The sequence below is a fragment of the Ostrea edulis genome, chromosome 8 (genome assembly GCF_947568905.1).
Source record: "Ostrea edulis chromosome 8, xbOstEdul1.1, whole genome shotgun sequence".
Taxonomy (NCBI): Eukaryota; Metazoa; Mollusca; class Bivalvia; order Ostreida; family Ostreidae; genus Ostrea; species Ostrea edulis.
Window position 1 is genome coordinate 63,110,188 of NC_079171.1, and position 144,179 is coordinate 63,254,366.

Here is a 144,179-nt window from a genome sequence, read left to right on the forward strand (position 1 = left end):
GATAGCTTTGTTTTGGTACCAAGACTTTTGAGCTATATACCTTTACTGTGGATTTTCATCTATTTCTCAAAAACTCTAAGATAGATTGTATGTTTTGTACAAAGGGGGATAGGGTTCTGATATTTAACATATAGATGTCTCATTGGGACAACATTGTATCCTGTGACCTTGGACATTGACCTACTTTTCAAAAACTTTGACCTGGGCTGTATCTTTTGAAGTAAGGGATAGGGTTTTGAAACGTCACATACAAATGCATTATGGAAATGTATATGTTTTGGTCCAGGATTTGACCTAATGACCTTGGCCTTGACGTTTGACCAACTTTTCGAAAGCTTTTACATATTTTGAACCGAAATGAATGGGGTTTGGTGTTACAAATATAGATGCGTAATTAAAATACATTTCTTTTGTTACCGGAACCATTGACCTTTGACTTCGACTTTCTTTTCAAAAACATTAACAATGTCTACATCATTTGAACAAAGGAGGTAGGAATTTCATATTTCATATTCAGCATGATCTGACCTGTGATACAGTATCAAACTGTTTGACAATGTAATCTTGGACTTTGACCTATTTTTTCAAACAGTTTAACTTTTGAACTAAAGGGGTAGGCTAAGAAGAGGCATGCTTCCCGGCTAGGTATTTTGTTGTCTGACAGCTCTTGTTCATATATCCATGTTACGCACCGTTAAAACATATCTCTATAAGTAATGACAGGGGAAGAAAACGAACAGTGATCATTAAGATGAAAAGGTTAAGATAACGATCAATGATTAATCACATAATGATAATCTGAAGTAAAATTCAGCAAAATAAAGAAGTGAATTTGCTTAAGAGCATACGTACAATGAACTCTCGTATAAACCTCCACACCTTAAAGGACACATCTCGTGTTTTCAAAGTATACAGAATTATATGCATCTTGTCTTCCTTATGCGTATAGAAATTAATTGTAATAGTTCGTTCGCTGAAGTATTGCGATAATTAGCCATAATACGGACTAAGCCCTGATTTTAAAAAGCCTAGTTAATTAGATAGGTAGTCACGTGGTACAGTGACGTCATATGCGATCTTCGTCGATCAACTTGTTGTAAAAGTAGTGTTAGATATGTTTAAAAACTCGGGTTTTGGGGGCCTTATTTATTTACCATGGATTACATTTATTTCGATGTTGACAAATTCCCCGAGTCTTATATCTTTTAGCCACCAGTGCACACAAATAGCGACCCAAATGTAGCGAGGAAAGCGAGTATGAAATCTGCATAAATTTGCGAGTATATGATGTTTACATGGGATCACTGTCTAAACATTATTTGGTAATGCAATTTCTGTAAACAACTGCAAATACCGTTGTTGCTTTTCTAAAATAAACAGTGCAATTATTATTAAATTTATTTTTGGAGAGGTTAGATAGGCCTAAATTATGATACGATGAGGTGTCATTGACAACTAGACTTACTGTCACGGGTACATTTCGAAAAATAATAATAAAAATGACCAAACTTATTTTGAAAATCACAATACCTTTAAATTATTTTATTCAAGCAATGTTATTAATCATTATTATTTTTAATCTACACGTTGTTACTTAGGAAGTAGGAGCGTGGCGTGCTGTTGTTGTAAACACGTACGCGTTCCTTAAAAAAATGAAAGCTTTATAATTCAATTCAAATTTGGGAAATATCATTTTTTATTATTTATAATTGAACGTTCAATTATCTTTTATCTTTAACTGTCTTTTTTTTAAACTACCAGTTGGTAGACACTGCTAGCAAAATTCTGCCTGTATGTGTTACAAGGTGAAGGTCAGTTAGTGCTAGTGTGTATTCAATTTGAGAGCAGAACGGAAAGCATATGCCGTAGGCCTATATGTAATAGTGTGTAGCTTCGATAAAACCATTTTTCTCGCAGTTTATCTACGTCTTTGTCCAAGTGCTTGTTTGGAAATCTACAGGGACAAATTCTGCTGGTTTTTTATGGCAAAGTTATTGTGCCGACAAAAAATATTCACGTCTTGTCCCTCATACTTTCCTTCGAAAATTGAAAAAAAAAACAGAGTCCAAATCCTCTCTGCTGACAGCAAGTACACCCTTAAACGGCACAAAACACCCTAATGCAGTGTTATTTACAAGCCGTTAATGTGATAATTGTTTGTTTATCAATTAAATCTAATATGTTTATAAAATGTCTAACAACTGTTTTCAAATATTCTCGCTCGAGGTCGCATATGACGTCACAGATAATGGCGCGTAAAAAATCGAAGAAAATATGCATATCGCAAGATTTTAATTTCATCGCTTTCAAACTCGAAAACTACGCAAACTGTGTCATTTAAAACACATGTAAAGTAGTTTTAGGCATAAAATGAATTAATTTTGCTGAACAAATTAAAAAGTTTAAAAATATGCGATTTGTCCTTTCAAATAAAATCGTCTTATACCCAGACAAGGGGATGATGACAGCCAGGATGCTGAGATCGTGATCATACCAAGATGGAAATCAAAATGTGCAACCACACATTTAAGTTGCTTTCAATTTTTTTTTTTTTTAGTTTCTTGAATTATACACTAGGATCGATTTTGTTTACTATATACTAGGATTGATTTGATTATTATCCCTAGGAGTAAATATATTTATGATAACCTATAACTTATTTTGATTACGATCCTTCATGACATACACTACACTTGATGAGTGATTATTTGTGTTACACTTATTATGGTATTCAGTAAATTCCTATGCGATTGATCAGTGTTCGTTATCTCCTCCTTTCATTTAAAAGACAACTTTGCACAAGTGGAAGATTTTCTGCTGATGTTTGTGACTTGAATACATTTGTAGTCGAAGATAGTATTTTAAATAGGTCACACAGTGTTCAGACAGGTGATCAAGGTTTCTGAAGAGAAAATGTCATCTAACGCAGACTGGAGGCGTTGAACGCATTCTTTTAAGAACTTGACTCAGTAAAACTATCTCTGTTAATGTATGTACATAGACGGCCCCCTCCTGCTCTTGCTTCACATCACAACCATACTACATCAGAGTCACGCATCACAACACAACCATGCTATATCAGAGTCAAGCATCACAACGCAATCACCCTACACCAGAGTCACGCATCACAACGCAATCATACTACATCAGAGTCACGCATCACAACACAATCATCCTACATCAGAGTCACGCATTACATTAGCTGTGGATTCCTACTGTAAGCAATATTTAAACGATGTGTTAGGAGTCTTTTGTAAATAGTTCATACACAGTTTAGATTCCCAAACATACATTTATGTATAAAAATATTTCTTAGAATAAATCAGAAACTTCCCGAGAACGCAGGTCAACCCGGATCTCACACGAAGAGCATCACTGTTTGTGTCAATTGGATTTTGGTATTGGCCCTGAGATTTTAGATTTATTTGAACTTACTTGAATGAAAGGTGAAGATGACGCACAGTGATCAATCTCATAAGTCCTCTAAGCAATACTTTTTTACTGAAGGGGACATTGTACACCATTTGGTTGCAACTGAATTTCTGAATATATCATTTTACTCCATTGATGACGCATAAAGACGATACGCATATTTGAAAAAGAAAGAAGGGACACTAACCATTCAAATAGGTAATGTAAGACAGGAACTTATATATCCGGAATGTGACTCATAACTTTAATAATGCAATGTCTGAACGAACCATACCTTTAGTTTGTAATGGCATGTTCAACCAAGGTACACGTTTGTCTACTTTTAAGTCGTATGCGCATTGTGTCATTAAAACTGAATCTAGTAGATCGTGGTTGTAACTTAATTCAGTGCCTATATGTTGAAAATATACACTTGTGCATTTCATATGAATCCACTGCACTGGTTTATGCAAGTCAGTTATGAATCCACTGCACTGGTTTATGCAAGTCAGTCATGAACCATTAACTAAGTTTTTAACCCACACGTACTCTTTGAAAGTATCTGATCCTTCCACTGGCGTATCAAGGGGTCTAGGTTTAAGCTGCTCTTACTTTTGTATTATTTATATGAAGAAATTCAATGGTCAGTGTTTGGCATGACAAGGTGGTTTCATTTGTGTGGGCTGTAGCTTAATCTCCGCCAGTATCTTTGATTCTGTTTTAAAACCACATGAAGTAGTGATGACTGATATATAATCCATTACTTAAATGCTGTTCATTATCTATATGAAATAAAGGTAAGATTCTGGTACTTACAGCTTTGTTGTATTCTCCGGAATGTCCGTCGGGATTTCTGTTAATGACCGGCCAGTACAATTCACCACTGTACCGCTACAGTTACAAACATCACACGCTCTGTCGGACGTTACAGAGATCACAGTGCCATAAAACACTAATAGCTGTATCAGTAACATAGTGCTCAATGGCTGGACGATGGCAAAGCTAATCCTCAGAAGAAGAAAAAAAACATACTTTGAATGGCAAATTCAGCAGATATTGTGAACAAAGCGAAACTTGTTGCTATTCTCCTTCCGTCTTCTTTTCTTGTCGTGTAGAATGTAACGTGGCATAACACATTGAGAAACAAGATAGCAAGGATTCATTTAGATGCGTTTTAACACTGTTTGTATTAGTATTTGTATTCTAATTTTAATATTGGGAAATTGATTATAGATGATTGAGTTGTAGAACGATAGCGAGGTGACCTTTTCAAACAAATGCGATATTCTAATTAAGTGTGAAAGTAACACATGTATCAATTAAGACAGTTTATGTGATGTTCATTACTATACCGTGGGTATCCTCATGCACACTCTATTGTTGATGATATAATTGCGATTTTATTTTCTTCCATTTTAATCACCAGCACCGTGTTGAATTAATGAACTATTAGAATTGAAGGATTTGTTGAACACCTTCAAAGTAGTCCGGGATACACCCACACATGATCTGTGAAAGTGCCAAGTACAGTTGACTGTGGATAAAACGAAAAGTACACCACCAAAGAAGTAAATCACTAACCTGAAATCTGATACAAATGGAATTTAAAAAAAAAACAACAATACTTATTCTTTAGATAATAATTATATTAAATATCAGACCAGTCCAAAGGTCACTATCCAGAGAGAGAGAGAGATAGAGATAGAGAGAGAGAGAGAGAGAGAGAGAGAGAGAGCGAGAGAGAGAGAGAGAGAGAGAGAGGGGGGGGGGGAGGGGGAGGAGGGGGAGAGAAAGGGAGAGAGAGAGAGATAGGAGAGAAAAAGAGAGAACACGTTGATATTAGAAATATTGTTCGAATTCGAAAGTCCATAATCACATACGACTCATATTAATGCACGCGATACATCAAAGCTTGATTATGCGAAATATCCTGTTTGGAATCCATAAGATCACCTTGAACCGCTTACAAAAGGTACAGTACACCACACCCGGGTTTTAGGTGAGGACAAAGACGAGGAATCATGTACACTGTGTTCCCGAATATCTACAAGAACGCATTGACATATATGTATTCCCTATCCCGACCACTGCGATATGAGATATCAATAAGACTAACCGTGCCAAGAATTCGTACAAAGTATTTTGGAAACACACGTTTAGTTGAGCTACAGCCAGTTTGTGAAAGGGCCTCACGAAACATGTTAAAGCTGTTAAAAACTTACTTTCCCTGGGCCAAAAATGAATTTCCATATGCCACAAAAATCGTATAAAATTTTTCACACAGTACTATTTTTTCTCAATGGCCGTTTTAATGACAATTTCTAAATCTACTTAACATTTTAATTCGTTGAATTATAATAGTCTGCGTAGAGCTCTGCGTGTTTGCCCAGCTCTGTTTTATATTGCCCGTGGGAGTTTTGAGATAATTCACTGTTCGTTATCTTCACCTTTCATAAAATAAAACCTTAGAATAGGCCTACCTTTTGCAGCCCTTCACTGGGATGATGACATCTCCAGATGAAAGAAAGATACTCAAAACTTGCATTATACAATCAACCAAGAAGGGTACAGAAGATACTGCTTATTCTAGTACGTGTGTTAATTAATCGACTTGGTCCAAATTCTTCTTGTACACATTTCCAGGATAGATGTCACATTTCATGGATCAATATCAGATTCACATGTATATGTGATTCCTTGGTCAACAAAGCACGAGGCACAATTTTTCTCCCTCGCTAGGTCTTCCAGCAAGTGTGACGGCACATGTGATGGGTGGTATGCAGAACAAATAAGATAGTTTTATATTCTTAAATTGATTTCTAACAGTATTGTTTCAATGTTGCTATTTCAAAATCCTTTCTACTCTTATATAATATATCATTTGAAATTTAAACCATTGATCCATCACCTGTCTTTTTTGCCTATCTTTTTTTTATATATATAGTCATGTATCTGCAAATCAGAAAAAAAATGATTTAATCATCTAAAAATGACTCATGCAGTCCCAAACAACCCATGAATCCTTCACGTTACAGAATTAATTTCAATTCATCTCATTTTGAAAGAAGTTGACATACTTTAAGCTTTCTCAAACACAAGCGTTGTTGACAAGACTAAACCCATGGTTAGCTGGAAACATTTACTTGTTGTACCAGTGCTTTGTGATCTATTTCTAAACTGAATAGTTCATATATGTGACTGATACTCATCACCGTTGTCAGAATTTTAACAGTTTAAAAACAACATTTAAAAACACATCTTTTTAGACTTGCATATCATTAGTATTATAGGTGGTCAAATCTTTATCATCATGTTTCAACATGACTTTTTCAAATGTATATTTGTATATTTATTTCAACTATTGTATTTTATATCTTTTGATTGTACGGTATGGAACTTTCTTAATGCACAGCATGTTTTAAGTTTTGGTAATTTTACTTCACATTATTGATGTTTTTCAAGCATTGTTTTGATAATTTCTCTCTTAATGCAATTGTCCCGTTGGGATCCGGGTTAGAATAGGTCCTCAGTACCCCCTTGCTTGTCGTAAGAGGCGACTAAAGGGGCGGTCCTTCGGATGAGACCGCAAAAACCGAGGTCCCACGTCCCAGCAGGTGTGGCACGATAAAGATCCCTCCCTGCTCAATGGCCATAAGCGCCGAGCATAGGCCTAAATTTTGCAGGCCTTCACCGGCAGTGGTGACGTCTCCATATGAGTGAAATATTCTCGAAAGGGACGTAAAACTATATCCAATCAATCAATCAATCTTAATACAATTGTAAGTTCCCTTTACTACCTTTATAACAATATTTATCATTTCTATTCTGTGAAAGGTGAAGATAACGAACAGTGATCAATCTCATAACTCCTAGAAGCACTACAAAATAGATAGTTGGGCAAACACGGACCCCTGGACACACCAGTGGTGGGATCAGGAGCCTAGGAGGAGTAAGCATCCCCTGTCGACCGGTCACACCCGCCGTGAGCCCTATTGTTATTGAAAATTGAAAGAGAAATAATTGATTATACATGTGATTGACACTCAATCATTTCATATGTCTTATTCTTAAAAACAAATTAGAAAGGTATCATGCTATTTTGAAATCCTTTTTTGTTAAAAATTTCGAGGAAACAACACTTCCATCTTTTGTAAATTCAGCAGATTGTAAAGTGTTTCCCGTGGTATATTTGTTAGTTTAATAGAATTTAGGCTCCTGAAAGATAAAGAAACATATGTACCGTCTATGCTATATCTGAATTAATGTGTTTAATGCATGTTAAATGTTTTCGACAACGAATCATAGCTACTATATCTTCATGACCTGTGAAGATAACGAAATGTGATCAATCTCCTCTAAGCAATACAAAATATAGACGGTGGGTGTGACCGGTTGACAGAGGATGCTTACTCTTCTTAGCCAGCCAACCCCACCTCCGGTATCCCCTGTCCCATGTGCAGTGCTTTAGAGTGGTTATCTATAGTCATATAAGGCCCTGTATAGATAGATATTATTATTATTATATAGGACGTTTATACATATAATACTTTTACAACGAGGTGTTTGTGTAGCTTTGAGATAATATCCATTATTAGTAGATGAATCTTCTATCGGACATTTAGCGATACATATACATGTATTCATATTGCAGTCTGTACATATATATTGGAGATAAACAGTGTTTGTTTAAGACAACTTTATGCATGTTTGGCATACTGTTCATTGCCTAGATTCTAGTATGAGCAAAACTTGTTTTCATGATCAGTTCCCAACATTGCCAACAGTCTACTTTGCTACTATGTCTACAAATCAGAGAAGAATGGTTCTGTTCTCCACAAAAGTCACGGTGCGTATACGTCACGGACCCAGAAGCATCTTGCACATGGCATTGTTTGAGAATTTTAATCTCCTTACAGTAAAGTTTCAAAAGGAAGGTCATCCCTAGGTCAGAAAAATATACGCTATCCTTCCAGTATAGAGAATGCAAGGAATTTAAAATGTTCAAATAATTTTCTTCTGTTAATGGGCATAACAACCATTGTGAGGTAATTAGGAAAAAAATCTACCGTCAAGATATTGTGTCGATGCTTTATGTTAGGCAGTTGTGATACAGGTCAGAATGACCCTGAGTTTTACAGAAATCAATCACAACGTGAATTCAGAGATTTCAAACAATTTATTTATAGTTATTCAAAGAAAATGTATAAACATAAAAATATCTAACTTAGAATATGTATATCAAACCAGTCTCCATTGCTGGTTTAAAACCGAGGTGAATTCTTATATAAAAATTTAATTTGTCACAAATCAGCTGTTCATTCCTAATGCAGTTCAAAATCCCCATATTTATTAAAATACTTAAAGAATAGAAATTAATGTTTTATGGAGTGTCTTTTATCACAACAGAATGGCAGTGCATGTATACAAAATTATGTTTTTCGACTTCTCGTTTCTACGATTCAAATAAGAAAAGGTTATGGCAAAGCAAGTGTTTTGTGATATTCATATTGAACTGACAAATATCGTTCTAAGAGGCTAACATTTAGACAAGTATCCACGTAACAGTACTCAACCAGGTATCAACATACTACAACATACTTCTAATATTGACATAGGCAAGCTACTGACAAACAAGTTGATGGTACAGGGGTTTCAATTGATTGATGTCAGCATTTTGCAAATTTTATGGTCGTTATAACGATCTAGTTCGTTAATACAATCTATCATTGGGTTAAATGCTGTCTGACGTGTTTTATACCGATTGTTAGACCGTTCTTGGCATGCTGATTTTGATTACGGATAACTCCCTTTACCTGATCAGGATACGCAATAAGAGCTTATTCTACGCATGATCAGTTTTGAAATCGAGGCAGGCTACTGTCAAACAAGTTGATGTTACAGGGGTTTCAACAGTCTCGTTAAAAAATCAGCGTTTCGCAATTCTATTGTTGTTTTAGTGATCTAGTTCGCCAATTCAACATATATTTAGGTAAAATGCTGTCTGACATGTTTCATAGTGATTGTTATGTCGTTCTTGGCGCACTGATTTTGACTACGGATTACTCCGTTTATCTGATCAAGACAAAGGGCTCACGGCGGGTGTAACCGGTCGGTAGGGGATGCTTACTCCTCCTAGGCACCTGATCCCACCTCTGGTATATCATTATTTTACCGAATAAGATGATAACATGTCAAACATATTTGCAATGTCGAAAACAGAATATAGATGCAATAAAAATTAGATGCACGGTGAGCCATTCTACAACCAATGTCATAAAGTGAATTAAAGCATCCCTCGTTTGCAGATCCATTTCCCACAACCGATGATCAAAAGATGCGTATTTCCAATTGTTACAACAAAAATTTGTAATTGCTGTGTATTAAAAAAATTGTGTATATTCTTTTTAAATAGAAGTTTACAGTGTAGGTGAAATGACGAGATACGGATGACTCTGTTTAGTGTTTACCTTATATATGGCTCACGGTGTGTGTGAATGGTTGACAGGGAATGCTTACTCCTCATAGGTATCTGATCCCACCTCCAGCATCTCCAGGAGTCTGTGTTTGTCCAACTCTATTTTGTATTGCTTATATGATTTATGAAATTGATCACTGTTCGTTATCTTCACCTTTCATCAATGAAAAGTTACCACGAAAAAAGAAAACATAACAGTTAGACAACATATTGGGATCTGTGTTTTTAATGTTATATATTTTCTGTGATTATCATAATAAGTATGTCTGGATGGTCATTAACAGAACAATTAACACAGTGTATAGGTATACACGCTATTTGGTCATTTTACTTTTCTTCTTTGCCTGATTTTTAGTATTCAATGTATATAACAATCAATGGTATTGATTTTTTTATGTAATTTCGATAGCTCTTTTTCCATAGCAAGATAGTAAAGGATGTACCTAAAATTTCATGAATTTTGAACTATCATGAAGGGCAACCACTTCCTGTATAAGTCTTAAGCTTGAAACCACGACCTCCTGGTCATGAAACCAACGCTCTTACCACTGCCCACTGCCTATGGGGAACTTGTAATGGTGTGCGTTACTATAGTTTTTCACTATGGACCACGTTTTAGCTGGAGTACTCAGCTGTTGTATGTGGAAGGGTGCATTATGTAAGTGAGTGATGAAATTCAAGTATCATTCAGATGTTCTTCATTCGAATATCCAGCCACTGAACGATGATGCAATGACGTAGTAGTGGTCACAATGAGAGAATAGGGGAACATATGCAAGATATTAACAAAAACGATAGTGGTGCAACACTTATTTTCACCTTTTCATTTAAACGTTGAATTGTTCTTGAAATAAAATAAAATGAATGAACAGGAAGTACATTGGATTATTTCAATATAAGTTACAATGGATTGATTGTAAATAGCAGAGCTAGAAACGAAGTGATTGATGAATGAATATTTAGTGTTAAACTGTACGTTTACTTAATTCAATTATTTATTATGTCACATCAATGCTTAACTTACATAATTATAAATACATATCATGAAAAAGTCAGCGAAGAAACAATAGATGGTGATCAGCCGTTGGAACATAAATTGAGCAGCCCTTGACTGACAATGATAACGTCTCCATGGAAGATGAAGATAACGAACAGTGATCAATCTCATAACGCCTATAAGCAATACAAAATAGATAGTTTGGCAAATACAGACCTCTGGACATACCAGAGGTGGAGTCAGGTGCCTAGAAGGAGTAATCATCCCCTGTCGACCGGTCACATCCGCCGTGAGCTCTATGAGTGAAATATTCTCGAGAGGGACGTTAAACAATTTACAATCAATAAATCTAACATAGTTATTGTCCAGTGAACACGTTTATACCTTACAAGCTGTTAAATGACAGAACAAAATACCTTGAAAAAGGATCATATAATGTTGAGTCAGTTGTTATTCCAATAATTTTGTCAACAGTTTCTATGGCAACGTAAACTATACAAAAATATGAACTATTATGTTGAATGTTTGTTTTAGATGTAAGACTTATACGGTACCAATTTTGATGCACCAGATGCGCATTTCGACAAATAATGTCTCTTCAGTGATGTGACATTTGATTGTCTGTATCATTTACCTATCTACTGCAATGGACAGAAACGTGTTCGTCAACACTATTCAATTTTCCTCTGTGAGAGACACTGACTGGATTAGTTATTATTATCTATGTAATTATCTATTTAATTTATTTGTCTGCTGCAATGGAAAGAAATTTGATTGGCTACATTTGTCCTTTGTCCGATAGATCTGACGTAGAATATGTCTACTGGATATGAAATGTCATCCATACAGGTGATGGGCTCACTTATTTACAACGGACATTGGACAATCATGTAAAAGTACAAGAAGAGGCGACACGTGATTTTTTCTTCTTAAAAATTCTGCCCCCGTGCGCCAAGTACTGTCACAAAGAAACTCTGTATTTTATCCCATGTTTGTTTACATTATAGGAAGTGTGTATAAAGCTGTGAAAATGAGATAACTGATACAGAACCGGGATACACTGGGTATGTTGTTTCGCTAGTCACGTCAGAATGGCTAAAACAAAATGTCTTTGTCAAGCTGTCAGAAAATCAAGTTTCAGATTTTAAAATGGCGGGTCTAATCACGTAGCATCAATCACAATAATAAAATATTAACCCACCAATGTTTTACTTGATATTTTAATGCATATGTATGTTTCTCTTTCCCTTCCATTTCTCTTGCTTCATTTACATTTAAGGATTATCATCAATATTATTGTAAACTACCTAGGTCCATGCAGTAAATGGACCATAGTTTGTGTCCACAAGCGGTAAATTTATATGCGTTTGATATTAATATGGTAATTAGATCGGTCACAATCGCCGTGACCCTTACATTATGTGCCTCACACCAAGCCGTGCCAATGGATGATATATTTTGCTGAGCCAACGCTTAGAGTAAAACACGACACTAATTTCATTGAAAGTTTTAAGCTGCACGCGGCTGACAGGAAGTAATGTATAATCCATCGGATTATGTCTGCTATCATGGGAAATAATATAGATATCTGAAGAAATATACGCCCCAATGTTCAAATGTTAATGATGCCATCGATTTCAAAATGGGAAGTGTTTGTTGCATCGCGTGATCATGAAAAGTATTGGTGCACTGAGGAAAATAAAACAATAAACAGTTATTTCATGGTATAATGTAGTAATCACTATTACAAAAAATCCTGACACAGCCATTGATTTGCTTCCTGTAGATTAAAGGATATCGACATCAATTTAGCAAGTACTAATCTTACATTGTTACATAAGGGGGTATGAAATGTTTCCAGAATTAAAATTAACACCTGATAATCAAAGAAAATTTGTAAATTAATCGATACAGCATGCTTCTATTGTACGCGATTTTCTTATGTCTGTAATTTTCATATTTCATGTTTCATATTTCTCAGAAATAAATGAATGTGATTTATTAGAAGGATTTAGAAAACGTGCCATTAGGAGAACAATACACGAGATTGTGACGTCGGCAATATTCCTCTGAACCAACTTTCGCTAAAGTGTGTGCTTTTCTTCTGTGCATGTTTTATCTGAATCTTTAAAGCAAAAACTTATTACCAAATAAAACTGTACTCATCAGACGGTAACAAAAACAAGGATCTAAAACATTGACTTTTTAAAAACCTCACTCTAACTACCTAGAAAACAAACTTTTAGAAAAGCTCAAACGGTGAAAGGCTTTACTATTATGTAACTCCTATATTGATTGTATGTGGTATTGTTTTATTTTCTATTGTATTCTGTTTTTAAATGTGTATTCATAGACATCCAACCTTCGCAATTATAAAGTGCAATAAAAAACAAACAAACAAGTAGACCTAGATAATTAAACCTTAAATCTACTAAATGAGTAAACAATTACAGTTAAGTACAATGGTATGTGCATGACAACCACCCGGTTTTTATTGAAGTATATCTTTTATCTAATTTGAAGCTCGTATAAAAAAAATAAAGTGGCCAGACAAAAACGTATCACTATTACATAATTGAGCCAGGCCGTCAGAAACGCAGTACTCCTAAAATACAACACAGGACACTGAAGATGGCTATATAAACGTACTGCTCTAGAATACGGCCTATCTCGATCCATTCACTCTAATAAGAAAGAACATCCGGGATCAGACGTAGAAATCTGAAGAGTATATACTCACTCATTGATAAATACGCGTGTAGTGTGATGACTTCCATGTGGAGTGATTTTGAGAGTCTATGTCATTGTGAATTTTTCAGTACTGCTTCTGAATACATGGTTCATTGAATGGAAATAAAATCTAGTTATTCGATGCCTTTAAGTTTATATTAGGGTCCGTGTCTGTCGAAATCTCAAATTATATTACTTTGAATTAAAATTTACGATGGTATCTAAGAACTGGGTTGAAACTGTTATAGTTATTCTGATGTACACATGTGGGTTTTTTTTTATATATTCTGAACGCCTCCCTAAGAATTCCATTATCATTTATTAGTGTTTTCAATGGATTTTTATAAATGTTTAACGCCTCTCTAAGGAGGGAGGGATTAAATTCTCACACACTCTATTATCATTTATGAGTGGTTTGAATTTTGCTGTTATTATAGTACTTGAAGTAACTGATTGGTAAAGGAAAATTGACGACGTGTAAATTATTCTCACCGGAAAGAATGGGTGAAGTAAAGCAATGGTAATATGATATCGCTTTTAGGCTTTGCTATTCTACTAAAATATGTATCCAATAATATAGTTGATAGTGTACCCTTCAAACGAAGAATAAACATTTAATTCGAGTTAAATCAATGGACACATGTATAATCTGTGTAAATCCAAGAACAATAACTCTTCAAGTTTTCCTGGAACTGTAGCTAAAACTGTAGATTTACAACTGAAAATGCATAAATATGCATAAAACTTCACACGTTTATTTGGAGGGGAGTGTTAACTTCAATCATATTTTTGCAAATATTCTCAAAGCAGTGTAAACAAAACCGTTAACATATTTTTCTTTTACTTTTGGCCTTAAGAACCTTCAACCTGGTAAATTAGTAAATACCTACAGATAAATACAATAATATTCATGTGACAGCTACTGGGTTCCCATTGAAGTATATATATATATACTTTTTTTTATTTTGATCAGAAATAAAAGACATGCAGCGCTATGAAGCCCGTACAAATTAAAGTGATCACCCAAAATCGTATCACTTACTTAAGAGAGCTAGACCGCTTCAAAGACAGTACTCCTAAAAATACAACAGAGAACACTAAAAATCACTGTATAAACATGCCGCTCCAAAATGCAATATATCGATACCCATTCATTCTAATAAGAAAGAACGACCGGAACTAGGCATACCGTAAACATCTGAGGATTATTTTCTCACTCAATCGTGAAGAGTGAGTACTTCTATATAAAGTGTTATTTGTGTGTCTACTTCATTGTGAATTGTTTAGTACTTATTCTAAAGGAAACACAATTACGTTATTCGATGGATCTGGTCGTCTTCCCAACTTTGTTTCATTTTACTTTGAATTGACTGATACCATCTATAATATCTAAGAAGTTATTCCGATGTCTAGATGTGGTTTTATGTGATATGCAGGACTTTTTATATGAACTAAGGTGCCTTGGTGTGCGCAAACGCCTGCATGACAAAAAATATACCACGACAACATAACAGGGCACAACTACCATCTCGTATACTAAGGCAATGGTCAAGTATCTGAAAAGCACAAAAAATCAGACAGTATCCAAACCTTAATATATGTACATCAAATATATGGGATGGGTGGGTGGGATTTAGGACAGAATGCATAATACAAATGCTATCACAAAAACATGCTCATCAAATTAGTTCTTCGACTGCTCAGATTGAAGGCAGCACCAGAAAGAATGCCGATTCCGATGTGATGACCATTTATATTTATTTATTAGGGCATCAATATTCCGCACCCCAATTTAATGCAAGTATTCCTTGTAAAAAATAAAAGCATCTATTTGTATGAAAAATGGACGTTAATATTTTTGTTGGGCACCATTCTGCACTTCTCTTTGTAATTTCATGATTTACTGGTGTTAAATCAATACAATAAGAAAGAAAACATCTTTCCAGCGATTCCCATCAACTCCACGTAAGAATTGTTTTAAAAATCAAAGACCTGGAGTACCCCTCGTGTTGAAGTTTAAATTCAAATCCCCAAAGATATCTCAAGATATTATTAATTTGAACGTCAGATACAATTTTCCATAGGACATAGCATAACACTATTGAAGTATCAAGTCCAAACAGTGCTTACTATAAAAAGGGTATTTTCTATAGAAATGGTGTTTACTAGAGATCAAAAAACTAAAAGTGTTAGATTTTTCTTTTCTTTTGTAAAAACAAGTAAGTTGATGCTTTGGTTAACCATGATAACACCTGATTTACCATACATCAAATTTAATATATTGTTTACGCGAGTAAATAATAACGGTACACTCCATATCCACATTGACACAATCCAAATTTGTTCGAATTTTTCTGACACTTGTTTTTCAAAACGTAAAAAAATCATGTAACTACTTAGAAAACAAACGTTTAGAAACGCTCAAACGGTGAAAGGCTTTACTGTTATGCAATTCCTATATCAATTGTATGTGGTATTGTTTTCTTTTCTATTGTATTCTTTTTTTTTAAATGTGTATTCATAGACATCCACCCTTCGCAATTATAAAATGAAATAAAATCCAACAAACAAGTAGACATAGTTATTCCTCCATCGTTAAACACTCGGAATTTTCAATATCATATTAAAACAAATGACGTTAATTGTTATAACTTAAACCGCTTTATATCGGTATGTATTTGCCATACTGCAGTTACCGAAACTTCAGTATGCATGAGGAATTCTCAAAGCGACATGAACAAATGGTAAAATCTTCTTTTTTATATGACCTTAGGACATTTAACCTCCTTTATTGAATACATGGCTACAGGTAACAGCAATTATACTTTTTGCAATAAGAATGAAAAATCTTAAAGCGATATCAAAAAACCGTTAACATTTTATTTTTACTTTTGTCCTTAGAAACCTTAAACTTACTAAATAAGTAAACAACTACAATTAAGTACAATGGTATGTGTATGACAACCACCCGGTTTCTAGTGAAGTATATCTTTTTTTTTTTTAAATCTGAAGCTCGTACAAAATAAAGTAGTCAGCCAAAATATTATCAATTACATAATTGAACTAGACCATTAGCAACAGGGTACTCCTAAAATACATCACATAACACTTAAAATGGCTGTATGAACCATATACTGCTCTAGAAGCAGTATATCTCGATCCATTCACCCTAATAAAAAAGAACATCCGGAATCAGACGTAGAAATGTGAAGAGTATATACTCACTCATTGATAAACACACGTGTAGTGTGATGACTTCCGTATGAAGTGCTTTTGAGTAGCTACGTCATTGTGAATTTTTCAGTAATGCTTCTGAATACATGGTTCATTGAAGGGAAATAGAATCTAGTTACACGATGCCTTTAAGTTTATATCAGGGGTCCTTGTTTGTCGAAATCTCAATTTATATTACTTTCAATTGATGTGACGTAAAATTTACGATAATATCTAAGAAGTGGGTTGAAAGTGTTGTATTTATTTTGATGTACACATGTGGATTTTTATATATGCTGAACGCCTCCCTAAAGAGGGGGTTAAATTCTGAAACACTTTATTATTATTTATTAGTGTATTGAATTTTGTTGTTACTATAGTACTTGAAGTAATTGATAGGTAAAGGAAAATGACCGATGTGTAAATTATTCTCACCGGAAATAAGGGGTGACGTAAAGAAATGATAATATGGTATCGCTTTTAGGCTTTGCTATTCTACTAAAATATGTATCCAATAATATAGTTGATAGTGTACCCTTTAAGCGAAGCATAACATTTAATTCGAGTTAAATTAATGTACACATGTATAATCTGTGTAAATTCAAGAACAATAACTCCTCACGTTTTCCTGGAACTGTAGCTAAAACTGTAGATTTACAACTGAAAATGCGTAAATATGCTTAAAACGTCACACGTTTATTTGGAGGGGAGTGTTAACTGTAATCATACTTATGCAAATATTCTCAAAGCAGTGTAAACAAAACCGTTAACATATTTTTCTTTTACTTTTGGCCTTAAGAACTTTCGACTTGCTAAATGAGCAAATAACTACAAATAAGTACAACAACATTCAGTGACAGCTACTGGGTTTCCATTGAAGTATATATATTCTTAATTTTGATCAAAAATAAGAGACATGCAGCGCTATGAAACTCGTACAAACTAAAGTGATCACCCGAAATCGTATCACTTACTTAAGGGAGCTAGACCACTAGAAAGGCAGTACTCCTAAAAATGCAACAGAGAACACTAAAAATCACTGTATAAACATGTCGATCTAAATGCAACCAATCGATGTCCATTCATTTTAATAAGAAAGAACAACCGGAACTAGGTATACTGTAAACATCCGAGGATTATTTTCTCACTCAATCGTGGAGAGTGAGTACTTCCATATGAAGTGTTTTTGTGTGTCTACGTCATTGCGAATTGTGAAGTACGTCATCTGAAGACATGTCTAATTGAAGGAAAGCACAATTACGTTATTCGATGGATCAGTGTTACTCTAGTCGTCTTTCAAATTTTTTTTAATTTTACTTTCAATTGATTGATAAAATCTGTGATATCTAAGAACTGAATTTAAAATATTTGTTGTTCCGATGATTACATTTGGTTCTATGTGATATGCAGGACCTTTCATATGAACTTAGTTCATTTGGTTTGCGCAACCACCTGTATAACAAAAGATATACCATGACAACATAACAGGAAACAGCTACCATCTTGCATGCAAAAATAAGGAAATAGTATCTGAAAAGCGCAAAAAAAAAAAAAAAAAAACAGCAGCCAGTATCAAAACCTTAATATTTGTACCTGTAGCATATGGCATGGGTGAGTGGGATTTTGAACAGATTGAATAATACAATAGCTATCAAAAAGACTGCTCAGGTTCAAGGCAGCATTGATCACTTTTCGTTATCTTCTCCTTCCATCAGAAAGGATGCCGATCCTGATGTTATGACCATTTATACTTATTTATTGGGGCACCAATAGTCCGCTCCCGAATGCAGTACAAGTATTTCTCGTAAAATTAAAGGCATCTATCGTATATGAAAAAAAAAGATACTCCTATTTTTGTTGGGCAGCATTCTGCACTTCTCTCTGCAAATAAATACAATAGGAAAAGAAACGTCTTCCCAGCGTTTCCCATCAACTCAACGTAAGAATTGTTTTAAAAATCAAAGACCATTCCCTTAGAGTGTTCCTCGTGTTGAAGTTTAAATTCAAGTCCCCAAAGATATCTCAGGATATTATTGATTTAAACTTCAGATATCCCTTTTCATAGGACACACTAAGTGTCCAGTTTAAACAGTGTTTACTATAGAACACGTATTTCCCATACAAATGCTATTTACTATTGGTGACGATAGATCATCAAACTAAGTGTTGTATTTTTCTTTTCTTTTGTAAAACCATGTAAGTTGATAATTTGGTTAAACATGCCAGACCCTGATTTACCATAAAACAAATTTAATATATTGGTTACGTGAGTAAACATAACGGCACATCCCATATCCGCATCGACCCAATCCAAATTTGCTTGAATTTTTCTAACATTTTTTCAAAGTATGAAAGGTAAAACAGATCACGTTGTCGTTTTACACAATGATGATCTTCAACTGTGCGAAATGCATTCTAAATTTCTAGAACACTAAAAGAATCTGATTATTTTTAGACTACTCTGAAATTCAAATTAAAAACATGCTAGTTCGTCAATACAACCTCGCATTGGGTCAAATGCTGTCTGACGTGTTTCATACCGATTGTTAAGCTGTTCTTGGCACACTGATTTTGACTGAGGATAACTCCGTTTACCTGATCAGGATATGGGGCTCACGGCGGGTGTGACCGGTCAACAGGGGATGCTTACTCCTCCTAGGCACCTGATCCCACCTCTGGTGTGTCCGGGGGTCCGTGTTTGCTCAACTTTCTATTTTGTATTGCTTGTAGGAGTTATGAGATTGATCACTGTTCGTTATCTTCACCTTGCATGCTACAGTTCCTCGATTACATTATGTTCGTAGTCTTCAATAATTGTTGGGATTTGCATGGGCACGAATGCTGCTCCTTTATTAATTGGTCTGCTTTTTATATTCGTATGAGATAAACTTTATATAAAAGCCTTTACATAGAAAGAAAAAAATCCTTGAACTCGAATATTAGCTATATCGATAGTTTTCTTGATTAACATTATAAGTTCCATTCATATGTGGATTCGATATATTTCAATGAACTTGAACTATTAAAAAAAACACATCTGTTTCGTAGTTAGATAGTATACTGAACATATATGATTACAGCAAAATTAAAACTCAGCTTGATTGCAAATAAAATGACTTGAGTTTATCTAACATCAATATTCCATAATCTGACAGCATCAACTGCACATCATGTTTATGTCGCTCCACTTAAGAGTCTTAGTTTTATGTGGAGACAGGCTACTGACAAACAAATTGATGTTACAAGGGTTTTAACAGTCTCGTTTAAAGCCAGTATTTTGCAAATCATATGGTCGTTATAACGATCCAGATTCCTAATACAAACTGTCATTTAGGTCAATTGCTGTGTGACGTGGTTCATACAAATTGCTGTGTGACGTGGTTCATACAAATTGCTGTGTGACGTGGTTCATACAAATTGCTGTGTGACGTGGTTCATACAAATTGCTGTGTGACGTGGTTCATACAAATTGCTGTGTGACGTGGTTCATACAAATCGTTGTGTGACGTGGTTCATACAAATTGCTGTGTGATGTGGTTCATACAAATTGCTGTGTGACGTGGTTCATACAAATTGCTGTGTGACGTGGTTCATACAAATTGCTGTGTGACGTGGTTCATACAAATTGCTGTGTGACGTGGTTCATACAAATTGCTGTGTGACGTGGTTCATACAAATTGCTGTGTGACGTGGTTCATACAAATTGCTGTGTGACGTGGTTCATACAAATTGCTGTGTGACGTGGTTCATACAAATTGCTGTGTGACGTGGTTCATATAAATTGTTAAATTGTTCTTTTCACATTGATGCTGATTTCCAATTACTCCGTTTGCCTGATTAAAATATAGGGCGCAATGCGGCTGTGACTGGTTAGGAGGGGATGCTTACTCCCCTGGGGCACATGCTCCCACCTTTGATATATCAAGGTATCTGTATTGTTATTTCTTAAATCTGTATACCTTTCCTATTTTTGCAATTTATTATTTATTTTCATGTTGATATATAAGTTATCATCTATGTTCATGATGAGGCAGAAAAAATTGTTTTTATGTTTTTGATAAAGTAAAATGCAGTATGTATGTTCGTGATAAGATAAAAGAAATTGCCATTATGTTCTTTCATAAAGTAAAAGTCATTGTTTATGTTTATGAAAAGGTAGAAGTTATTTTTATATCCAAGATCAGGTAGAAGTTACTTTTTTATATTCATGATGAGGTAGAGGAAGTTATTATCAATGTTCTTCGTGAGTAACAAGTCAGATAGGCAGGTTATTATTCATGTTCATGATGAAAAGATAAAAATAAAGAACAGTAATTAATCTCACAATCTCCATAAATAACATAAAATCATAATGGGGCAAACACGGTCCCCTGGACACATCATAGAGTAGATCAGGTATCCAGAAAGAGTAAGCATCCTCCGATGACCAGTAACATACGTCCTGAGATTCACATCATTTTAGGTAAACGGAGTAACCTGTAGTTAGAGCTGATATGAAAAGAACGACCCATCAATTGTCATGAAACATATAAAATAGCACTGGACATAACGACAGGTTGTATTTGTAAATCAGATTGCTATAACGACTTGCGCAGAATGTTTCCATATAGAAACAATTACTTCGCCCATGTGTACTCATCACCCCATCCCGTGTTTGTTTACATTATAGGAAGTGTGTATAAAGCTGTGAAAAAGAGATAGCTGATACATAATTGGGACACACAGAGGGCTTTATGTTGCTAGTCACGTCAGACTGGTGAGAACACAATGTCTTTGTCAAACTGTCAGAAAATCACGTCCCCAGATTTAAACAGTGGGTCGAATCACGTAACATTGACCACAACTTACTATAAACCTATGCATCTATTGCATGTTTAATGTGACTGAAAGGAATGAGCATATCGTCACTTCTCTTTTATCCATTTAGTTCCATCTACTCTAATGAGTACATACACCGAAGCTTATTTTCACAGCTAAAGTCATGATATAACAAATGGTACGTTTTTATACGTCTGATATCAATATGGTAATTAGACAGGTCACATCCACCATGACCACTACATTCTGTGTCTCACTTAAAGACATGGCAATAGATGATATATCTTACCGATCTTACGCTTAGAGTAGCACACGACCCCAATTTTATCAAAAGTTTTAAGTTGCACGCGGCTGACAGGAATTATTAAATGATCCACTACATTTTGTCCGCGATCGTAGGGAATAATACAAACATCTGAAGAAATATAGATCCTATTGCTTAAATATAAGTGATGTGAACGATTTCAAAATAGGAAGTGTCAATCGCATCTGGTGATCTTGAAAAATGTTGGCGTACTGAGGAAAATAAAGTGATGCCTATATGTTACTTGACATAAGCATGCCATTTTCAAGTAATAATCCTACATAATTACATAAGGGGTAACGAAATATTTCCGGAATTGACATTAGCACATGAACATTAGATAAAACTTTGTAAGTTAATGAAGATAGTATACCTCTTCTGTATGTGACATTTGTGCAGATTTGTCACTTCCTTGATGTTTCATATTTCCCAGATTTGAATGAATGAATGGTGAAGATAATGAACAGTGATGAATTTCATTACTCTTATATAGGACATAAAATAGAGAGTGGAGACATAAAAACTCCTGGGTATACCAGAGGTGTGGCCAGGTGCCTACCATTCCGCTATCGTGTGAAATAATGCAAACTATTTGAAGAAATACACTTGTCATTGTTTAAATATTAGCGCTGTCTTCCATTTTAAAATAGGAAGTGTCAATTACATCGTGTGTTCGAAAAAATATATTGACGCACTGAGGAAAACAAAACAAATATAGTACATTGCAGTAATAACTATAACATGATTGTTTTTATACAAACACAACCCTTGATTTAGACATCACGTTCTCAATTATTAATCCTACATGATTATATAAAGGGGTACGAAATATTTCCAGAATTGAAATTAGCAAATGAAAATTAACAAAAACATATATGAAAAAGTTAATGAAGACACCATATTTCCTCTGTATGTTCTTTGTACATTTTCGTCCCTTCCTAAATGTTTCATATTTCTCAGGAATGAATGAATATGATCTATTAAAATATTGCGGATTCAAAATAAGTACTGAAACGACGTGAGGAACGATAGAAAATGTCACAAAGACTGGAGCCAAATTAAACGAGGTGAGGAACATAGAAAATGTCACAAAGACTGGAGCCAAATTTGTCTAAGGATCAGAACTATGCATGAGGGAAATAATCCTTAATTTTGAATTATATATTAATTCTAATTCTATATTTTATCACCGCAATTGAATATGCATCCGTATATATTCACATCTTTATAAGCAATGCAGAAATGTGAATTTGCTACAAACTGTCTTCATATCATTCCTTCAGAAGAAAAAATCAAATCCTGTTTTAATGTTAGTAGTTATTAGCTACTAGTACACACTCTTTAAAAGAAATCTAATTTTGTTGTATATTTGTTGTCCTTTGGTAATATCATATTTTACAAAATCAGGTTTTCTCTCCACATCATTCATTTTTTTTTTCGCTCTAAGAACACTGTTGTAAAACATAAATACCACATCAACAGGATCGAGATATCGTGATATCGGTACCGGTGTTCCAATATAAATCCTGGAGACAAATTGAATTTCAGTTCGTGGATTTTTTTTGCAACATTTCCGGTGATCTGTTTCTATGTATGATCATATTAAAAAATATAGTCACCTTAGTAGTATAAATGTACATAGAAGTACCACTAGCCTAAAGAGCTACGGAATATATAATTTCTCTGTTCTGGATTTTGGGCTAAATTATCATGTTCAGCAGCAGTATAAAACAAGATTTGCTCTTTATAAAACACACAAAACCCACGCACATGTTCAAAGGACTTTACACGATATGATTTTCTTCCATGAACACCATATGATTATTTTGGATCCTTCCTATAGTACAAAACCCTTGGGTTGCGAAATGCATAGTTTTAGCAAAATACAAGAAGTCCTTTAAATGATCAGAAAATAATCACTATGACCATTCTAGTCCCATACTGATACATAAGCCCCTGTTGTACCTCGTGACTGAAAGAATTTACAATTTTGATAAATGACTACATGCTGCTTCAAAATATTTATTTAGTTTTAATTTATTGTATTAGGGGATGCTTACTCCTCCTAGACACCTGATCTCACCTCTGGTGTGTCCAGGGGTCCGTGTTTGCCCAACTACCTATTTTGAATTGCTTGTAGGAGTTATGACATTGATCACTGTTCCTTATCTTCACCTTGCATTAAAGAAAATATCAATGGATGTGTTACATATAAACACTATAGACAACGGTGGGACTCACCCTTGAGTTAGAACACTGGTGGTCATGTTTACAATCTTGAAATAGGCCGCTAAAACTATGGAATATTTAAGGTAAAAGTGTAAAAGTAATACTCACAGATGTGCGGTTATAGAGAAAATATGTTCTTGAAAACTGATCAATGTTACCTTAAGGCCTCATGGGGCAGGAGTTCTGAAAATTCTAATTTATATCCTCCTTGATTCAAAGATGCTTCATGCCAGATTTTATAAGAATTACATTGGTAGTTATCACAGAATAAGTTCAACTGTTAACGCATGATGACAAACACTGACTTATAGCAACCAGGATAGCTGAGTTTGCTCAGGTGACCTGAAAACCAACTATACGTTGTTTAAAAAATATACTGCTCAGAGTTCTGCTCAAAGTATATACATCATATCTTTGAAATCTTCAATAAAAAATGAAGATAACGAACAGTGATCGATCTCATAACTCATATAAACAATACTAATTATCATGCAAATCACCATCTCTCTTCCAGATTAAAGATTGTATCAACTTTTACATTTGTTCATCTCCGACAAATCATTATCATTAATAGCTGTTCTACCCTGACAAATCATATTTTGTATGATCAGTTTTTAAATCGAGACAGGCTACTGACACACATCTTGATTGATAGTGCCTGGGTTTCAACAGTCTCGTATACAGACATCCTTTCACATTTGGTTGAAAGCTGTTTGACTTGCTTCATACCAATTGTGAGACTTTTTTGCACACTTATTTTGACTACGGATAATTCTGTTTACCTTTCAAAAGTTTTTTTTTTTATTTTTTATCCTCTTTTCTTTCCGTAGAGCTACAAATACACTTAACAGGGCAAAGCTCCTGTCTGAACCCAGCCTATCATGAATAAAACCTTAAATGAAAACGATCTTAGATATAAGGCTAACGGCGGGTGTGACCGGTCGACAGGGGATGCTTACTCCTCCTGGGCACCTGATCCCACATCTGCTGTGTCGAAGGGTCCGTGTTTGTCAAACTATCTATTTTGTATTGCTTTTTAGAGTTATGAGATTGATCACCTTTCGTTATCTTCACCTTACATTAGGGACTAGGCAACATAAATAAAAGAAAAGAGGTTTTGAAATTCTCACATCAAAAAATTATAATCATCTACCTTTTACAAGACACACACTTTTCTACTGAAAAAGAAAATATGACCAAAACACAATGGGGATACAACGTTTTCTTTCGCTCTTACAAATCAAATGCAAGGGGGTAGCGAAACTTGTAAATACCAGCTTTCATTTTGAAATTAATGAACTTAAAGTAATTATTTTATGTTTCATGTTACTATCGAGGATATATCACTTTTGTTGATAAATATATATGAGCCGTCCCATGCAAAAAGGGCCCTTATGTATATTGACGTCATAATGAGAAAAACGCTGGTAAAGATAACGTCATTATTTGCAAGTTGCGTCTGTTACTTATGTTTGCAATGCTGTCAATATAACGTGATTGTGTTTATATAAATCACCTGGAACGATGCCGACATGTACCTGGAATTAACAAGAGGAAAACATGGACTTTTTAGAGGTGAGTTTTATATAAACAGACATAACCAATATTGTCTTGGTGACAATTAGGCCTATAAAATATTTCGATGCAGAAGATTTGGGATCCGCGCATATGTTGACGGGTACTGCAGGTGCACTTCAATCTAAGGTCATATGTATCCACATATATATACATGCAATTTTACGCATTAAGCAGATTAAACAAATCAAATGATACAATTTAGAGATTTGTCATTTAAGTGAAAAATACTTATTTTACCGATATTCATTAAAACATAAATCAATGACGTACGTTTGTTTACATTCGCGATTGTTGAGCTCCGTGCATGTACATGTGTTTATATATGTCCCGCTTGTGATATCCTAGTTATTTTTCATAAAGTTTTTAAAAAGACAAATAACTAATTGTTCTTATATCATAATGGGGTTATCATCTGGCTTTCTAAACTTTATTTAGTGCCTAAAATGACTTGTTTTCATCGCGGCTATTTATAGGTAAATGGATAAAATTTAGAGTTACGTCCCGCTGTTTTCGTATCTCATAGGCGGATTCACCGGTGGCTACTCAAAAATTAAATAAACAATGATCATATTAAATTCAAAAAAATAATAAAGAATTAATCTTTTCAAATTCATCAACAATTTTTAAAGTAAAGTTTTGTTTCAACAAATAAATATATAAATATTTGAATACATAAATCCAGTTTAATAAGAATGACCATAGTGGATGACCCCTTATTACTCTTACTGAGAGAGAGAGAGAGAGAGAGAGAGAGAGAGAGAGAGAGAGAGAGAGAGAGAGAGAGAGAGAGAGATCTGGGACTTCAAATTAGAAAGACTGAATACAATTTTTTCTATCAAATGCGGTTATTATTAATCGAAATATGCAGAGTGCAGAGCAGTTTTCTGCATGTAGACACGTTTATTCAAATAAAATATTTCTGTAGTTAGGTGCTTATTTCAGTCTTACATTTAATTGATCAACATGCTAATGATAAATAAAAATACTATTTACTGGATTTCTATTTAATGAATAGCTCATAAACAATCTAATACTTATAATAATAAAAAAGATATTACCATTTTGTGCTGAGATCAACAACTTGTCAAAACTTAAATTCAGTACTACTGTAAAATCTCTGTTTGTAATATGAATGTATTTGATATTTTATTTTAAACAAATACATGAAGGTTTAAATATTTGCATGGTATGTGAACATGTAGAATTTCACAGGGATATTTTGTTACAGATTATTGACGAGTGGCATAGGGAATATTTTCCTCCTTCACAAAGTGTTGAATCATCTGATGAAAATACAGACGATAGTGATATTTCAACTGCATCAGAAAATGAATCCAACGAAAATATTTTAGAACAAAGAATTCAACTTGTGCATCCTGATAATGATCAGAATAAAAACCTAAATTCAGAGGAGGAGGACTGGGAGAATAACAATCTTGACTTAACAATTCGTGAAAAGATAATCAAAGGCTGCTCCTGCAGAATGGATTGCATATCAAATATTAGTTTTGAAGAAATCAGTCACCATATTTATTCCATGAGAGAACTTTCCAAGGAAGAGAAGGATATGTACATTATGGGAAAGCTAAAAAGTAAAAGTTATGGTGGCGGATCTTCAAGACGCGATGCCAAACGACAGAGATACGAATACAATTTTGATGACCGGGAAGTATGTACAGAAGTGTTTTTATTTTTACATGACATTGGTGAAAAACATTTTAAAAATCTTGTGAAGCATATGAAGACCCATGGAATAAAACCACGGACACATGGAAACATCGGGAAAAAACCACACAATGCCCTGTCCTTTGAAGAAATTAAATTTGTCGTGCAGTTTATCAATCGATATTCTGAAGATAATGGACTTCCTATGCCAGCTGCTCCAAGAGGTCGCGACTCCGAACCACCCATTTTTCTACCTTGTTCAACACCAAAGAACGAAATTCATCAGTTATATGTTGAAGCTTGTCATGAGGTCCAAATTCGTGCTGTTAAATTGTCCTCATTCTATTCCATCTGGTCTGCCTGCCTTCCTAACATTCAGATTGCCAACCCCAGATCTGATGTATGCAATACCTGTGAGCGCCACAGAGAGCACATTTTGAATGCAAGATCTGAAAATGAAAAGCTTACAGCAGCAAGAAATTTTACAGATCACATTGAAAAAGCAGAGAGGGAGCATCACCTCTACATTCAGTGCATTAAAGAAGCCAGGGAAGAACATCAGTCTATTCAGCTTCCTGAGCCACCTGTTAGACCCTGTTCCACAGATTTCCTCAAAACTCACTACACTTTTGACTTCGCGCAATGTGTGTCTGTACCTCATCATTTCAGACAAGTAGGACCATTATTCTTTGAGACACCACGGAAAATTCAGATCTTTGGAATTTGTATGGAGGGAGCAGGATCTCAGCGAAATTATTTGATTGATGAAGACCAGACCATTGGAAGAGATGGAAAGAATGCCCATGGGCTAAATACAGTCATCAGCATACTTCATCACCATTTTCAAAATTATAGCATGGGAGAGAAATGTGCTGTTCTTCACTGTGATAACTGTCCAGGTATGTATATTTCATCTTCATTTTTTCATATACACCTAGTTCTATTCATTTTGTTCACATGTATATGCTGCTTCTAATATTCTAATGCTCACTTCATCTTTAGGTCAAAACAAAAACCGGTATGTGATTGGATATTTGCTATGGCGGGTCATGATTGGGCTATATCGAGCAATTGAACTTCACATGCAGATACCAGGGCATACAAAATGTCAAGTGGATGCAGGCTTTGCTCAGATCAAAAAGAAGTACAGGAGGTGATATTGTGTTAATATCAATTAATATTCCAAAAATAAAATTGTAACTAGCATAATCGAGAATTTCTATAATAGTATATATTTGTTCAAAACCTTTACGCGGCGATGCATTTTGTTTTTAGATCAGATTGTGACACTCTACAGCATGTTGCTGACGTAGTCTCCAAGTCCTCCAAAAGTAACGAGGCTGTGATAATAGAGGATGGAAATGTGAAATACTATGAATGGAAAGAGTATATAAAAACAACTTTTCAGCCTTTGAAAGGGATACGCAAGTTTCATTACTTCACTTTTTCAGCACTGCTGCCTGGAGTTGTATTATGCAGCGTTGATGTAGATGGCGACAAGGTCCCAGTAATCCTCAGTAATCACGACCAAATCAGTGTAAATCTACCACCAGAGATAATGCCGGGCGGACTCAGTAGAGAACGACAGGAATATTTATACAAACATATCATACCTCATGTCCGGGAATGTTTCAGGGACACAACATGTCCAGAATTTCATGAAGAATAAGTGAAAGTTTCAATTGTTTCCGACAATGATTAACGTCATTTCAACGTCATTTTTTGTAACGTCATTGAAATATTATCTTAACCTTTGACAGCCTATATCTCAGTAAATATGCTGAATATTTGACCCAAACTTCACGTGTCTTTTTAATGTTGTTTTCTATCATATTCCATTAAAAAGTTAATTTTGATAATTTTTACCATAAGGGCCCTTTTTGCATGGGACGGCTCATATTGTTTTTCACCACTCTAGATGGAACTTAACCTGGAACAATACGAAGTTGTATATGATAGAAATTGAATTTTCTGTAAACCTCTGGAAAATAAGTTACATCAATTACATTCCAGAGCTTTCAAACATTGGAAAATTAATATATCAGTGGAAAAGAAGGAAACTAACACCATTTGGCTTTTGTGGTGTTGATATCTAATCATTAGAACATCTATTTGTGGATTGTATACAAATAAAGGAACTATGGTGTGATGTTGAACAATGGTGTTTGGAAGAGTTTCATATCGCTGTAAATATTGTCAAGCTCACTGCATTATTTGGGAAATACTGGAAATACTCTCTCTCTCTCTCTCTCTCTCTCTCTCTCTCTCTCTCTCTCTCTCTCTCTCTCTCTCTCTCTCTCTCTCTCTCTCTCTCTCTCTCTCATGAAAATCTCTCTCTCATGAATATCTGTACATAAAAGAATAAGATACATATGGAATGCAGACAGTATACCTGATGCTATTGAGTTCGTAATTTGTAGTTCAAAATAAAGACGTTGTATGAAAACACCAATGTAACCCATTTCTCATATGTATGCAACAGTGATATATGTGTGAAGTGAAAATTTCATAAATAAAACAAGTGTATAAAAAATCGTTTACTTAATCAGGATATAGGGATTGCATCGGTTGTGACCGGTTGACAGGGGATGCTTATTCCTCCTAGGCACCCACCCCTGGTATATCAAGTGGTTCGTGTTTGCCCGACTCTATATGTATCGCTTATAGGAGTTATGGGATTGATCACTCTGCAGTTCATTCATTTGTTCATGATGCAGTAAAGCAATTTTATTTGATATAAAACAAAATTAAGACCTCTGGTAACGGCAGGTGTTGTGGAAAAAGTTTTAAATGTACTTTTGTAGCGTTAAAATCCCATGCGCAGTTTTAAACAAATATCGTCAATGCGAAAACGCACGTTACCTGATAAAAAAAAAACTAGACAGTGAAAGTTATATGACGGGTCAAAACTAATCCATAACAATGGTGAGTAAGTATGATGTAGTTTTACAGGTATTGTTTGGTAAATAATTTTTAAAAATTCTTGAAAATAGAAAATCCCAAATAGGGAATCACATGATACAAAATTCAAATTAATTTGTCTCTCCCTTAAAAAAGTATTTAAAATATTTTAACCGACACAAGCTACTTAAGTTTGATAGTTTATGTTCATTCGCTAATGAATTAATACAGTTAAAATTATTACAGTCTGTTTTTCTTATTGATAAATATCATTTGTGTGTGATCACAGTTGATTACTCCACGAAAAGACAAGAAATTAACAAAAGAGAGATAACTCTGAAGCAGTAACTATCTCCATCACCTCTCCTATAAGCATTGTGGAACACTTCATGAAGGCAGCTCTTGTTTCTGCAGCAACATTTTTGAACTGGTAAAATATTGGTACGTTTGTGCTTTTGAGGAGAAATCCAATTGTGAACATTGTGTAAATGCCGTTTGACATTGCCCGGGACTTTGTAGCTTTCGTTCCATTCAAATATATACAGGTCGTCTGCAGCTTTGTAGCAGACTTGAATTGGTGCATTTTGGTTTTCCATGTCCTTCGTGTTGGGTGTATCTGTTTTTCAGCGATTTTTTGCATGTGAGAAGCAGTACATGATGTTTGACGGATGATTATAGCCTATAAATGAACTTTATTTCCAGTTCACCATGACGATGCGAGAAGTAAGACCTTGATAGAGTTGCTTCTAAACGGTAGGGCTTTAACTAGCATATTATATCGAACTTTTGTCCAACATTTTAAAGCGATGCAGCTGGTAAAAAAAAACTAAGATGGCGGCGTGATATACCTTGTGAATGAAAGGTGAAGATAACGAACATTGATCAATCTCATAACTCCTACAAGCAATACAAAATAGATAATTGGGCAAACACGGATCCCTGGACACACCAGAGGTGGGATCAGGTGCTTAGGAGGAGTAAGCATCCCCTGTCGACCCTATATATTATCATGTTTACAGGAAGACTTTTTTATCATAGATATTTAAAACATCATGTGCCTGTGGTGATAGGCAACATCCGTAATCTTAAGAGGCATCCCCTATTTTGATGTTGAAATATCCAAGTATGGGTGAATTTTGAATTCTCATAAGTGGATCTACCCCCAAAAGAATGAACAGTGGTACTACTCTATGAAGTATAATCCTCAAGTAATCAGTCACACTTGCAACTGGGCATAATATACCCCAACCCCTATCTATGTCCAGAGAAACACCCCTCCCAAGTTAGTCAGCTTTAGATTCCCTAGTGTGCACAAACACCATGGAATAATTAGTTTCGAAAGTGACATCTGTCACTTGTAAGATGGACTAAATATTATTACCAGCCGACAATGACAGTTCGCCAACACTAAGAAAACTAAAAAGACTAGGGAATATGCATCTCGAAACAACTTCGTTTTGTAACTGTTGAAAAAAATGGATGGCGATTCTTAAACAATTCCCTTAAAAAGCTGTAATGTTATGGGCAATGGAACATCAGTTGACCTGTTCATCCTTAACTTCCAGCAGTTTACCCACAATGGAATTCTATAATACATCTGCCAAAGTTTGAATTTTGCATTGAAAACTAATGGTTGAAAGGTAGGTCCTAGCAGTGGCATATGAACAAGTTTTACAAGACAAATAAGCAATGAACTGTACAATACCGTAGAGTGAAGGTGGCCACAATTGACAATTGACCATAACCAAATTCCTTACGAAAACTACAGAATTATTTTAACCCCATTTCATCTGATGCCTTGGTATTCTTACAAAATTGCAACTTTTTCACCTGAATCTGTAAATCATGTTGACTAACTCTACAGGGATAGGCTCTGGCATACTGCGTGCTTCTGATGCCAGCTTTTTGAAACGGTACCACTGTTTACAAGATTTAGAATCTGTAAGTTTATCATTCACACTAGATATGTGCATAGCCTTAAATATAACAGCAAACAACATGAGTCTAAACACAAAATATCTTTTTGCTCTACATAAAACTGAACCCTCTTGTGTCGCAACTGATTTCTACATAACTATCTTGCTAACACTAAAGGTGTCTCATATGTTGTGGCCATTGTAAAAAAAACCACCCCCACCCCCAGAATAGCCCCCACACCCTACCTGGCATGATCCTATTAGCAGAAACATGAATTAAAAAAATGTTGAGCATCCCAAAGTATTGTACCCACTATTTATCCGACAGGTGATTGAAAGAAGGCAAACCCTAAAGTTCCAAGTTTTGTAGTGCTGTACCCGTAGGCCGAATCCGATCAAAATTAGAGAACGTTTTCTAATACAACAAAGTCATCTTTATATGTATAAAATAGATTATCTTATTACATCATTTCATTGGGGAAGTCTTAACGTAATATGGAAATCGGATTAAAGAAGACAGTTAGTTCGCTTTCACTAAGGTAAAAACATAACGTCGCGGGAAATCATGGAGCAGCGAATAGCCTTTACAATTTGCGTCACATTCCGGAAATCTCCAATAGAAACTGTTAAAATGCTGGAAGCAGACAATATGTGAAAAGTGAATCGGGCTTTAGTGTATAAATGGCATAGACGATTTTCATCTGGTAGAAACGGTATATTGGATGACAAGCGTCTAGGTAGGAAACGAATCATTTGTGAAGAACGTTTCAAAAAATAAGCAACGCTATGGAAAATGACCACTGTCTCGGAAATATAAGATATCTTTGATGTTAGATACAGCACCGTCTTCAGTATTCTTACTGAACATTTGGAAATGAGAAGAGGTACCACCCGCTAGCTGTCTACACGATAAAGCTATAAAGAATGTGTGTGAAATGTAGAGGGCAATATTTTGAGAAACTGTGAAACGCGACTTTGTGTTTTGCAGATAATGATACTCCGTGGCGAAAGAATATACTGTTTTTAAAAGCATCTATGATAGATACTATATGATCAAATAGAAATAAACGTCCCATGTAGATAAAAAAAAAATGATTTCAAATGCGCATCTGGTGCATCAAAATTGGTACCGTATAAGTTTTACATCCAATAATGTGTTGAATTTCAATTTTCAAAAAATGATATATACGAAAAAGACAGTGTCTGGATATTTTTTTTAATGATCCTCGTATCTGAATATATTTATATTAAACGAATTATCTTTCTTTGAACATTGTCCATTTTTAAAGTATGAACCTATTTACATTCAGTGCTGATATCATATTTTGCATGAAGAAAATCGAATTACTTGTTACATTTACTTCAAGGTCCTTATACATTTTTAATATGAAAAGTGTCCTTTTTATGAAAAATAATCAACAGTCAATCAATAAGTTATACGAGTTGCAGTATGTTTGAAGTAAATCTAGTCATTAGAAGATCCTATAATAATGTAACAGAGACTACGTTGACTCTGTTGAGGATCGAAACCGATAGCTTTGGCAGTGCTCTATCGAGCTAAAAAGACAGAGCTGGTAGGGACTCTATGAATTCAATGCTATCATAATAACTTAGGTGTAATATGGTATAAAACGATTAACATTTAGTCCCCCAACAATATGCAATGTTAAACTGGAACAGAGAATATGCCTTTATTACATGAAGTGAAAATAATATAGTTTTTTCTGAATCATGACAAGAACACTGATTCTTATAACGTTTATACATGGAAGAATTTACCTGAAAATGTGTGAACATTTAGTATTTTAACCAATAATTCATACATTTGATCTATAACATCCACTTCTTTATTTCCACATAATTTTTTGAGGGAAAACTTCATAATTCATATGCATTATATTATTTGAAAAGTAATTATACTATAACTTTGAAAATTCTTTTTATCTATTTTAGGTCAGTATATATCAACCTGATGTATTGAATGATTTGTGTATGTTGTATTGACAACAAGAGACAAAACTAGTTTATGCGAATAAATCGTAAGGAACTTTTAAGGTTTAACAACTGTAGCTCAATAACAAACACAACAATTATTCAAACCTCCGGTGTTTTGTTGTTTTAAAAATTCACAATGTTAAAGCAAAACATTTTTTTTATTTGATTTTCATTGTTTTTACAAGTCTTATCAATTGTTATTAGGATAATCTTAAGACATTGAAATTAGCTTATAAGATGGCAATACAGATTTATCTTATAACTAATAATGGTATAATTTATATATTCCAGTCTAATCCTAATGTGTTTGAATCTGCAGAATCAAAGATAACAAATATTTCCATTTCATGTAATAACACATTTAAAATCAATACAGCAGAAACCATTGTAAACAAATTGACAGTTTTATAAAGCAATAAATCTCCAGTCAGCCATGTTTTGTTGTCGTCTTTCACAAGGGAGCTGATAATACCTAAATGATCAGGGGAAAAACTAAGTAACATCATATAATGGTAGAATCGCTGTGCTGCTTTTTGAAAATTTTGATAATTACTCAACATTTCGCCTTCTCTCAACCACAGTGGACCAACCACTTTCTTGTTTCTGTGAATGGTGACAAACCCGATGCAGTTAGACTAGCAAATAAATATGGCTTCCGTGTTTTATATGGGGTAAGAATGTTGAAAATATACATTTCTCATTGGAATTAATTTACTTACTTTAGAATTAAATGTCATATGTCATCAAATTTGAAATATGTTAGACGAAAAGAGATGAGCATTTTCAAACATTCCTTTATAATAATAACATGTTTTCAATCTTTGTGATTTTTATTTTTATTTGTTTGATAATTTTTCATACAATTACATATGGTATATATGTGTGTGCGTTCGTGCGCATGTATATATGTATGTACGGTAGGTGGAGATAACGAACAGTGATAAATCAACAACCGTTACAGATCCTACCGAAAAGTTACATCTTTACAAGAAAAAACGAAACCGTTGGAAGCCATAGCCGTGATTGGAGGAGATCTATTTCTCTTATCGCAAGAGAACACAGGGTAAACTACAAACCTCTTGGCTATGTTCAGAAAATTTTATCACCCCTTTTTCAACGCACAGTTGAAATATTTTAATTATGTTCACAGTGTTATGTAGTGGATATACAGTTATAACAAGTAATGAAACAGCTATTATAAAACAACAGTTTCAATCATTTATTAATTGTACACTTTATAATGATGTTCAATGTTTGGAATGATCGTCCTATTTGTATTTTTTATGGAAGGTCATACACTTTGAACAACAACGATACAACATCAGAGTATTAAGGAATACATCTCCCACGTTTAATGATCCTAAATGGGGAGACATGTGGTATTTCGTAAGTAAATCAGCAGAAGAATTTACACACGTTAGTTCTATTTTGCTTAAAATAGCTCACAACATTGTTCAAGATCTTTACCGTCTACTTTTACATAGAATATGAACACAACTGAGGTAATTCCCGATCAAGGTGTATTATCGTCATGGTCTCAAAATTATACAGGAACAGGGATCGTGATTGGGATTGTGGACAATGGTGTAGAAATAAATCACCCAGACTTGTTGATAAATCAGGTTAGGAACATTTATCATATAGTAAACCAATTGATAGTGTTTTATCCCGCGTTTTAATCATCGCATGCTTTTGCTTTCTGTATTTGCAAATTACATGTTGATGAAAACAAGACCCTTTGTCTAAATAAATTTCAGATATCAGCCTATGGTTTCAATTTCGTAGATGGTTCTTCAAATCCGTCTCCAGATGCCGGTGCTAGGTATTCATATGACACTCATTATGCTGATTAAACTGACAGGACTGCCGAGTGCACGAAGTTACGTTCATATTTTAATTTACAGGAAATTTGTGCTTGCATTTTCGATTTTCAGATATGACATTCCCGTGATATATTGTATGTGGAAAAAATATATGAGTAGCTACGTACTTCGTTACTAGCTTGAAATTACGGATGTATAGTTAATTGCTGTTATAAAATTTAGAAATTCATTTCAAAATTCAGGAGTATCTCCCTCACGCATAGCTCTTATCCTTAGACGAATTTGACTCCCCTTTTTGGCACACTGTTTTCCCTATAATAGCTTTAAAACTTCATTGTTAATTCGGATTTCAAACATTTCGGTTGAGCATCACTGAAGACATATTATTTGTCGAAATGCGCATCTGGTGCATCAACATTTGTCCCGTATAAGTTTTACATAATGACCCCTAGGTCGAGGCCTCTGCTGGTGGAATGTTAGTACCCGGGGGTCTCTACAGCCCAGTAGCTAAGTACTTCGTTACTAGCTTGAAAATACGGATGCATCTTTAATTGTTGTTATAAAATTGAGAAATTCATTTAAAAATTAAGGATTATCTCCCTTACGCATAGCTGTTATCCTTAGACAAATTTGACTCCACTTTTTTTGCCAAACTGTTTTTGCCTATAATAGCTCTAAAAATTCATTGTTATTTCGGATTTCAAATACTTCGGTTCAGCATCATTGAAGAGACATTATTTGTCGAAATGCGCACGTGGTGCATCAAAATTGGTACCGCATAAGTTTACATGAAAAACATGAACAATCTATCGAATAGGTTTATTTACCAAACCAAAACCTCATTATATTTATGTCGTTCATAGACGTGCTGGCTATTGTCTTTTTTTGCTTTTGTTTCGCAGATTGTATCCCAGTAAAGATTTCCATAACCTGCCTTAACGTACCCGCGTTATTTATCATTATAATATCCCTTCTTTCCTGTAATAATGTGATATATATATATATATATATATATATATATATATATATATATATATATATCCAAATTGTGTTTTTAAAAAAAATCACAGTGTCCGGTATAAAATATTAAAAGAAAGAGAATAAACAGTACACAAAGTTAAAAATTTAACGCAAGCGCTTTCATTTTATACGCCTGAGGATTATAAAATGAAAGTGCTTGCGTTAAATTTTATATATATATATATATATATATATATATATATATATATATATATATAATGATGTATCATTAGATCAATTGCTGTCTGATGTGTTTCATACCAACTGTTAGACTGTTGTTGGCCCACTGATGTTTCCTACAGATAACTCCGTTTTCCTGATCAAGACATAGGGCTCATGGCGGCTTTGACCGGTCAACAGGGGATGCTTACTCTTTCTAGACACCTGATCCCACCTCTGGTGTGTCCAGGGGTCCGTGTTTACCCAATTCTCTATTTTATATTGTTCATAGGAGTTATGAGATTGATCAACATTCGTTATCTTCACCTTTCATTTACATTGTATCGAACTTGCACTTTGTACATATTTTGCAGGGTTTCATGATGAAAGGTGTCCTAAACTGAAAAAATGTTGGTCAACTCCACTTTATGACAAACTGGATGATTACATCCTTTCCATCGTCAACTTCCCATATCTATGTAGCAATATCCCGTTATGACTTGCACCTGGTGTTTATATCTCTCAACTGATTTGATACACAAGATATTCTTCTGCTTATGATCAGTATTTAAATCGAAACAAGCAACTGTCAAACAAGTTGATGGTATAGAGGTTCCAACAGTCTCGTTTAAAGTCAGCATTTCGCAAATTCTTTGTTCGAAATAACGATCTAGTTTGTCAATACAACCTATCATTGGGTATATGCTGTCTGGCATGTTTCATACCGATTATCATACCGTTCTTGGCACACTAATGTTGATTACGGATAACTCCGCTTGCCTTCTCATTATATAGGGCTCACGGGGGTATGTGACCGGTCAACAGGGGATGCTTACTCCTCCTAGGCACCTGATCCCACTTCTTGTATATCCAGAGATCCGTGTTTGCCCAACTCTCTATTATGTATTGTTTATATGAGTTATGAAATTGATCATTGTTTGTTATCTTCACCTTTCATGTCTTGTCAATGCACAGGGTATATTATACAAAATCTTATAGCCCATTTCTTTTTAAATTTATGGATGTGACTTGCTATTGTCAAGCAGCTTGTTATCTGCCTTTCATGAATTTATCAATATAAAAAAAATCCGTTTCTCTTCTGAAGTCACGGAACTAAATGTGCTGGCATTGTAGCAGCTGTGAGTAACAATGATGAATGTATTCTTGGAACAGCGTACGATGCAAAATTTGTCGGTAAGTTGAATCTGTAACCGTGTTTTAATAGATTAATTGCTGTCATCTGTTATATTTATGTTGTCATTCATTATATACATTTATTGATATCTTTCGTTTTAAGCTTTAAGGATGATGGATAATATAGGATCAACATCTGCTTGGGAAGCTGCAGCCCTGACGCACAGAACAAATCAGATTGACATATATTCTAACAGCTGGGGTGTTATTGATAGGCAGGGTTTTCATGGTCCTGACCCAAGTGTCCAAACAGCAATAGAGAATGGAATTAGACAGGTGCTTCTTGAAAGATGTTTTTGATATTGTCAATTCAAATCATTCAGGCAAAGAAACCTTTTTCATTAGTTCTTTAAGTAGGGTGAAGATAATGAACAGTGATCAAACTTTTCTACGAAATAAAAAATCAATAATTTAAAAATTATTATTGCATGTGCCCAATTCCCTATTTTGTACTTAGAGGAGTTATGAAATTGATCACTGTTCGTTATTTTCACCTTTATAAATTGATTCTTATTAATGAAAGGCGAAGATAAAGAACATCACCAATAAATACATTGATAGATTGATTTGATGCAAGGTGAAGATAACGAACAGTGATCAATCTCATAACTCCTATAAGCAATACTAAATAGATAGTTGGGCAAGCACGGACCCATGGCCACACCAGAGGTGGGATCAGGTGCCTAGGAAGAGTAAGCATCCCCTGTTGACCGGTCACACCCGCCGTGAGCCCTATATCCTGATCATGTAAACGGAGTTTAAGAACACACTCAATAATTTTTCACTGAAGATGACACAATTTCCGGTGAACGACTGCAAAATGTAGGACAATACTTGGTGGTTATATCCTATGAGTAGGGGATCTTTATCGTGCCGTAACTACTGTGGCACAGGTCCTCGGTTTTTGCTATTTCATCTTAGATAAATAAATTCAAATTTACTTTCGCACAGGTCCGATAAATTTAAAACTCCGAAAGGTCAATGATCCCGTGAATGACTTTGAACGAATTTGCTCCAATTGTTATCATCCATTTCTTTACTGACGAATTTAATCTGATAGAATGAAAGGTGAAGATAACGAACAGTGATCAATCTCATAACTCCTATAAGAAATACAAAGTAGATGGTTTGGCAAACACACACCCCTGGACACACCAAAGGTGGACTCTGGTGCCTAGGAGGAGTAAGCATTCCTTGTCGACCCGTCACACCCGCCGTGAGCCCTATATCCTGAATAAATTATTTACCTTGCAGGGGTGAAGAAAACGAACAGTAATCAATATCATAAACTTCCATAAGGAATACAATTATGTTGTGTCTTGTAGAACAGTTGTTTCTATCTTGAATGACATTGGATTTCATATTGTCCGCTTAGATAGTGGCCAGATCTTAAATATTTTCTAAACTTATTTGATAAATTACACACTTAATTCAAATTATACACTTAATTCACTTTACGCATTTAACGCAAATTTCAGGGTCGAAATGGCAAAGGATCAATCTATGTTTGGGCGGCTGGAAATGGAGGACCAGATGACAATTGTAATTGCGATGGTTATGCTAACAACATATATACCATTGCAATATCGGGAATAGGCTATGATTTGTATTCAGCTCAATACTCCGAAAGATGCAGCGTCATCATGGCGTGTACCTATGGATCTGATGATCTTGAATACTTTGTCGTGAGTGGCTTTGCTTTTATGATTCCAAAGCATTATATATCGAAAATAATTCACTGGCATTACTGCAAAACACTGCAACTGTGCATTTCTTAGAAGGCAGATTGTGCTCAAAAGCCTCTACATGCGAAGGAAATAATATTTTGCTGTGACCTTCAACTTGATATTTAGATATATCCAACACGTTTCATTTACTAACAATACTCATTTCCGTTTATATGTCAATTCGATAGTTCCCAGATAACTCGAAATAAAACACCAGGCTTCCACACCCACTCCCTAATTAAATATACATGTTCACTCCATACAAACTAACAACTCATCGGGATAACTGTAGGTTCTACATCGTCAATCTCTGTAGTTTCTTCGCGTATGGTCATTTTGTTTTTAAATTGAGGCAGGTTACTGGTAAATAAATTGATGTCAAAATGGTTCAAGAATCTCGTTTGAAGTCAACGTTTCGCGAGATCTACATGTAAATTATATGGTCGTTATAACGATCGAGTTTTCCAATATCACCTGGAGTTGGATCATATGCTTTTTGACGTATTTCCTACCAATTGTTAGACCGTTCTTAACACAATGATTTGATCAAGATATAGGGCTCACTGCGAGTGTGACTGGTCAACAGGGGATGCTTACTCCTCCTAAGCACCTGGTCCTACACCTGGTATATCCAGGGGTCCGTGTTTACCAAACTCTCTATTTTGTATTGCTTATAGGAGTTATGAGATTGATCACTATTCGTCATCGTCACCTTTTAAAGGTAAACAGTGTATAATTTGACATGCATATCATACAAATAAATTTCCATGATATTTCCATGTTTGATTTTTTTCCAAACATTTTCGCATATTCATTATTTATATGTTTTTCGAGCAAAATGGAACAGGAAAGGTGACGATAATGAACAGTGGCATATATTAAAACCATGCGCGCCACTTCTTCTTATGTATCTGCTTTTTAACCCTTCTCATAAATACACTAACAATGTCGTGTCAATTGTCCTATATGTATCATAATTTATATTCTTTAAAAGGAAACGACAGATCTAAATGCACAATGTGGTCGATTTACTGGTACATCCGCCACTGCACCAATTGCAGCAGGGATTCTAGCATTGACACTTCAAGCAAAGTAATATGTGAATTGATTTCATATTCAATAAGCTCAGCCAGAGCAGCATATTTTTTAACTTCATATTATCATACAATTTCCTCTCTTTCTCACATATATAATACTATATAAGCGACATAAACCTGAAATATGAATTTTTACTCTTATAAAGCACGAACTTGACATGGAGAGACATGCAACACCTGATTGTTAAGACTTCAAAGCGTCACAATCTCAAAGGTGGAATATGGAAAACAAATGCAGCTGGCAAACAGTGTATGTTATGCATACGTCTATGATATATATCACAATTTATCTCCTTCGGTATGTCATTCACCACACTTTATCATTTGAAAATTTCACCTCAGCACCTAGATTAGTTTACATCTCGATTTAGATGTGCCACATTGATTGCCTCCGATAAAATATATCTGTAAGAAATGCTTCTTCTCTATAATTCAGATCACGACTTTTTTGGGTTTGGCCTTCTCGATGCAAGTGCATTGATCACGGATGCGAAACAATGGATTGGACTTCCTTCTTTCAGAGTGTGTTCATCGGATGTAAAAACTGTCAATATGTAAGACAATAGTCTTTAGAATGGTCATCATAGTTTTCATCTTTTGTTTAAGGGACGAAAGGCAATGGAATACAAAATACCTCAACGCTGTAAAATTCATGCTGTTAATCTTATCGGGTTAACATTTAGCCTTTTATAATTGCTCATTAAATGCAACATTACCAATCTTTGATAAAGTATCACACTTCCATACAATAGAACTTTTCACAGAATAATTGTATTATATTTTCTGTCTACTACTAGATATTAGAATCACTTATTGTTTCAATTATTTAGCAAACAAGTAAAACATTTACAGAACCACCTGCAAAAAAGGTAACAATTCAAGAATTATCAAGATATAGGGCTCACGGCGGACGTGGCTGGTCAACAGGAGATACTTTCTTCTCTTGGGCACCTGGTCCCACTTTCGTTTGTACGGGTTTCACGTTTTCTTTTGTAGGGATTAATTTTTGTTCGTTGTCTTTGTCTTTTTATTGAAATGTTGAATTTTAAATATTCCTTGTCTTCAGTGGGATGGTATGTTGAATAAAATTATTTTACATTTTCTGATTTTTATCGCCAGGAATGTCAACAGTTTGAATTCTGCAGAAGACATAATCACATCTGATGGATGCAATGCATCGGGTAGCAATAACGTTAATTATGTGGAGCACATACAAGTTTTTATTAAATTCAGTGCAAATTTACATAGAGACGTTTTGATTAGTATCATATCTCCAGCAAATACAGAAAGTCAGTTACTCTCTGCACGACCATATGACACCGGAAGTGGTCAACAAGCATGGACATTTTCTTCCGTTCATTTCTGGGGCGAGATGTCGTTAGGAAATTGGACAATTCGAATGTCAATTCCAATAAATACAAACCAAGGTATACTATTTTTAAAAAATATCTTTACCGTATGCTCCAAGTCTAATTTTGGTAACATCTTTTACGGTTTTGTTTATTTCATATGCAAATATGACTTACCACAATATCTATTTTTAACGTCATTTGGTACATACATCCAATTCCGATATACTTTTAAAACGTTTGCGTCGAAATACAAAATTAACATGTTTTTCAGTTTGTAGCGGATTTTTTTGAAATGATTTTTTTCTCTTGCATCTATTTTCTGACATACATGACTGTACTGTGAACGCATACCTTATTTCTTGATTAAGGCCCCCACAACAAAGCAGGGTGTAGCAAAGACTACATTTGTCGACTACATGTGCTTAGACACAATTCGGATACAATTATATAGACGCAAGATGACGTATGATTTCCCTTAAGGGCTAAACATATCGGAATAAAGTACTCTGTATCAAAAATCCTGAGGCAAAAACAGGTTTTTTTCTTCATTCCATTATTTAAATGTCGAATAAGATTTGTAAAATGCATGCAGCGGTTAACAATAGAAATTGACTTTATTTTCAGGACGTTTATTAACATGGCAATTACGCCTTTATGGTACGTCAATTCACCCTTCGCTGGGCCCGGAAAATGAAACTGTTGGTAAGAAAAATCAATGACTTTTTTTCTTATCTTAAATTGATTCACTGTTCCTTATCTTCACCTTTCATTCATATAATTGTAAGAAGAAATAAATGTTCATATTCTGTTCTTTTAGATGTAATTAAACCAGTAACTCGAGGATATGTTGATTCCAAATCGGACGGCAAAAATGAATTAATAATTTCAATAACTGTACCTGTAGTGGTATGTTTAATAGTTTCACCATTTATAGTTCTCATTATATACAGAAAGTTTAAGAAAAAGCAAGGAAGTATCTCGGACATGTCTCCTAATCCTATCAAGTCAATTCAAAGTTGATTCAATTGTGTTGCATATCAAACCTGGACGCATTTTGAAAATGATTGTGTTACAATTGCATCATTCTGCTTGCACGATTTGTTGACGAATTCAAGAAATATGATATAATGTATATATGTAGAAATTATGGACGTATTACCTTGCGAACGAAAATAAGTTTTAGAATTTGAAAACTCGATGGTCATGTTACTTAATATTATTTTATTTCATCTATACATATAATAAATTACCTATCTTTATAGTCTGCTTGGCTATGCACTTTATAAATCAAAATTATAAAGTAATTATATCGCCATATCAGTTATTTATTTAGATTTATGCATGATAGTAACATACATTTTTTTGGAGTGTTATCCGGTCGTTATTGTAAAAAATCTTGTTAACCATAACATATTTCAAAAGTCTAAGTTGCATGTGCATGTATGTGTATATCAATAATCAATGCTTTGTTTCATAATACGAAATCCAAAAAGTTCTGTTTTCATTGATTTCTATTATAAGTTTATTATGCGATAGATTCCCTTTATTTATCAGAAATTTTGTATCATTTTGTAAAGAAGCCATTTCATATGTTTTCTTTATTAATATTATGATATCTTTACAGCCAAGTTCTTATGAAATTGTGATATTCCTATTTAAGGAAACTGCTAATTCATTATGTTGATTTATGATTCTCTTTATGTATATCTCGCATCTTAAAATGTGCGAATACCTATATCTTTATTTGATAATGTATTAGTTGTAACTCTAATAAATATATATAACTACATCTTTTAACTATTTTTATCAGATACTAATGTTTGTATGTAGTTACTGAACTTGATATGATTCTTATATATTTTTCAGTTTATATTTTAGAAGACACTACGAAATTTCATATGCATGAAAATTTCAGATTAAAATGAAAAAATGAACTCATGTGGCAAACGTTTCCTGATCCATGTTTTTAAACAATGCTACGCAATTTATAATATAGAGGAAGATAGAATCGTTATCAATCTTATAAATCCAATAAAGAATTGAAAATTGGGTACATACCCCTAGAACACCAGAGGTGAGATTACATGCCTCACATGAGTAAACATCCCATGTTATCCGATGAAAATACTGTGAATATGTACAGAAGGGTGGGATTTTTCCTGATAGTAGTATTTCTTGGGAAAATCTGCAACGCTGTATATCGCAGATTTTAGACTTACCCCGTGAGAAAACTCCTATATGGCAGGTTTGCCACCTTTTCCCGTTATTTTAAATAGAAAAATTATTTTACGGAGGGCCAACCAGACTTTAAATCATCTAATCCTGTCAATCAGATACATTTCCATACAACAATGTATCCTTTTAACAATGCTATATTTTTCCACAACTTTTAGCGAAAAGAGGATATGTATTTGGGTATGTTCGTCTGTAATATTTCGTCCCGGGTGATATTTCTGAATATCTGAGTCCTGCAATGTCATTTTATATGATGAATCATTAATGATTTTGACTTAAATATCAGTATGTGCAACCCAATATTGAGACAGCACCTACTGACCCCGCAAAGCAAAGATGCACAAATATATAAATATTCAAAGAAGTCTAACTGCTAACAATATTAGTGGCAGTAATGTATCAGAAACATAAGCATGGCTGATGAGGTGTTTTCTTGACGAAAACAATGATATACGTTAGGAATTTCTTGAATATGTTCAGAATCAAAACATAACTGGGAGACGTCTTGCAATAACAATTTACTAATAGAAAAAAAAAATCCTCTGGAAAACATGAATGGTTAGTGTTATGAAAATGCCGCGTACCTTGTGGTCTTCATAATAATATAGGAATTTACGAAATTGGTATCTTCCCTTGCTCACGTAACCCTTTCTTTACAGACCCATGTCAGAGATTCGGAAAGACTAAAAGACAATATTTCTAAATCAATTTAAATCTGAATGTACTAAGATTTGGGGTAGATATAAGAAATATGACTTTGTTAGGAATTGCAACATTAGATCAAATATAGTTACTGTTAATTTAAAATGATGTTTTCGTATTCCAGTATTTAGTTACTAAGTAATAACATCATATCAAATGTTGTCAAAAAGCACTACCCGTTTTTCCTCCATAAGTTCAATGTACGAGTGTACGAATGTTCAAGTACTTACGTTCAAGCACTAAATTTAAATGTACCTGCATCAGATTTAGCAAAAATATTCTTATCTTCAACCTCTTAAAACCTATTTCTAGACATTATTCTTGATACTGAGTTCTTTCGATGGGGACATCGTTGGCCAATATCTGTCTATCAAGTGGAACTTCACATCTGACATGCATAAGATAATACCTAAAAATTTGAAACAAAAGTATGTCTTAATACGTAGCCCCAATTAGTAATGTATTGTCAGAGCTTTTGCTCTTGGAAGTGTTTTCTATATTCACGACTCTCTGAAAATTAGTATCTTGATTACTTAGGATATGTTATCAGAGGTAAATGTAGTACACATTTAATGAACGTGTTAGCCAGACTAATTTTGGTAAACGTGATCTTATTGTAATGCATTTTATTGTTCGTTTTAAACTGCAAATCACTGTCACAATACCGGTACTTTAGAACTAATAATACCTGTACAGTTCCTCTTCAGTGAGAGGCTGCGAACTTCCTTGTGAAGCACGTGGCAATCCTTTCCCTTAGAGAACACAATATCAGCATAATGTTTGGTGTCATCACAGATGGTGAAAACTAAATATTATGTTTCATAAAATCAACGTTTCTCTGAACAATCGGGTCCCATATCTGAAAGGAAATTGCAAATAAAATCAGTATTGTATTGGCCACCATACCTTATTTGTCAGTATTTAGAACACTTGTCTAACCTTATAGTTAGAAGCAAGGTGAAGATAATGAACAGTGATCAATCTCATAACTCCTACAAGCAATACAAAATAGATAGTTGGACAAACACGGACCCCTGCAAACACCAGAGGTGGGAACAGGTGCCTAGGAGGAGTAAGCATCCCCTGTTGACCGGTCACACCCGCCGTGAGCCTTATATCCTGATCATGTAAACGGAGTTATCCGCAGTCAAAATCAGTGTGCCAAGAACGGCTTAAAAATCGGTATGAAACACGTCAGACAGCATTTGACCCAATGCGAAGTTGAATTGACGAACTAGATCGTTATATAGAATACTGATTGTCCGTGTCTTGTCTCTTTTTGCATGTATGTGTTACCTAGTAATGCAACGATACGCAGTAAAATGGTACACACATATGAATGTACCATAATGACATGATTCAATTTGTGAAGGTGTTATCGGGATTCATTTCAATGTTAATAAAATGTATATTGAATTAACCCTGTATCCTGTATCAAACCTTAAAAAATCCAACCAAATCAATGCCACAGTTCTTGAATCAGGTATTCCTTTGTCCTTCACATCAGCATCCTCCCAATGTATGTCTGGATTTGCCAGTAGACTGTCACTAGTGGAAGATACCTGGAAACTTCCGACTATATATGGAATGTCAATACCCTTTTCAGAGATTAAAAAAAATAAAATTAAGAATTCTTGGTTTATGTTTTAAGGTAGCAGGGAAACGTTTCGCACATATCGAGGTGACATTGAAGTTATATCGCAAAAGTGGTTAGTTACGCGTGGGGACACTTTACATTAATAACGTGGCCACGTAATAACCGCTAAATTTCCCCAACGCGTATAGTTATAAATAGTTGATAAAATATGTAGTATATTCCGTTTATGCGTATTTTCCCAACACATAATCTTCAATGTGAAAAAAGCGCGCACTTAATCCCTAGCGTAAATAACAACTTTTACAGTACTTGGTAAGGGATTACATATGAAATGCGAAGGTAACAAACTGTGATAATCTCATAACTCCTATAAGCAATACAAAATGCAGAGTTGGGCAAACACGGACCCCTGGACACACCAGAGATGGGAACAGCTGCCTAGGAGGAGTAAGCACCCCCTCTCGACCGGTCGCACTCGCCGTGAGCCATATATCCTGACCAGGTAAACGGAGTTATCCGCCGTCAAAATCAGTGTGCCAAGAACGGCCTAGCAATCGATACGAAACACACAGACAGCATTTGGCATAATGATAGGTTGGATTGGCAAAATGGATCGTTATAACAACCATAGAATTCGCGAAATGCGGATTAGGAGTGTTGTAACCCCTGTACCATCAACTTGTTTTCAGTAGCCTGTTTCAATCTAAAAACTGATAATCATACGCAGAACAAGCTCTTGAGTATTGAATCAGTTGAGAGATGTCAACACCACATGCAAGTGATAATGGAATATTGCCACCTAGATATGGGTTATAAATGTATACAGGATAGAGATGCCATATATTTGAAACGACATTGTGTAAGGGATTACATAAATTAGAAATGTATAGAAAATTTCAGTCTACATTGCCAGTGCAGCAGAATGCGTAATGAGTGAACATTAAAGATATCCTTCATGTTGGAATCCACATTATGCCTAGCACATACATAGGGTAAATACTGAAGAAATCCATGTAAAACCCAGTGAAGATAATGTTCATATGAGGGAAAGTGAATTGCGCAAGATTTAAAGTAGAATTGAATTGGTTCTTCATTGTACACACTATCTAAATTAAGTTGGATGGTACTCTGATGGAATGGGGTTTTAGTCGAAATTATAGAAAATCGAGGCTAAGAAGGGCACATGAGCATCAACTCATAGCACACCAGCATTATATGTAATTTATGGCCATCAGTATAAAAATATATTCATTTCGACACAATACAAATATTAGCCTGATATAGCTATATATTGATTGATGTCCCGTGGGGATGCAGGTTAGAAAAAGTCCTCAGTACCCCCTTGCTTATCGTAAGAGGTGACTAAATGGGGCGGTCTTTCGGATGAGACCCTAAAAACCGAAGTTCCGTGTCACAGCAGATGTAACACGATAAAGATTCCTCTCTGCTCAATGACCATAAGCGCCGAGCATAGGTCTAAATGTTGATGCCCTTTACCGGCAGTGGTGACGCCTTCATATGAGTGTAATATTCTCCAGAGGGACATTAAATAATATTCAATATTCAAATATATTGATTGATGTTACTCCCCATTTGACCCAAGCACATTTTTAATTTTTAGTTTTGAAGAAAATAAATCATTATGATAAATTCAATTTTTACGGTAATAGAATGATATAATTTGTGTTTCCATAACTGTTTCTGTTTACATTTCATGGAAAGATAGCGTCCTAACAGTTTGACAATCTTACTAGGCGGTGGGCACCGTACGTCGCTGGTTCGACCCCGAGCTGGGGCGAAAATTTTCAGTACCTAGTTGTGATTATTTAGTGCTTTATATATATATGTATATATATATATATATATATATATATATATATATATATATATATTAGCGTGGTTTGCGGGTCATGATCCATAAACATGGTTTATGGGACCCTGCATTTGTAATATGTTTATTACAAAAGAAAACACATTTTTAAGAATAGATTTTGATGTAGATCCCAAATATAGGAAAATTATAAAGTTTTCTCATATTTGGTTTCAAAGCTATAGATAACGTTGTGGGTCATTACATTGTGGGTATATGTCCCACAGTGATATATAGTAGATAATTATATATAACATACGTGTGGGTAGGAACCCACAAACCATATCATAACAATATATATAAAGTATTTGCGGGAAATATCCCACAAAACATGTGTGGATGCAAAAACAATTATATATAGCATACAATTGAATATGATTTGTGTAAAAGCTAAAAAAAAAACACATATCATTTTATCTGACTAGTATATAGGCTTTTTCTTTGATTTTTTCATTAAAGCACCTGTAAAAACTAGAGCTGTCTCCTAAGGGAAATAGTACTAATAGTATATAATTATATATAACATACTTATGGGTAGAAACTCACAAACCATATCACAGTAATATATATATACATGTATATATATATATATATATATATATATATATATATATATATATATATATATATATATATATATTCTTTGTGTAAAATATCTCACAAAACATGTGTGGATGCAAAAACAATTATATACAGCATACAATTGAATATGATTTGTGTAGGAGCTCCAAAAAACAACAACAACAAAACATTATTTTATCAGACTAGCATATAGGCTTTTTCTCTGAGGTAAATTTTCATCAAAGCACCTGTAAAAACTAGAGCTGTCTCGTAAGGGAAATAGTACACCCTGGGGGGAATACTCAAAACGAAGACAGATTTACAGAGATGCACTAAGGAAGTTTGCTTTGAAAACTCCTCGTGATAAGAAAAAAATAAATATTGTTCTTAATGAATCACGGAAGCTTGCAATGTAGGTCAGATGCAGCATGCAAAGCACGCATTGAAATGACCAACGATATGTAGATGCACCTCAGGAGTAAGTTTAGTTTGTGTTCCCCTTTTGATAAGCTGAAAACAGACCAAAACGTAGTCCTTAACAGGTGTCAAAGATCTGAAAAACATCTTTAGATGCATCGTCCAAGTTTGGTTTGTATATCTCCAAAGATAAACTGAAAACAGAGCAGAGCACTTTCTTTGAACCGGTGTCACTTATTTGTAAACGGTAGGTCAAATGCAGCATTCGAAGCATGCATCATACAAAGCAGCCTTAGATACACCATACATTTCATTTTGGTTTCAATACTTATTGATATATGTCAAGAACTGCCCTAAATGCTGCCCTAAACCGAAGTCACTGCCGTGTTATATGTAGTCAAGATACAGCAATCAATGTATGCATTGGTCAAGACATATATTAATAAACTATGATTTATGCAAGTTTGATTTGAATACTGCTTGTGAAAAGCTTGGATCAGACCTAAACACTGTCCTTAACGAGACGTTAATTCCAGTATGTTTTTTTTTTGGGGGGGGGGGTAATAGATACAACAATATGTAAACATACATGTATAAAATAAACAGCAATTGCATAGTGGGTAGGAACACACAAACCACATCACGTCAATATATACATGTTTCCCCCTTTTTTTCCTGGAAATTTTCTACAAAGTAACCATCAGTACATTAAAATTGACCATTCAATCTACATGTAACATGAGAATATTATCTAAAGTAGTCAAAGAAATTAATTGAATTTCATGATTTCTTTCAAAAAAAAAGAGAGACAGTAGAATTCAGAATTTTATTGCAAACAAGATATATACAATTTCAAAAAGTTAATGACCCTGATACTATCAATACAATTCATTAAACATGTTCTGCATGTCCAATTGACTCGTGTCAAGTGCAGGACAAACCCTCAAATCATGAGCCACTATAGTGTCAATAGGATTCTTAAATTTCTGTTACACAGAAATGGCCCAGCCACAGTTTATCCCCCTCCTTCATCAAATGAAAATGAGTTCAAGTAGTGATGCAACATTAGGTTTAAAGTAACCTCTGTGTCTAGTTAGATTGTTTTCTCTGTTACAGCTATGGCCCACACCAAAATTTAATACATTTTTCTCCTTGTGACCTTGTCTAAATAAAACCTGATAAAGGTTACAACACACAATATTTTCTCCAGGTGACTGTGTGTAAGTAATACCAGGTCAAGGTCATAACAAATCCATGGTCAAGTTCATCTCTGTATCATATAAGCAGCAGCCAATGTTTTTTTTCTCCAAACCTATTACCATGATATGGCAATCCCTCCTCTAGAAACGCAGATAAACAGACAGACAAGGCAATTCCTATCTACCAGGCTAACTTTATTTGCAGGGGAAAATAACACTAATAAGGTAACACTTTATCAGTTAAAGATTATAGTTTATTTCTAAAAGTTAGGAGAATGTTTTATGCATCATTTCATATACATGATCAACAGACGTGAATATTCTTGATATCGATAAAACACTACATCATGGTTATTAATGTTTTTGTTTTGTTTTTTAATAATAAAATAACACATCAGAATAGATTTGCTGAAAATTAATCTGTCATTAAAAAAAAAACAACTTAGGTATTAGATTTGCATTCTTTCTTCTTCATTTTATTATATAGTTTAATTTGATTCATGGTATAATTATAACCAATTCTCTGATAAGACTATGGCTCTACTGGTGTGAACTTGTAATATTCAATTGAAATTAGGTCAAAACTGTGCAATTTTTGTAGCACTTTGAAATAATTCTATAGATTCTTATTGGTCTAGTAACCATGGCAACACCATTTAATGTAATCAAAAACTGATAAATAGAATTATGGATTTTGATGTAATTTACTAGTGTACAAAATTGTATTTAAATCAGACCAAAACTGTCGTCGGAATAGTTTTTGGAAAGCATTTCAGATTATTCGTTTTTTGTAACCATGGCAACATCATTTATTGAAATTAAGAATCAATGTACAGAATTGGCCATCTTGATGTAGTCTACCCATGCACCGAGTTTTATTGAAATCGGACAAAATGTGTAGGAGTTGTAGCATTTTAAAAATTGTTCACATACAGAGAGACAGATGGACGGAAAAAGGACACTTTACCATAACATAAGCTCTTCTGGTCTAGTAGAGTTAAAAATCAGAGGTGCCAGTCACCTTGTGCTTGCCTGCATCAAGTGTTTGATTATAACCCCCCGAAGGGCAGATATAATAACCTTTTTAATAACCTACCCATTAGATATGTAACATGACTGTCTTCTTAAACTATAAGTATTTCTAAAATGCATTTGTAATTGACATTTAAAATATATGCAATAGATGCAATACTCATAGCAGTTTAAAAAAAAACACAACTTTATATCTTTACACTAATGCAATTCAAACTGCACCCTAGGGACAAAAGATACAGATACAATGTAGTTATCATAGGGTGTGTACTCACATAATATTTCAATCATGTTCACTTAACCTTAAACAAAAACAGCAACAAACAAGAGGTACTGTGAGCAATACTCACTAAGAATACCTCCCGCTTACCACAATCCCCCAAAGGGTGTTGGTAATAGGTATAAACTACCTATTTTCTGAGTGTAAAAAACAAATGGCATGACAAACCGAACCATATTACTACTTCGATGTCCAGTGCGCATGACCTTTGACCTTTTGACCCCAAAATCCATAGGAGACATCTTCATCCCATGGGTAGTCCATATATATGATATGGTGACTGTAGGTGGAAAGGATAACGCTTTAGAGCCTGGAAACCATATTGCTACTTCAATGTCCAGTGTGCGTGACCTTTGACCTTTTGACCCCAAAATCCATAGGGAACATCTTCATCCCATGGGTAGTCCATATGTATGATATGGTAACTGTAGGTGGAAAGGATAACGCTTTAGAGCCCGGAAACCATATTGCTACTTCGATGTCCAGTGTGCTTGACCTTTGACCTTTTGATCCCAAAATTGGTAGGGAACATCTTCATCCCATGGGTAGTCCATATGTATGATATGGTGACGGTAGGTGGAAAGGATAATGCTTTAGAGCCCGGAAACCATTGCGTCTACAGACGGACGGACGGACAGACAGACGGACAACCCGATTCCAGTATACCCCCCCCCCCCCCCACACACACACAACTTGTTGCGGGGGGTATAATAAAGTATTGTATCAGAAATTATAACATCTTAATGATGACATTATGATTTTAAAATGACTAAAAACCCCAACCATGAGGTCACACTTCAGGGACATATGATGCAGACAGGAAGCAGTGAGTGTATACAGGTATAATGCATACAAACATTCAATCTTCATTCTAAAACATGAGTCATTCTCTTGTTTATCTACCTCTAAGTCAACTCAGGTGATCAAAAAATGAGTCCAAGGTATTTTATTCAGGAGTTACTGTTCTAGTTTCAAGATGTTAACACAGCATCATGTTTGACTGCATGACAGAAGTCCTAACTTTGTTAACTCATTTACGTCTCAGCATATGTTGCACTTTACTCTTTATCTGATGAATATTTCTATCAGCAAGAAATTTATATTTGTGTTTTACTTTCAGTGCTTCTGTATTACTTGGTATGATTTTATCTTTGAAGTTCTTATTAAATTCAAATCTAAGGACATTCTCCTCATCCACTGTCCATCTTTTTCTCTTTGATGGAAATGTGGTGTTTGATGGTTCTCTCGACGATTCTTCATCAGTTGGGACATAATCCTTGTCTTCCTCACAAGAATCTGTGAATCAAATATAAATGGAGTTCAGTGAATAAAATGCTACATTTGTAAGTTAAAACAGGGTTTTACTACAGCTTCAAAAATATGTGCACAAGCACAATGTGAGGAGAATTGTTTATAACCTCTTAGAATACTTTTATTTAAAAGCATGTGCAATGGGATAAATTGAAAGTTGTAATTGCCTTGAAACTTCCCTCACATAAAGTTTATCCCCTTGGATAAATCTCTCAATTTAATCAGAAACAATTTCATTCATACCTTGATCTATTTCTGCATTCAAAGCAACTTTTCTTTTCCTGTTTACAGGTTGGTTTCTTTAAAAAAAGAAACATTTTCAAAGGAGATATTCCTTTCATATATAATACAATACGTATTTACACTACACAAACCTTTCTTTCACTGAAGAGGAATTCAATATTGATATATCAATAAACAAAAGTAGCATATTCATCATGATGTTGACACTGTCGACTGTTTTCTTTGTCAAGACAGTCTTGATGCTCTCGTCGGTGGACGTGTTTACCGAAATGTTCGTGGCATATATGCAGTGATGTTTCCCACCGCAAATTTGCATTTTTAATGTGAGAAAATGTAGATGAAGAAAACAAATACCGTATAACATTCAGAGTTAAGGATGAAGATTAAAGGCCTAAAGGAAAAAACAAGAAAAGTTGAGAGACTAGCTACAAGGCATATTCTAAGCAACTAGCTGACATAAAACATCATAAAATCACCAGAGAACTGGATTAAAAAATATATATGTATTTAAAAAAAAAAAAAAGAAAGATTTGATTTAATAAAATAATCATTGTTTTCCATGTATGTACTTTACATGAGACGAAATGCACTAACTACGCTGGTCAATGTACATATTGTAGATATTAATGTTCCGTGTGATTAGGTTACGTAATGACCTATGAACTTTGGAAAACTTCATATAAAAATGAAGTTTTTCACTCTTTGAATGTTTATATAGCAGAGAGAGACCACAAATGCATATATAAAGAAAACAAAATTAATAGTCTTTTTTTTAAAAATAAATCACAACCCTGTTGTAGAAATTACATCAGTACAGAATTATTGTGAAAGCATAAGGTAGCCTTAACAACTGACATTTGCATTTGGATATGCTATCCAGAATAATGCAGCTGCGAGAGTAACTTAATCCTTCTGCAAATTTGACCATATTCTTTAAACCTGATGCTGATTTTACACAGTTTTAGTTAAATTATATAATATATGTATTGTATTGATTTTCAGAAAATGTATTGATATTGTATCAAAACATTTCAAATTGATGATGCATCTAGATCAAATCCATGAACAAGATAGTAACTGTGAGTGAAACTCACAAGGGATACCCCCGCCACCCACATATTTGTATGCTGACCGAATGACTTTGTCTAATGGAGACTTAACCATACACCAAAAATGAAAAGTCTTCATCAAAAGAAAAAATGGTGGTGCAGACACGAATCTATGGTATAAACCTATGTTGATCTTGAAGTCAAAAGTCAAGGTCATATAGAGTTCATGAATGTACTGGACACACTGTCTCATGGTAATACATCCATGTGCCAAATATGGTATGCCTATACCAAATAACAAAAAAGTTATGCCTCGGATACGAATTTATGGTAATTTTTTTATAATTTTGACTTTTAGGTAAAAAGTCAAGGTCACACAGAGGTCATGAAGGTACTAGACACATTGTCGCATGGTGATACACCCATGTGCCAAATATGATATGCCTATGTCAAAGAACTAAGAAGTTACAGTCCGGACACGAATCCATTGAAAAACCCTATGGTTTTAACCTTCGGATCAAAGGTCAAGGTAATATAGAGGTCAAGATGGTACCTGACACATCGTCTTATGATGATACACCCATGTGCCAAATATGGTATGCCTATGTCAAAGAACAAAGAAGTTACAGGCCGGACACGAATCTGCACAGACAGACGGACGGACAGAGTGATTCCTATATACCCACCACCAAAACTTCGTTTGCGGTGGGTATAATGACAGCTCTACTGAAAGACAATTGACAAAAAGTTACTGCTCACTAATACATTTAATATTATGATGTTATACTGAAGTATTTTTAGATAAATATGTATTTCTTTATTATACACTACATGAGAAAATCATATTTTAATGTTGCACTTAAAATTTACTGTTTTTGAGTAAAACTTTAACCTGAGTACAGGGGTATGGCACAAGCCCCCTGACACATTAAAACCAGAGTGGTGACCTGCAAACTATCAGCTTAGCCAGGTTTTTAAAAACAATTAATTCCAAATGATACATAGACTGAAAGAGTGATCATTTTCAAGTCAATATGTCAAATTTTAGACTTGTAGCATAATTTAAATCAGAATATTTTTCATTTTAAGTTCAATGCTACTAACCCCCATTTCAAACTACAGGTACATGTATATGAACCTCCAAATGGATGACTTTTGAAAGAGAGAAGTAAAAAAAGATATTGGAAGAATATTAAATAAGCAACTTACTGGTAGGATAGTCTAGCATCATTTTCTTGTACTGGATGTGCACCAGTGCTTATTTTCTGTGTCTTGGGAATCGGGATAGGCCCTTTGAAATTGACAAATATAACAAAAAGTTAATGAAAATAAAGAACTGAAATAAAATGTCATGTCAAATTATATGATGCATTACTCTTACATTTGCAGGGACTACCTCCTTTAAATATATTATTTCATATATTATACCACCTTAATTAAAGGTCACAGTGACACACCTTCTGCTTATGATGCATTATCTGTCCAAGTTTGATGTTTCTAGGCCAAATAAGTTTCCAGTTATGAACCGGACAAGGTTTTTCCATATTTCCATATTTGGTAATATCATTTTAATCAAAGGTCACAGTGTCCTAGATGTATGGTGGGGCACACCTTCTATCTGAGATGCATTTTCTGTCCAAGTTTGATGATTCTAGACCAAATAGTTTTCCAGTTATGACAGGGTTAATATCATCTTACTTAAAGGTTACATTGACCTTAATATAAGACACGACACACCTTCTACTAAAGATGCATTATCTGTCCAAGTTTGATGATTCTAAGCCAGATAGTTTTTCAGATATGAGCCAGACAGGGTTTTGCCATATTTGGCCATATCTTTTTAATTGAAGGTCACAGTAACCAAACTTCTAAACCGAACACATCTTCAACCCAAGGTGCATAAGTTTGATGATCCCAGGCCTCATAGTATTAAAGTTATGAGCCGGACACGAAAAATATAACAGACAGACAGACGGACGGACATGATCGCCATACCATAATACGTCCTGTCATAGACGGGCGTATACAAATTTGATTACCTATTGTGGCCACACCCTTGCCCCGGGGGTCACGATTTGAACAAATTCAAATCTACACTATGTCAGGAAATTGTCACTTAAGTTTCATCTTTTCTGGCCCAGAGGTTCATGAGAAGATTTTTGAATCCCTTCACCCAAGCATACACTATGTCCAGTTTGGGTGAAATTGGCCCAGTGGTTCTGGAGAAGAAGATGAAAATGTGAAAAGTTTGTGCCAACAACAAAGGCGACAACAGACAATGAACAAATATTGATCAGAAAAACTCACTTGAGCCTTTGGAAAGAAGTTGCTACATGAAACTACTTTAAGTTAAAGCTGTATGTGACTATTCAATGAGATTATAAATATTCTTGTGACATAACAGACTCAGCTAACCGCATGCGACGGGACCATGCGGCCAGGCAATGTTGATATTAACTCGAGAACACACAATTTTTTTGCGTTTGTGTTTTCATATTCAACGAAATAAAAGAATAATAAAGCAAACATAGTATGAATTCAATACTGTGATATATTGCAAAACAAAATTTAATATTGCAATATATCACAATATGATTTTTCAGTCATGATACCCAGCTCTATTAAAGTGCTAGCTGTTCTAAGAATCTTGTTCTCATAATATTTTTCTTATAGTGCAATATATATATTAACGACTGACCATTTTTTCAAGATTAATTTGTGTACGCTTGGATCTTGTATTGACAAAATGACACCATTTTGTGTATTTTTGAACTCATAAAAGCCGGAGTTGTAACAAAAGAGACATGGAAATTCCAGTATATATTTAAGACCAAAATAAAAAGTACCTCTGTTTCCCCTAACACGACCGACCCATTTAAATCGGGCCGATTGAGAATTTTTTTAAAGCAAATTTATTTAAATATTTTATTTAATTATAATTAATTGTTAATTTTATAGAATCCAATTTCATCAAATTCTATTATAATGGTTGATTTTGTTTCTACTGCAATTTTGAAGCGTTTGATGGAAACAAAATGGCACCCACATGTGGTCACTAGGGTTAGATTGTGGTTTTAAACATCGACAACTTTAATTTTCAACCTTATGTCTGTTCCTCATTAGAATCCTATACTCATGAAAAATTTCGCAAATAAAATATACCATGAATAATTTAGAGTGTTTCGATGATATTTACAAAAGTATTTAGAAAGAAACAAGGTACGTAGTAAGCATGGTAAAGCCTACCTTAAGAAGGACCCACCTTGTATTCATACAAATCAATTGCAATGCATTTCATTTGATTTGAGTTTTGTTCTAATAATCAGTTCATCAATGTTCCTTAGTTGACTATATTGGATCATAGGAGTTCTTTATATATTTCATCCTGATGCCTTATGGAATGTAATTGTTTCTTCAGTCCATTTATACAAGGGATAAACTTTGTGACCATAACGTCCGACATGGCATTTTTATCATTTTTAGATATTGTGTGATTCAATATAATATTTTTTATATACATGCACTCTTTCCAAATAGTTTTGGAAATCTTTTAAACTGGTTGACAGTACAGCTAGAGTTGTACTCGGCACTTATAAACATTGAGCAGTGAGGAATATTTTTCATGCCGGCATACACTGTCACAGTGTATGTAAGTTTGTGCAGTCCCAATTGAAGGACCTGTCTTCACGTCCCGCATTGGGATTTGAACCTGCGACTTAAGGATTAAGTCCTTACTTTCTGACTCAAAACGAAACGCTCTAAAACTACTGTGCCACACAAGTTACTTGAAGTACATTGCTTCTGAAAGCACTGGATGCTAACAATAGGTATGAAAACTATAACTGGATGACCACTTGTTTGGTATATGACAATCGTGTCTTTCTGTGAATAGCCGGATTCAATAAATTACACTGTTGTGAGACTTTTCATAAATTCAACTGAATAATAGTTGTTAATCTAATTGCCTTTAAATTTTGTTTTGAAATTTCATTTGTATGATATTCAGAATTCTATTCTTTCGTACAATTTTTGTACTTTTCTTATTTATAAAGGTGTCAATTTTAAATTGCAGAATATGTTTTAAAATATCTGTCAACAAAATGTATGTACCTACCTACCTACCCAACTTAAAAAATTAGAGTCAGGTTAGGGGAAATAAAGATATTTTAATGATGGCCTAAATACACTTTTATTATTTCATTTCTGACATTTGGATTTATATTCCATTGTTCAACATTTAGTCAGATTGTTATAACAGTATATCAATTCATGAAACTAATTTTTTTTCAAGAATTAAATCTTATAAAGTCATTATTATAGTATACATATTATTTGTTATATTGAAAGGGTTTAGATAATTGATATTAAGAGATTTTGCCAAGAATTTCAAAATTGTGAGTTTTTATACGGGCTATTAAAAATCATTATAGGCCACTACTATTTTAGAATTAGTGTCCCCATGGTCCACCAATTTTATAGACCCGAGATTTTTAACCCTACAGTTTTCTCAGGTGAGGGGAGGGACTTAATTTTACCCCGAGGCGATGACATCATGTATGGCAGGGTTTGACACTAAGGTACGTCCGACCGACCGAGTCTACTAAATGATAGGTTCGGTAGGGTAAAATGTCGATTTACTAGTCCGACTGATCGTGTTGAAAATATAAACAAATTTAAGAAACTTCACTTTAAATCATTAGATATTTTATTCTTTAAAAAAATAACTGTAAAGAGTTTGCGAACAATTTTGAACCACATGATGACATAATCTCTTTTTTTAGTTCTAATAAATCGCGGTCGGAAGTGATGTTTTACGACATGTACACAATGCTAGTGTGTGCAAAGTAATGTTTTGCTTAAATATAATTATTGAATTCATTTTCATTAAAAGAAACAAAACGGTTCATTTGAATTGAATATAAGAAAGTGTTTATCAAATTGAAACGTCTATATTCAAATACGAATTCTCGTCCTCAAGGAAAGCAAAAGATGTCCCAAGAAAGAGGAATAAAAAGAAAAATGTTGGGAAGAAACAAAGCAGGGCTTATGAAATAGAAATTTGTAAAAAATATTGAGGTCATTTTATTCTAAATGGATTAAAGTATTTCCGTGCTGGTAAGAATTTAGAAACTAAAAATATGTTTGAAAGTAAACGCATCAAATTGAATGACGAGACTAAAGATTTTTTTAGACAATTAAATGCATTTTAGTTCAAACTTAACGTTGGTCATTTAAATTAAGTATTTAGATATGGAGAATATATCAGGTTTTTTTCTGGAAAGTTGATCGGGGCTAGTGGATGTAAGGTCAGGTGTAGCAAACATCATTTGAAGTAGCCCGATTGGTCTAGTGCTCAAAAAAGTTAATGTCAAACCCTGTATGGCAATAATCCCAATACACACACAGTATACATATGAAGTCTTTGTTACCTTCAGGGCTTTTATACCTACATTTTACACAGAAAATAATTTTTTATCATAAGCCTGCTTATTGTGAGCAAATTCATAGCGTTATAACTGACATACTGTCTTATTTTATGTATTTAATTATCAAACAAACAGCATATCCTTTCCACGGCCATAGCATAAACATTTGTAATGACCAAAAATAGAGATTCTGACCCCTTGCATTGGGCCCCAGGGAAGGATTTTATAACATATTTGATAAGAGAAAGTTGTATTCCATCAGTGTCAAAATTAAAAAGCCCTGCTCTGTCTAATCTTCTAGATCCTCAGATACGCGGCAGGCATAGGGGTTTCGTGAGAACATTTTTCCCGATTTCCATACCCTTCAAACTTTTGCTGTTATAGGTCCTGCTTAATAGGCAGGTACATAACCTAGGTGTCAAATGGAAGAAAAAACTCAGTAGGTGACAAAGAAAAAAAGAAAGGAGAGAAAAATTGCACAATGAAAGCAAAAAAAAAAAATAGAAGTCTTTCGTGCATACTTTTTGGAGCCTGACCCCTGCGCCGTGACCTTTAGGCACTGTAGGATTGATCCTCACCTCTATTCTGTAGCAAATTCAACATACATACATTTTATTGATGTGAAGTATTTATTTACACCATGTACACAGTGATTTATATTTTTATCATTATTTTGTCCCCTGACCACCCTCCTTGTGTCCAACATTCTTCACAAGCTCTGGCCGTCGAAAGGATAAAGACCTCTATAAATACAGCGATCTTTACAGCAATGTGTGTACACAAGAGTCTTGTCATGTAATGTGTGAAATATTAATGTATATGTATTCAATTTCAGTTATTTATAAACGTAAAAAAAGTTTTCATATATTTTTTTTTATTATGATCACGGTCAAAGGTTTTAGAAAACCCTGTTTGTATGAAAAGTTGTTTTTCAATATCTGTTTTGTTTTGAACATATTTCATTAAATAAATCGAAAGGATTGGAGACAAATTACTGGTACCATAAACTATTGTGTCGCCATGTCTCGAGAAAAAAAAATGACCCTTATATAAATATTGCATGTATTTGAGGGTAACATTGGAAATTTTCACCCCGAGAAAACCATTGTCAACCGAGGCGTAGCCGAGGTTGACAATGGTTTCTCGAGGGCTGAAAATTTCAATGTTACCCTCAAATACATGCAATATTTGTTTTATTATACTGAATGTTATGTAAACTGGAAAGCAAAAAACTTACGTCTGTTGACATTTGATCAATCACTGTCATGCGATATTTCGTATTTCGATGCGGGTACTCACGTTTATTACAAACGCTCAAACGACGTCGTCTAGCAATCTACGGCGACCCGTACGTGCATAAATTTGACGCATGTGATAATTTTTTATAATATCACCCGTTGTCAAGTACTATTACCCGTTGCTAGATACTATCACCCTGGGTCGCGTGTTTTTTGCTCTCAGAGGGTAGCAATATGTTTTTTTCAAATGCTTCTCGACCAATTAGGTTCGAGTATTTTACATGAAAGTATAATAATATAAATTATCGACTAAATGGAAAGAAAATTTCAATGACGTACACATATTCATAATATAAAGAAAGATCGCAAAACATAATAGATTAATGCATAATTACTTAACCTTTCCTAGGAGGGTCGGCACTTTCTGTTTAGCATAAAATCTGTGTACGAGTAACTTTTGATTTAACAGTTAATGCTTTTATTCTTTACAAGATTTCCATGCATATATTGTTATAATTAATTCTATCAAACAGTCTTCACGAAAACATTTAAAACCTGCTGGCCAGTCGGACCAGTGAACTGTCTGAATTTACTGGCCCACAGTGAAATTTACTAGCACCCTAAATTTTCATATGTTTATCACATACATTATGAAATGCATTGTAAAATTGTACAATTAATTTACTGGAGCTATGGTTATTACTCGCATTCATATCTACCCTAAGACATCCTTTCCGTCGATACCGGAAAAACAACACCGTAAACGGTATTTTCTCTCTCTTCGCCCACAAACAAGACTACAAATTCACGTATTTTTCACAAACATGAAAACAGCCCGAGTGCACCTTAGGAAGTAGCCAAACTAGCCTTCTCTACCAACATCAAATCTAAACGATTTATTAATTCTAAAAACTATAGAAATTGCATAAAATCAGAGATAACTGCAATTGATGAAGTTTATTTTAATTGGACAATGCTATGAATCAGCAATTACCGCTGTGCGGTGCGATACAGAACGCGGTCATTTTTCGTGAAGACTGATCAAATAATGAATAAATTTAACATATACATTCATGTACTTTTTTCTGTATACTAAAGATTTCCATGTCAATACTATTCCTTATCGCACGGATATATTCAGTGAGCAGCAAAGCCCTAAGGTTAATTTGACGATGGCCACTGGCCCAAGACAAGGTATACACATGGACTATTAGCTAAATTTCAGTCATTTTCTAGCATTCCATACCAAACTGTAATTCTCTTGATTGACAAGTGTTCACAGAACTTAATTTTTTTTTAATGAAGAATATAAAGTCAGACATGTATAAATATGTCTCTGCATGAATCTATCCCCAGCGGAGAAGTCATGTGTGCAAAAGTCATAGATCAATGAGCAAAAAATCGTATTTGTTCTATTCTTATTTGTTTACTGAATATATATGTGAAAAGCTAAGAGGTCGAAAAAAATTGCCGCGAAAATATTGAATGCAGTAATATCGCTTCTGTGATCTCCATCTTTTCTTTCGTCAGAGATAAACATGCATGCAAACTAAAAAAGTAATATAACCGCTTAAGTTTTCACAACTCGTGGACTAATACCTCATGTATGCCACTTGCATTCCGAATCTGTGCATGTACATGTGCTTTTGTTGAGGTTGACAAGTTCTTTTACGCTTCAGTCTGAGGCGTCCGCCATTTTTTTAAATTGTGTTTAAGATCAAACAAGTCCGACAGTCCCCTGTCTAATTATCATAAATATGCGTTATATTCAATCGCTCTACTACTTGCTGCTTAATAAGAACAAAATACTTACGGTTTTTTTCCCATGCTTATCCCCGCCATCGTCCTCCCACAATGCATTGCGTGTATCACTAAACCGTACTGTGGGACATTCCATTTGACATTAATAGATACATGTTGAAAGCGAGGGACTTAGACGAACTGTTCTAAAATAGAGATTTTGCGTTGTGGGTCATTTTTCTATATATCGTTGTGGGTAAACATTTTTTTTTATGATAATAATATCATATTCAACATTTCTGTGAAGTTTAGACTGCATGGTTTATGGGTCGAAATAGAGATGACGGTACCAATTTTTATGAACCAGATGCGCATTTCGACAACATGCTTAATATGTGTTTTATGTAGTTTGTGTAATCGTTATGATCATATCAATATTGGTTAAAAGCAGAAAATACTTCGCTAATTATTTCATACACATCTGTATATTGTTTTAGGCATCAGAAACATTTGATTTTACAATAGAGGGCAGTACTCATAGTTTTCACTACTTTATTGTACGACGCACTATCGATCGGTTTAATCGACATTTTGTTGTTGATTTTAAAGAAAACTGTACAGCACGTTCCTAATTCATGTTGTCGTAATATAAGAACTACCGATAATTATTACACAAATAAGGGTCCATCAAAAAAGGAAAGTATCCCTACTTTTACGGGCTATATCTACTTTTCCTAGTTTCTATATATGAATATAGGTAAAACGTCGATTTGATTAAACACTGAAAATTTAATTCGTAAGAACACGAAATTTTTTTATTTTCTTATACCTTTCTCGGGCATTAAAATAGTTTTTATATATACTAAAAACAGAGAACATATACTTTTTAAACAATACTTAAAACAAATATTGCATTCGTTATTGTTTTTTTTTAAATTTATATCGAGGGAGAAAATGGCCTTACGACAAAACGTTGTGTCATATCTAGACAAAGACATCTTTCACATTCAATTCTTTTTTTATACTTTCATGGTTTTATTTACATAATATATTTTTATATAATCTAAAAGTAGAAAACATTTAGAAAAAGATGATAGATAGATCATATATATAATGTCATTCCGTTTTGCGTAGTCCCTTTTTAGGCACCACCGGTAGAATCGAACGGTACAGCAGAGAAAATGTTAAGATAGTCAACTTGTAAGGGACAGGCGCTCAAATACTCTGTTTTCACTTTTTTTATGAAATCGCGTACCTATGTCTAATAATTTTTCATATTGCATCATGTATATTTCTTACTCTATGTAATTCTGTGCATGTTGACGGCTAAAGGTTCAAATCAGATAAGAAAAACAAAAATCTTATGGGATGATTTATCAGTACTATATAACAGCGTCCTCTACTTTAAACTAAGTAGACTTTAGACTCCTGATCAGAGCAAAATACAGGACGTCTAACATCGATTATTGAGGCACTTGTAAACATAGAGCCATTTTACACATCCAAAATAACTTTAAATCATCTTTCAAGTGACAAAAAATTGGCATGTAAGAGGTTTGCAAAGCCATATATACATATGCCATTTGTATAACAGTCGTCTACCCAAATTTTACGTGATACTTTAGTCAATAAAAACCTACAAATGCAATTATTCTCGCCTGGTAAAGTGCTTTAGGATGTGCACATATCGATTCATTCGTACTCGAGGTATTAGAGGTCTTGAATATCTCATACTGTAGCATAAAGTACTGTCGTCACGTTCGCAATACAAACAATGACTTTTTGCGAATTTCAAAAAACATTAACCCTTTTATGAGCAAAAATACTTCTTTTATTTCATGCACAACCTTTTCTATAGGGAAAATAATTCTTTAGACAATAGGCTTCATTTCTATAGTTATTCTCCCTCAAAATGGAAGTTAAAGGAGTGTTTCAAAGTATGAGCATCAACACTCTATCATCATGCTTACATTTATGCATTGTGTGATGTGTTTCCACAATTTGCATTCAATCTTTAATTAAAAATTATATACAATAAGGTTAAGTGTCTTCCACTTTATTGACAACATTTTAAGAATGTTCTATTTTATGAAACTGTAGGTGTGCCTGCATTTATGATAAGTCTGATATTGTTTTACAATTAAAATTAGCATACAGACACCTGGAATTAAAAACAAAATGAAAGCATGTGGTTCATGTAATATGAATAGATTAGGAAAATCTCAGTAAATGCAATGCAAGTGCAGCTGTATTCCATGCACGTTGATTGAACGAATATTACTTTTCAAAACATTAAATTTGATATTCAATTGCATTCATCGCCGCCACCCACCCACCCTCTCCTTCAACTTGTCATTGGAAACTATAAAAAGATGCAAAATTAGAATACATGTATCGACAAGAAATCGTCGCTGATAATTCTCCCAAAATTGATGAGTGGTGATTTAGTAGAGTACAATGTTTTTCACCTTACTTATCTTCCATTTCCTTGTTAACTATGATACAAGATCAAATTTAGAATTTTAAACCAAGTGTAAAAATGTAAAACTTATACGGTACCAATTTTGATGCACCAGATGCGCATTTCAACAAAGTATGTCTCTTCAGTGATGCTCAACCGGAATGTTTGAAATCCGAAATAACAATGACGTTTTAGAGCTATTATAGGCAAAACCCGTGTGCCAAAAAAGTGGAGTCAAATTCGCTCAAAGATAAGAGCTATGTGTGAGGGAAATAATCCTTAATTTTGAAATTAATTTCTAAATTCTATAACAGCAATTAAATATACATCCGTATTTTCAAGCTAGTAACGAAGTATTTAGCTACTGGACTGTAGAGGCCCCCGGGGACTAACAGTCCACCAGCAGAGATCTCGACACAGGGGTCATAATGTAAAACTTATATGGTACCAATTTTGATGCACTAGATGCACATTTCGACAATCTATGTCTCTTCAGTGATGCTCAACCGAAATGTCTGAAATTTGAAATAACAATGTAAAATGCGCATGCTGCTTTGTATTTAATACTTTCAGGTGTAAACCTAATTGCATTGAAAATGCTACTTTAAATGCTAATGAAGAATTAATGTCGGCATATTCCATTCTTTGCACACTGATTTTTGCCTGCGGATTATTCCGTTTACCTGGTCAAGATACAGGGCTCTCGGTAGATGTGTTGATCATCAGGGGATGTTTACTCCTCCTAGGCACCTGGTCCCACCTTTCAGGTATGTCCAGGGGTCCGTATCTGCCCTATTGTTACTTTTTTCATTTTTTTTTTTTTAGAATTGATCAGCATTACTTATTTTCACCTTTTCACTGACATTTTAATATAGAAAAGTCGAGAAAGATGGAAAGTTGAAGTATTTAACCCATGTTGGAAGTAATGTCGTTTCAGACATATTTAGAGAATGAGAGAAATTATTCTGATAAAATGTCCCTTATCTTATCATTGATTAAAAGAAATGTGCAAACATGCATACACAAGCTAACGTTAGGAGGTAATCCACACAACCACCATGAGTGGAAAGAACAATCTTTTTATTACATATATATATTTGTGATTATTTGCACTTCTAATTTTCTGTAGCAAGCTAGCTGTTTGTAGTAGCCTTTTGGTTGGGACTCTCACATCATAACAGCAAAGCTAGGGTTCGATTTTATATTACTACGTACGCAATTTAACTTATGGAATTGATGGCTACCATTACATCACTTTTCATAACGACAAAACATTCATTGTTTAAATATTTGGCTATTGAGATTATAGATGCACTCGGCGTCAATTTCAGAAAGTTTATACGAACATGTTCAGATGTAGCATTTAACATTTCTATATATGTTGCTTCTCAGACCATAAAATTACGTTGTTATAAACGATCCATCAGGAAAATTGCCTCTCAAAGAATCATTAGTAAAGCATGCAGTACCACGCATATTTTTCCATCGTTGCAGTGATGTTCAGCGCAAAGGAAGGTAACTGATAATAAGAGGTTGATGCTTGTCATGTTATAATCAGGTTTTAATTCATTTTTGTCATGAAAACGTCAATGTGTTGGTGCATCAATTATATAATTTGTTTTTATAGTCCTAGGACACCACAATTTCACCCTGGATGGCAATGTTCTAATATCCTTGCCCGAACTGTCAAGTGACCCAGTTGTTGGAGGAGACACGCGTTACCTTTGCTTCCTAAACGTACGAGTTTATTCAAACCCATCTCTGAATAGACCAGCATCTGATATACCTGTTTATGCTCTGACGGAGAGAGAAAACAGTTATATTGGCTATAGCAAGGTGAAAACCGATGAGAATGGAAACGCATGCGTTATGACACTTTGTTATGAAAACGCTCTGCTCTTAGTAGAGACAGACAGAGAAAATGCTCTTGCTGCTTCTAAAGACAAACAGCATCTTCACATTGCCATGCAATATAGTATTTTGCATAAACAAAGAGGGATAAAGGTGCAAAATGTTCAGAATTTTGGTTCACTATTTGGTCTACCGGGTCCAGTATATGCAAATTCAGAAATCGAGAAGCAATTCTGTGAAAATTCTTCCCCAGATTATTTTCACTTCAAGTACCATTTCTTTGGAGAGCCGGACAAGTTGGAGGAAAATCCAGAAGCGGAGGAGTATGACCCCAATACATCCTGGTACCCATCATTTGGTGCTAAAGAGGCTTGTTTTATCAAAATCCAAATACAGGTAACTTTTTTGTGTAATTCTCATTACATTATTGTGGTAAAGGGGCATATTTGTACGCTAAGATGTACATCATAATACCATTACCATTTGTATATTTAGACTGGTATTTTCTCCACAAGTATTGTTGCTGAAAGTGTGAATGCAGTAAGTGGATTTTGGTATGGAACTGCAATCGCATCACCAAAGGAAGGTATCAACTCGGGAACCGCTAAAGCTGCTTGCGTAGAATTCCGATGTCCTGCAGTTAATGACCTCAATGATGACATACCAACATTTCTGAATGCATCCATTGCTTTGCCATCTGGATCTTCCTGCAATCTCACGTAAAATACCTAGTATTTAATACTCTCTCTCTCTCTCTCTCTCTCTCTCTCTCTCTCTCTCTCTCTCTCTCTCTCTCTCTCTCTCTCTCTCTCTCTCTCGTATTCATCATTTATATACTTAAACTGTTTTAACATTTGTAATTAATTCAAACATGGCAATAAATTAAACGGCGTTCAGTATATTTTCGCCAACTTCATATATTTATGTCGCAATATTCCATTATCACCTTATATGGTGTAAATGTTTTTCACCTGTTTCTATGCACAAAAGCTTGTTTTGCGTGTGATTAGATTTTAAATCACCAGTAGCTTGCCTCGATTTAAACATTGATCAAACGCGGATCATGTATATATATTAAGTAGAGAAACATAAACACAATATGCATGTCACAATGGTGAAACTAACATCATTTTATTTCTTATAAATTACATTTCGTCTTAAAAATTCGCTCGTTAATTTATCTATTTATCAGTTTTAATTATCACCACGTAACATTTGTTCATGAACTTTTACATATAATAATGATGATAATGATACTAATAACAGTAATAACTTAAATGACGCCTTGTGTCATACAAGTACAGCATGAGAGGGAAATTATATAGATAGTTTGTTGTATCGACGACGTTTTGTTAATTAATATATCTCTTTTCCATTCATTCCTGCGGGATCCGTGTTAGAACAGGTTCTCAGTATCCCTTGTTTGTCGTAAGAGGCGATTAAATGGGTCTGACCCTCGGATCAAACCGCAAAAATCGCGGTCCCATGTCACAGCAGGTATGACTCGATAAAGATCCCTTGCTGCTCAAAAGCCGAAAGCACTGATTATAGGTGTAAAATTTTCAGCCCTTCACTGGCAATGGTGACGTTTTTATATGCGTAAAAAATTATCGAGAGGGAAGTAAAACAATATACAATTAGTCAATCAATTTCCATTCATATGACCGCTGAAGGGAAACAATTTTGAGTGTTTGTATTACCACCAAGTAAGTATAACCGCAATATATTCTATATCATATGGTTGTTCACATATGTATTAACATTATGATGTTTAACAAATTGAATAAGCTATTTTGTAGGTCTATGTCAAATGAGCTTTCACAGAAAGGGATTTTAAACACGACAGACACTACATTTTGGGGAACATTGACATCTAACAGCAACTATGGCCCAAATGTTGGAATCTATAAAAACGTCAAAGAACCACAGGATGTTGCTCGCTTCAGTTGTTATACTGGGAAGAATGCATTTGAGAGCGCATACGAAATGAATCCTGGAGTCGGCATAGCTTTGGCCTATCTCTGTCAGTGATACATTTATAGAAATGCACTCCTTAAAAAGAAATACATGTTCACAATTGCCGTTGAATTTCTTTTCATTACAAGAGGGCATTTTAGATTTGGGTAGACCATTTTTATCAGTAAAATGGTTATGAAAGGTGTTTCATGTTTATTGTTTTCAAATATGATATGGTGCTACGAGGGTTGTTCGATATGTAATGTGTAATGCACCACAGCGCGATAACGCTTTGCACGATGTTTTGGATGATGATGCTCTTGCATAGCACTATTTGATACCTTTCCAACGGTATAAACACGAGTATTCAGCTCCACATAGTTTTAAACTTATAGTTATTTCAATAGAGCCATTCGTTCACCACAATTGTAAAAATGGCTGGGAAACGGTTTGAGAATATTGAATAGATTAGAGCTTATATAAAAGTTCGCACAAAACTCGGTCATTCGGTAATGCATATTTTTACTGATTTGGGAAAGTTTATGGGCCTGATAGGGTATCTTATGAGACACTTTGTAGGTGGAGAAAGACATTTCTAACTAACACTTCATAGGTGGAGAAATACATTTCTGACTGGCACAAAGTCTGTCAAATATGTAACAAAATCTGGCCGACCTGTGACTGCAACAGGCAAGGGAAATGTTTCAAAAGTTAGGGAAATAATTGAAAGTGATGGCATGGTTTGTGATATTGCCAAACCTGTTGGCATATCGCTATCGCGGGTGCATTTCAATTTGAAGCATATTTTGAAAGTACAAAGATTTCTGCCAGGTGAATGCTGCATATATTGACAGATGCCCAAAAAGGGTACGAGTACAAACTGCTAAGTAATTGTTCAAAATGTTTCCCAAATTCAATCAGAGACAATTTGCAAAGATTGTTACTGGTGACGAAACGGGTTTACTATTTTGAATCAGTAAGAGAAATTGAAAACAAAATATGGCTAACTAAACACAGTACAAGGCCTGTAATTGGCAAAAGAACCATGAGCACACAGAAGGTTCTTTATTGCATATTCTTCTCATGTTATGGTATAGCCGTACACATTCCGGTGCAGGAGGGCAAAAGTGTTACAGTTCGGTAATTCCGAGATGTTATACTAAAAAGGGTTAAGAAATATTATCATAAATGACGACCCGTGTCGGGATTTTGGCATGTTCGTCTACTTCATGATAATGCTCCATCACATACATCTGAGATTGTGAAGCTATTTTTGAAGTCGGAGAAGGTTACCATCTTACCACACTTTTTCTTTTCTCCAAAGCTTAAAACCTTTTCATCTGGTTATCGTTACAAGTCTCGATAATCCTTTGGCTCAGCCATCCGTCAGTGCCTCAGAGGTCTACTTAAATCAGCGTACCGTAACACATTTCAGAAATGGATTCAGATATTAAAATTATGTATTTCAAACCGCGGAGAATACTTTGAAGGGATGTAATGTTCATTTCACTATCTGAGTCGAGATATCGTACAATACACATTACATATCAAACAGCCCTCCCTTGTATACCACGCAGTTCTGTTAAGAAAATTATCAGTATCATATGCCTTCAAAATGAAAAAGATCGTCACGACGTACAGGTTCTTATAGCTGTAAATCTGGGGGATGTTTGTCCGTGTTTGATAAAAATGATTAGTTGCATACATATAAAAAATTCTTCTAAAGGGCTTTTCAAATAAGTACACATTTCATTTTTGCTCTTCATTTTTATCAATAGTATACATGAAAATAGTATGACCTTGAAATCGCCCATTATCTGAACGTTCCATGCTACTTATCTGCATAAATGATACCATCGTATATAAACAGTACCAATGTGCATCTGTTATACCGAGCAATGAGTTTTTTGTATATATACTCTAGATATATATATACTCTTGAAAAGTGCGTTGAGCAGCTTCTGACTTATAACTACTGGAGTGTCGAAAACCCTTGTAAATCTACTGATGAATGGTGATATGTTGTTAAATTATAGCATTTTAGCTCGACTATGCATTTGCTCCCAGAACTGTTCATTAGCTGCTTTTGAATTTTTGTTTTTAAGTAGAGTCTCTTGATGTTTCCATAGATAAAGTGTCAGTGATATTTAGGGAAATTACTATGAGGATAATTTATGCTAGCTCGGTCGTAGTCAACTTAAGGGTCATTGTTTAACCGTAGCAATTGTATGTTACACTCCAGTTTGTTATGTGAACAAAACAATAATTATGAGAAAATTTATATAGCGCCTTTTATGAAACAGATTACTCTAAGGCCTTTTACAAGAGTAAGGGGAGGATCAAAACAAGAATACAATTGAATGAAATTATAGCATGACATCACATCTCATATCTGTAAAATTTTCAAAATACAATTCTAGAATTAAGATCAATAGCTAAATGATTTCAAGTTTAATGCTGCCTCAAAATAGATTTCATTTAAAGTGCAGCATTGAACTTTTATCATTTTTAAATCCTCGTTATTCATATGCCCCATACCGAAGTAATAAGGGATTGTAACGACTATATGTCAGCATATCTAAGAATTTGAGAATAGGAGTTCGTCCAACTATTTTGTATTGATTGTGGGATTAATAAGATTGGTCACTGTTTGTTGTCTTAATCTTTCACGTGGAAAAGATTAATGACAGCTTGTTTATATTCGCATGACATCTTCCCATCTTCGTCGTTTATTGTCCATAAACTTTCAGTCATGGAAATGCCAAATCGGGACAAAATTGCAACAATAATAATAACTTCTACAAGCAATACAAAATAGATAGTTGGGCAAACACGGACCCCTGGACACACCAGAGGTGGGATCAGGTGCCTGGGAGGTGTAAGCATCCCCTGTTGACCGGTCACACCCGCCTTGAGTCCCATATCCTGATCAGGTAAACGAAGTTATCCGCAGTCTAATAAATTACAATAATAATTTCATTCATATGTCAATTCGATATACACCACAGAGTCGTCCACTGCTGCTTTATACTTGGATATTTTATTGAAAAGATATATTAACGGCAAACTAACAAATCAAATTTATGACAAAGGGGATGATTTCAATTTCTCCATCGTCAACTTATAATATTTATGCAGCAATTTACAATTATCACCTGCATATGGTGTTATATTTCTGAACTGATTCGTTTCGCAAGAGCTTGTTCTGCGTATGATTAGTTTTGAATCGAGGCAGGCAACTGTTAAACAAGTTTATGATACAGGGGTTTTAACAGTGATAACTCTGTTTACCTGAACAAGATATGAAACTCACGGCGGGTGTGACAGGACGACAAGGAATGCTTATCTCCTCCTAGGTGCCTGATCTCACCTCTGGTATATCTAGGGGTCCGTGTTTGCTCAAATATATTTAGTATTGCTTATAGCACTTATGGGATTTTTCACTATTCGTCATCTTCATCTTTCATGTACTGGCTACTGACAAACAAATTGGTGTTACAAGGGTTTCACCAGTCTTGTTTAAAGTCAGCATTTTGCATATCTTATGGTCGTTATAAAGATCTAGTTTGCCATTGCAACCTGTTGTAGGGTCAAATACTGTCTGAAGTGTCCCCTGCCAATTGTTAGACCGTTCTTTACACACTGATTTTGAATGCGGATTACTCTATTCATCTGATCGCGATATGGGATTGCGGGGGTGACTCGTCGACAGGGTATGCTTACTTCTCCTAGACACCTGACCCCACCTCTGGTGTATCCTGGGGGTCCGTACTTGCCCAACTTTTAATTCTTTTTACTCTTTATAAAAGTTATGAGATTGATTATTGTTCCTATTCTTCAGCTTTTGATATTGAAGAAATATGTATGAAGACTCTACTGATTTCTTAAATTATCATGCAAAGTTTTAGCATTTCGGAGATAAAAATCACTGAAAATATTCTTATGATTAGGGTTAGATTTATAATATATATTTCATTCAAGAACAAACACGTTCATCTCCGTAGCTTTTAGAAAATTGTAATTTTTCTATGCTAACCAAAAATTAAGTAATCTTTTGTGAATTTCAAGAGTAATTTGAATTTTCTTTCTCAATATGTATTCACAATCAATTTTTTGTTTGATAGTTTGACAATTGAATTTCATCCAATATCTTCCTCAAAGCTTATGTATTTTTTCAAATATTTTATGATATTTGAGTATCAAAGAAATAGTAATTACTGAATATTGACAACAAAAAATTTCAATTCATAACCATAATTCAAATGTCCTCTGCAAAATGAGAAATATTCTAAAAACTAAGTGTGTATTAACAATGAAATTTTATATCACATCCCACCTTAATTAATCTGTTGTTGTGAAAAGTAATATAACACCTTTGAATTATGGAAGTCATTCTCAAGCAAGGTTCAAACTCACAATAAGTGAAGATTCCATGTGAAGCACAGCACCAAGTTTATTGTGAAAAGTTATCAGGATGGTGTTGTGAAGAAAATTCAAGACAATTACAGTATCTAGTTTTTCGTCGAGCTGGAAATTATTCACACTCCAATTGGACTCAAAGACTTTCAAAACTGAAAAAAAAACATTTCTTATAGGTACATACGTTCTAATAATTGATTTTTTTGTTTCCAAACTACTATGCTTAATGTATGCAAGGTGAAGATAACGAACAGTGATCAATCTCATAACTCCTACAAGCAATACAAAATAGATAGTTGGGCAAAAACGGACCCCTGGACACACCAGAAGTGGGATCAGGTGCCTAGGGGGAGTAAGCATCCCCTGTTGACCGGTCACACCCGCCGTGAGCCCCATATCCTGATCAGTTAAACGGAGTTATCCGCAGTCAAATCAGTGTATCCATATTGGTATTGATTTGTGTACCATCTGCATACACTCTTAAAAAGAAAACAATGACGTCGGTAAGTTTTGACATCGAGTTCATATATCAAATGTAAATTAATAAGGGCCTGTCAGGCTAAATTTATTGCATAAGACCATGTGTAAAACACTTAGAAGTAATCATATACATGTATGCATAGATCAAAGAGGTGGTGGGTAAATGGGCACACAGTGTTTCCAGTAAAACTATCACGAGGTCAGCACTCGGAAAGATCTTGTCAAAACATGGATCATAATAATTTAAAACAATTTTCATTTGCATATCTAGAAATACATTTTTTGCATGATGTTGCATAGTTTTTTGTTCCATTTCGTTTATGAAATACTACAGTCTTTGTTGAAATTTAACATAAGACGTTTTAACATATGAACCACTGAATATTTTCACAAAAGATTGTCTACAATCCTTCGATGTGTTAAAGCGTAATGAATACACATTTCATATATTTCCTCTCTAGGGTCTCTGTAAATGACAAAAATTCTAACGTTTGCAAATATTTGTCTTTTTTCCAATAATTGAGATTATTGCATTCACCTGATAATTCCAAGATTATTTCGGTATATTGGCAGACTCATCATCCGTAGGTGAAGTACCTATGCTTAAAGCTCAGTGCGTTAACCGTGAGATTTCTTCAACATGTCAACACCTGCCGCGAAACAGGACCTTAATTTTTAAAGTCATATCCGAATGAGCTGTGATTCTCACTTCTAAATGCCGATATGAAAGGTGAAGACAACGCATATTGATCAATCTCATACAACTCCTGTAACGAATTCAAAACACAGAATTGAGCAAGTGATTAAGCATGCAAGGTGAAGATAACGAACAGTGATCAATCTCATAACTCCTATACGCAATGCAAAATATAGAGTTGGGCAAACACAAACCCCTGAACATACCAGAGATGAGAGCAGGTGCCCAGGAGGAGTACACATCTCCTTTCGGCCGATCATACCAACCACGAGCCATGTCTTGTTAAGGTAAACGGGGTAATCCGTAGTCGACATTAGTGTCCCAAGAACGGCCTAAAAATCCATAAGAAACACGTCAGACAGCGTTTGACCTTAATATAGATTGTATTGACAAACTAGATCATGATAATGGCCATAGAATTTGCGAAATGCTGCCTTCAAATGAGACTATTGAAATCCTCATAACATAACTTGTTTGTCAGCAGCCTGCCTCAATTTAAAAACTGGTCATACGCAGAACAAGCTCTTTCATATGATTCTCTTGAAAACCAAAATATAATACTTTACGTTTTCTTCACAAATCACTGGATGTGGGTGGAGCTCATCTATGGTCATTGTTATTTACCTGGAATTTACCTGGCCAAGAGATATGGGTGCTGTGTACATTTTTGATGTACACAGGAAGGGTCTCAGGGCCGTCTGCAGTGTTTCTGTGGGCATAGTGTTTGTATAATCGTTGTATCCTTATGGCTAGATGGCAGAGTCTACCCTCTTTCTCTCTTTTACTCTCAGTCATTGGCTCAATGAATAATTTCTTTTATAAATATAGAACTCTCATCAATTTTGAAGATATAAATTATTTCAATAAGTTATAAGTTTTAGAAATTGATGGGCAAATTATTGTTTGATTTCTGATTGTTTAATTATAATACATGCATATAGAGGGGAAACTTACAATTATATTAAAATTGCGTTGTTCAGGGGTCTTTTAAAAAACAATTCAATTACGAGAAAATGGCAGTTGTGGACAGGTTAATGCTATCAAAACTCTAGAATACAGGGCATCCTCAATATCTAAAGAATGGCTGTAGGTACTGGCTGTTATTGTTTTCTGCAGATGTCACCCCACATGAGATACATTGTTAAATGTTTCATTGACAGACGGCTAACAAGTTGGGGTGTTAACTTAAAGTTGGGTCTTTAACTGATTCCATAAACAACAGCTTGTTCTTCGTATCATTGGTTTTCAATATCGAATCTGCAAAAAGATATAAAAGTTATATACAATAACATTAAAACCTATCACTTTCCAACCAACACTATACACGACCACTCCTCACAATAAATTAAAGACTAGACTTTTTGACATCATAGACAGTTGCTTCTTCAACAAAAACGGTAAACGGAAATATTCATATCTAGTGATCAGTCATTCAAAAACTTACTTTGTTAAACACCACTCTGATTCCACGCACAAGTACTCTGAAATTGAAATAAAAAATATGCTAGAGTTCCTCATTCACAATATCTTCGTGGCCTTTGGTGATCAGGTCTTCCAACACTTTGCTGGAATACCAATGGACACGAACTGTGCTCCTTTGTAAGCTGACCTGTTTCTATATTCATCTGAAGCAGAGTTATTCAAAAACTTCTACGTGAGAAAAAAAATTATCTCGCTGTGGCCTTCAATTCGACATTTAGATATATCGATGACGTTTTGTCTATTAATAATAATAGCTTTCATTCATATGTCGATTTGATATCTCCCTGTGAGCTCGAAATAAAGGACACCACAGAGTCGTCCACTTCTGCTTCATACTGAGATATTTTATTGAAAGTAGATATTAACGGCAAACTGAAAACTCAACTGTATGAAAAACGGGAAGATTTCAGTTTCTCCATCGTCAACTTCCCATATTTATGTAGCAATATTCCATTATCACCTGCATATGGTGTTTATATATCTCAACTGATTCGATATGCAAAAGCTTGTTCTGCGTATAGTCAGTTTTTAAATCGAGGTAAGCTACTGACAAACAAGTTGTTGGTAAAGTGGTTTCAACAGTCTCGATTGAAGTCAGCATTTCGCAAATTCTATGATCGTTATAACGATCTAGTTCGTCAATACAACCTTGTATTGGGTCAAATGCTCTCTGACGTGTTTCATACCGATTGTTAAGCCGTTCTTGGCACACTGATTTTGACTACGGATAATTCCGTTTACCTGATCAGGATATAGGGCTCACGTCGGGTGTGACTGGTCAACAGGGGATGCTTCCTCCTCCTAGGCACTTGATCCCACCTCTGGTGTGTCCAGGGGTCCGTGTTTGCCCAACTATCTATTTTGTATTGCTTATAGGAGCTATGAGATTAATCACTGTTCGTTATATTCACCTTGCATACAGGTGATAATTTGATGTTGCTACATAAATATGTATATATATTTACGTCTTAGGTTTGACGAGACCGAGGCACGAGCGGGGCTCGAATTCGCGACCGCTCAGTTAAGACATGAACGCTTTACCACTGAGTTACTGCGACTAGTCTTTATGAATGAGATGACACTTAAAACAGTTGAGACAAACGCCACGTAGAGCATGTGTAAGCATTTTAATACAATATGTATACATGAGAACATTTTTATGGTTATTATTATACTTACTACTGCATTGATGTATTTTAAGTTGAGTTAACTTAGATATATCGAATCGACATATGAATCAAAACGATTACTAGTAATATATATTATATATAGCTAAACATCGATTTGAAGGCTGCAGCATACTTTGATATTTTATTGGAGGTAGATTCTATTGACACACTATACGTTCAGTAACTTGCTAAAATCAAATTGTTTTTCAAGAATGATTAAAATCAAAACCATGTTTATAATCTTATTAGTGAAATGAATGTAATTCATCAACAGAGCAAAAACTGTATTTCTGTGGTTAGATCGGGATCTTTAGTGCTGTTTTACTTTTGATATTGTTAAGAATTTCCATCATGGACTTCAACGCAATTTCAAAATACGCAGAGACATGTCCGTGAGCAAATGTTGTACATCATTCAATAGAATAGTTATTTATTCAACGTGAAGCATAAATCAAGTGAAACACCCTCTCTGGAGATGAACAGATGTTCAAGTTTATTTTCAATGTTGCACACATGTTGTAAAGTACATGTAACTACTTTATATCACTACTTGATTCTTTGTTGATTATGAATAGCAAATATAAATATTATCAGTTAGTCATTGGCTACCGTATCACCAGATGTGTATCTACAACAAATAAAATATTCATTCTGAGCAGATTCTCAATGGAGCAATAATGTCAGTTACAAACTAAGAAAAGAGGTACCTGTTTTTACCTTCCGCGTGTATAATTTAGATTTTCACTGAGCTATTTCATGCATAAATGAAATGTAAAATGGCACTAAAAATGAGATTGTAACATTTTAGAAAGGATGAACCAAAACATTTTACATGAGATGCAAAATTGCTAGATGGTATCTACACTGTAAATTACACGTTTATTATCATTTTACTTCCTTCATTTAGTGTTAGTTAATTAATGGATCCGATACTCTTGAGACATTGCATTGTTGGAATAGCTACTGCTTATATTTTACTCCGGAAGAAGTAATTAGTCGAGTGTATATCCCATGTGATACTTTAATTTTGATCCCCTATTGCGGCTTTACCCTACCCCCGGGGATCACGATTTGAAGATACTACAACTTGCACTACCTGGCGATTTGTAGTTATCTGTTGATATTTAGAAGATTTTCATTATATATTCCTATCTAAAATTGTATCCACAGTGCAGCCACACCCTAGACCTGGGGCCACAATTTGGACAGAGTTGAATATGCACAATCTGGAAATGTTTGAATATCAATATGATTCATCATACCATTGTTTTTCGTAAGAAGATTTTAAACGATTTTTAATATATTAATCCATTTAGAACCTCAATCCCCACAATTTGAACAAAACTGGATTTACACTACTTATGACTGCTGGTATGTTACTGCACTCTTGTTATCCAGAAGATTTATAAATAGTTATCCTATATATTACCATGTATTGTATTTCCCTAATTTCCCTAGCGGTTTGAGATTTCAAATCACCAACATCTAATTTTCACTTTTTGTTAATTACATCCCCTTCAAAGGAGGCATGACCCTTCACTTAAACAAACTTGAATCCACTTCAACCAAGGATGTTGTGGCTGACATTGGCAAAGGGGTTCTAGAGAGTTGCTTATAGGAGTCATGAGATTGATCACTGTTGGTTATCTTCAACTCTCATCCCGAGAACATTTTCATTCTCGAGGAGTAAACATTGTCAATGTTACCCTCAACTACATGCAATATTTGTTTTATTATACTGAATGTAATATAAACAAGAAAGGAAGAAAGGAAGAAAACGTACATATGTTAACATTTGACCAATCACTATCATGCGATGTTTTGTATATCAATGTAGGTATTCGCGTTTATTACAAACACTAACGGTTTCGATTAACAAGCCACAACAAACCGTACGCTCATAAATTTGACGCATGTGATATTTTTATAGTATCACCAGTTGTCAAGTAATATTATCCGTTGCTAGATAATATCACCCTTGGACGCATGCTTTCTATTCTCAGAGGGAAGTATGTCTTATAAATACTTCTTCACCAATCAGATTCAAGTATTTTACATAATTTCAGTGTATTTTGTATTCTTCGAGCATCAAAATTACAAATAGTGGGACGACACTGAAATAATCTGTATTCATGATTCATTTGTTTATCGATGACATATATTTATCAATAATATAGTTTATCCTACTCTGAATCAGAAAATCAAATGGCATGATTTTATGCATCTTAACACTAAAGATCCAAAATAGAAATTACATTTGAGAGAAATAGAGATATTTTGAAATAATCGATCTATGGACAAACCATAAACTTTGCTAGATTTGCAAGAGTTGAATCCTGTGTAAATATCTTTCATTGACATAAATTAACGACATGTGTCGATTTTAAGATACAGCTGACACATAGTTTTCTTGTATATATAAAAGAGGGAAATTCACAAATAAATTCACATGATGAAAAATGTTTGTTCTATTCTTCATTGCTGCTACGTTCAGTGGTGCAAGGACTTCTGAAGGTACAGTATACATGCAGAGAAAGTAAGATTTGATATCTACCATGTACAAAACTTTGATTTTTTTCAAATTTTTATTTTCTTTCCTATATTGAAGTCTTCCAAGATACTTCAACTGTTTGCTATGCTGGAGTCAAAGTATTCAACGACCCTCATTTCACAGCTCCCACGCCGTCTGCTCAAGTCTACGTAATTTCTCCCACTAATGGCGAAAACATGGTATTTAGTGTGTCTGTAACCGACAAAAATGGGTATGTTTGCATGCCTACCCCTTGTGAAGGAGAACGCAAGATCGTAGCAGAGACTAAAGATGAAAGAGCACTTGCTGTACCACAACATATGCAAAACATACCTCATCATTTTCCATACAATGTGACTGAAAATCGTGATTTAATCATTGTTGATATTAGTCAAATTCTGAACTCTAACGAAACTGGTCCGATATTTGACAACAAACAAAATTGTTACAATCAAAGATTGCAATATTTTTCTTTCCATTTTAATGGTCTTTTAGGAAAACTTTCGACAAATATACTAGCGAGGAAATATGATTTCAGGACTTCTTGGTATCCAACATTTGTCAAGCAGGCATGCTTTATCAAAGTGCAAATACAGGTATGTATTTAATGAATACCGATTTATTCAATGTACGTTCAATCTACTTGAAAACAGCGTTGATATTTGGTGGTGGTGGTATTTGTGCTGAGAGTGAACATTGTAAAGGAAGAGGTAAAACTAAACAAATTCAATGAATAAATTTTAGTCTTCTTTCAGGCTAATTTTACATCAATTGGAATTATCGGCAAAAGCTACAACAAGAAAACAGGGTTTTGGTTTGGTACATTTATTGCACCTATAAAAGGAACCATAAAAGACAGACATCCAGCTTGTATTGAATTCAGATGTCCGGTATACGATTCTTCTAATAAAGAAATCCCTACTGCATTGTCTGCAGAGATTCTCAAAGTACAGGGAATAGGATGCACTATCATGCAAGTATATTTTATGTAGCAATATTCCATTGTCACCTGCATATGGTGTTTACATATCTCAACCGAATCGATGTGCAAGAGCTTGTTCTGCTTATGGTCAATTTTTAAATCGAAGCAGGCTGTTGACAAGCAGACTGAAGTTAATGATGCAGGGGTTCCAACAGTAAGCATACCGCTTATTCTGTGGTCGTTTTAACGTTTTAGTTTGCCAATATAACCTATTATTGGGTCAAATGCTGTCTGAAATGTTTCATACTGATTGTTATACCGTTCTTGGCACACTGAGTCTGACTACGGATAGTTCCGTTCACCTGATCAGGATATAGAGCTCACGGCGGGTGTGACCGATCGACAGGGGATGGTTACTCCTCCTAAGCACCTGACCTCACCTCTGGTTTGTCCAGGGATCCGTGTTTGCCCAACTATCTGTTTTGTATTGCTTATAGGAGTTATTATGAGATTGATCGCTGTTCGTTATCTTCACCTTTCATTGATCACTGTTTCGTATTTTCATATTTCATCTATCAAATTCTAAACCTCTCAGATGAGCAACACTGAAATTTAGATTGGTACATTCTTTTTTTTTTCAGGTCTGTTTCTGACGAATTAAAGAGCAGCAACACCATCAATGCTACTGCCACTTCTTTCAGTGGTACATTCTACCCAAGAAGTAGTTATGGACCAAAGTCTGGAGTGTACATAGACAAGAAAAAGAATGCTGTCTACGGTTGTTACACTGGAAAAAATGCATTTGAAAGTGATTACAAAATGAATCCAGATGTTGGAATTGCGATGAAATATAAGTGCAACTAATAAGATAATATATTGTGTCTTTCGTAATGTTTTTATCATTAAAGAAAGATGCAGTCACATCTATTGTTAAGTATTTGTGGTATTAGCGTTATTGCAGTTTGCTTCAATTAAGCAACTATTTTCTGTATTACACTACATAAATTCATTCAGAGAAAGACAGAGAAAGAAACAGAGCGAGAGACGGATAGAGAGGTCAAACAAGCACTACACATTCCCAAAGAAACATTTCGAGACAGTCCGTTCCTTCCTAATAGTAAGAGGAAATATACTTAAGTAATAGAAACGGCATAATTTCCACATTAAAACTAAAACTAGGGCCTATGAATCTCTGCATGATATTTCTATTTAAAAGATTAAGCCCGATCACTCACACATATGAGATATTACACAAAGTTTGCAAGAAACTTTATATTGTTATATCATAAAGTATTTGATCTATGAAATTTGATGTCCGCATAATTTCCTCATAATGATATACTTTCGTTATTTTTCTTGTTTCCTGATATTTATGACTCGCATCAAATTGTGAATCATTGTTATCAACAAAATATGAACTACTATGACGTAGTCATTTAATCAAGTCAGTAAATAACTAAATAAATAAGTTTATGTGCTACTGCTTTTTCTTTGCATTTCCTCGTGTTAGATTACAAATGCATTATATTAATATATCTCATTTATTATATGTTATCCCGTAGGGATCCGTGTTAGAATAGATCCTCAGTACCCCTTACTTGTTGTAAGGGGCGAATAAATGGAGCGATCCTTCGGGTGAGACGAAAAACAGAGGCCCCGTTTAACAGCAGGTGTGGCATGATAAATATCCCTCCCTGTTCAAAGGCTGTAAGCGCATAACATAGGCCTAAATTCTGCAGCTTTTCACCGCAAATGTTGATGTCTCCATCTCAGTGAAATATTTTCGAGCGGGGCGTTAAACAATCTAAAAGCAATCAAATATGATCAATGGAAATTTCCAGTAAGATATAGTACGATAGAAAATTGACACTTCATTTTACTATGAGCTTTAATACATAAGAAATTTACTCTAATCATAGATAGTATTGAACATGATGCAAGTATACAACACCTGTACAAGGTGTCAAGAATAATTTAGAAATATGAAAATTCGATACACAAATATTCTAATCCATTCTTAAATGACGCAAATATTTAAGATCGACCAGAATATTTTTTCTAAAATCAATGCATGTCCATTCATGTTCATGTCAGAATAATTCAGATTCCTATGCACTGAAATTCCACTGCAGGGTTTACGTTCGGTTTCATAATAGGGCTGAGGTTTGGTGAATCTAAACCAGTCCGACAGGTCGCTTCAGCTGCATAAAAAGGAAATGTCCGGATGTATACACCCATCCCAGATCCATAATTGTCGTTTGGATCCGCTCGAAATTGAAATCCTTCACCAAGTGGACCCGGGAAACGTACGATATTTAGACCAGCAGCCACGTTTCTGGAAGAAGAAAAAAATATGTTTATACCATGTTTTTATTGTGTTGAAGTATATATCTGACGAAAAGCATCATAAGCTAGTGAAATCATCACGTGATATTGCAGAAGTGTCCTTCCTGGCTTAAAATCTGCACTCTTAACAAAGTTGCTACATCATTAATTGTAGTGGTTCCATCAATAAGTCTGCCAGGACAACGAAACTCGACACAGGCCGCCTTTTCCCTTCTGTTGTTTGTAGTTTCGTCCCAAATTAATGGTGCTTTGAAACGTCCGACGTATATGTTGCTGGTATGATCCATCATACTAACACCAGTTGCCTCCAGTGAATGATCTATCGACTATCAAAAACAAATTGCTTTTTTATTATTTTTGTTGTTCGTTTGTTAAACACAAACACAAGTAGACAAAATTCTCTTTGTATCACTTATTCATCGCTTATATATGACATATTCATACGTGACAAGCTGTATGAAGATGTGGTGTTACTTACATCTACTTTCACTTTCATAAAGCACGTTCGTCTAAAGGGACTATTTGCAGGTTCCGTGTACCATGAATTTAATTGATTATGGATAGAATCCCCTGACAGTGAATCACGGATGCCCTCCTTCAATAGTGGTGCAAATTGAAAAATAAATGTAGACTCTGCGATGCATTTCGATCGTCTTTGGTAGACAAAAACAGGTCCTTCTCCATTGAGGTAATTGTTATAATCAGAATCCAGTCTTATCTGTGTTCCATTTGCAATGTTGACTGACACTGCTTGTGGAGGTAAAATATGACGATCACCAGCATAATAGGTTCTCCCTTTCTCAGCCATAAGGTAAACTTCAGAGTTGCAAAAGATTGGCAAACACAAAATCCCGTTATTGTTTGCACTGGTTACCAATGACATTCTGCCTCTGAACGGGCCGCCATTTTTCGTTTTCGTTGCTGCGGTAATTCGGACACCATATTCTGGGTTGCGAAATGTAAAGTCAGAGTATGCTTTCACTCTTACAAAGCATGCATCATCTCTTGTGACTGTGTCGCGAGAAATGACATTACGGTATTCCGTAATGCGACGATAAATCAGAGGCCTATCTGTGTTGATGTTAATGGAGCTTACAAGTCTCGTGTTTCTTACCTGTACTATATTATTCACGATTTCTGTTTGATCTATAATCGGAATAGAATCAGCAATAACCCCCTCAATATTCCCACCACTGGATCTTCTCTTCCGACTTGATCCACTCGAGGAATTATAGGACATTAAACCCCTATCAACCCACTTTCCCGTGTTTATGTCCAAACTATATAAATGCAAATTTTCTCCTGTGTTTGACAAATTGAAGGATGTCGGATCTAGCGACATTTTGATTTTTCCATTTACATATAAAGGTGAACCAGTGGTGTCTTCCACGGATAACTGAACCATACCAAATGTTTCTAAGTCGACAGCATTTCCTTCCTCGTCTGTAAATCTCAGTTCCCCATACATTTCATTTAGGTCATCCAAATTTCGGGTATCAACAAAATGGACTCTAGCATTTGCAGTTCCCTCAAAAGCATTACCGTCACCATCAATAATACTGTCCTCGGCAATTGATAGACTTGTCGTTGATGGTTGTCCTTTCTCCGTTCCAAGAGGTATATCAAAGCCAAGGCGTGTGTTAAATGTTTTTGGTTCGGGTTTTAAAGGAACATGAATATCAATAGAAGTCGTTGTACCAAATGCAACATCTATCACTCTAGTTGTATCCAAGAGTTGACCAGATCTATCATTACGCAAATTCAAAACCACACGTGAAACTTCCCCCGATATTGTGACCGAAAAATACCCTGTGGCTGAAGTAATACCCTTTAGCTCTCCATCTACCATTACCTCACCTCTGTTGAAGGGTACTCTAGAGCTGTTGCGGATACCATACGCCATTCCATTTATAATTGTTGACATTTCATTTTCGCGACATTTGCAGGAGACAACTTTTGTAATCAAATATGTAAACCCGCCATCACATTCTACTTCGATAGATTGCATTTGCGATACGTCACAGCAATGGTTCGGCCACCAATCTTCACATGTCCCGTTGTCAATTAGAGTATTGGTGATGCATTTAGTATTTGGACAATGTCCAACATCTATTACTGATTTCCTGTCTCCGTTATCATTGTAAAAACATCCATTTGGTAGATTTTCCTCTTTCGTTGTCGGTTCCGGATTACAGGTATCAACAGAAGCATCTTAAGATAGTACAAAATTATCAAGTACATTGTTTCAAAATACTATAGCGTTTAAGGTGCATATAGAAATGTTAAAGGAAAACAAATAACAGGCAATATTCCTTCACGAAGTTAAGTATTAATCTTTCAAACAAAGTCAAAACACGGGGTCCAGTTTTGTACATTATAGGAATTTTTAGATTAATGACTATTCGTTACGCACCTTTTTCATTCCTAAGATATTAGGTCAATCAAAACTTTATATTGGCAAAATGCACTGTGATCTATGATCAAAATATCACGGATGGTTCTGTATGGATTACTTTAAAGGATACAATATTGTAGGTTTCTTGAAACTAACACGCATTAGTGTTTCGAGAATTACTAATTGATAATTTATACAGCAATGCAATTGATGGAACACATTTTGTTTAAAAGATCAAAAGATTATGATGGCACTTTATAAATCAAACCACGTAATTTTAAAAAGCAAATAGGGAATACCTTCAATTCTATATGTTTGACGAAATCATTGGAATTTGGATGATTGATTAATTGATTATTTTACTTCTAGTCAAATCATTTTCAGCCATATTGAGACGTCACCAGCTGTAAGTGAGGTGCAATGAATTTAGGGCCATAGTGCTTAAAGTGGGTTCTTTAAAGTGCCAACGCCTCATATCCGAAAAACCCGCGATTTTCGCCCCTAAATGCCGTGCACGGCGGGTGTGACCGGTCAACAGGGGATGCTTACTCCTCCTAGGCATCTGATTACACCTGGTGTGTCTAAGGGTCCGTATTTGCCCAACTATCTATTTTGTATTGCTTATAGGAGTTATGAGATTGATCACTGTTCGTTATCTTCATCTTTCATTCCCCAAAGGAACAATCACGAACTCACGACCTCCCGGTTACGAAACGAACATTCTACGCGATCATTATATTTGTAACATGTCTTATGAAAATACCACAAACTGTAAAAGAATCAAAATTAAACAAAACAGATTTAATGAATAAATGTAAAGAAATTAACTTTATTGAAATCTCATAATTTTTGCTTGTCATATATGTGCGCATTATACATTAATAATCAAAAGGTCAAGAGAGTGAATAGCGAACAATCTCACAGCACATATCAGTGAGTTGGGCAACCATGGACCCCAAGATATGCCAGAGGTGGGATCAAATTTCTAGGAGGAGTAAGCATCCCTTGTCGACCGGCCACACCCGTCATGGGCCGTATATCTTGACCAGGTAAACGGAATAATCTGTAGTCAAATCCAGTGTGCCAAAAAACGGCCCAACAATCAGTATAAAACACGTCAGACAGCATTTGACTCAATGATAGGTTGTATTTGCAAACTAGATTGTTATCACGACCAAAGAAGTGCGAAGTGCTGACTGTAAACGAGACTGTTGAATACCCTTTAACACCAACCTTGTCAGTAGCATGCATTGATGTAAAAATTGAATACATCATCCTTTAATATTGATTGATTGATGGATGTTTTCCGCCACATTCAACATTTTTTTTACTTATCTGGTGGCGCCCAGTTTGTATTGATGGATGGAGAACCCAGATACAATATACCTGGGGTGAGACCACTAACCTTCCACAAGTAAACTGGGAAACTTTTTCACATTTATCGGTGCGAGCGAGCGAGATTCGAACCCACGTCGACCAGAGATGAGAGGCGGTGTGATTTTGAGCGCGATGCTCTAACCACTCGGCCACGGAGGCCCCCATCCTTTAATAAGTAAAAGGCTAGCACATATACAAAGTTATGCTTCCATTTCACGAACTTAAAGTTTCAATTGTTTGTATATTGTGTTGTGGCAAAAATATCTTCCCTTTTGTGCATTTTGTGAATCACAATATAGCAAAAATCTCTCAAATATAGATTTGAAAGTTATTTTGATAATAGTGAAAACTTATCAAATTACATAAAGTGAAGATTTCGAACTTCTTTCCAAAACAATCAGCTTCAAATCTCTACATAAAAGCAATATTGTAATTTTTCTTGTGAACGTGGTAAATGAGCGCCAGATCCTGTCGCATATATGATTTAAACATGATTCAGTGTTTTAGAAACACAAGATCTATGTAGTTATTTGATTGATCACTGTTGGTTATCCTCACCTTTCAACTATATATAATCGATATGCATGTGTATTTTTAATTGCATGTTTCCCTAATATCAAATAATATTGCTTACTCGGTTGCAATCCATCCACTTATTTCGGAGATATTACTAATCAGGCATACCTCTAACGTCTAAAGTGACACGTTCTGACGAAACAGATCCGGCCTCTGTTGTAACTTTACAAAAGTATGTTCCAATGTCCGATTTTTTAACTGAGTTGAATAACAAATTGCCATCTGTTCCTCTTCCGGCTAATATGCTGTCGTCTTTAAACCTGATTTAAGTGGATAACATAGTAATATTTTGCAGAAAATGAGGTACCGCTACAAAAGATTACTTGGGCTTTTAGATATGATGTTACAGACGGAAGCACCGTGTCACGGAAAGCATTGGCAAAATGAATACCCATCACTACTATCGTTGTAAGCGCCATTTATAGATCAATTTATTGGAGTTTCGTTAAATGCTCTTTAGTGACTGAAAACTTATATAATGGGACAATAGATATACAAGAAATGAATTAATTGTCAAGTACAATACCATTGAAAATCTTGTGGCATGGGAAATCCGTTCGCTTGGCAACAAAACGTTGCTGACAGTCCTACAAATCGGATTTTTGAGACCGGTTTTCTGGAAATCCATGGTTTTTCTGTCAAAATACATTGTACACAGAACACAGTACAGTAAGAATTAAAACTTAAAAATCTTTCATACACAATGTTAAAATGTTAGGTTTATTATAGGTAAGAACAATGATTCTTCTTTAAACAAACCTAGTTTTCGTATTTCAAAATTAGCTTCCCAGTGCGTATTATTCAATCTCCGAGGTGTGACATTCTGTGTCGAAAAACCTCCTTTCTTTACAAACACAGAAGTGGAATTGAAACATATGTTTGATACAGTATAGCGTCCACGAACATTTGTAGTGGCAATAGGACTCCATGGGCGATAAGAGAGAAATATGTCAACTTCGGCTACTGAAAAGTTTGTTCGGTCATTCACCGTTCCAATGATGGTTGATGAAACACATTCACAAATTTCACAATTCGGACTGATATTTCCACCGTCAGGACATATTCTTGCACAATCTGAAAAAAAATCGATACCTAGTGAAGATATTGGGATCATGGCATGTTTTGACTAGTCAACAGGGGATGCGTGCACCCCTGGTGTGTCCTGGGCTCTTTATAAGATATATGAAATTGATCACTCTTCGTCATTTTCGTTTGTTCATTTAATACTAGAATTTGGTTCATATATGTGCGCAGAACCATCACTTATATTTTGTTTCATACAAACCAGGACAATTCCAGGTAGCGCATTGTCGTGTTTCTAAAGAAATTCCAACACATGATATCCCCCCATACATCGGTGGAGGGGACGTGCAGGTTCGGGTGCGCCGTTGTGTCCCTGTGTTGCATGTTACACTGCAGTCAGACCACGAGTCCCAGTAAGTCCATTTTCCGTCTACTGCATCTAATTAAAAGCAAAACCATAGTGTAAATTAACAAATAATTCTACAACCACCTTTCAAAAAGCGAGTTCATAAACCAGGTTTTCCGGCTCTTATTTTAATGAGTATTTTGAAATTGGAATACGACCTATCATTGGGTTAAATGCTGTCTGACGTGTTTCATACCAATTGTTAGACGTTCTCGGCACACGGATTTTGACTACGGGTAACTCCGTTTACCTGATCAGGATATAGGAGTGATGGTGGGTGTGGCCGGTCTAGAGGGGGTGCTTATTTATCCTAGGTACTTGATCCCACCTCTGGTGTGTCCAAGGGTCCGTGGTATATTCATGAGTCCGTGTTTGTCCAACTATCTATTTTGAATGCGCATCTGGTGCATCACAATTGGTACCGTATAAGTTTTACATTATGACCCCTGGGTCGAGGTTTCTGCTGGTGGACTGTTAGTCCCCGGTGGTCTCTACAACCCAGTAGCTAAGTACTTCGTTACTAGCTTGCAAATACGGATGTATATTTAATTGCTGTTATAAAATTTAGAAATTCCTTTCAAAATGAAGGATTATCTCCCTCATGCATAGCTCTTATCCTTAGACGAATTTGACTCCACTTTTTTGGCACACTGTCTTTCCCTATAATAGTTCCAAAACTGAATTGTTATTTCGGATTTCAAACATTTCGGTTGAGCATCACTGAAGAGACATTATTTGTCGAAATGCGCATCAGGTGCATCAGAATTGGTACCGTATAAGTTTTACATTATAGGGGTTATTAAATTAATTACTGTTCGTTATTCTCACCTTTCATTCTTCTACTACACAAAATTTGAAATATTTGTGTTATTTACTAGATAATGGGGAATGTCAATTGGTCTTTGTAAGAAAAACCTTGTGTGGATATATTTTTCGATTGTTTAATCAATAAATGAAACTTACCATTTATAGAAGCATCTGGTGGATTACCGCGGTTGTCATCTGTAAAAACCGTGGCTTATATTAATAAGATAGCCAACTGCATTTATGAACACAGCTACAAAGTTCTTTATGAAAATTGTTCTTTTTTAACATTCATAAAACCATCGTATCATACTTCTAAACAGACACTAGGTTATTTTCAGGCATAATAGGTCTAACGGGTACGAATGTATAGGAGATTAATTTTTCAAATGGATCGTTTTGAACATTTTATATTTTGCCTCTTATGCGATCCTGGCCTAAAAATTCTAAAAATGTATTGTAAAAAATATTCCAACTTGATTTTCACATAATTGTTGATATGAAGGTATATAATTTTAACGTGTGTCATACTCTGTTTCAGAAACAAAAACGTTTAAAAGATAGTTATGAAACTAATAGCCCTGTTGCAACTTGGTGCTTTTTATGGACATCTATTTTTGAAAAAAAAAAAAAGAAACACACACATCACAATACCATATCAAAGAAACATACATCACAATACCACATTAATTCCGCAAAATTAATCCAACAAATAACGTCGAAGATTTTATAAATTGTGACTGACAAACACGTAGATATTCATAATATTTTATTACAATAATACTTATTTCAAGTCACACACATATGAAATTAACCAATAGGTGTCAAAGCATATCTTCTTTCTGTATCAAGCAACGTTATGCAGATTTATGTAATACTTTTTATCATTTTGACAAATTTTGCATACACGAGTAAATCCTAGCATTCAAGAGATTTATTTTCAAAAACGTGTAATTATCTAAATATTTTCCAACATTTAGTTTACACATGTTATATGCATTGAAACATCTCTAAACCGGTCCCTAAGAAAACCGTTTCTCCCTGAGTATCGGCCGATTTTTAAAGTCATGGCAGAAATCTTACTATTTATTTATAAAGAAATTCTTACAAAATCGACCACCCACTGGGAACCAGACAACGGCCACTTTTTGGAGAATATTTGTTAACAAAGATGTGTAATTTACTTTTATAATACCGACCACTTCTTGAAGACCAGAGGATTTTGGCCAGAGAGTGATCAAGATCGGCCAGGTGTGAATATTGACTGATCGACGGGCCGGGTGGGAAATTATCAACCGGAGGTGTGAAAAACACGTGGTCTCATTAATTTATATAGTTTACTCGTGTTGTTAATGATAATTATCAAAAGATAAATTAATTTTCGTGATCCCCATAGACTTAAAATTCCTAAGAAATATCTATACTACAATTTCATATTTACTACTGTACTTTTCAAAAACGTCAAAACATATTTGTTAATGACATAAGCGATGTATGTATAAACAGAGTCTTTATAGGTAAAAAGAATTTCAATAATAGGCCTTTGTATTTTCTTTATATATTTTGTTAAAGATATTCAGTTTAAAATTAGATAAATTCAGCGAGAATATTTCGAGTAAGTAGAAGCAGATTAAATTGATATCCGTATAAAATTAATCATAGACCACCATATCAAAGTGAACAGTACCTCTTTTGTGAAAGTTGAGATAAATGTCTTTAAATGCTAAATTCTCGGTAAACCGGCCACCCCTCTAACCGGCATGGGTTTTTCTTTCGGTCCGAGAGCCGGCCGGTTTAGAGAAGTTTCACTATATATACTTACGTCTGTAAACACTTTTAAGAGAGCCCTAGATTTTAACAACATTAGATTCCTTAAGTTGTACTTAAGTTTAATTAAAACTAGCATTTTATCACAATTGGATTAACACTCCAAATTACAATGTTATTGTTTTGGGCTTGCAAATCATCAGGTTATCCGGACACGTTCTATTCGTTCACTTGTCTGAAAAAGTGCAAAAGGGGTAAAGAATGACGTAAAGAAATTCCCAGAGGAAGAGTTCATAAATAAAATACTTCATAAATCTAACCTAATTGGTCACGTTATCGATCATTATCTATATAATCTACCGCAAATAATGATTTTCTTTGAGAGACTCCTACCTTTCTTCAGAATGACAACACCCAGAATTACCCCAACAGTCGCAATTACTCCAACCACGACAATGGCACCAAATATCAGGGCTATCTTTTTTTTCGCTATATCAGACGATACAGCGACGATTGTAGGTTGTTCAGTTGTGTGGACATATCTATCGTCGAAAGAATTGAATTTTACACTAGAGCTCATTTTTCTTGAGCTCGGAGTGACAGTGTTTCAAATCCCTTTTCGGAGGTTTATATATATCTATATATATGCTTAGTGTTCCAAACATATACATACTTATAGATAAGTCATTCTATATACCACCAAGATTTACGGTATTTGAGTTCAATGACATGCAAAATACTCATGTGAAATATACAAAACGACATCTGAAGTAGACCTACGCATATATCATTGATAGCAATGTTTAAGTTATTTACACAATCTTTACAAGCCAGATGACATTGATGACATTTTTTTCTTAGAAGAAAATGCAATAAGATTGCTATTTAGTCAACATACAAATAGAGACACGGGTTTCTTAGGGACATAGAAACTAACAACTCAACTGCATGACAAACTGGATGAGTTTAGCTTTTCCATCAAAAACTGTCCAATATTTATGTGGCAATATTTCATTACCAGCTGCATATAGTGTTTATGTCCTTCAACTGATTCGATACTCTAGAGGTTGTTCTGGGTATTATCAGTTTTGTTTTAATCTAGCTAGGTTACCGGCAAAGTTGATGTTACAGGGGTTTCAAACATCTCGCTGAAAGTCAGCATTTCGCAAATAAAAATAATTTGGCATGACAATACAACCTGTCATTTGGTCAAATGTGTTTCATAGAAGATGATCCCCATTTAATTTGAGGTCACATGGTCAAAGGTCAAACTGGACATAGGGATATGCTGTCTGTTCCATATATTGATAACCATTTGATTGACAGACATCGAACTTGGTACACTGATACATCTTCAGGAGAAGATGACCCCTATTGAATTTGAGGTCACATGGTCAAAGGTCAAACTGGACATATGAATATAATCTCCGTTCAATATCTTGAGAACCCTTTGTTTGACAGACATCAAACTTGTTACACTGGTACATCTTCAGGAGAAGACGACTCCTATTGATTTCCAGATCACATGGTCAAAGGTCAAACTGGACATTGGAATATATTGTCTGCTCAATATATTGAGAACCCTTTGCTTGACAGACATTAAACTTGGTTCTTTGGTATATCATCAGGAGAAAATTACAGCTATTGATTTTGAGGTCGAGTGATCGAAGGTCAAGGGTCAAACTGGACATAGGAATATACTGTCCGCTCAATATCTTGAGACACCTTTTGCTTGACAGACATCAAACTTGGTACACTGGTACACTGTACATCTTCAGGAGAAGATGAATACTAATTATTTTTAGGTCACATGGTCAAAAGTCAAGGGTCAAACTGGACATGGAAGTATACTGTCCGCTCAATATCATGAGAAACAAAGAATTTTCAATTAAACCCTACTGATTTTGGGGCCACATGGTCAAGGGTCAAACTGGAAATACGAAAATACTGTCTGTTCAATATCTTGATAACCCTTTGCTTAACAAACATCAGACTTGGCACATTAGTACATCTTAAGAAATAAATAATGTCTATTGATTTTGAGGTCACATGGTCAAAGGTCAAACTTGATTTAGGAAGATACTGTCCACTCAATATCTTGAGAACCCTTTGCTTGACAGAAATCAAACTTGGTACACTGGTACATCTCCAGGAGAAGATGTTTGAGATCATATGTTTAAAGGTCAAGGGTCAAACTGGACATTGTAATATACTGTACGCTCAACATCTTAAGAACCCTTTTCTTGACATACATCAAACTTGGTATTCTGGTACATCTTCAGGAGAAGATGACCCCTATTGAAGTTGCGGTCACATGATCAAAAGTCAAGAGTCAAACTGGGCATAGGGATATACTGTCCATTCAATATCTTGAGAACCCTTTGCTTGACAGACATCAAACTTGGTACAATGGCACATCTTCAGGAGAAGATGATCACTATTGATTTTGAGGTAACATGTTTAAAAGTCAAGGGTCAACCTGGACATTGGAATATGCTGCCCGCTTAATATCTTGAGAACCCTTTGCTTGACAGACATCAAACTTAGTACACTGATATATATTCAGGAGAAGATGACTCCTATTGATTTTGAGGTCAAAGGTCCAGGATCAAACTGGACATTGTAATATACTGTCCACTCAATATCTTGATAACCCTTTTGTTTGACAGACATCAAACTTAGTATACTGGTACACCTTCAGGAGAAACTTACCCATATTGATTTTGAGGTCAAAGGTCAATAGTTGAACTGGACATAATATATATCATCTCCTATATCTTAAGAATTATTTGCTTGATTGACACCAAACTTGGGACACTGGTACATCATCAGGAGTAGATGACCCCTATTGATTTTAAGGTCACATGGTCAATCCACTCTTGACCTAGGAATATATTGTCTGCTCAATATTTTGAATTGTTGATACTTCTATCAATTAAATGATGTGTGTGAATAACCCTTTTCAATTTTGCACCATGGGGGCATATGTGTTTTCCAGACATCTCTTGTTTTCATGCGATAACCCAGGGAATATCTAAAAACATCTAAAAATACACGAGATGTTTGTAAAACATATAACCCACCCCCACCCCCATCTCCCCGGGTGCAAAATTGAAAAGGGTTATACACATGCATCATTTGATTGATAGTAGGTGTAGTATCACAAATTCAAGATACTGAGCACACAATATCTTCCTATGTCAGGAGTGTGTTGACCATGTGACCTAAAAATTAATAGGAGTCATCTTCTCCTTATGCTGCACCAGTCTACCACATTTAGTGTCAATCAAGCAAATAATTCTTAAAATATAGGAGACAATACATTGCTATATACAGTTTAACTCTTGACCTTTGACCATGTGACCTCAAAATCAATAAGGGTCGTTTCTCTCCTGAAGATGTATCAGTGTACCAAGTTTGATGTCTGTCAAGCAAAGGGTTCTCAATATATTGAGCAGATATTGTATTCTTATGTACAGTTTGACTCTTGACCTTTGACCATGTGACCTCAAAATCAATAGGGGTAAGTTAGTTCTTGTGATGTACAGTGTACCAAGTTTGCTGTCTGTCAAGCAAAGGGTTCTCAAGATATTGAGCAGACAGTGTCTTCCTATGTCCAGTTTGACCTTGACCATGTGACCTCAAAATCAATAGGGGTCATCCTCTCCTAAAAATGTAGCAGTAAACCAAGTTTGATATCTGTCAAGCAAAGGTTTCCCTAGATATTGATTTGTCAGTATATTTCTATGTCCAGTTTAACCTTTGACCTTTCAACATGTGACCTCAAAATCAATAGGGGTCATCTATTTTTTGGGATGTACTAGTGTACCAAGTTTGATGTCTTTCAAGCAAAGGATTCTCAAGATATTGAGCGGACAGTGTCTTCCTATGTCCAGAGTAGATTGACCCTTAACCTTTTGACCTGAGAACCAATAGGGGTCTTTTTCTACTTATAACCAACCCACCTATGAAATATCATTACGATTAAGTGTATGGTTCTCAAGATATTGAGCGGACAACATGTGTCTACCGACATACCGACCGACCGACAGGTGCAAAGCAATATGTCCCTATTCTTTGAAGGGGGGGGGCATAATAACTGGGCAAGAAAACTCAAAATTCCATTCAATTATTCCTAACATAGAGTAGATCCAAGTTTATGAAATTCATGATTTAGTAGGGTAGGGTGGGAATCAAGGTTAGAATAGATTTTCGTAACCCTTTGCTTGCCATTAAAAGGCGACTAAATGGGGCGGTCCTTTGGTTGAGTGGATGTATATAGTTTAACGTCCTTCTCGAGAACTTCTCATTGATATGGAGACGTCACCAATACTGATTAATTGTTTCCAATTTAGGCCTATGCTCGGCGCTTATGGCTTATGCCACTACATGTTTTAACGACTTAGGTCTGTCGCGGCCAGGTTTCGAACCCCGACCTACCGCATGAGGGACGAACGCTATACCTTTAGATCCGTCTTCAAAGAAAACGTAAATACCTAGGCCAAGGGTCACAGCACTGCAGAATCGGCATAATTCATACCAATACATTGTATAGAAGATAAGTAGATGGGTAAATAGATAGCGAAATGAAATAAATCATGGATTGCTCTATCACAATATGTTGTTTTATATTTAGGATTATAAAATTTATAAAGACAAATAGAATGACACTGAAACAAGGTTACTCACTCGCTTCCTATCTAAAAGTAAGTACTTCTTAAATCTACATACCTAATTATAAGTGTCACACATTTTGTTCGTATGGCAATACACTACACTATAAGTATGGGACTGCGTTTAAGATCGTAGCGGTTAGCCTATGGGCTAGATATGGTGGCTGATTTGTGCTATTTTACAATGTGTTGTCTTTCCTCTAGTTTGAGGCGAAAATAGCTAGTATTTTTTTGTTGTATTTTCGTTATTTCGGGACAAAAAGTCGCTAAATATTATTTTGTTGTATTTTCACTTCGAAATAACAAAACGACGATATAGTGTAAAATGACACAAATCATCCGCCATAGCAAGCCCCTAGGCTAGCTGCTACAATCTTGGACACATCCCAGTACTGCTTATAAATGTTACACACTGTGTTACTATGGTTAAACAACACACTACAGTACTTGTATATTTTACGTATACATTGTGTTACTATGGTTACACTAAATTAAACACGTTGTGAATTATCTCAGATTTGTTGAATCAGATGATTTAATGGAGTCTTATCACAAAAGCCACATCACAGAAATTGCTTATTAGCCACTTCTGTAATTTACACGGTGTGTATTACTGTAATTAACACCCTGTGTTTAGTTGTATTAAGCACACTGTTTGTATGTTTAATGAACACCGTGTTTATATCTGAAATTAACAAGGTGTTAAACTATGTAAGTAACAAGGTCTTTAGATCTATGAATAACGCCGTAAAGCTGCGTAATTAACACTGTGTTTATAGATATAGGATTTTCTTCACTTTAGCAGTGTTATACTCAGTCACAAAGAGGTTGTCTCTGATGTCCACACATAGACCGTATGGAGACTCTAAATGACAGTGAATGTAACGGAGGAATTGTCCGTCCTGATCTAGGATGTGGATACGGTGATTGTTAAAGTCTGCTGTCAGGATGTGACTCTGGCTGTCTGTAGTGATGCCGTATGGAATAAATGGTTGATTGGTATTAGAGGGATGACCAGTGCATCTAAATCGGAGTTTTCCTGACTGATTGACCACCACCACTGCACTAGATAACCAGTCCGCCACACAGATAACCAGGTTCTTGTTTTCACTGAGGTATTTAATGGGATAAGATGAATAGAGAGGACGACCCTGATCATCAAACTTAATGCTTTGTTTCTCTGTGGAGCCGGAGTAGCTCACGACTTTGGATTGTTTGTTATCATCACTGTCCATGGTAACCAGGAGATCATCAGATACATAGCGAGGATGCCACCCCTGTAGTGTGATCACGGTCTGTATCTGTTTATTCTTTATTAAGTTAACAGTTCCATCTCTATAGTCAGTATAAAAAAAGTGCACATAATCCTTCAGTTTATAAGGGATTTATAAAAGGTGAAACTATTTGCCATATTTATTTGTAAATTAGCCGACGAATATACCACTTTATCTTAGAATGTAAATTACTATCCGCTCTACGGAAAGAATTTCGGGGTCCTAGATATTGTCATGTACCAAATACACTGAAATGTAGAGAGTTCATGACAACAAGAAACCTTAAAACAGTTTTTAAAAAACCCCACTATGTATATCCATGAGTTAATCTGTTGTCCTTCCTAAAATGTATATATATTAAATTATATGCATTATGTCATCCACCTTTATTTTGTGCTAATGCACATACATGTGTATGTATCAGTTATATAATTGTACCCTTGGCAATGTTGTTTAAATACTAACTTATATATTTATGTACCTCTTGTACCATTGTATGAATGATTTGAGTGAATAAATTAATTGAATTGACTGAAGAAATTCTTAAATATTTCAAAACAAACCCTCTAAAGAGGGACTATAGTGATAATGAAATGAATGAAAACAGTACAAGTGGTACTTGATAACTACGATATCAGGTGTAAATTAAAGCAAAAAACCGGGTATGCACCTTGTTTTTATCACCAAATACAACCCATCAAGCAAAAGCTTTTAAATTACTGGCACATCCTCCAGAGAGACAAAGACGTTTTCTCTGCTTTACATTGTACCTATCGTGTGGTTCATACCAACGCAATAAAAATTTAAGGGATATGCTCACACCCTCATTTCAGAATAATCAAACTGCATGATAATTGTGAAGTGCAAATACAATTCTGATGAGGCGGATCTGCATGCAGCGAAAATTCAATCTATCGATCAATCCAATCAATTATATCAATTTCCACACCACCGAAACACTTAATTAGTGTAGAGTCAAGTGATTGTTGAGGTATGTGGCTGATGGGAGCCATGTATATTCTTACTAGATTTATGGGGGCTAGTGTTGAAGTAATTTTGGAGAAATCCTGTAATCCGATACACGAGGTCTGGGACCTTCCAACGAACATAGTAGATAAACGTGTAGTGAATGGATAAGTTGGCTGCTTTGTAATGTCATTAGATTTCTGTAAAACTCCATTGGTGATGATGAAATCGTAGTAAATCAAGAACCAGGAGCTTGTTAAGCTCTACTGACACACACGTTGTATTCTCAAAAAATGTTCTTAATTTCGTTTTTTATTTAATAATTTCATTTTTTTTTTATTTCGTTTTCGTTTTTTATTTAATATTTTCGTTTTTATTTATTAATTTAGTTTTTTTATTTAATAATTTCGTATTTTATATAATAATTTTGTCTTTATTTAATTTTGGTTTGCACTAATGGACGTCCGTACATGTGGTCTATTAATTATCGGGATAGCCAATTGTGATGTACTCATGATCATTTAAAAGTCAAACAAATCATTAAAAGATATCGTGAATATTATATCCTGATACAGAGCACCCTGAATTTATAGAAAATGATGTTAACTTTTTTTTAAATGCGTATGCCTTGTGGTGTTTATTTAAAACAATGTAAACACTATAGCAAGGAACCAAAATGAGCAAGTGCGCGTCCTACCAGCAAGTATTCTTACTGACCCGTGCTCTCTCTCTCTCTCTCTCTCTCTCTCTCTCTCTCTCTCTCGCTCTCTCTCTCTCTCTCTCTCTCTCTCTCTCTCTCTCTCTCTCTCTCTCTCTCTCATGCATGTGCATCATGTTTTACACGCCAATCAAATTAAGAAAAAGACGAAGTACTAAAACGTTGGACGTGTGCACTCAAAGGACACATCGCATGTTTCCAAAGTACATGTATACAAATTTATATGCATTTTGTCTTTTTATGCGTATAGTAAAAAATTCCAATAGTTTGTTGCCGAAATATTGCGATAATTAGCCACTATACAGATTCGAATCTAACCGCCGATTTCAAAAAGTCTCATTTTCAATTAATTAGGTATGCGCACGGTACAGTGACGTCATATACGACATTAATCCATCAACTGAGAGTGAAAATAGTGTTAAATAGTTTTTAAAACTCAGCTTTTAGGGGCCTAATTTATTCATCATCAACAATATTGATTTCACTGTTGACAAATTTCCCGAATGTTATATGTTTTAGCCACCAGAATTCATTTTTGAATTGTGATATGCGCACGTCGTTAGGAAAAAAGTGAGAGCACAGCGTTATACTGTGCATTAAAAAAAGAGATGAAAGCATTATAATTTAATTTACAGTTACGAAATACAATAGTTTATTATTCATAATTAAACAGCATCCACGTCTTTTGTCTTACACCCTCCTTCGAAAAATTCAAAAAGAAAAAGAAACTCAGTTTGAAAATTGTCTACTGACAGCTAGTACACCCTTAAACAGCACAAAACACCCTATTGCAATGCTATGTATAAGGGGTACATGTAAAGTAACAATTGCACATGGTATTTAATCGACTTCGGATATTTTGTGCTTCCCCCCCCCCCCCTTTCCAACTTTTAAAACGTTGTGTAAGTCAAACCGAAAGCCGACATCGAAGGGGAGGCGAATTTTATTTGTATGTGGTAACTTTCGCAGGGACCTAAGACACCATTTTTGATTGTCATAATTAAAAGAGTTCGGTTATACAATAGGTTTCGTTTCGGTATGTTTCGTTTCGGTAAATTTCGTTTCGTTTCGGTATATTTCGTTTCGATTTCGTTTCGCACTTTACGGGTACCCATTTATAAGCCGTTAACGCGATTTTTTTTATTGAAACAACAACTTTCACGAAGATCAAACGCTGTCATTTTGTATCGCCCCCGACTCTGTGATGTAGGTACTCCAAAAAGAACTTGCAGGATTAGAGATGGGACCAACATAATATTTTTCTTTTGCCCTACAAACATGAATTATTGAGTTTGACAACTTGTCTTGTTGTTCATGATTATGAAATGAGTGTCTATCTCATACGTTATGTTACGGATGAAAAATCCTGGCACTTCTATGGTAGACGATATAACTCCTCCCCATTTCAAGTGAATAACAAGCTTTAAAGGGGTTCAGAAATGAGATTGCCAGCTACGGAAGCCTATTTTGGGATTTATCAAAAATATATTTCTAATTTGAATTAACGAATTTCAGAATTCGTTGTTTCGATTTTAATTCGTTATTTAAGACATTAAAATTCGTCATAACGGATTAAATTCGTTATAACGAATTTGTAAACTTTTATAAATCTCAAAACTCCTATAAGGAATACAAAATTAACAGTTGGGCAAACACTTACTCCTGAATATACCTGAAGTGGGATCAGGTGCCTGACCTTGCGACACTTTCACCCAACTATGTTTTAGCTACTCGTTTTAACAAATTGAAATTGATTTGTTTCAATCAATCAAAATCCGATTTAATGAATTGAAAAATCTAAAATTTCAAATTATCTAAACTATTCTTACTAATTTCTGTAATTCCTTATCACAAATTATTTACTAATTTGATATCAACAATTTTATAAATCGTAACATCGAATTTGATATAACCATTTTTAAAATTCGTGTTTTCATATTTAATTTGTTATAACAAATTCAAAAAAATTTGCTATACCAAAGAACTAGAGCTACAAAGTGCTAACATTGGCCCTTTCGCCAAAATAAATGAGACTTTCACAGTTGATGCTCTAAGATTTATAGGTTATAGAACAATTTATTTTATAACAATATCTTTTCTAGTTTTCGTTTTACAGTCGTTTAAACTTTGTGTTGTTTATCAGCATGAAAACTATATAACGTCATGATGTTGACGTTATGAAAATCACAGCGTAATACACAAAAAAATGGACACATAGGTTAATATATATTTTGGGGGCTTATTCTGGTTGTAAATCACAACTGTTAAAATACTAGGAACTTGTATACAGTGAAACTTCTCCAAACCGGCCCATCAGAAAACCGGTTCTCCCTGAATATCGGCCGATTTTCAAAGTCCCGGCAGAAACCTTAACATTTCCTTACAAAGAAAGTTTCACAAAACCGGCCACTCCTGAAAACCGGACATCGGCCACTTTTTAAAGTACAATTGTTAACAAACATGTGTAATTTATCCTTATAATACCGGCCACTATTTGAAGACTAGAACATTTTGTCAAGAAGGGTGATTAAGACCGGCCAGGTGTGAAAGATTACTGACCTACTGGCCAGGTGGGAAATTATTGACCGGAGGTGTGAAAAACACCAGTGGCCTCTATAAGTTATGTGCTGTCCAGGTGTTAATTGGTGCTTGGCTAATCCATGTGACCCTTTCAAATTTCTGTACGAAATGTTATAAACAGATATGCACATATTGAATGAATACAATCAATACGCCATATTGTTGCACCATGGATATAAGCGGTAGTTAATAAACAACAAACCCATGACTGTCAATGATAATTTTTATTAGATAAATGATTTTTGGGGGGGTTTCCATAGACTTAAAATTCCTAAGAAACATCAAAATTAAAATTATATTCATGTATTTACTACTGTACTTTTCAAAAATGTCAAAACAAATTTGTTAACGATATAAGCAATGGACGTAAACAGAGTTTTTATAGGTAAGAAGAATTCCAATAATAGGCCTCTGTTTTCTTTATATATCCTGTTATAAATTTTTAGTTAAAATTAGATAATTGCAGCAAGACTATTTCTTGTAATAATTACCTGTAGGTACTAGCGAACTAGTTTAATCTCCACCGATAATTGATCATAGATCCCCATATCAAGGTGAGCAGTACCTACTCTGTGTATAAATTGCAGCAATCAAATGGCTATGTGTTTGTTTTGTTTATTAAAACATAAGCCGAAATTCTACATAAATGCTGCTAGTCTACAAATGTCTATACATATATCAAATGCAATTTTATTTAGACGGAATGTTTTCCATTATTTATGCATGCCAATGTAAAAATGTTTATTCATGATTAATTAGTTTTAGTGCTATAATTTGAAAATAAATATGTTAGTAAATTATTTTGTTTTATTTCCACTAGTGAAATAATAGTCCTTGAACACCATATTATATGGTTTGTGGTATGTCAATGAAATATCTAATAAAAATTGAGCTGAAATGTCTCTAAATGCTAAATTCTCGGTATACCGGCCACCCCTCTAAACCGGCCGTTTTTTCTGGTCCGACAGCTGGCCGGTTTAGAGAAGTTTCACTGTATTTTCTATCACGATGTTTAAATTTGTGGTGATATAATACCCCCAGACCCTCCCTACATAACACTTTACAGTTTTTTTCCCCACTGTATTGGACATAATTGAAAAATCGTGATCAAAAATTAAAATCCCATGCGGTAAAAGGACCACAGCAAATAGTATTGTTTTACCGTCTACCTCAAAGACGAGTTTATATTTTCAAGTTGCATATCTATTCGTATCAATTTCCATTAAAATTGACGATAAAAAGAGAGACGACTCTATAATGTTTGCTAAACTTGAGTAATTATACTAACTAATTGGGAAAATGGATTTTTTAAACACCCTCCTCGTAAACCTTTTTTTCTAATATATAAAACACGGTGGACCTTTGAAATTGTCGGCACCTCTGAAGTTTTAATTTTCGGAGCGAGGTAGATTTTAAGTCCACGGAGGATCTCCGTGGATATCACCGGAACATCCTTTGTGCCACCGTGCACCTCCGTGTGATAAAACAGAGAAATACATACTAAGCGAAATGTTATTAGTGGGTGATAAATAGCATGAATTATAGCAGCTTAAAGAAATGACAAATACAAGCATTGTGCGACTAATTTAAAAGAGTGACAGTGCACTACATGTCTGCAGTGTAGACACATTACAAAGTGTACGATTGAAATAAGAATGCGGACGATTTTTTGTTTATTCAGTGACTCACAAACTTATCCGTCTTCTGAATGAAAGTTATAAAACGAACATACTATCTTTTGGTCAGTTATAACACCCAAAAACGGAGGTAAAAATCTTCTTCGCTTTCCATGGGTTTTGGGTCCCTTGTGCTCTTCGTGGACTGAATACATTTTGCTAGCGAAGATGGAAACATTAATTTTAGAAATGCCTAGATTACCCGCTTGCATAAACATGTATTACGGTGGTAAAAAAAAAATCTAGTAAATCCAATGAAGACGTAGTAATATAGATTTTGTATTTATTTTATATTTGACTGAGAGGGCGTTAGATAGCTAGGCACGTAACATCGTTTAAGGGAAGGGGGGGGGGCAATCCTAATTCGCGCCAGCCGAACAATTTAACACGGAAAAAAGGGGAAATTAGATATATTAGAATGAAGGGAAATGGTTAATTAATAAGAAGAATATTGTACATTTTAAGATTTGATTAAACTTCCGTACCTGTATACAATTACTAATGCTCTCTCTCTCTCTCTCTCTCTCTCTCTCTCTCTCTCTCTCTCTCTCTCTCTCTCTGAAGAAAATATTTGCTTATATTGTATTAATATAACTTGGTATGAGAACACACCTCCTTGACAACCAAGACGACGCTATTTTTCCTTTTCCAATTTTACATTGGACAATAAAACACTGAATTAGATACGTTGATAGGCCTTCGAACTAGGCCTATGAAATCGAAAATCAACGGAATTAAACGTGCACCATAACACTGCATTGTCTGACACCCCCCCAAAAACAAAAAAAACAAAAAAACAAAACAAAGCAAAAAAACAACGCACAGTCTTTGTTAATGTTTACAAGTAAAGTTACATAAAAATAAAGAAAACAACAACAAACTTTTGACAAGTACAACGATATCATACGTGAAATAAAAAAAAGGTATGTCAAGTATTTGCAAAATTGCTTTTTCATTTAGGGGTTACTTGATCCGCCTATCAAGCATAAAATGAGTCATGAAAGTCTTACAACAGATCACGTCATGTCTCATCGATAACATGTGAATCGCTATATATCTATGAATTGCTTACATAATTTACTGTGTCGGATTTAACTGGCGACAATGGTGCATATTGTAGTTTAGATCTTTTATTTTGAATTCCCTTTATTTTTCTTGACCAGGCCATGCTAATATTCAGCCCGAAACTTGGATGTACTGTAAATCAAAGAAGGACTTGCTCCTGTTTAAAAAAAATGTAAACAATGTACGTAAAGTTAGTTCGATGTTAACAGTTTAAACTGCGTAGTAACAATTTTGTAAGATAGATAAAGCAAAAATTATTCGATACGATTTCGGTACCATACAAGAATACTAGCGTGAAGCCTGAATATTTTCCGATATCCCAAAGTGAAAGAAGACCCCATGTACCAGTCATATTCAGTTTCGGTAATTATGTTTTCGTTTAATGATAATGTTTACGATAATAATGTAAAACTACCAAAATTGTACACAGTTTTTTAAGCATCGATGCAATGAAGATGCTATGTGAACGACTTTAAAAGATGAAAACAACTAGGTATTGAAAATGAACATATATAGTAAAAGAGCAAAACAAGCTGCATCCGAAAACTATTATTTGGTGAGGGAGCTTCCCTTGCTTTAAAAATAAACACCGAACTAAATTGACATGCATGACACGAACTAAAAAAATCGTAGCTTGTTTCTCCATAAAATACCTAAATCAGCCATATTATCTGTAAAATTCAAGTTTACCACCATCAGTGCATTTATAACCGTAATATTTTTTAACAATCCAGAATATCGTTTTTTGAAAAATAAAAATATTGCTCTAAAATATTTTTGCATTTATGGGCAATTGAAAAGGTGTGGCCTATATTATAAAAATACTTTAAATATATAGGGCGAGATGAAACCAGTATGGCAAAAAACGTTACAAATTAACCAGTTGTTGGTGAAAAATGACAAAAATTCGGTACCATATCCGGTTCTAGTATGTATACAGCTTAAGTTGTGCTCCTATTTTAAAAATCTAACATGTTTTTTAAACTCCGGATATCTGATACATATTTATAGCACCAATACTCCTATTCAACATTTACTTTCATTTTTATATATTTCAAGGGCCATGTTTTGGGTTTTGTGAATCGGGTTCTTTAATCCATTAAAACGAATTTAAAAAATTGAAATAACAAATTAAATTTATAGTAACGAATTCTGGAAACCGTTATTTGAAATTCAAAAATACTTTTTTGATGGGTACTAAATGGGCTCCCGTAGTCAACACTGTCTTCTTTTTTTTTAATCTTTTTTTGTTGTTGATTTTCTAAATATTGAGGGGGAAATGGGGAATAGATGAGTTGCGTTTTCATGTTCCCTGCTAGGCGGCAATACTTCATTTTCCTTCGCTTTTATTTTCAATCGGTTCAGTGCACTTTGCAAAAGAAATACAAATATGGTTTTAATAATGATTTTATTTGAGTTCAAAAATGATTTAAGCAAAAGAAATGCAGGAATATTGGGTCGGAAAAAAGAACTTAGATATATACTCAAAACCGCATAGATATGTTACATTCAAGTATTATCTTTACGTGAAAAAAATTACGCACCAAAACATGGAAAAATGTGTGCTGTATTTTTTTCCTACATACGATAGAGCTTGACCCACATTTCTATATCACTGTCTAATAACGACTGTCTACAATGACTGTTTACACTGATTGTCTACACTAACTGTCTATACTAACTGTCTACGCTGACTCTCTACACTTACTGTCTACACTAACTGTCTACACTAACTGTCTACACTGACTGTCTACACTGACTGTCTACACTAACTGTCTACACTGTCTACACTGACTGTCTACATTGTCTACAATAAATGTCTATACTAACTGTCTACACTAACTGTCTACACTGTCTACATTAACTGTCTACACTAACCGTCTACACTAACTATCTACACTAACTGTCTACACTAACTGTCTACATTAATTGTCTACACTGTCTACACTAATTGTTTACACTAACTGTATACACTAACTGTCTATACTGACTGTCTACACTAACTGTCTACACTGTCTACACTAACTGTCTACACTAACTGTCTACACTGTCTACACTGACTGTCTACACTAACTGTCTATACTAACTGTCTACACTGACTGTTACACTAACTGTCTATAATATCTGTCTACACTGACTGTCTACACTAACTGTCTACACTGGCTGTCTAGATTAACTATCTACACTAACTGTCTACACTGATTGTCTACACTAACTGTCTACACTAACTGTCTACACTGACTGTGTATATTAATTGTCTACATTGACTGTCTACACTAACTGTCTACACAAACTGTCTAAACTGACTATCTACACTAACTGTCTACAATGACAGTTATTGACACTAACGATGAAGTTTTAGAGCTATTATAGGGGAAAACAGTGTGCCAAAAAAGTGGAGTCAAATTCGTCTAAGGATAAGAGCTATGCGTGAGGGAGATAATCCTTAATTTTGAAATGAATTTCTAAATTTAATCCTACATCTGGTTGTTCTTGATTTGGGTATTTCAACTGTATCTGTGTATCTAAAGCTATATGATTGGGTTTTATTACAACTAAATCTTGTAGGCAAACTAGGCTGATATTGTGAATGATTTAAATTTTTCCAGAGCTAATGTTCGGATTTTCCTGTTGTTTTTTTAATTATGGCAATTGATTGATTTAGTAAATTTGCATACGTTCTATTGTAATCATCATAAATAAATCTTAAGGTAGTGATTGCATGGGTCATTGAAAATTAATGAATCTGATTTTTTTTTATTTTTACATATTTTGTAGTTGACAGTATCTGCAATTCATTATGAAAGTATCATATATGGTTATCACGGAAATTGTGACGCTACGGTTGTCATAGTAACCCCTCTTGTTGACTTTCCGTAATAAATGGTACATGTATTTGAGGTGATGTTTAAAAATGATACAAAAGGGGTAAGGGATACAAATTTTATATCAAATTGAAGTTAAAGCCTTAAATGATATATAATTTGTATTAATATGTCCATTTATTTTGATATGAAGTAGAAGCAGGGCTGCTTATGAGCAATTTCGCAAGTTTTAGAAGGCAATTATGCACCAAAGCAGACATAATTTCACCCCTGAGGAATAAATGACCAATAATTATTTTTTTTTACTTTTAAATATCTTTTAACATATGTTAGGAGGAATTTTTCCTGAAAGTATCAATATTGGTTTTCAGGTTTACTATGGCACTATGATCGCTATAGTTACCCACTCCCCCTCCTTACATAAATGCTGCAGGTGATAATTACAATAGATATGCATCTTACATGCATTTATTTCAACTCATATTAAAACTATGAAAATGTTTTGATGTTTATTATTGAATTTATTCTACATAGAATGATAGTAATGTTGCTTTGGAGATGTTTTTATTACTTTCTATTTGAAATTACTTGTATATTCATGCTCTGTAAGCGTATGTTAAAAACGTGGGAAATATAACACAGCCGATGTAGCTGTGCATTGTGACGTCGTATTACATATACCTACGACTTTTTGTTTTTCTTTTTTCAAACCAGGCGATTATGAAAAACAACAAAACTTTCATTTTTTTTAAATTATAAGAAATAACTGAAGTAATTGAGCAAATCATATTAACAGCAAGTGCTGTTTTCGAAATTCACACTTTTTGATTTCTTTTAACATCCACGTTAATTACATAGTAGATTTCCTCGATTCCCCGACTCGGAGCCTCTTAGCTGACGATCTCAAAGTGGAGGATGGGAATATTTGTAGCAAAATAAAGTGTTTTAAATCTATGTAAATGATTAATATTATCGATATTTTTTGCTCAAAATGACGCGTTTACATAACCCATACGTGATTCCTTGGCCTAACAGTTTCCCTTGGATATTACACCCAGCATTTTAGATTTATGTGCACAAACACCATATTCATGTTATGAAATTTATAGCATAATATATCATAATTTTAATAGGCCTAGTGGTTTGTGAATTAAATTTGCGTTTTGTAAGACTGAAAATTAACCGGGGAGCACGGTGGGGGGGGGGGGTATCTCAATCATGGAGACGTAAACTATGACTATTATTTATAAGATAGGCCTAATTCAATAATCAAAACACAAGGGATTTTTCATTTGTATTTTATTTTACTTGTATATTTCTAAACACATTTTCACTTATTCTGTGTCTGGTTATATCTGACAAGTCTTTGTTTCCATTGTCTTTCATTATTACTGATGCTTAGCGTTTGACGTATTCCAGAAACGGGAACGAAAATAGTTTTTTTTTTTAGATAATACATGAATTAAACCACGTGATGCCATGCAGTCACTACCTTAAAGCTCTTCCTGTATATTTTCAATTTTGCAGGTGTTTGTTCAGTGCAGAAGTGTCATGTCAATGGACAATAACTAAAATTGGACGTAATAAAAGCATGATATATTGTTAATTTCCCTAATTTGCTAAAATATTTGCCTATCCGTTTAACAACATTTAATTGCCTTGCTGCCTTTTTATACGCCCGTCTTTAGATACAGCGTACTTATGGTACAGCGATGTCCGTACGTCCGTCCGTCCGTCCGTCCGTCTGTCCATCCGTCCGTCCGTCCGTTCGGGGTTTTCTCTTTGTAATTTCATTTCCCTTTCACATATGCTGAAACTTGCTGTGTAGCTTCTTTGTGGGTCACTCTAGATGATACTGCAATTTTGATCCATTTCGACCTTTTTACCAGGAGTTTTGCCCCTTTATTTGGAAATAATTATTATATGGAGGGTACAGAATTTATTTATCCTCCCTACTCCTCCCACAGTTTTCAAGTGAGAGCCTTCTTATTATGCCCCCTTCAAAGAAGAGGGGCATATTGGTTTGCACCTGTCGGTCGGTCGGTCGGTCGGTCAGTTGGTCGGTCGGTCGGTCGGTAGACCACATGTTGTCCGCTCAATATCTTGAGAACCATTCACTTGATGATAATGATATTTGTTGTTTGTTTGATATTCGTAGGATTGGTTAACTATATATCGTTAACCGATTGGTGGCTGTATTATCTGCCATAATACTATCCATCTCATTGTGATCCAGCCCCACCCTTCAACACCTCCCAAATGCACCAACATAGTGAAGTTGAAGTGTGTTGTAGTAACATTCCATATGCTCCGTATGGGACGTATGGGTTGTCCAGTGGTTTAAAAATAAATAAATAAGAACCATCGTGTACCAACACGTCTGATGACTGCGGTACTGTCTTTTGATGGCCGGACACATACATGTGATGGTCGTGTGTCATAAATCATAATGAAATAAAGAAGTAACATATTTGTAAAAACTAAATAAAAAGTAAAAATTAATGAAATAAATTATATTTTTATTTATATAATAATTCTAATAATAATTTTATTTAATTTGTTCAATAAATTAAAAGAAAAAACTACAATAAGTAAATTAAAATTAAATAATTAAAATATTTTTTTTTTATAATAAATCATATTTTTATTTATATATAATTATAATAATTTTAATAATGATTTTTATTTAATTTATTCCTTAAGTATATTAAAATAAAAAAAAAATATAATAAGTAAATATAAAATAAGTAATATGAAATTAGATATTTAAAATATTTGTTATTTATTTGGATTCTAATAGAAGGTAATAATTAATAATCGCACGAGTGTCCGTCCTTCCTCCAATTTAAGATACCCTGAAATAAATATACCATAACTATTACATAATTATTAATATTAGTAACAGGTGATAGTAATAGGGATGTAGGTATGTATATACATGTGAAATAACTAAAATATATACAGAAAAGAATTAGGGTAGGGTCGCCAAAGAAAATTTTGATAATAGAGTGCCACTAGTTATTACTTTGTTATTCATAAATTATAAAATTATGTCAGACAACAATTTTGAGATCGTCATCAGGCAAGAATTTTGATGTCGTCGTCAGGTGCTACACCTCAGACCCTGTACCATGTTTCCGTAACTGGATCCAGCTCGTAGCACGACATGGCTACATAATTCTTATTCGATAGTATGTAGTATGTGTATAAAACTGAAGATGTATAATGTAATAAGTGGTGAGTTAGTACTTATGATAAAATTGTATGACAGATAAAATATCAACCATAAGAAGTGGTATACTTAATTACATAACATATAGATTTAATTAAATAATGAAAATACAGAATAGATGCAAAATCACAAATCGCATACATCCAACAAGCTTACATATATTAAATATAATAGTATGCAGCAGGCCTGCATACATACAAACTGCGACATTGCATCTAAATGTTCGTCATGAAAAGAAGTTTACAAAATACATACGTATAATAACATACCTGAATTTTCTATATATTTGCATATACATATACGTATAATATACCGGGATTTGATGTATAGCTGCATCTATATTTTAACTACATGTTTATATAAGCTAAAACGATAAAAACGCAAATTTTATATTCCTAATACTAATATGCTACGATACTTATATATGTAATTGTTTACATACTAATAAACATATAGTTATAGACGATAGAAAACCCGTATATGCTTAGATGTTTATATAAGTATAACACATGTAGTTGTTTCTATATTAGTAAACATATAAAAAAATTAATGTTAGAATATTGATGCTTAGTGGTTTTCACACTTATAAACATACGAAACTGTTTACATATTTGTAAACATGCATGCTAAAACCTTAGTTATGCATATAAGTATTTTTTTTTACTCACCAACGGGAAGGAAACTTACGAATGATATTGGAAGCTACAAATCATGCAAATTAAAGATGGCGAATGAATAGATTAGTTACGTGGCAGCCGCTATGAAGACGCTCATACAACGTAATTTGTAACGTAATTTGTGACATTGTGACTTTTCATCCACTGAAACCGCTCATACAACGTAATTTGAGATATTGTGACGTTTCACCCGCTGAAACCATGGTACGGTGGCTTATTATATAAATAATATGCAAAGCAGAAGGTTTAGTTAATAAATGCATTGAATACTGAATAAGCATAAATTATCAATGGAATTACATGTATAAGGACACGTAAAAAATTAAAATTTTAATAGTAAAGTAATTTGACATAATGATATTTAGATTGGGAACAAACCATTTTTATTATTTAATTAAATAATAATTTTAAGATGTAAATTATATGTATAAATTACAGTAACCCAACTCGTTTAAAACTACTGTCAATAGTCTAGAGTAACTGTCGCTATTCGATGGATCACCTTGGAAGTAATGCTTTGTTTGTTTGATATTCGTAGGATTGGTTAACTATATATCGTTAACCGATTGGTGACTGTATTATCTGCCATAATACAATCCATCTCATTGCGATCCAGCCTCACCCTCCAACACCTCCCAAATGCACCAACATAGTGAAGTTGAAGTGTGTTGTAGTAACATTCCATATACTCCGGTAGGTCGTCCGTCCGTCTGTCCATTCGGAGTTTTCTCTTTATAATTTAATTTCCCTTTCACATATCATGCAGAAACTTGCTTTGTAGCTTCTTTGTGGGTCACTCTAGATCATACTGCAATTTGGTCCATTTCGACTTTTTTACCAGGAGTTTTGCCCCTTTATTTGGAATTAATTATTATATGGAGGGTACAGAATTTGTCCGCCCTACTCCTCCCACAGTTTTCAAGTGAGAGCCTTCTTATTATGCCCCCTTCAAAGAAGAGGGGCATATTGGTTTGCACCTGTCGGTCGGTCACTCGGTCGGTCAGTTGGTCGGTCGGTCGGTAGACCACATGTTGTCCGCTCAATATCTTGAGAACCATTCACTTGATGATAATGATATTTCATATGTAGGTTGATTATGAGAAGAAGATGACCCCTATTGTCTTTCAGGTCAAAAGGTCAAAGGTCAAGGGTCAATCTACTCTGGGTATAGGAATATAATGTCCGCTAAAAATCTTGAGAATCTTTTTTTTGAAAAACATCAAACTTAGCACACTGGTACATCCTAAGGAGTAGATGACCTCTCATGATTTTCAGGTAATATGGTCAAAAGTCAAGGGTCAAACTGGGCATAGAAATATACTGACTATTCAATGTCTAGAAAAGCCTATGCTTGACAGACATTAAACTTGGTACACCAGTACATCTTCAGAAGAAGAAGACCGCTATTGATTTTGAAGTCACATGGTCAAAGGTCAAGGTTCAAACTGGACATAGGAATATACCGCCCGTTCAATATCTTGAGAACCCTATGCTTGACAGACATCAAACTTAGTACACTGGTAAAACTTCAGGAGAAAATTACCCCTATTGGTTTTGAGGTCACATGTTTAAAGGTCAAGGGTCAACCTGGACATTGGAATATACTGTCCGCTCAATATCTTGAGAACCCTTTGCTTGACAGACATCAAACTTGGTACAGTGGTACGTCTTTAGGAGAAGATGATCCCTATTCATTTTGAGGTCACATGATAAAAGGTCAATGGTCAACCTGGACATTGTGATATACTGTCCGCTCAATATATTGAGAACCCTTTGCTTGACAGACATCAAACTTAGTACAGTGGTGTATATTCAGGAGGAGATGACTCCTATTGATTTTGAGGTCACATATTCCTAAGGGTTGTTTTAAATTGTTTCATATGTTATTAGGGTAATCATATCATATCGCTATATATTAATAATAATATTTATGCATTTTAATTCTGACACTATGAATAGTTTATTCACATGTATGTGCACATCAATTTTATATTATTTTTTCTTTCACATTAGTAAAGCGCTTTAGAGACTAATGTTGATAGGGCGCTATATAAATCTTTCAATTACATTTACAATTAATAAAGTTGAATGATGTCCAAAACCTGATCGAAAAGGTGCCAAAAAAGGATTGAAGACATTATCAAAAAATGGTGTCAACTGACTTTCATTGCTCTTTCAACGATTTTAGAGATTGCAGGAAGGACACTCACGGGTCTATAATTGCCTTTCTCTTATGAACTATTATTCTTGTGTATTGGGGTCACTTGTGCTGTTTTAAGCTTATTTGGAAATGTTGATGTTGATAGTGAGACGTTGATTAATTAACAAAGGTTTGCAAAAGTTTCGGAGAAATTCCATCTATATGAGTTGGCCTTCTAACGTTTATTTTTTTATCACTCTTTATTACAAAGTCTTCATTTAAAGCCGAAAAGGAAAAGGAGCTTTGTGGTGTTATTTCTATGGATATTTGCTTTCATCTGGCTGTTCTGCATCCCCTATATTTTTAGCAAAGTTTATGAAAATATCATTTAAAATTTCACATATTTCTTCCTGACAATTTGCAAGTGTGTTATTTCCTGAGAAAATTAAGTCTTTCTGTGTGGCACATCCCTTGCTGGTTAGAAAAGACTTTACAATTGGCCAAAAGTATTTTGATTTTGAGCCTCCTGCACATCTTTTAATCAAGTATTGATTTTTAAAATTGTTTTTAATTTGGTTACAGTTTCTTTGTTTTCTGTACTTTTCCAAACTTTGAAAAGAAGTTACTGACTGGTATTTGTTGCATAACATTTCCCCCCTTTATATTGCCTTCCTGAGTTCCTTATTCATATATGGGACTTGTTTTGTATGGGGTTTTCTTTAGTTTAAGGGGGCGTGCTTGTTTGTAACGTCTAAAAAAAAAACATTCATTAAAGTTGTTGTAGGACTCATTTACATCTTTGCTGTCACAAAGTGAATATACTTTGTTTTCTAGATCATCAGCAATCTTTGAGACTCTAAGATGTTTATGTTAGCCTGAACAGATATAAAATTGTAGCAAAATTACATGCTTTGCCAGCGTGGCAATTATCATTGGTGATGATGACATCTAACAGGGATGATTACCAATATTGGTAAAACATGTTGCCTTTTTCACCATTTTTTTTATATTTCTGTAATAAAAAACTACTTACTGATTTCTGTTGTAAGTTCAATATGATTGAGGTAAAGCTTCATATCTTCAACATCTAGATTAAAGCTGGTCAGATATGGAGGGTAAAGTAGCAAATACAGGATTAGTTTCCCAATATATCCTCTCTATAAATCCTGCATGTAGAGGTCATAACCTCTCTCTGAGGAAAAGGTTAACTTCAGCAGTAAGCTACCCTGCGACATTTCTAATTCAGCACCATATATTTTCTTTAACCTCAAATTAAAGCGAATTAAGAAATCTTGCTAAAATTTGTATTTTGTTGTATTTAAATTTAGCATATTCTTTTATTTTCTGTACTAATTCTTTACGAAATTGCAAAAACCCTAATGTTGATATATCTTCCTTGCTCTCGTGTATGAATTCCTCTACTGATTCATACAATAACTCTATTTCTGAGTCCGAGGTCGTTTCAGTGATGATATTCTTCATGTCATTCAGAATGGCAATGCTTGTGTCATTAAATGATTCGACGTACTTTTTCTTTCGTGACTTTCTGGCTTCAATCCTTACAGTTTCCTTTACACAGAGAGCTACAATAAAACACAAATACTACAGTCAGCTACAACACAGTGTTACTTCTACACAGAGAGCTACAATAAAACACAAATACTACAATCAGCTACAAAGTGTTACTTCTACACGGTGAGCTACAATAAAACACAAATACTACAATCAGCTACAACATTATGCTACTTCTACACAGAGACCTACAATAAAACACAGATACTGCAGTCAGCTACAACAATGTGTTACTTCTACACAGAGAGCTACAATAAAACACAAATACTACAGTCAGCTACAACAAAGTGTTACTTCTACACAGATAGCTACAATAAAACACAAATACTACAGTCAGCTACAACAAAATGTAACTTCTACACAGAGAGCTACAATAAAACACAAATACTACAATCAGCTACAACACAGTGTTACTTCTACACAGAGAGCTACAATAAAACACAAATACTTCAATCAGCTACAACAAAGTGTTACTTCTAAACAGGGAGCTACAATAAAACACAGATACTACAATCAGCTACAACAAAGTGTTACTTCTACACAGAGAGCTACAATAAAACACATATACTGCACTCTGCTACAACAACGTGTTACTTCTACACAGAGAGCTACACTAAAACACAGATATTACAATCAGCTACAACAAAGTGTTACTTCTACACAGAGAACTACAATAAAACACAGATACTACAATCAGTTACAATAAACGGTTACTTCTACACAGAGAACTACAATAAAAACACAAATACTATAATCAGCTACAACACGGTATTACTTTTACACAGAGAGCTACAATAAAACACAAATACTACAATCAGCTACAATAAACGGTTACTTGTACACAGAGAGGTACAATAAAACACAAATACTACAATCAGCATCAACAAAGTGTTACTTCAACAAAGAGAGCTACCTTAAAACACAAATACTACAATCAGCTACAACAAAGTGCTACTTCTACACAGAGAGCTACGATAAAACACAAATACTACAATCACCTACAACACAGTGTTACTTTTACACAGAGAGCTACAATAAGACACAAATACTACAATCAGCTACAACACGGTGTTTCTTCTACACAGAGAGCTATAATAAAACACAGATACTACAATCAACTACAACAAAGTGTTACTTCTACACAGAGAGCTACGATAAAACACAAATACTACAATCAGCTACAACAAAGTGTTACTTCTACACAGATAGCTACAATAAAACACAAATACTACAATCAACTACAACACAGTGTTACTTCTACACAGAGAGCTACAATAAAACACAAATACTACAATCAGCTACAACAAAGTGTTACTTCTACACAGAGAGTTACGATAAAACACAAATACTACAATCAGCTACAACACGGTTTTACTTCTACACAGAGAGCTACAATAAAACTCAAATACTGTAGTCAGCTACAACAAAATGTTACTTCTACACAGAGAGCTACAATAAAACACAGATACTGCAGTCAGCTACAACAAAGTGTTACTTCTAAACAGGGAGCTACAATAAAACACAGATACTACAATCAGTTACAATAAACGGTTACTTCTACACAGAGAACTACAATAAAAACACAAATACTACAATCAGCTACAACAAAGTGTTACTTCTACACAGAGAGTTACGATAAAACACAAATACTACAATCAGCTACAACACGGTTTTACTTCTACACAGAGAGCTACAATAAAACACAAATACTGCAGTCAGCTACAACAAAATGTTACTTCTACACAGAGAGCTACAATAAAACACAGATACTGCAGTCAGCTACAACAAAGTGTTACTTCTAAACAGGGAGCTACAATAAAACACAGATACTACAATCAGCTACAACAAAGTGTTACTTCTACACAGAGAGCTACAATAAAACACATATACTGCACTCTGCTACAACAACGTGTTACTTCTACACAGAGAGCTACAATAAAACACAGATATTACAATCAGCTACAACAAAGTGTTACTTCTACACAGAGAACTACAATAAAACACAGATACTGCAATCAGCTACAATAAACGGTTACTTCTACACAGAGAACTACAATAAAAACACAAATACTATAATCAGCTACAACACGGTATTACTTTTACACAAAGAGCTACAATAAAACACAAATACTACAATCAGCTACAATAAACGGTTACTTGTACACAGAGAGGTACAATAAAACACAAATACTACAATCAGCATCAACAAAGTATTACTTCAACAAAGAGAGCTACCTTAAAACACAAATACTACAATCAGCTACAACAAAGTGCTACTTCTACACAGAGAGCTACGATAAAACACAAATACTACAATCACCTACAACACAGTGTTACTTTTACACAGAGAGCTACAATAAAACACAAATACTACAATCAGCTACAACACGGTGTTACTTCTACACAGAGAGCTATAATAAAACACAGATACTACAATCAACTACAACAAAGTGTTACTTCTACACAGAGAGCTACGATAAAACACAAATACTACAATCAGCTACAACAAAGTGTTACTTCTACACAGAGAGCTACAATAAAACACAAATACTACAATCAGCTACAACACGGTTTTACTTCTACACAGAGAGCTACAATAAAACACAAATACTGCAGTCAGCTACAACAAAATGTTACTTCTACACAGAGAGCTACAATAAAGCACAGATACTGCAGTCAGCTACAACAAAGTGCTACTTCTACACAGAGAGCTACTATAAAACACAAATACTACAATCAGCTACAACAAAGTGCTACTTCTACACAGAGAGCTACGATAAAACACAGCTACTGCAGTCAGCTACAACAATGTGTTACTTCTACACAGAGAACTACAATAAAACACAAATACTACAACCAGCTACAACACGGTGTTACTTCTACACAGTGATCTACAATAAAACACAAATACTACACTCAACTACAACAAAGTGTTACTTCTACACAGAGAGCTACAATAGAGCACAAATACTGCCATCAGCTACAACAAAGTGTTTTAATTCTAAACAAAGCTACAATAAAACAACAAGACGTGAATTCCTCTAAACACAAAATAAATATTTTGTCCTCTGTATATGCATTGACAGAATTGCATAAAACGCACATTATAAATCCTACAAATAATATATTCTATTATTGTGAGACAGTTTTGAAATTTTAGAAGCAATATACTGATTGAGAAACCAATTTGTTACATCACTGATCATAGGAGTGTAAGGCGATGATAACGAACAGTGATCAATCTCATAACTCCTAAAATCAATACAAAATAATTATATAGTTGGGCAAACACAGACCCCTAGACACACCAGAGGTGGGATCAGGTGCCTAGGAGGAGTAGGCATCCCCTGTAGACCGGTCACATCCGCCGTGTTTAAGGGTAAACCATTGCAAATGTATGAAGTTAGAAATATATCCTAATCGATTGTTTTTCTCTATTTCTGAATTGTGCCATCCTCTGGATTAGTCTTTTCTTCATATACATTTAACGAAACTGTTATAATGTTTGTAAGGAATTCCAATCCATCCATGAGTTCAAGAAATTCTCAATTGAGAGTTGGCGAACAAATTTTATTTTGTATCAATGTTCTTGGAAATATCAATTTTACCTAGAATTCTATTGGATGCAAGGTGCAAATAACGAACAGTGATCAATCTCATAACTCCTATAAGCAATACAAAATAGATAATTGGGCAAACACGGACCCCTGGACACACCAGAGGTGGGATCAGGTGCCTAGGAGGAGTAAGCATAATGATTGTTCAAGCATTTTAGAGCAGTGTAAATAGAATTTATTCTTGGTCACAGAAGTAGTTTGACCCACTTTGTTACTCTTAAATATAGAAGTGCATGTGTTGATAAAGTTGTTCAAGATCGGCAATTAAAATTACTACTTGGATAGCTTTGATTATTAGTCAACTTTTTCAAATGTTTTGAATGACTGTAAAATGAAAATGAACAAAACTAGAATATTTGTCGTATTTTGGGGTTATCTTCTAAATTTCACCTTAAATTAAAAGGCATTTATCCATCGCATAAAATACATTATTTGTCGAAATGCGCATCTGGTGCATCAAAATTGGTACCGAATAAGTTATACATTATGACCCCTGGGTCGAGGCCTCTGCTGGTGGACTGTGAGTCCCCGAGTGTCTCTACAGCCCAGTAGCTAAGTACTTCGTTATTAGCTTAAAAATACGGATGTATATTTAATTGCTGTGATAAAATTTAGAAATGCATTTCAAAATTAAGGATTACCTCCCTCATGCATAACTCTTATCCTTAGACGAATTTGACTCCACTTTTTGGCACTCTGTTTTTCCCTAAAATAGCTCTTAGAGTTTATTGTTATTTCGAATTTCAAACATTTTGGTTGAGCATCACTGAAGAGACATTATTTGTCGAAATGCGCACGTGGTGCATCCAAATTGGTACCGTCCAAGTTTTACATACATAAATTCTCCATATTATCTGCTTTGTAGCAGTGTAGTCAGTTTTTTCTGCGTTTCCTACACTGCTATGAGAATTTGAATTTATCTTCAAATGTATGACATTCTGCAACTGGATAGCAAGTATATGCAATAAGAATGTCCGGTTTTGAATTTGCTTTTGGTTACTTGAACAGTGTTAACGTCATGGTTTTATGCCATATTATATTTCAATGTTTTGGCTAGGTTTTACTCCTTGCAATGCTAATTCATAGTGTTGATCAATAGTGAAAATAGTGTAAATTGAACTACGGCAAAATGAGGCGGTATTCGTCACTAGAAAAGATTGATTGATTGTATATTGTTTAACGTCCATCCCGATAATATTTCACTCATATGGAGACGTCACCGGTGAAGGGCTGCAAAATTTAGACCTATGATCGGCGCTAACGTCCTTCCAGCAAGGAGGAATCTTTATCGTGCCACACCTGCTGTGACACAGCGCCTCGGGTTTTCCGGTCTCATCCGAAGGACCGCCCCCATTTAGTCGTCCTTTACGACAAGCAAGTGGTACCGAGGATCTATTCTAACCCGGACCCCAACGGGACTATAAGAAAGGATAGTTGATCAACTACCTGGAAGATCTGACAAAATAAATAAGAATTTTTTTGATCATCTATCAAACATTCATGTATCTTTCTGTGTTAATTACCTCGCTCTTGGATGACCTCTTGTAATAGTTCTTTCATACTTTTCTCAGCAGTACAGGGATTTTTAATGTTCTCGAGGTACATGTTTTCCATCGCTAAGTCAATAGCACGTACTGCAGACATCTGCAGGCTTTGGACATAGTTCTTGCCAAGCAATTTCTGCATTCTTTTGCAAATGTCGGTAATATTGGACCAATGTTCCTGGAACTCTGTTTCAGACAATGATGACACAGCAACATGTCCATATATTTTGTTTCTTATGAGACGATTTCTTTCAATGTCAACACCAAGAGTTGTCTCCCCATTTCCTGGCATTTGTGATGTCCCCCATCCTTGTGTTGGAGCTGCGACTTTTAGATCTTTGAGATTGCGTAATACTGTGTACAGAAGAGTAATATCAAAGTTTTTGTATCCATCATTGTGAGCATTTTGAAACAATGCTGTTTGTTCCCCTCTAAGCTGTTGAAAAAATTACTTCTGTCGTGAAACTTGATTAACTATTTGATTTGGTAAGATTTCATTTTCGAGAATATCTTGTAACAGCGGTGTCAATTCCTCGAGGATGACAAAGCTCAATCTTGCGAATCTGGTTCGGTCTTGTGGGGCAACTGCCTTACTCAGCGCCATTGTGACAGTATTATCCCAAAACAAAATTCTACACTTTCAATATTCTGGGGTACTTGCTAGGTTGAAATTTTGTGTTAGTTCAACAGTGATGACCACCTTAGTTTCTCTTCTAGAGATCATGATTTATTCTGAAAAAGTAAAAGCATTCAATTTTAATAGCCCAATACCTCGCGTATATGTTTTGTAAAGTTTAAAAAGTCACCAAGATGATAATTCATTTATATCTTCTGAATAATCACATTCTAATCATTATGAAAAGATGAAGAAAACGAACAGTGATAAATCCCACAACTACTACAAAGAACACATAATTAAGAGTATGGCAAACTCGGATCCCTGGGCATACCAGAGGTGCCATGGAGGAGTAAGCATCCCCTCTCGACTGGTCACATCCGCCGTGTGCCCTACATTTTGATATTGTAAACAGAGCATTCAAAATTAATATGTAAAGAATGGTATCAACTGGTATGCAACATGTCTGCATGGTATCAGAAAGCATATTTGTAATATGATTCATGATATGGATGATTTTAATTCACAGTGTATTTAAAATGATGCAAAGGGGCAAATGGAAAGGTTATAGCACTGAGACTGAGGTTGGTTGCGGTATCCAGCAACAGGCAACTATAGTTAATGACTGCTTCTCTCTATAGTAAAACAGTATGTTTCATACCGATTTGTTAGGCCGTTCTTGGCACACTAATTTTGACTACGGATAGCTCCGTTTACCTGATCAGGATATAGCGCTCACGGTGGGTGTGGCCGGTCGACAGGGGATGCTTACTCCTCCTAGACACCTGACCCCACCTCTGGTGTGTCCAGAGGTCCGTGTTTGCGCAACTATCTATTTTGTATTGCTTATAGGAGTTATGAGATTGATCACTGTTCGTTATCTTCACCTTTCATTTATCATGTTGCTCACCTCTCCCCTGTTAACTACAGCCAGCCTCGGAGACTTAATCAAAAATGATATCCAATTCACCTGACAGTCAAAACGCAGATCCTTACTACGGGTCTGAGATACGTAAGTGTTTCCTGATGAGGCTGCCCATATGGGTTATACATGACCAGGTCTTCCAACAGTATGTTGGAATCCCCATGGGGCACCAATTGTGCTCCTTTGTTAGCTGACCTGTTTTTATTTCCCTATGAATCAGAATGTATTCACAGACTTACACGCGAGAATAAAAAAACGTTTCATGCTGTATCCTTCAATTCGACATTTCGATATATCGTTGATGTTTTGTCTATTAACAATAATAATTTTCATTCAAATGTCGATTATATCCCAGTGATCTCGAATTAAAGGACACCACAGAGTCGTCCACTTTTGCTTCATACTTAGATATTTTATTGAAAGTATATATTAATGACAAACTGACAACACAACTGTATGACAAACGGGATGATTTCAGCTTCTCCATCGTCAAGTTCCCATACTTATGTAGCGATATTCCATTATCACCTGCATATGGTGTTTGCATCTCTCAACTGATTCGATACACAAGAGCTTATTCTGCGTATGGTAAGTTTTTAAATCGAAGCAGGCTACTGAGAAACAAATTAATAGTGCAAGGGTTCCAACAGTCTCGTCTAAAATCAGCATTTCGCATATTCTATGGTCGATCTAGTTTGCCAATACAACCTATCATTGGGTCAAATGCTGTATGGCGTGTTTTATGTCCATTGCTAGGCCGTTCTTGACACACTGATTTTGACTACTGCTAACTCGATTTACCTGATTAAGATATAGGGTTCAAGGCGGGTGCGGTGTGACCGGTTGACAGGGGATGTCCACTCCTCCTAGACACCTGATCCCACCTCTGGTAGATCCAGGGATCTTTGTTTACCCAACTCTCTATTTTGCATTGCTTACAGAGTCGTGAAATTGAACACTGTTCTTTATCTTCGCCTTCCATATAGGATTCAGCTGCAGCCCCCTGGGTTAGAGCAAATCCCCGCATCTTCCGGGTTGGGCAGAGTGGGCGTTGTGAAACATCGGGACAGCCGCTAACGACGACTGGAATCAGTCATTGCACAAGGTGGGGCCGCTATTGACATCAAAGTTTTCATATAGATTTAATCTTTTCTTCCCAATAGGTTCTTGAGAACATTTTTAATTGACTCCACTCTATTTTTGTATTTTTCTTGATTTTCCCACCTTTCAGGTGAGCGTGTCATTTATTTGAATCAATTTGAATCTCCTTTACTCAAGGATGCTTTATACCAAGTTTGATTGATATTGGCCCAGCTGTTGTTGACAAGTCGAAAATTATAAAAAAAAATTACGAACATTCAGATGGACAAAATATGGTCAGAAAATATCACTTGAGAATTCAACTCAGATGAGCTTATAAATCAAACAGCAGCAAACGACAGGAGTATTAATGTCTAAGATGAAATAAATTTAATAAGTACAACATCAGTGACTAAGTCGTGTCAAAGGCTTAAGGTCTTCTGTCCGACGAATCGTTATGGTCAGGATTCAATGATTGGAAATACACAATGACTAACAAGTGCTTTACGTTCACGTGGTATGTCTGTCTGGTCAAAATGAACCTCTTTTCAATTTTTGAAAATAAGTTTTGTGTGAGGAAGGGTTGATTCCGGTCATTCTCTGCATTTTTTTTTTATTTTAGAACTACACATCGTATGATCAATTTCTTTATGATATTAAATATTGAAAATATTGAAAATGCTTTCGTTTTACCTTTCAATAAAGTAAGAATGATTAGTGAAAGCCAATTTAACCTCAGATATCCATATAATTGGCATCGTTAATTGGTGGTTGATCCAGAGGGTTAAATATAGGCATGGAATCGTGGTAACAATACTATGTTTTTGAATGATAATTTGAAAATCTACAACAAAACACCGACATATGAATAATCAATATCATAGAAATTTATCACGCACAGAATTGCTGACTAGACAGTTTCAATGTCTTACTGTCTTGTGTCTGACATAGGGTAAAGACTGGAATTTCTATAGTTTGTTAATTGGGAGTGTTTTACCTTTAGTTGTCACGTCTATATGGTTATAATGAGACACCTCTTAGTTTGGAAAAATATATTGTATGTAATACCTTTAAACCCTAATACGAAGTTTGTCGCAGCCATGCTGTCAGAACCTCTGTCCTGGGGATCGTGATCTACGATCTGGGTAGATATCATATTCCTCTACATTACTAAATATTTAGGTTTTCTTACATATGTGAGGCTGTAGAGAAGAACAATTTGAAACTTGAGATTTCCCCAGCTATAAACTGTATCTGCGTTACATCTATTGTTTTAAATGTCTTGTAAGCCCATAACATGATATGTGCATACTTAGTTAAACATCCTCTAGTATTGGGGTAGCTCTGTGATCATTTGATGCATTTAAAAGTCTGGCATAAAAACACTCGGGAGTATATCATCATGTCCATGATCTACTGAGTTTATAATTAAAAAGATAGATATGTGGTTTATTCCGTACGATGCTTTGTCATGACGTGTATTTGGAACAATATGAAGCAAGTATTGATTCTATACCTTTAAATACTGGTCCGTGTAGATTGTTAATCTCTCTCTATCTCTCTCTCTCTCTCTCTCTCTCTCTCTCTCTCTCTCTCTCTCTCTCTCTCTCTCTAATCGTGATTCGACATTGTGTTTTACAGCGAATTTGATTTTAACAAAGGTGAAATGATACTGTGATTTTTTTCCCAATACAAATATCAATAGGTTAAATTATTTTACTATTTACATTTTAATTATTTCATGTCCTTATTAATCCATTGATAATTTATGCTTATTCAGTATTCAAAGCATCCATTAACGTAAACTTCTATTTTGTTTATTATTGATACCACCATACCCTGGTTTCAGTGGGTGAAACGTCACAATATCACAAATTACGTCACAAATTACTTTGTATGAGCGTCTTCGCATCGGCTGTCATGTAACCAATCTATTCATTTGACATCTTCAATTTGCATGATTTGTAGCTTATAATATTAATCCAAAGTTTCCGCCCGGTTGGTAAGAAAAAAGTTTTACTTATATGTATAACTAAGCTTCTGTCGTACATGTTTACAAATATGCAAACAACTTCGTGTGTTTATAAGTATGGAAACCACTAAGCATTATAGTTCTAATGTTAAATGTTATATGTTTATCAATATAGAAACAACTACATGTGTTATACTTATATAAACAACTAAGCATATAATTAGGGTTTTCTATCGTGTATAACTATATGTTTATCAGTATGTAAACATTTACATATATAAGTATCGTAGCATATTAATATTATAAATAAAAAAACTTTGGGTTTTTATCGTATTAGTTTATATAAGCATGTAGTTAAAATATATGCAGCTATGCATGAAATCCAGGTATGTTATCAGTATATGCAAATATACATAAAATTCAGGTATGTTATTATACTCATACTCATACAGTTTATATTAGGTAAAGATCTCGTTTTATGACAACCATTTAGTTGTAGGGTCAGCATCAAAATCAGCAGTCGTGCCAGTAGATGAAATTTTAAGAAAGGCTGGATGGTCCAATGTGAGAACATTCTCTAAATTTTATGATAAAGACATCATTGTTGAAAATGAGAGTTTTGTTTCAGGTGTGTTTTGCAAGAAATATTAGAGTGCTGATGCCGCAGTTTGTATTTATGTACATACTGTGGACAAAGGTATTCGCACGGGCAATGGCAGCCATTTTGTTTATCGAAAACGCTTGACGGTAAACAAACACTTTTTGGAGTGTCTGAACAGGACAAATGACTTGTAAATGCAAAAATATTGTAAATAAGCAATTTGCGTCTATCAATAATCAATAAAAATAAATAAAGGAATGTCAAGTACCTTAATATTTTCGTGATATACCCTCGGGCCCTTTGAACTTGGCGCACTCGTTGTGGAAGGGTGCATGGATATTTTGTATAATTTACTCTAAATGAAGTCCAGATTTCCAGAATTTTGTGATACAGTTAATCACCAGAATTTAATGTACAAATGTAACATGAAGTTTTCTTTTAATTACCAGCCAAATGGTTCTACGGGGCATAGATCAGGTGATTGTGTGGACCACTTCAGTGCTGGAATTTGTTTGTCCGCTTTGTAATTGTCTGAAAGACAAGATCAATGAACAGGTGTATGGTCATCCATAAACAAATAATTGTCATCTTGAAAGAGTTTTGCTGTACAGGCCACAATTTATCTACATATTTCTCAGAGTTATTCATGTTGCTATATGTATTGACTCTGCAAAGAGTAATAACGCCGTGACACGTTGCATCCCCAAATATTTTACCTGTTTCGGGGGGAAATACAGTCCGACAGTCAAGATTTAAATCACTTCTTCTCCATATATATACTCGACAGTATTTTACAAAGACATCCTGGCACTTGTCAGAAGAAATTACCATTTTCCTTTCATTTTCCATTCATTTTCCACGGTCCAGTTTTTCTTACCCGCACACCATTGCACACTTTTTTACATGATTGACAACTGGGACCGTATTTTCTTGATACAAACACATATTTAGTATCCATTTCTGTCTTAAACATCGCCAAATAGTTTTCTTTGAAATATTTGCATTGTTATTTTCATTGCATTTTGTAACGTCATACAGTGGTCTTTTTCTATCCAACAGTGTCTATCTAACAAGTCTCCGTTGTGCACGTGCACTCACTAATTTCTTTCGTCCACTTCTTTGTTAGTTTTCTATTGTACCTCGCACTCGAAACTTATTCCAAGCACTATAAACAGTTGATATAGGAATTCTTAATAATTTTCCAACTTCCCCCGAACTTTTACAGCCCTGAACTAATGCTACGGTGTTTTCTTAGCAGCCTATACTCAGTTCCGATGCTTACAACCCATGTTTTCTAATCACTCCAATGCATGTATAAACAGAGTCGCAGAGGAACACAAATATCATTACGTCACATAATTGATCTTCAACTTTTTAAATACATCATCGGTGAAAGGATAACCATGTCTGTGCAAAGAGAGATAACCCGCAATGTACGATACTCGATAAACACGTTTGAAAAATGACACGATCGTGCGAATACTTTTGTCTAGTCTGTAGGCCTGCTGCATACTATTATAAATTTAATATATGTAAGCTTGTCGGATGTATGCGATTTGTGATTTTGCATCTATTCTCTTTATATATTCATTATTTGATTAAATCTGTATATTATGTAATTAAGTATATCACTATACTAATTATTACCTTCTATTCAATTTTAATTAATTTATTCAAATTGATTTAACATAATTTCATTTTTTTAATTTCAATTTATTTATTATTTGATAAATCAAATTAAAATTATTATCATAAAATTATTAAATTTTTTTCTTATTTATCATTAAATTAATATCATTTTATAATAATTTTAATAGATATAAGTTACTTCTTTATTTCATTGTGATTTATGACCTATGACCACATGTATGTGTCCGGCCATCAAAAGACAGTACCACAGTCATCAGACGTGTTGGTACACGGTGGTCCTTAATTATTTATTTTTAAACCACGGGACAACCCATACGTCCCGTACGGAGAATATGTATATTACTTCGACACACTTCAACTTCACTATGTTGGTGCATTTGGGAGATGTTGGAGGGTGAGGCTGAATCGCAATGAGATGGATAGTATTATGGCAGGTAATGCAGTCACCAATCGGTTAACGATATATAGTTGACCAACATACCAATATCAAACAAACAATAGTGTATACATATACAACAATATTCGTTCAAACAATATCGTACACATTTATAACAATATTCATTCAAACACTACTGTATACATTTACAACAATATTCATTGAAATAATACTGTATTCATTTATAACAATATCCATTAAACAATTATGTATACATTTAGAGCAAAGACTACACCAGTATGAGTATATAATTTTGTCTTACCTGTATAAAACCCAACATGGCAACTATGATATTTCGACCTTCAGTGTAGTCACATGATTTAAATACCCTGTCTACAATGCGTAACGCCGTTCGCTGTCCATCTCTATTTCGACCTTCAGTGTAGTCACATGATTTAAATACCCTGTCTACACTGCGTAACGCCGTTCGCTGTCCATCTATGTTCAAGTGGTTGGGATAGTCATTAACATCAACGTTTCTGAACGAAAGGGATTGAGGTGTAACCCCCAATGAGCTCCGCAATATACGTTGTCGCTAGACCATGTAAATAATAAAAACATATACAAGTGATTTGTGTTGACTCCAGAAAGACTATGGTTAACTCTAGATAGCATTATATATGTGCATACATAGAAGCTTGACTCCTTGGATGTGGATAATATTGTTTTTTTTCTAATAATTTTTTCAGAAAACAACTTCATATACTATAACGATGTGCCCGAAAGGGAATGTATTTTATAAAAAAAAAAAGATGTGCAAAGAAAATAGAAGAAATTGCACACCTATTTTTTTTATACAATACATTCCCTTTCGATAGCGTGTGTGTGTATTGTGAATGTATATTTCCTTTCGTCCAACCACCTTGACCACTTGGATACGTATCGTATCAGCATTGACTGTCCTGTTGTTAATAAATAAAAACTAAGCGGAAATTAACATGTTGTCTACCGATGAAAACCCTCAGCATGTTCAATACTCAGTTATTGAACCGGGTAGCCTATTTACCAATCCGACTTTCATCCGTTCACATAGATCGCTACGGTAACGGATCAAAGAATTTTATTTAGACTGTGTTAAGATGTAATGTACGCATAGTATGTCCTAAGGCTTTGTCAATGAAAAGAGGGAATTTAAAACAAAAACTTCACAAGGTGCAATGTGAGCTATAAATACTATAAAAATAAAAGGCAGCGAATTCTCATGCCAATGTTAACACTCCGCCCACTTTTTGCAGCCGTGTTAAAAGACGTTGTATCCGCCACTAAAATTCAGGCCTATCAGAACTGATAAGAAAATCACTGATTATATCAAACAAAAGAGATGTTGATGAGGACGAAAATTGCTGATATAAATGAAAGTTTTTGTTTTTCTATTTTACGTTTGTCAAGCAATGTCCCTCAGGCACTAATGTGTTGGTTGTTTTCTGTTCAGTCGAATGTTTCAACTCTCCATTAGATTCAACAGTGATCAATCAATATGCATACTAATGTTGGTGTGGAGTTGTCTTGGAAAAGGGATATGTGGGTTCGATTCTCGATCTTTGTCAAACACCATTTGTCGGTGAACTGGGAGGTCTTATGTCACAGAAAGTCTTGGTAATGTAAACATACATCATTTTAGCATCCTGAACTCCGAAGTCAAACTCTGCTGCACTGGGCATTTTTACGGGAGCAAAAAATTATCAATTTACAATAAAGGAACGACTTATATGTTCATTTACTATGATCAGTAATGACATTGAAAACGATAATGTTTAATGTTTCTATCCGGATTTTTTTTTTAATTAAAAGTGAAGGGAAAAATTATTCCTAAACTATTTTTTATTTTTGAAAATTATTCGTCAAGTACCCAAGGAATTGAACTAAAATGAATGCAGGGTACATGGAGAGAGAGAGAGAGAGAGAGAGAGAGAGAGAGAGAGAGAGAGAGAGAGAGAGAGAGAGAGAGAGAGAGAGAGAGAGAGAGAGAGAGAGAGAGAGAGAGAGAGAGAGAGTATACAAGCAACTGTGGTTGTTAACCATTGAAACACAACATACAGAGACGGGCGATTTAATAAGGTAGTCTTTGTACATCGAAATTTGCTACCACTATATATTAAAATTCTAATTTCAAACAATCATAATACTTATCGTGTTTGAGCGGGCTTTTAATTTCTGACAGTATCGAACATTTTAACACAACGTTTAAACTGCTAGTTTTCCTTTGAAATAACATTATATTTAGCATTTTAATTTTTCTAATATTTGGAATACATACATCAAATTTCATTTTCTGTCCTTCAAAAGTTATGACAGTGTTGCCAGAATTTAATTCTTACTTGTCCCCACTTCTTTGGAATTTTAGACAAACCCCATTGCTCGTTGTTATGTAGCGAGAGTTCCTCCGGAAGAATGGTTATAAAGGGTGTTAAGAAAGTTCGTTCCATGATTCACTAAACTTATTTATAAACAACTCATATACAAGTTTTTATGTTTTTAATAACCAGACAATCCACCTTTGTTTTTCAATGTATTTTAAATTCTGTTTGGCATTGAATGAATGAAAGAAATCAAATGTTTCTGAGGTATCTCCCTCCATGCTCGTTGAATGCGGCGGCGTAGTTGGCACATTGTTGTTAGGCGCGGATTCTTGTACGCCTCGTTGTTCAGAATACTCAAAATATTTTCTATACAGTTTAAGTACAAGGTGAAGATAACGAACAGTGATCAATCTCATAACTCCTACAAGGAATACAAAATAGATAGTTGGGCAAACACGGACCCCTGGACACATCAGAGGTGGGAGTCTTGGGAATTGCCTGACCATACTTCTTTCGAAATAAAGTTTGATAAATTATTTTCACGCCAGTTCTGTGTTAGGAGGGCAGTGTGAAATGTCGCTCCATCTTGAAAAAAACGTAGCGTGTCCTGGATATTGAACCAACTTTAGTTCGTCAATCCTACCACTCTTTTTCTGTCGATTCAGAGCAGGTTTTAATTCATTTTGAAGAATGTTATGCACATAATGATCAACATTGATTGTTTTGCCGGCTGGAACAATGTGAAGTTTGGACAAAACCTCAATTCCTATCGCACCCATATCACGACTTTAGCGCTCGACTTCACACATATTACGTCTGGATCCTCATCTGAATGGGACCCCCATACAACACAGTCCTGTCGGTTTGGAACATGAAACAAATATTTTGTAGATTCATCACTAAAGATGTAGAAGACTGGCTATATAGTGCAACCCACAGAATACTGGTTATATAGTGACTCACAGAAGACTGATTATATAGTGACTTACAGAAGACTGGTTTTATAGTGACTCACAGAATACTGGTTATATAGTGACTCATAGAAGACTGGTTCTATAGTGACTCACAGAAGACTGGTTATATAGTGAATCACAGAAAACTGGTTATATAGTGGGACCCACAGAAGACCGGTTATATAGTGACCCACAGAAGACTGGTTATATAGTGACCTTCTGAAAACTGGTTATATAGTGACTCACAGAAGACTGGTTATATAGTGACCTTCTCAAAACTGGTTATATAGTGACTCACAGAAGACTGGCTATATAGTGACTCACAGAAGACTGGTTATATAGTGACTCACAGAAGACTGGTTATATAGTGAATCACAGAAGACTGGTTATATAGTGACTCACAGAAGACTGGTTATATAATGAATCACAGAAGACTGGTTATATAGTGACTCACAGAAGACTGGTTATATAGTGACTCACAGAATACTGGCTATATAGTGCGACCCACAGAAGACTTGTTATATAGTGACTCACAGAAGACTGGTTATATAATGAATCACAGAAGACTGGTGATATAGTGACTCACAGAGGACTGGTTATATAGTGATCAACAGAAGACTGGTTATATAGTGACTCACAGAAGACTGGTTATATAGTGCGACCCATAAAGGACTGGTTATATAGTGAATCACAGAAGACTGGTTATATAGTGACTCACAGAAGATTGGCTATATAATGAATCACAGAAGACTGGTTATATAGTGACTCACAGAAGACTGGTTATATAGTGACTCACAGAATAATGGCTATATAGTGTGACCCACAGAATACTGGTTATATAGTGACTCACAGAAGACTGGTTATATAATGAATCACAGAAGACTGGTCATATAGTGACTCACAGAGGACTGGTTTTATAATGATCCACAGAAAACTGGTTATATAGTGACTCACAGGACTGGTTATATAGTGCGACCCATAGAAGACTGGTTATATAGTGACTCACAGAGTACTGGTTATATAGTGATCCACAGAGGACTGGTTATATAGTGACTCACAGAGGACTGGTTATATAGTGACTCACAGAAGACTAGTTATATGGTGACTCACAGAGGACTGGTTATATAGTGATCCACAGAAGACTGGTTATATAGTGACTCACGGAAGACTGGTTATATAATGAATCACAGAAGACTGGTCATATAGTGACTCACAGAGGACTGGTTTTATAATGATCCACAAAAGACTGGTTTTATAGTGACTCACAGAAGACTGGTTATATAGTGAATCACAGAAGACTGGTTATATAGTGACTCACAGAAGACTGGTTATATAGTGACTCACAGAATACTGGCTATATAGTGTGACCCACAGAAGACTGGTTATATAGTGACTCACAGAAGACAGGTTATATAATGAATCACAGAAGACTGGTCATATAGTGACTCACAGAGGACTGGTTTTATAATGATCCACAGAAGACTGGTTATATAGTGACTCACAGAAGACTGGTTATATAGTGCGACCCATAGAAGACTGGTTATATAGTGACTCACAGAAGACCGGTTATATAGTGACTCACAGAGGACTGGTTTTATAATGATTCACAGAAGACTTGTTATATAATGACTCACAGAAGACTGGTTATATAGTGCGACCCACAGAAGACTAGTTATATAGTGACTCACAGAGGACTTGTTATATTGTGATCCACAGAAGACTGGTTATATAGTGACTCACAGAAGGCTGGTTATATAGTGACTCAGAGAAAACTGGTTATATAGTGCGACCCACAGAAGACTGGTTATATAGTGACTCACAGAAGACTGGTTATATAGTGACTCACAGAATACTGGTTATATGGTGACTCACAGAAGACTAGTATATAGTGAATCACAGAAGACTAGTATATAGTGAATGACAAAAGACTGGCTATATAGTGACTCACAGAAGACTGGTTATATAGTGACTCACAGAAAACTGGTTAAATAGTGACTCACAGAAGACTGGTATATAGTGACTCACAGATTACTGGTTATATAGTGACTCATAGAATACTGGTTATATGGTGACTCACAGAAGACTAGTATATAGTGAATCACAGAAGACTGGTTATATAGTGACTCACAGAAGACTGAATATATAGTGAGTCACAGAAGACTGGTTATATAGTGACTCACAGAAGACTGGTTATATAGTGAATCACAGAATACTGGTTATATAGTGACTCACAGAAACTGGTTATATAGTGACTCACAGAAAACTGGTTATATAGTGATTCACAGAAGACCGGTTATATAGTGATCCACAGAATACTGGTTATATAGTGACTCACATAAGACTGGTTATATAGTGACTCACAGAAGACCGGTTATATAGTGACCTTCTGAAAACTGGTTTTATAGTGACTCACAGAAGACTGGTTATATAATGACTCACAGAAGATTGGTTATATAGTGAATCACAGAGGACTGGTTATATAGTTATATAGTGATCCACAGAAGAATTGTTATATAGTGACCTTCTGAAAACTGGTTATATAGTGAGACCCCCAGAAGACTGGTTATATTTTGAGACCTCCGGTAGCTTGTTTAACTCACGATTCATGGCTGTAAGGTGATTTTACATAGAACAATCAGTTACTTTCTTTGTTGTTACAAAGATAGGTAGTATTGTATAAATATTCTTAAACTGTTTTGATAAGCTCATGTGCCTTAATTTGTATGCACATTGATTATCTCCAGCTATACCACCACTGTGTACAAACCAACAGCATCCAGTACGAATTCTTGTTAATGCACAACAGTCATCATTCGTGGAAAAATCAATGTGACAAATTGGAGTAACATCTCACACTCTAGCACTGTGGTCGATATGGAGACCTGTTCTTTTTCATTCTTCTTGTTTTGCTTATGTTTTAAGCTGGGCTATGTTGACCCTCAGTTAAAAGAAAGTTATCTTAATCGTGAGTTTTTGGGGTCTTTGTCGAATGAACTGAGTATTCTTTTTGCGATCGAAAGACCCACATTTATTTCAGCTGCAGTTTCCTGTAAAACTCAATTTGGCGGAGATCGACGATGCATAGGACTGGAGATCTGTCAAATTCAGGAACATCTGTATCAGTGCAGAGCTTGCTGTGGTTGGAAGAAGCTCGGACAAGAAATGGCTAACAAGAACCTAGCGGACTGTGGATATTTTCAGATGGTATATGTTTCATTCTAGCGGTCAAATATCGTCATATAAATGCCGATAGATTAGTACAGTTTATTAGCATGTAAAGTGGTAATTGGTTTCAAAAAAAAAAAAAAAACATATCTGTTGAATTAATAGAGATAAATAAAGTTAGAACAAAGATATATTTTTTCATTCATATTGGGAATAAAAATGAAGAAATATTATTATTCTTGTAATATATTTCTTTAATCAGGTGGATGATCACCATAAAAGATATGTAAATGGTGAGTGCTGTTTTCTGTTATATCATTCAATGTATATTTGAGTAATGGATTATCATTTTTTAAAGGTGTGGTCTCATAACTCAACTCTATTTGTAGATACATTGAATAACTCGCATTTGAAATATGATAAATATTCGCTGATATTTACATTTTTTTCAAAACTCCTTTAATGTGTGCATTTTTCATTTATATCTTAAATATCCTGTCTAATTTTCTGGGTAAGTACTTTGGAAATTGAAAGTTGAAGATAATGAACATTCATCTATCTCATAACTCCTATAAGCAATACAAAATAGATAGTTGGGCAAACACGGACCCCTGAACACACCAGGGGCGGGATCAAATGCCTAGGAGGTGTAAACACCCCCTGTAAAGAGAATGTGATGTCATAAAGTAAAAGAAAAAGAATGTGAAAAAATGGTAATCGCATTTTTGAATTGGTTTTCAATTAACTTTCTAAAACATCAACTTATTTATAAACTTGCATAATTTGAATTCAGTTTAAACATTTCATAGCTTTTCGAATCTATCAAATTGCTAACAGCTTATGTATAATTACTCTCTGTGCTAGTCAGCCTTGCTACTTCAAGAAATTGAAAGAAAAATTACCAAAACAAGAGTTATTGAAGAATCCCTTACTTGGATTAACTCCGTGTGCTTCTTTGGTGATATTACATGATAGACAAGGTTAATTTCTTTGGCATATAATGGGGTCCCAGACGGGAAGTGACACCGTTTTTATTATGTCGAACACAGGAACTGCTAAGTTAGTCTGTAATAATCATAATAGGGGTTCCTTAATAAAAGGTAATGATCATTTTATCAGGAGGTGGTATGGTATAAACTCCTACGATCGCTATCACAAAATCACAGGTTCCTATGGGCCGAAGTGCTAAATACAGACGACATGTTTGACGGTGTTCAGTATATTCATAGTGGTTCGGTATTTTTAAGAAATTGTCCCTCAAAAATCAATAATATATTTTATCAAAGGATTAAAGGGTAAATACAAATATTTATCTATGAATATTTGCCTTTTTACGAAATTTGAAGATATCCACACACAATGAGATGTCTGTATTAAACGCAAACCAGTGGGGATCAAACCAAATACTGCCGATCACGAAGCAAACTTCATTACCATGGAGCTATCACGATAGGTGAATATAACGAACAGTGATCAATCCCATAACTCCTCTAAGCAATACAAAATAGATAGTTTGGCAAACACGGACCCCTGGACACACCAGAGGTGGGATCAGGTTCCTAGGAGGAGTAAGCATCCCTTGACGACCGGTCACACCCAGTGAATTGCATACAGCAAGTGCAACGTTATTCTTGATATGATAAACGATAGAACACGATACACGCATGATGGGATAGGATACACGCATGATACGATAGGATACACACACGATACGATAGGATACATGATAAACCTGATAAACGCAAAACATGATAAACGATCTTCACGATAGACCTGATAAACGCAAAACACAATAAACGATCTTCACGATAAACGGAAAACCTGATAGAAATGTTGTAAATCTAGAATCAGTTTAGACAGAACGAAATTTTGGTAATAAGGATTTCAATATTCATTATACACCAAAAACATATAATTTCTTTAACACACGGTCGTACTTTAAAAACATTTTTATTACAATTTTTACGCCATCACAGCTAAACTCAGACAACTAAACTGTACACGGTATTTAATTCATTATTTGATATCGATTTGAATTTTCCCAGCCAATGATTCTATAATTATAATTGCCATCTAATGTTTTATATATAAATCATACAGTGAATTAATTAAATGTAATAGAATGTAGTGATATCATGCTTCAGTAGCTCTCTAATTCTAATGTCTATTATCTTGAATATGAAATAAACCAAGGAATACTTTGTGTGTAGCTAGGAGGGGGTTATTTTGCATCAAGCTCTAAGTTCACTGGTCATTCAACAATTACAATTATTTTCATCATGACCGCTTTAAAAAAAAAACATCCACTGCATCACCCCAAATGTTAAGTAAGTGGAACATATGTATTTGAATTGATATTTTAATAACAAAAATAAATAAACTATGAAAAATAAATAAATAGAACACGGCTTTTTTAAATTCACAATTTTGAAACACTTTAAAAAATGTGTTTAGTATGTAAAAAAAAAATACAAATAATCATCAAACCCGGTATTAATTTTCAGTATCTACCCATACGATTATAAGTACATGTACAGGTGTACAAGTAAAAAAAAAAAACAACGATGACAGCCGAGTTGGGCAGACTTTTGGGAGATGCAACTCCCTTGCACCCTTTTAAAACTTCATCTTCTAAATGTGTCAAATACAATGTCCTGATAATGTTTGCAGTCAAAACATGGGTGATACACAGATGCGCACAAGTTCAATGGTGGGTATATAAATAGAACACAGGTGGAAAATAAATCGGAAGAAAACGAGCCTTTATTAAAATATATGTAATAAACAACGTAATTTACTGATTTTTCCTTTCAAATCGGAACTTCCTATTTCTCTGTTAGTGTTAATTACAAATAATTGTTTCTAGACAAGCAAATATTTATTAACTGTACACGAAGGAGCTTTCAGATTTACTGTCCCCGGTTCCTTCGACAAACCACTGCCTACTTTCCAGACTACTTAGAATGAAATTGTGATAACTTGTCAGCCTCTCTGGACAGACAAATAGCTTTTCTTCTGCCTTCAAATCGGCAGCTTTATGTTCTCCTTCAAATATACCGTCTTTTCTCGATTCCTAGAAATAGCTTCTTTAGCGAAACGAATAAAGCTTTCGAAAAGTATCGTACTTTTTCATTAGATTTGATATAGCAATCCCGATAGTTTCCGAAGCTACACGATAATCAATTTTCACGATAAACGGAAAACCTGAAACACGCAAAACACGATACACGATATACCTGATAAACGCAAAACACGACAGAAAACTGAAAACCTGATAAACGCAAAACACGATACGATAGGATACACGCACGATACGATAGGATACAAGCACGATATGATAGGATATACGCACGATAGAACACGATAGGAATGTCAAGAATAACGTTGCGGGTACTGTAAACGGATTTATCCATATTCAAAATCAGTGTCCCAAGAAATGCCTAATAATCGGTATGAATCATGTCAGACAGCATATGCCCCAATGATGGGTTGTATTGTCAAACTAGATCGTTATAACGACCAGATAGTTTGCAAAATACTGACTTCAATCGAGACTGTTCAAACCCCTGTACCATCAGCTTGTTTGTCAGTAGCTTGTCTCGATTTAAAAATTGACTATACGCAGAAAAAAGCTCTTGTGCATCGAATCAGTTGAGAGATACAAACACCATATGTAGGTGATAATAGAATATTGCTACATAAATATGGGAAATTGACGATGGAGAAGCTGAAATCATCCCGTTTGTAATACACAGTTGAGTTGTCAGTTTGCCGTCATTGTCCACTTTCAATAAAATATCTAAGTATGAAGCATATGCAGAATGCACTGTAACTTCCCTCTCGGCAATATAAGTATGTTTTCGTTTATATCAGTTCCTAGCACCATGCCAAAACAATCAAATAATTGTAAAATATTACATGCCTAATGGGATGAGGATTGACCTCTAATTCATTATTTTAGATGTGAATAAGTGAAAATATCAACAATGATCAATCTCAAAACTGCTATAAAAATGTGAGAATTAAAGTAAGACGGACAAATACCATACTTGGGATCAGGTGACTAGTGGGAGTACGCACCCCCTGTTGACCGATCACTCCCGCCGTGAACCTTATATTTCAATCAGGGGTTATCCGTAGTCGAACTCACTATATAGAACGGCCTAACAATATTAATAGAAAACATTAGGCAGGACTTGAAGGATTGACAGGAACGCTGTATTGGCATACTAGATCGTTATAACGACCAAAATATTTGCGAAATACTGACTTTAAACTAAACTGTTTCAACCACTCTAATATTAATTCTTTGTCAGCAGCCTGTGTCTATTTAAAACATGATCATAAACAGAAGAAGCTCTAATGTATCGAATTCTTCGAGGGACTTAAATATCATATGCAGGCAATAAAGGGCTATTGAGAGATAAATTCGGGAAGTCGACGAAGAAGAGGCTGAGGTCATACCGTTTGTCATAAAATGAAGTTGTTAGTTTGCCGTTAACATCCATTTTCAATGAAACATCTAAGTACGAAGCAGATGTGGGTGACTTCATGGTGTCTTTAATCTCGTGATCACTTGGATATATCTAATATACATATGAATGAAAAGAATTGTTGCTAGTATACAAAACACCGTCGATATATCTAAAGGTGGAGTTAAAGGCGACAGCAACATATTTGTTTCTTCTCATATAGAGACCAATGGTATCACACCGTTTAGATACTTGATTACAATAACCCATGAGAATAAAAACGCTTTACGATATATTCAATCAAGTTTTGATTGGAAAAGTGATAAGAAAAAGCAATTTCATCACTGCCACATGAAATAAAAAAATCGAAACCAACAGTCATTGGATGGGGAAAAAATAGTAATAATAATAATACCACCATAACTCCGTTTACCTCATCAGGATATAGGGCTCACAGTGGGTGTGGCCGGTCGACAGGGACAGGCACCTAATCCCACCATATTTGCAGAACTATCTATTTTCTATTGCTTATAGGAGTTATGATATTGATCACTGTTCGTTGTATTTGCCTTTCATTTATATAACATCCTTTTCATACACTATGTACGCTCAAAGGAAATAACACCATGGTAATTTTTAAAGAATGTCTTACGGTTTCGGTAAAAATCTGGACTGTCAAGAAAATTCCCCAACATACACACTAATTAATAAAATATTGTAAGATGAAAGGCGAAAATAAAGAACAGTGATCAATCTCAGAAAGTATATTATCAATACGAAATGGAGTGTTACGTGACATACCAGAGGTGGGGTCAGGTGCCTAGGAGGAGTAATCACCCGTGCCGACCCTATACACCTGTCGTGATCAGGTCAACGGTGTTATTCTCAGTCAAAATCAGTGCCACGAAATATGTTCTTTTTGATTTTCAATATTAGCAGTTATGTATTCAACGGGAAATCCTATATCAAAATGATCACATTGCCTACTTTGACGGTAACAACACTTCATATAGATAAGTGTCATTTTGAAACCCCCAACATTGTAGAAAATAAAGCTCGTGTAATATATATAGAGGTGTCAATTTAAGATTGAATTTGTGTGAAATAATTGGATTCACTCTGATTTGAATAAGTGTATTAAAATGCAAACGCAAAATCAGGGAAAATAACAAAAATGTTCTTAAGATTCATTCATGTAACATTTTAATGGTGCAGAAATGTAATTTGAAAAAAAAAATGAAATATTTATTTTTAAAAAGTATTTCACGATTTTTCCTTTCCCCAGAGTTCTCTATTGTGGGGAAATTAGATAAAGATGCATTATGAATGTATTTCTCAGTGTACATTAATATTTTTAAATGATGATGTTGGCTCACTGAATTTTATATGATGTTTGGTAACCATCAATGCAATTTCTCATCAATCATAAACATTTACATCTAGATGTATCTCGAGCACCTGTGTTTAATTTGCATAACCAATGTACCGCGAACTTCGATAAATAAAGAATATACAGATTTGTTATATGATTAATTGAGCGTGTTAAACAGAAATATACATGATTTTGCTGTAAAATCTATTCATAATCAAACATTGAAATGTATCTAATATAAAGAGTACATTGCAAATTAATCTCAATATTACCTTTTTGGTATTTGGATAAACTGTCATTTTATAAATGATATATTCTGCAAATCAGCATAATTTATTCTATGTCTTATTAAGAAGCTTGAATCAGAAACAAAACCAGAAGAAAATTCGTTATAACTGTTTGTACACAAGTAAATTTATTTTACTATCTGCCATACATATATAAACATCATCACTCACACACACCCCGTTCTCCCTTACATACACACATAACCAGACGCATACATACAAGGAGTCTCTTTATCTTGCTCGAAAATCACAACACGACTTCCTCCGCACTCCATCTATCACACCATCTCCCTTCCACACGAACGAGAACAATATGCAAATCACACAGAGCTGCCAACCCTGGATCGTACACCCTCACCCTATTTAACTCTTCTGCAACATTACCACCTTCGTCACTGTCATAACCCCCTGTTACGTCATAAATACATGTACCTCTATGACGTAATGTGTTTTCATAACTCTCTAATATCCCAATTCGTCAAATTTCCGTAGTCCTGGATGTGCGAACCCTCTGTCAGGAATTTCCAATCCGTCTTCAAGTGATGTCAAACCTCATGCTATGTCACCACCTGTCGACCTGTCACACCCGCCGTGAGCCCTATATAGTGACCAGGTAACCTACCATCCAAAGACAAAGTCAGTGTTGTAAAAACAGCCTAAATCGGTCTGAAACACGTCATACAGCAATTGACCCAATGAAAGGTTGTATTGGCAAATAATATATATTTTTCTTACGAGCATAGAATTAGCGAAATACTGACTTCATACCAAACAAGACAGACACAATAATCCAGAGTATTTCAAATGGTTCTTTAAAATGTCCAAATATATTCTGTATTTTATAAATGTTTTAATACCGATGTTGCCTTAATAGTACTGCATGCATAGCAGGTAGGTTTTAGCTCGAGATATTTTGACGATATGAAAATACATGCTTTCTGTTCTTACTTCTTCGGTAACGTGAATGTTCACAATTGTTGTACATAATGTATTCAATAAAAATGACAAGAAATGACAAGTATCAATCAGGGTTAAGGTAGCACTAACCAAATTTATTTTCTCCTTAGATAATTCAAATACAGCTTTCAGTCTTGCTTGCTGCTCGATATCAGTTACCGGTAGCAAGAAAAACACAATAATTTCAAATCTACAAGGGGTGGATTCATAATTCGTATGTATTAAGCAATAAGGTGAGGGGAAATTAACCAATCAGTATTTAAATTGAATTATTGAATCAGTTGAGACAAATTATTATAATAATACTATTATACCAGTAATTTACGTTTACGTAACCTTATCATTATTTGAATTTCCACAGGTTGCAATCAGATGTGATTAATATTGACGATTGTATTGAATTCATTTCTACACATGGACGGGTTTATTTTTACTATTTTTAATTGAGTCAAATTCCACCGCCTTTCATAATGCATGAGTTTTATTACAGGATCAACTTTAAACACAATAAAGAAAAACAACCATAAAGGAACGGGGTTCATAACTCCGAATAAGTTTTCTACAATTTTTCGGAAGATGCTATTTTTACGAGCAGCTGTAAATGTTAGTCTCAAAAGTTTTCCTAATTCACTATAAAAACAACAGCATCAATTAAAACACACAACAACAACACAAAAAAAAAAACGAAAGAAAAAACAAACAAACAAAAACGACACACAACTGAAATGTTTACATAATATTTGAAATTAAACCATTATGAACTTATTGAATTGCCAAACTTACCTCATCTACTGCTTTATAGTACTACATGCTTTATCATAATTATTTCTAGTTCGAGATACCTTTACAGTAAAGAAAGAAAAAAATCTTTAATTCTTTATTTTGTAGTTGCAGTTGAAAAGCCGACATCCATGAGCTCTACCATTAACAACTATCAATTGCCAAGAAATGCAGTGGACGGTGTCGTTCTGTGTCGTTTGCTTGACCTTTCCCACTCAAGAAATGAACAGAATCCCTGGCTCAAAATAGATATCCAAGGGTTGTTTGATATTCTGAGTGTATTGGTCTACGCCAGGCAAGACTGCTGTGGTACGTTACGAAAGATACAGCCATGTAATGTCTCTTGTGTTTCAAAGTTAATCACAACTTATGAATTGCTCATCCTAATACTTTAAGACATTCTTCTACACACTCTGAGTGAATTAATTATGTTTCCATAATGAAATGTGAAGATAACGACCCATGATCAATCTCACAATTTTAAAAAAAACCAACTGGTCATACACAGAACAAGCTCTTGTGTATCAATACGTTGAAATGTATACAATAGCTGCTGCTGATTAACATATTTATTGCTGATAGTTGCTAATGGCAAAATAATAGCCTAACTTAAGGACAGACGCCAGGATTTCATTCCACTGTCAGCTTAACATATCCATAAAACAATACACCGTTATTGCTTGCATTTTGGTGCTTATGTCCCTTAACTGATTCTATACGCAATTTCTTCTTTTGCATACCCTTTGTTTTTTAAATCAACAACAAGCTGATGGTGCATGGGGTTTCAACAGTCTCATTGAAAGTTAACATTTTGCAAATCCGATTCTATCTATCATGCCAAAACAAACTGTCATTGGGTCAAATGGTGTTCGAAGTATTTCATGCTTATTGTTAGACAGTTCTTTTTACACTGATATGATTGTAGATTACTCTGTTTACCTCATCAAGATGTATGGCTTACGATTGATGTAACTGGTGAGCTGATGTTTACTCCTTCTAGGCACATGACCCCACCTCTTGTATATCGAGAGGTCCGTGTTTGCCCAAATCTTAATGTTGAGTTCCTCCGATAAGTTATTAGAGTATTCGTTATTACCTTCTCATGTAATGTTTATTGTTTTATTGCTAGAACCCGGTAGATTGAAAAACGCCATGGTAACTGTTTCCAATTATGTCGAGAACAGCACCTGTGGTTTCTACCCAGGTCCTACCTATAAACATGACCGCATAACTGTTCTGTGTGAACCACTCACCGAGGGTCGCTTCGTAACCCTAGCATTGAATTTGGAACCTGGAACATATTCTTATCTTCAAGTATGTGGGGTCCAGGTCTATGGAAGACTACTACAGCTGTAATGTGACATTATCCAGCAAGATAAACGATACAGATCGGGGATGTATCCAGGAATTGAGTTTAAGAGGTGAATCGTCATGAGACAGGGGCTTCTTAAGGTGAAGTCGAGGGAAGCTCCCCGATTTGACATATTTCATCAGCTTGAATGTGTCCACTATTTAATCATATGTAGTATTTCCTGTCATTTTTCGTCATTTTACTGAGGTGAAATTAATAAGATTACGCAAATCAATAAGTTCACTCAATAAAAGCATTCTAATGAATCAAAAGTGGGAAAAAGCTGCTTCCTCCATGGCTTTTTTTCTAAAGAGATCATGGTGTACTTTAAAGATGAAAGTTTTAGGGGTGGATGACGCCAAATGCGGTCCTTATATCCGCAACTTGAAACAAACTACAATGTATTCTTGATAGGAATTGATTTTGCAATTTAATCTCCAGATGCTACGATAATTAAAAACAATATAGGATATAACATATATTGAAACAACTGTCACACCACGACATTGTGATATCTACGTTTGTCGGTATGCGAGGA

General features: G+C 34.8%; 5 protein-coding genes and 1 long non-coding RNA gene across 12 annotated transcripts; 4 read left to right on the forward strand and 2 right to left on the reverse strand.

Moving 5' to 3' along the window:
- The first annotated feature begins 25,549 nt into the window (after positions 1–25,549).
- On the forward strand, positions 25,550–29,224 carry LOC125678765 (uncharacterized). Its single transcript, XM_056147756.1, has 5 exons — positions 25,550–25,752; positions 26,984–27,424; positions 27,590–28,319; positions 28,423–28,573; positions 28,696–29,224. The coding sequence occupies exons 1-5, from the start codon at positions 25,738–25,740 to the stop codon at positions 29,087–29,089; spliced, it is 1,731 nt and encodes a 576-aa protein (XP_056003731.1). The 5' UTR covers positions 25,550–25,737; the 3' UTR covers positions 29,090–29,224.
- Positions 29,225–34,673: 5,449 nt separating this feature from the next.
- LOC125678764 (furin-like protease kpc-1) lies at positions 34,674–44,393 on the forward strand. 7 transcript variants are annotated; one of them, XM_048917443.2, is made up of 15 exons: positions 34,674–34,903; positions 35,194–35,295; positions 35,523–35,618; positions 35,717–35,854; positions 35,990–36,054; positions 38,340–38,428; positions 38,532–38,704; positions 39,907–40,113; positions 41,150–41,247; positions 41,399–41,502; positions 41,689–41,806; positions 42,083–42,121; positions 42,372–42,679; positions 43,229–43,306; positions 43,422–44,393. In XM_048917443.2, the coding sequence occupies exons 1-15, from the start codon at positions 34,742–34,744 to the stop codon at positions 43,622–43,624; spliced, it is 1,980 nt and encodes a 659-aa protein (XP_048773400.2). In that variant the 5' UTR covers positions 34,674–34,741; the 3' UTR covers positions 43,625–44,393. The 7 variants fall into 7 exon arrangements, with proteins under 7 accessions (XP_048773400.2, XP_048773403.2, XP_048773402.2 ...); XM_048917446.2 differs by having other exon boundaries at positions 43,555–44,393; XM_048917445.2 differs by lacking the exon at positions 42,083–42,121.
- Positions 44,394–53,153: 8,760 nt separating this feature from the next.
- Positions 53,154–56,391, reverse strand: LOC130049252 (uncharacterized). The gene is made up of 3 exons (XR_008797738.1): positions 56,310–56,391; positions 54,052–54,107; positions 53,154–53,793 (listed from the first exon to the last, which is right to left on the reverse strand). It is a non-coding gene; the product is annotated as an uncharacterized LOC130049252 (long non-coding RNA).
- An 11,015-nt stretch (positions 56,392–67,406) lies between these two features.
- On the forward strand, positions 67,407–69,896 carry LOC130049250 (cartilage intermediate layer protein 1-like). Its single transcript, XM_056146633.1, has 4 exons — positions 67,407–67,480; positions 67,593–68,212; positions 68,312–68,535; positions 69,616–69,896. The coding sequence occupies exons 1-4, from the start codon at positions 67,426–67,428 to the stop codon at positions 69,845–69,847; spliced, it is 1,131 nt and encodes a 376-aa protein (XP_056002608.1). The 5' UTR covers positions 67,407–67,425; the 3' UTR covers positions 69,848–69,896.
- Positions 69,897–80,468: 10,572 nt separating this feature from the next.
- Positions 80,469–82,394, forward strand: LOC125662510 (uncharacterized). Its single transcript, XM_048894757.2, has 4 exons — positions 80,469–80,533; positions 80,628–81,145; positions 81,305–81,522; positions 82,113–82,394. The coding sequence occupies exons 1-4, from the start codon at positions 80,479–80,481 to the stop codon at positions 82,333–82,335; spliced, it is 1,014 nt and encodes a 337-aa protein (XP_048750714.2). The 5' UTR covers positions 80,469–80,478; the 3' UTR covers positions 82,336–82,394.
- Positions 82,395–83,352: 958 nt separating this feature from the next.
- On the reverse strand, positions 83,353–92,777 carry LOC130049249 (cartilage intermediate layer protein 1-like). The gene is made up of 9 exons (XM_056146628.1): positions 92,559–92,777; positions 90,558–90,596; positions 89,451–89,627; positions 88,925–89,239; positions 88,692–88,800; positions 88,274–88,425; positions 84,296–86,028; positions 83,899–84,143; positions 83,353–83,806 (listed from the first exon to the last, which is right to left on the reverse strand). The coding sequence occupies exons 1-9, from the start codon at positions 92,743–92,745 to the stop codon at positions 83,572–83,574; spliced, it is 3,192 nt and encodes a 1,063-aa protein (XP_056002603.1). The 5' UTR covers positions 92,746–92,777; the 3' UTR covers positions 83,353–83,571.
- Positions 92,778–144,179: the final 51,402 nt, after the last annotated feature.

What these genes read in the sequence shown, in the direction of transcription:
- LOC125678765 (XM_056147756.1), top strand. An exon ending in ACAATTTTGATGACCGGGAA is followed by an intron (nt 27,425 to 27,589) that starts GTATGTACAGAA and finishes TTTGTCGTGCAG; the next exon opens with TTTATCAATCGATATTCTGA. An exon ending in ATCAAAAAGAAGTACAGGAG is followed by an intron (nt 28,574 to 28,695) that starts GTGATATTGTGT and finishes TTTTGTTTTTAG; the next exon opens with ATCAGATTGTGACACTCTAC.
- LOC125678764 (XM_048917443.2), top strand. Translation starts at nt 34,742, where the DNA reads ATGGTAGAATCGCTGTGCTGCTTTTTGAAAATTTTGATAATTACTCAA. An exon ending in CAGACTTGTTGATAAATCAG is followed by an intron (nt 35,855 to 35,989) that starts GTTAGGAACATT and finishes AATAAATTTCAG; the next exon opens with ATATCAGCCTATGGTTTCAA. An exon ending in TCCAATAAATACAAACCAAG is followed by an intron (nt 42,680 to 43,228) that starts GTATACTATTTT and finishes CTTTATTTTCAG; the next exon opens with GACGTTTATTAACATGGCAA.
- LOC130049250 (XM_056146633.1), top strand. Translation starts at nt 67,426, where the DNA reads ATGCAGTACCACGCATATTTTTCCATCGTTGCAGTGATGTTCAGCGCA. An exon ending in GATGTTCAGCGCAAAGGAAG is followed by an intron (nt 67,481 to 67,592) that starts GTAACTGATAAT and finishes TTGTTTTTATAG; the next exon opens with TCCTAGGACACCACAATTTC. An exon ending in GGATCTTCCTGCAATCTCAC is followed by an intron (nt 68,536 to 69,615) that starts GTAAAATACCTA and finishes GCTATTTTGTAG; the next exon opens with GTCTATGTCAAATGAGCTTT.
- LOC125662510 (XM_048894757.2), top strand. Translation starts at nt 80,479, where the DNA reads ATGTTTGTTCTATTCTTCATTGCTGCTACGTTCAGTGGTGCAAGGACT. An exon ending in TGGTGCAAGGACTTCTGAAG is followed by an intron (nt 80,534 to 80,627) that starts GTACAGTATACA and finishes CCTATATTGAAG; the next exon opens with TCTTCCAAGATACTTCAACT. An exon ending in GGAATAGGATGCACTATCAT is followed by an intron (nt 81,523 to 82,112) that starts GCAAGTATATTT and finishes TTTTTTTTTCAG; the next exon opens with GTCTGTTTCTGACGAATTAA.
- LOC130049249 (XM_056146628.1), bottom strand. Translation starts at nt 92,745, where the DNA reads ATGAGCTCTAGTGTAAAATTCAATTCTTTCGACGATAGATATGTCCAC. An exon ending in CGCTACCTGGAATTGTCCTG is followed by an intron (nt 89,240 to 89,450) that starts GTTTGTATGAAA and finishes ATTTTTTTTCAG; the next exon opens with ATTGTGCAAGAATATGTCCT. An exon ending in TGTCACTTTAGACGTTAGAG is followed by an intron (nt 86,029 to 88,273) that starts GTATGCCTGATT and finishes TACTATCTTAAG; the next exon opens with ATGCTTCTGTTGATACCTGT.